We start from the raw sequence: 144,179 nt of genomic DNA, 5'->3' as shown, positions 1-144,179 counted from the left end.
TATCTACGATCCACAACTTGAACAATTTTACACTTAACTCATACGTCTCATTTCTGATTCTCCTTGAGAAGAAATCTGATTATCCCTTATCAGCAGAGCCCCAATTGGTCGTAATAACCAAGTGCCACACGACGTGAATAATTTCAACTAAATTCTGCTATACTAGTATCATCGTTTGAATTAACCCCAAGTAGGATTAGTAGCAACATTCTTGAGATGCTCTCTGAAGGTAAGATTTAGGAGGTCGTAAAAATTGAGCACTATTGTCAATTTATGACAGAGATAACTCTTTAAATGCTATTGAATAACACTGATGACCAATAAACTTTTCACCAAAGTCTATATTTAACACAAATTCTGGTAATTTCGCGGCCAGGAATGAACGGTTAAGCGATACAATTCAAAAGGTGCACCAGCAATCATATATGAAATAATAGTTTCACATCGGATACTTCTTTCCATTAGTGCTGAATCATTCATATAACTTGCATCCACGAATCACAAAGTAAAAGAGCTCTCTCTGTTGATTGGGACGGTACCCCAAGCTTAACTTCTGGATGTAATCGATTATCCGCACATTTAGGTTACAATCAGTCTTAACTTCCTCTATAGTCGGACTCTCAGAGCAACGTACAGCTATACAATCCCAAACGCCTACCAGCCACTTCACGTCAACAGGAACAGTTTTTACCTCCTCCAAACTCTCGTCTCGCCAGTTACCGGTGAAAGACTTTTAGAAATAAAGTTTTTGTTCATTCCTATTGTGAGAATAGAGATCGTAACAATAGTGACAATCTGTATTCGCACCAAAGGTGTAGTCAGAACTAAATTTGAAACGCAGGCACGGTCAGGACTCACGACCCATCGTCGCTAACGTTAACGCGGCTTCTACGAAGGCTTTCCCCGGACTGTATAATTTTCACCGAGCGCGGGGACATTAACTTAAAAAGTTAACACAGTAAAGTTAAAAGTAGTATATTTTTAACCAAGCCAAGGATAAAGTTTTTGCCCGACATTGACTTTAATTAAGTTGAATCATAATTTACTTTTTAGTTCATCTCCAAGTTTTTTTTAACAAACATTCAAGTAAAAAATAATATGATCTTAATGAAAAAATCCAAAAGAGTAAATATCTGTCCAGTCCTCAGAGAAAAAATAAATCTTTTTGATAGATGAGGAAAAGTCACATTTTTATTAAGAAGTAATAACTGTGCTACTTAAGTTGCCTTCTCACTCTACCTCCTTTTTCCTTGGATTCTGGTCGATCTAAAATTATTCTCATATGAGAACCCATTTTTGCTGATGAATTGATTTTTTAAGCGTCAAGTTTTGCGTTGTTTTATAATATATAAATCGGCGCATCAACAATAACCGTCCCTAGTAATGGAAAACGATTGCTGGTGAGTATTTGACTCGATGTCGGAGAAGTGATAGATAGATAATCGGGCTGCATTTCCAAGTAAAAAAGCTCTTTTTCTTCAAGCTGACACGTCAGACCACAAATCAGAAGTTCCTTTGGTCAGGTATACGAATCGAAGTTTGAACTTCTCTCGACGTTAACGCTTATTGCCAGTTCGAACTCTCTTGGTTTTTTTCTTTAATCCTAAATCTGTTGGAGGAAGGGAAATCGTCTGGTGAAAATGATTTGGATAATTATTTTGGCATGCTAAACAAAACTTGCGCAAAACTTTCAATTCTAGGTTTGATTTGGCACACCTCTCTCGCTTTAGTCCCTCTCATTTTTACACACTAGTATTTTGTCAATTTGATGTCTAGCATTATTTTTTAAACGTACCTCATCTGGAGTCTCCTTCTGGAGTTCTTCCCGTTTACTTCACCCTCCATGACTGTCTTTGTCAGTCCTTTGTTCCTCTGTAATTATTTAGAGAGTTATCTCTTGGAAAATGCACGTAATTCGAACTGCAAAATATTGATATGCGTGGTGTCGTGGTAGCTAGAGCATTCCTCTACCCACGGTGGGTCAATGTTTGAAATCCAAGTGAGTCCGAGAACTACTAGTTTTATTCAAGCCTTGTGAAATTTCGGGCACCAGATCTTTCTAGGGAACAGCAGGCTGTATAGGGAAAGGAATTACCCCCGCTTTAATGAATTTAACAAGCGCGTCGCGTCGCACAGCTTAGCACGAGTCAACCCCTATGTACAAAACAAGCTTCTCGTTCAGTACCCTTTTGATTTCATTTCCATTGATTGCGAAAGACATTATTTGTACTAAAGTAGGCCCTTCTGCCAATGGGAAAAATGGAAACTGAGAATTATCCCTGTTTTGGTGTCCGCATTTCAGTTATGGTAGCCGAATTTTAATTCGTATTTCATTCCCTAAATTTATTTTACACTAAAAGGCAGCCCATGGCAATGAAATTATTATAAAATTAGTTTTGCTACCAATTTGAATTGGATAGAAATAACACCAAGGCTCTTCAATGAAATATAAAACTAATATATTGAGGAACATATCCCTTTTGATGTAATAAAAGTGGCACATTTTTTAATTTGAAATTTGAATAACGAAGTAAAAATCTCTCATTATTTTGATCATTATGAGTCTAATACATTTTTCGGTAAATTTGCTATTTCTATGTCATTATATTTTCGTAGGTTATATTTAAAATTTGAATTTAATCTCCCACTGTCTTGTATTTCACTGTTTCTTGTATATCCTGCATCTTGGGATCATAAGAAATCTGAGAACAATTTAATAAAATGAAAAAACTGAAATGAGACAAAGGCCGCCTCTTCAACTGTTTATGGTTTGGAAAATTCTTTAAGTGTGAAGCGTCCGAATTAATAAGACTAATATCTCATGAAAAGACATCAACTAACTTATTATTCCAAGATTAAAACTCGCATCCTCGCTACTGAAAAACCTGAGCTCTGGTATAGTGCTTTCTATAAAGGGAGATTTGAAAAGTTTGATGAGGCTTAAGTGGATGTCAAAATTATTGACGCAGATCGTAATAAAAAAGCAATAAGCTCTGCCCTCATACGTTATACCGGAATCCGGGTTGAAAACGTGTTGGTAATAAATGGAAGTTAATTATACCTAAAAGGTGGCCTTTAGAATTTGCATCACTAAAGTCTGCTCTGCATAGGATTATATCTATTACGATCTTCATCATCGTTTTATCACAAGTTAAAACTTATATTAAAAATGTTTCAATTCATACCTAAAAACTTGTCAATGGAGTGTATGTACATACAGGGTTCGTCCGGAAAATAAGTGTACTGATTTTTTCCCGCCGCTCCAGGCGCGCCCAGCACCGCTCTGACGGGCTGCGATTGGAGGGGGGTATGTTGGCAAGCGACGCTCAAAAAGGCAGTCGGCTCTGAGCTGTGGTGTAGTGAGGAGCTCTGTTAACGCGAACCTCCACGCTCGACCCACGTCACGGAACGCGATGCCGAAGTTTTTGGAGCAGCGTTATTCCATCAAATTTGCGGTAAAGCTTGGGAAATCGTCTACCGAAACTGTCGGTATGATTAACCAGGCTTACGGGGAGTCAGCCATGTCCAGAAACATGATCTTTCGGTGGCACAAGATGTTCGTGGAGGGCAGAGAAGAGGTCGACGACGAACCACGGCCTGGACGCCCATCAACGACACTCACCGACGAAAATGTGCGAAAAGTTCGCGATGTACTGAACTCTGATCGTCGTCTTAGTGTTCGGATGATAGCAGAGCAGTGTAATGTGCCAAAAACAATAGTGCACGAGATTATTAGGGAGCAATTACAGATGCGAAAAATTTGTGCAAAGTTGGTGCCGAAAGTGCTCAGTGATGATCAAAGACTCAATCGTTTGGAAATCGCGACACAACTTGCGGATCACTGCAAAAATGATCCACATTTTTTAGAGAACTGTTCTGTTCCCGAAGATAAAGAGGAGTTTGAAAGGGACGCGATACGGGACTTTGGACGCCGTCAAAGAGGCCGTGACGACGTGTCTTCGAGAGGTTCCCGATGATGCCTTCGCGGGAGCGTTCCAGGAATGGGAACGCCGCTGGAACAAGTGTATCGACTCACAAGGGTCCTATTTTGAGGAATATTAGCTTAAGATATGTAAAAGTGTAATACATTTTTTTTCCTGAGCTCAGTACACTTATTTTCCGGACGAACCCTGTATACCACGTGCCAATAGCCCGGTAAATCCTAAGAAACCGCGGGAGATTCCGTGACAGTTATCCTCAAAATGTTCATTACAATGCAACAATTTCAGAGGGCATAAATCATAATGTTTACACTTCAAAATTATTTCATTGTGTGAATGCGGTAAGCAGAAGTTGAAAGAATATTTAGTTTGTCCGTAAACTTGGCAAAGAAAGGATGTAAATAATCCAAATAAATTGTTGAAAATAAGTCCATTTTAGCAATTTAATATCAAATAGTTTTAAAAACATTGTAACCCAATGCTTCCAATTGACCGCATAAATTGAATTTAAATGTTTAATTTTATATTACCATTATTATTATGTCACATTATAATAAGACAATTTTAAATATCGTTCAGTCCGTCCCGATAGATTGTAGCGATCGACACTATGAGAAATACCTGTAACATGATATTGGGATTCATACGCAAAATATACCAAGTTAATACTGCAAAAAACTTCTGCCCCTTCACCAAATACTCTTGGGTACACATATAACATACACAGTCAGACTTAAACCTAAGTTTTGAAGATAAAAAGAACCTCAGAGATATTGCGTAATTTAATTATCCAAGCATAGTATAGGTGATCCGATAGCGTAGCCCCTGTTCTCTCTTTTTCTGAACAAGTAACTTGCTTATCACTGCTGTAATTGATCTTTAGCTTTAATAAATGTAAAATATCGCAAAATTAAGCAGCTCAAGGTCAGTTCCCTAGGCGCAAATGAATATTTAACTCAAAACCACTTAGCTAAAAATTCCAATACAGGAAAATCTTTGCAGAAGTGGGATTATCATCCACCCACTCATGTGCTCACTCATCGAGCCAACCAAACAGGGTTTACTTCTGAGTCCAATGAATGGGATGATGAGGTGCCCTAGCTATCTCCCCACGATAATTGATCGGGTTCTATTTCCTCAATCAGTTTGAGTTTTCATTGTTATTTCCATCATAACGTGAGTGGTGGAAGGTAAACAGTTCAAGTGCAGTACACTGATTGGGACGTTTAGTAGTGGACACTCTAAAACCTTTCTCTATGAGTTAAAAAACATCGATGCGAGTTCTTTTCTGGCAACGTACCCGAGTTTGGTATTGGGAGGGTTCGAGATGGTGCGATAGCTAACGTACTGGCTTCCCACACAGAGGGCCGGGGTTCGAATTCCGGCGGCGGCAGATAATTTTCCGTGGTATCCCTATCCCTACTTGAAGTGCTTTTTGGAGAGCACTTTGAGTGACTACGCCGTCCGTCGGATGGGACGTTAACCTGGGGAACCATAGGGGCGCCTTTTGTTATGAGTAAGCTAATGCCGACACCGGGTTTCTCTCCACCCTTCATTCTTTCCTGTCTGTCCCTGATGGCACCAATGACCTCAGTTGTCGGGCGCCTCCCATAAAAACTACTAGTTACTCGGCATTGGGGTCGAGAGAGCTTTTGGAGCGAGTTCACGAGCAGCTTCAACTTTGATGTGTTTCAGCAATAGAGGGAAGCTTAACGGCAAGTTTTAGCACGGCCAAAAATTTCCCTTGTGTTGGTTTAAAACTTCACCCACGAGCTATTTCATATTCAAAATTAGTATATTTTTCATTAACAACAGCATAAACTTGGCATAAGCCAGGATTTGTTTTGAAGCAATGAAACCAATTTCATACAATTTTGTGACTATTTAAATTGCAAAGTTCGTTCATTTTTAATAATAAAATAAATATTTTTCAAATTCTTAACCCTTTGACGTAAACAACCATATTGATGAATTCTAATTTTGAATAAATTAAATTTTATAATTTGAAGTAGGTCAAGTTATTTTTAGTATATAAATCTGTTGGCTGGCATTGTTTTTAATCTTCATTTTCGTGGGCCAGTTACTTAAAGGTTAACTGAAATCGCTCGCGTGTCATGGCATTTAAAAAATGAACATTTCTCTACTACAACAAAACTCTTCCTTAAACGGTCTAACTTTCAACTCAATAAAACGTACGTCACTTTTACTTGCGTATACACTTCAATAGTGTACTAATGTAGAATTTATTAGCTGTATACAGGATTGTATCAATTCTTTTGGAATTAAGCTAATCTTGAGCTTTGAGCTAAGCTGGTTTTACATTTCAAAAAAGAAAATTTGGAGCAGAGTTGAGCCCATTATAAAACTGATTTTCGTCGTGCCTGACGTAAACAAATTACGGTATCCAACCTGTTCCAAGATTTCAATTAGAGATTAGATACGCCCAAAATGGAGAAAATGAACAAAGGGCACAAAGGGATAATTAAAATAGCAACTGCTGCAACTTTCTAGCATCTCAAATTGATTGAAGCGGAAATCGTGAGCCTCTGACTGCTAACTTTGCTAGTGCCAGATTCCAAGCAAGAAAATGTGAGACACTCATTTTATCTCACCTCTTCAACATTAATCAGGGGGTACATGTCCTCTTAAAACTTGCACCAAGATTATATTTTGAACATTACATGCATAAAATATTATTTTGCTTCTTTTGAATCCATGCACAAGTTGTAAAAAAACAATGAAAACCTGTTTTGTACTAGTTTTGAAAATAATCAAAATTGAAAAGGGCAACCAAATTAAAATGAAATAAGATCCATTTCTGCAATTGGATCATAAGGTAGTAGAGAGTAGATTTGGGGAGGAAAAGACAATAAAAAGCCCCAAAAGGAGATCCCGATGGATTGGATATAACTTGAGACATTATTAAGGACGTAGTTTCAGAAGACCCTAATGGAAAGGGGGACCGAATGAAGGGTATAAGTTAACATAAGAAACTAATCCTGTAATATGCCTTTTTCTTTTCTTAGAATATGAAAGACTTTCAGGGAAATATTTGCCTATTTCCAACGGAATCAACAAAAATTTTAAAAATCGACCAGGCTTACTTCTTCCACATCAACTGCACACCGCTTAACTCTCTAATCATCCCCACGTGTTAATTTTTCATCATGTTCTTATGCGTCGTAGGAACTAAGGCTTTTTAAGAAATGGAGAGAGAGTGAGGGACCCCTCTATGCGTTGGAAGTTCGGTTCGGGGTAGAATAGGGTTTGCCCCGAGTTCGGACAGAAGCATCTCGGGGAGAGGGAGAGAAAGAAAACGAAGAGTGGGTGAGAGGAGAGGGGGGAAAGTAAACACACTTGGTTTCCGGGAGAAGTTTTTAATTCACACAAGTTCCCGTCGAGGAGGAGAAAGGGTCAGTGGGAAGTGGGCGGGTTGGGGGGGGAAAGCCTTTCGTGGAACTGGGAGGAAGAGGGGCCCTCGAAGGGTGGTAGAAAGGAGGAAGTTGGGTGGGGGACTAGGGGGAACGGGGGAGGCAATGGGAAAAGGGTATTTGGGATTGTGGGGGCGTGGGAGGGAAGGTTTCGGAGGGACTGTTGAGATCCTCGGGAAGATTGAGATAGAGAGAGAAAGAAAGAGAGGTGAGAGAGCATCCCGTAAGTGGTGGGTGGGCAGAAATGAGATGAGAGTGAGAGATGGGAGAGGGAAGGGGGCGTGGAGAAACGTAGAGAGGTAGAGAAAAAGCCTGCTATCCACCGCTACAAATCTTTTCTTTTTCCGCGATCCCTTCTCTAGCAAGAAATAAAAAAAAAATCGAAGGAGAGGAGCGGGTAATCGAAAACTGTGGACGCAGCCTTTAAAGTTTAGGTGGAAGGGAGTTACTCATTCCATCGATCGGAAAGAATATATAAATATAGATTGGGAGATGAGAGGGAATCAATCGTTACCCGCGAAGGGAATGAGTCTCTCCGTGACATGTTTTTTTCCGTCTTAAATCATGTAAACACCCATTTATCTGGCGTTGAGTGACGTACTCGAGTGTAGGGTGACGGATAACGGAGTAGTAGAGTTAAAAAACAGCAGCAAGTAGCAGGCCGATGCATTTAACCACTTGGGAAATCTATCGAAGAAACGCACGGATCACAAATCATGGAACAGTGGCCATTGCCTATTGGCAGAAACCAATCTGAAACGATCTGTCAGCGTGCTTGCCACGTTGATTATATTTGGTAATGGTGAAATGGTAATTAATTCTTTTGTTGCATCTAAGGTGACGGCGCCCATTACTTAAATTTTCCACGGTTTAGAGGATTTAACTTCATCGACTACCTTCCAGGACCGCCTAGTTGTTGGCGCTTCATTGAATAGAAAGCAGACTTAATTGCAATGCGCATCACTCAGATGCGTAAATATAGAGGTAGTATTTAGCGCTTAAGGACAGGTATGCGTTTAAAAGAAACTAGAAAAACACTAAGAACACAGAAATAGGTTCGGAGACCGATATCGGTATTTGTAGAGTCAATGATAAGCGAAAAGATTCAAACCCTATCCCACGTCTACTGTTCTATGCTTCAAGTCTATTTCATACAATTCTGAAGGAAGTTCTGGACTATTACCGGCAGATTCTGAAAAAAAATATCTGATACAGAAAAGTGCAAAGGTTATAATGGTACCATCCGCTGCGACGATTCGAGCCCAAAGCTGTACTCCGCGTCATTGAGGGTTATAATCCGTCACATTTTTGTTTTAAATATAAATTAGAATATATGTATAAAAAATGTGAGCAGTTTTAATCAATAGGATGAATATTAAGGATTGTTGAACTGGGATCCTTTTTAGAATAAACCCGTCTCTGGTGATTTTACCGAGGGTTTATCGAGAAATCCCTTGCGAATATGAGTGATAATTCCTATCTGGCGGGAAATGAATCAATTAAACTCTTGATAAACAGACACCATAATAATGCGACGGATAAAGATGGTCGAATGTTCTTGTGCAACTTCGATACAATAGTTCTCTCACTACTTACTAATATCCATAGGACTTTTTAATTTGTAATACTATATGCACTTAGATATTATTTTTGCTAAATACCAGATTATTTTATCCTAGAAGGTAACGAAACCAGGAAGCCAGAGAGAGCTTAAGATTCCACTTATATCCTCCATTCACTTCGTGGTGCATCCATCAAGCTAATGATTGACGATTACCGTAAGGTGATTTCATGAAGCCCATTTCAACTGCTTCATATTTAGAGAGAGAGAGAGAGAGAGTGAGGTCAAAATCATTCCTCGTTTAAACATCCCTTGTGAGTGGCGTTCGGAACAATTTTTGAGTGCAGTTCGCCAATCTGCTTTCTTTATCGAATATAAATGAACGGGCACTAATGATACAGACAGTCATTGCACACTTTTTGCTTTAGAATTTAATATGAAAAATTAAACCCTATTTTAGAAAAACGCGGTCAGTGAGAGTATACACCAGGAACAGACAAAAATCATACCATCGTCAGTAAGGCATGCGTTTTCCCTACAAACTTACTAAAATGGCACGAAAGCTTCAAGCCGCTCAATGTAAACGCTTTATCAGAACGTGGGAGAGAGCTATATGCTATTCGCTCACAACCAATAATGGGCGGAGGATATTAGGTCAGTGATGGCTTATGCTACATTTCGCCTTGATGACAAAGAGATGCTTTAGTCCTTTCCAAAGGGCTATGTAATTGAAGCGTTTATCAATTTCAGTAATTCGTCCGGATTCAAACGTAACTCAAATTCATAAAAATTCATTATTTCAGTATTCCACGTACATCTACTTATTACCTGACTTGAAAAAAAGAACTATCAGTACATTTGACCTCAAAGCTAAAATTCATGACGGAGTATTGGAAGGATTCATCAATACAACAAACAAATCAAGAACCGCTGAATATACAAGTATATTAATACATGTATATTAATATTTGTTATCAACCATGAACACACTTTCAAATATAAACATAATTTCACATTGATTCTCTTATTTTTATTTTTTAATGAAATCAAATCAGGAAAATACATGACTTAATGTAAATTCTGTCGTCACGAATTTTGCACTTACAAAAAAAAGACAATTTACCTTTCCTCAAATTCGGGTTATGATTACTGCAACAATCAGACCAATATCCGATAGTGTTGGGCTAGGGCGCTCCCGCAAGTTTAAAACAATTAACAAGAAAGATACTGAAAGTCCGCCAGCGGCAGTTCCAGGAAGTGTTTTTTTCGGAAGAACCATTCTCACGGTATCTGCGCTAACTGGATTAAGAACGCAGGTGTTCAGACTCCGTCGAAGTCTTGTGATGAGCTGCGGATTAGTCAGTCAATGGATTATTTCAATTTCATTGGTGCAATAAGGCTGAAGTCCTGGTCTATTTCAATGATGGTACGGGTAATTCCTATATTTTAGGGTTGACCTTAAAACTATTATTCTTTATTTAATCCTTTAAATACCTTTGGAATTCCACACACATTCCCGTTGTTGCATGGATCTTCTTCCGTATACCATGGGGGAGACCCTAAAATTAATGTAATCTGAGACCTAAAATAAAATTGTTGACTTTATGCATTATTTACATTATGTATGCCAAATAGAAGTACACAGTGGACGTGTATCAGAGGAATATAAATAAAGGATTATATCGTAGCAATGAAAGATCATCGCTAAAATTTTATGAAGTAAAATACAGGGAGCTTTCCAAAAGTTATGCGATTGAATTTCCCGCGCCGCTCCCATTGGTTGGAGTAGGATCTAATTATTTAAAGTAGGTGGGTGGGGCACTAAGCTGTGCCGCAAAACCGGTCTCAGTGCTCTCCAAGCTGTGGAAGTGGCAGGACGTCAGTTATTTCAAGCCTCTGCGCGCCGACCGTATCACGAAAAAAATGGAATCGACGCTCGAGCAAAGTTGCGCGATTATTAGTTTTGTGCTAAACTGAAAAAATCTCTTGAGGAGATAAACAAAATGATTTGTTAGGCTTACGGGGACTCTGCTCTGTCCTAATCCCAAGTTTCGAGGTGGTTCAAGACCTTTAGGAGGGCCAGGAAGAGGTTCACGGCGAATAACGCTCTGGGCGGCCGTCAATCAGCAAAACCGACAACAATGTGGCTCGTGTTCGACAATTGTTGGACTCTAACCGTCGATTGAGTTTCAAGATGGTTGCCAATGAACTGAACTTGTCGTATTCTGTGGTGTTTTGCATTGTTACTTGTTAAAAGGGTCATCAGGTCGTGAAAATTCATCTCCGCTACCTGGCAACTCCATCACGACAACGCGCCTTGCCAAAACGAGCTACGAGTCCTGGCCAAACACCAGGTGCAAACGCTACTCCACCCCCTTATAGTCCTGACGCCACCCCAGCAGACTTCCTTTTGTTCCCTCGGAGTAAGGCTGCCCTGAAAGGAACCCGTTTTTCGTCCATAGAAGAAATTCAATCAGCCGTGACGAAGACCTTGCGAGAGGTCCCCGAAGACGCCTTCCAGAGCACGTACCGGTCATGGCAGAGTCGCTGGAAAAATTTTATGAGGCCTAAGGACAGTACTTTGAAGAATTTTAAGTGTTTGTGAAAATCTGTTTAAAATTTTTTTTTTGAAACGCACCCTGTATGTCTGAATAAACTGTACAGCTGAAGCTATGGTGGATGAATATTATGATGATGAACTCCGCTCTCGTAAAAAGTGAGCATTTCGAAGTGTGTACCGGTTTTTTTAGAAAACCTTGGACCCTATCAGAACCCTCGCGTGAAATATCATCAAAACCCACATGTTAATATACAACCTGTTTATATTTTAATGCCCTAACAAAAGAGTGAGTGGTCTAAATAATTTAAGACGAACTCTGGATTCTGTGTGCTGCACTTAGGGAGAATTTCACGACTCCAGAATGGGAAGGGATGAGTGAGAAATCTCTTTTCAGGATTGAGGTGAGGATTTTCCCGATCCAGCGGGTGAATGCATCCGTAAAAGGATTGGGACAGATAGTAATATGGGAGCTCCCGCGGGCGAAAGTCGGATGACTTTGACAGAGAAATACGTGAGGCGAAATTGCGATTTCGGACTTTTCCCCTGATTGGACGAATGGCAAAAAAAGAGAGCAGATGCGATTATTTGGCTTCGGACGCACGACTTCGAGTGCAGGGAAGATGGTTCCAGTATTGACGTATCTGAGCGATGGGATGAGTGGAAAAAAATTGTTTCACATGGTGAGGAGTGGCAATAATCATATTTTTTTCATGTAACTTATTCCGCATTCCAAAAAGTCATTGGGACCTTCCCCATATACGTTTGAATTCTCCCTGGCACGTCTCAATTTGGCTAAAACTTAACCAAAGGCCCGGGAGGTTTGTTCATTGGATGGCGAAGATTTCATATTCACAGAAACGTGGTCATTCGCAGCGGATTATTTTTCGGATATGTACGTGATTCCCGAGGTTTTTCGATTGCCAATTTTGGGAGTCATTCACCGAAGAGAGCGGACGATTCATCTACCGAAATCCAGTAATACAGGACGCGCTGTGGATTTTTCTTCGTGACAGGCACAGCTGTGAGGTTTTTACCCGAAATTTTGTAGCTTAACTAATTTATATGCAAGTTTTATACACAAATTACAAGAAATTTTATTTATCTTTGTTTCGTCAATGGTCGATTAAAATTAGTCATATACAGAAATGAAAACGCCCTAATACTTCCGTATATCCACAATAAAACAATGTATATAATCTATTGTAATCATTCTTTATCATCTCATCTTCATCTAAATAATACCCTGAAAGCTGTTGCAAGGGCATTTAATGTGTTGGGTCACCAGTTATGCATGCGCAATCACAATTACTGCATCTCTACATATGTTAATATCAGTTCGACCATGCGAATAAAATTAACCACTCGAAAGAAGATACTTACATGCAAGAATATTCAATAACATATTTTTAAATAATGTGGGAACAATGTGATAAGGATGGGTCTATTAAAATGCATGCAAAATGTCGACAAAATATACGCACTACCAATAAAAGCTATCGCCTTCGAGACTGCGTTCATATTTTTAATCTCTACGAGATCATGTAATCCTACGAAGAAAAAACGACATTTTAAATACTATATAGTATATCCGTTCTACTATCTCTCTCCCTGATTTTATGTACGTTTTCATATCTACTGTAATAAGTCGGGGTCTATTCCATGTCTTTAGCATCGTCAGATAAATAACCTGTCTCAAATTTATGCAGTAAATTGTATCTGTATTTCAACCTACGCTCAACTGGCGGTTCCCATCCTAATTATTTCATGTGTCGCGAAACTGCCACGTTGTTAATAGCAACTTTTCACAAACCTAGTTACTCTACGTTGTGCTCGATCTAGTTTCAAAACTAAGCCTAAATCGTGAGAATCCCATGAACCCGCAGTTTACTCTAGATGGGGCCTAACTAACATAAAATAGCAAAGCTCCTTAATCCTCTCATTACATTACCCAAGTATCCCTTTTATTAATACTAAATTTATATTTTCTGCACCACAATTTTTATGTAAAACCCCATTTCATAACCGATTATAGGTTTATATATTTGTTTCCGACACGGTGTAATTGTTTTCGAATAAAATATTCTTCCTCCAATAATTCATCAAAACATTTCTTCAAATTTAACTGTAACTCCTACATCTCTGACCACTTTTGACTCGCATTTTGGTCACAGGATAAGGATTCTCTATCTTCCTGATTGGTGATATCCCAGTAGATCACTGCATAATCAGTAAAGAGACGAAGTTTACTAAAACCCTGAGAACTGATTTCATTGATGTGTACGAGGTCGGTTATCGCGAATTTTGAATTTCCGCGGGTTACATTCTCTTGATTTTCGATTTTGTTGTGGCGTTATGTTGGTACTTATACCTGTATCTCTCACTTATGCCGAAAAATTCGGCCATTTCGAATCTTAAGGTAATTGTTGACAGTTGTTTTGCTTGGATGTGTTTTGGCTTGCCTTCGATGTTTGCTTCTTCCAAAATATGGATCAAAGAATCTGTAACAACTTTGTGTGAAAAACGAAATTAAGTGCGCGGACGGATTCCGAATGTTGACTGTGGCATACCTTGGACCGAAGCAACGTTTATCGCTGGTACAAAATGTTGGGGTATGAGGACCGAGAAGATGCTAAGGGCGAAGAGCATGCCGGACGCCCGAGTACGTCAACAACAGAGGAAAAAATTGAAAAAGTGAAGAAAATAGTATTGGCCAATCCTCGAATCACCGTTAGAGAAGTTGCTGAGGACCTAACCATATCGATTGGATCGTGCCATTCCCGTGACCCGTGCCTATGACACGGGTCGCCGTGAAATTCGTACCAAAATTGCTCACTTTTGGCCAAAAACAGCAACGCATTAACATTGTTAATAAGGTGTTGGACTCTGTACGCTATGACCCAAATTTGCTCCAGAGGGTCAATCCTGGTGACGAATTATGGGTTTATGGTTATGACATGGAAACTAAAGCTCAATCATCCCAATTGAAGCTGCAGCACGAACCAAGACCGAGAAAAGCGCGCCAAGTTTGGTCGAATGTGAAAGTTTTGTTCACGTTTTCTTCAATTGCAGGGGCGTGGTGCATCATGAGTTCTTACCACAGGGTGGAACGGTAAATAATGGATTATTACCAGCAAGTTATGCGCAATTTGCGAGAAGCAATCTACCACAAACGCCCGGATTTGTGGAAGAACAAAAATTGGCTTTTACTCCTTGACAACGCCCCTGCTCACACATCATTACTTGTGCGCGAATTATTGGCCAAAAACAACACACCATTGATGTTGCAGCCACCGTATTCCCTAGATCTGGCCCCCGGGACGTTTTCTTCTTCCCGAAACTGAAGAGGAAGGACGACGCTACGCTACGATTGACGAGATGAAGACTGCATCGAAGGAGCTGAACGAGATCACGAAAATGATTTTTTGAAGTGCTTCGAGGATTGGAAAAAACGTTGGCCCAAGTGTAAAATATCTAAAGAGGATTACTTTGAAGGGGACAAAATAGATAGTCATGAATAAATATATATTTTTTGAAAAAACACAAAATTCGCGATACTTTTTTAACAGACCTCGCAAAAGAAACAACAGCGGACTGAAAACGCTTCCTTGTGAGAGAGAGAGCTTCCACTTAATGAGGCGCTTAATGTGCTGAATAATACGCCGTCTATTACGATCCTTGACTTGCGGCCTGTTAAAATTTGATTTATCCTTTCTAGTGCACAATTATGTATCCCGTAGCTTCCACACCTTTGGAGGAACTTCCAATGAGAGCTTCGTCAAAAGTCATTTTATAATCTAGAATCAAATCTCAAGACCAAATTATCATGAACAAATGTGCCAGTTTGGTCTCGCAAGAGTTACTCTTACGGAAACCGTGTTGGTTTTTTGTAAGTAAATTCTGGGAATGGAGATATATCATGATTGAACTTACGGTTATGTGCTCTAAGATTTTGCATTAGCTGGATGTGAGGAGGATGGGTCAGTAATTACTCGAATCTTCTCTATCACCAATTTAAATATGGGCGTGACATTGACTGCTTTCCCGTCTTTGGTCACTGCGCGATCCAGAATTGGTAATGATACAGAATTGTAAAAATATTTCTGTATTAAAACTTGAAATTAAATAAACTTAACACTTTGGAGCATGTTTATATTTCGAGCAGCGATTTCGCAAATCTATTACACCTTTTCTGCGAATAAATAATAATTGGATGATGGTAAGCTTGGTGTCAGAGCGCTTCCTATATATTACGAAATTAAACGGTTCAAACTTCTCCCTAAGGTTTAGACGCTCAGAAATCGTTTACCAATAATTTTTTTATCGAATTTTAACTGTTTTACCTAATGAGTTCGATAAAAATATTACACAAAATCATTTTAATGCACTCAATTTCTCTGACTACTGCGTGCGAAGTAACCAAATGTTTTCTTAACTACCTCTCATTAAAAAATCATCAGATTAACGAAGGGGGCGTTACGATGAAACAATCGTAAACATAATTTTCTCTTTCATCATATCAAATAGCAGGTGACTTGCAAATATCTCAAATTACTGGACAAAAACGATTACCTTCTCTTTCTCGGAGAGAAAAAATCTAATGCAGTGACAGAATCTCAGCAAATTTGACTAAGGTGGGCATATATGTTATCGCAAAGCTGTCCTGTCGGCAGGAAGAAGGAATTTATGAGGTAAGAGAAGGGAGAAAAGTGGAATTTTGTGTCTTATTTTTTATGATCAGAGTAACGAACAAAGTGTCAGTCCTAAAGTGATCATTGGATTAAATATTAGTGTAGATTCAATGATTATATCATTTTGATATTGCATTGAATTGCATTTTCGCGCAGAGGGAAATTGAAATTCATAAGAATTCAAATTGAGTTAAAATTTTGCGCTTGTAAATTTTCCTTGATGTTTAAAACCTATGGCGGATTCCAAAATAATATTGATCCGAAGAAATTAATCTCTTACAAAGTTCTCAGTAGTGTACTGATCTAAGACAATGAATTCGGACATTATAACTTTCATTCGCGATGGTTACAGTCATGTGGGTTGTTAATTTAGCGGACACATCGATTGAAAAATGCAGCTTAATTTGGAACCGCGAATTTAATTTATTTTCAGGCGAGGGAAATTAGCATTTTGCAAAAAACCTTATTTAGATGAAAGCTCCAAAATAAAGTGTTCTTGCAGCATTGCATTTAGATTTACATACTTATTTATTAGTATTAATGACTCAAAACATATTAAGTGATAATTTTATATACTTTTCCACAAAAAATTGGAGCTAACATTTGTGCATCTCTTGTGGATCAAATTTTTGATTAACAAATGTTTTAATTTGACCAAGAGACCGCAGAAAACTAAAAAAGTTGTAAAGAGGTCGCAGATTTGGGAAAGAAATCGTAGAAATTACAAATTTTGGTCCAAACTGTTTAAAAACGAGAGCTAACGGATATGATCAAGGGATTTTTGAAATTAATTATTATCCGGGTTAAATAATTGAAGTTTATACGTCTTTGGATGAGTAGAGACACAATTACCTTTGACGGACGTCGGACGTGGGTTAAAGTTACTAGATTATTCAATATTTTTATCAAGACTAGGAGTGAATAGAAAATTTTTATTTAGTTTAAAATACATGGGAACTTTTTGTTATAAAAGACACAAATGGCTCAACTGTAGTCTACGGAGTTTACATAGTGAAGACGGAGTTAAACGCGTTTTCAATACTTAAAATTGCGCCATTTAGTGAACGAAAAGAGTGGGCGTTCATTTGTTTTCTCCAGTTTATTTTGGCATAACACCATTCGAAATTCATCGTCAAATGATTGCAATATTTAATGATGATGTTATTGATGCGACAGATGTGCGTTTGTGTCTGCAAAGTCCAAGGAAAGTCAAGCGTTGTAAAGTGACAATGAACACAAGAAGCCTCGACCACGGACCAGCCAGTTTTACCAGTGAGCTAAAGGAACCCCTACATAAACGTTCTTAGCGGGCACGGAAATATGGAATTCGAACGGAGGTTGGGAAAAATGTGTTATCCTGCGGGAATATTATGATGAGAAGTAACATAATGCTAAACTTATGTTGTACGTAGCTTGTCAGGGAAAAATAAGAAACCTTAGAACACGAGATCACCTCATACAGACGGACCAATTAATCCTACAATATTAAATATGGTGTGCGACACAAAAAACTGATAGTCCACCGATCTATCTAGTTGAAACCAACATCGTTCTCCGTTACGTTGAACTGTAGGAAATTCCGAGGAGTCGGCGACTCGGAGGGAACGAGGGTCGAGTGATGAGAAGCAGGGATTCAATGCCCTACCGCAAGAGGAGTGAACTGCCGTTGGATGCACTTCACCCTAAAGGTATTGTCGGAGAAAATAATCCATTTAGAGGGGTTTTAATTTGTCCGCGTCGACTTCAGCGTGTAGAGAGCTTTAAAGCAATTGTAATGCAGTAGTACCGGGCCCCGCAGACAATAATGTGGAGGAAGGGGAGCTAATTCGTACAATTCGCGGAAGCGTGGGAACCGGGTCATGCGGAGGTGTGAAAAGGAGGAAAATTAGATGCGCGTATAGAGGAGATTGCGTCCGAGCCGCGGGCGCGTGCGTAACGAGGGTGGGGTTTGGCGCGGAGGCACGACAGAGTGAGGGAGAGATAAATGGGGAGAGAAAGACGGAGGGAAAATTGAGAGAGAAAGAAGAGGAGAGAAAGGTGGAGATGGAAATAGAAAGAGGGAGGAGAATTGAAGGAGATAGATGGAAGACGAAAGATGAAGCGAGGTATATGGAAGAAAAAAGAGAGAGGGAGAAATATGGAGGAGAAAGACGATGGGAGAAAGCGGAGGGGGAAAGATGAAGAGAAAAAGGTGGAGGGAGAAAAATGGAAGGAGAAAGATGTAGGGAGAGATATGATGGGAGAAAGTGGAGGGAGAATGGGAGGAGGTTCCGAGACGGGAGATAAGGAACTGATGATTGCCCTTTGGATCGGTGAGGAAGGGCGAACGGACGCGGTTGAGAGCCTCGTCGGGTCTCGAACGTTAGGCTCGATAAACGGATTGGGTATGCACCGCATGCGAGCTTGTGTTTTTATTTACTCGGCTTCCAGGAGAGAGAGGGAGGAGAGCGAATCCTCTTGAGCTCCGTCGTCTGTTGCGCGAGGGAAAAGTTTTACCAAGTTAGTCCCTACGCCGAAACCCGTTCGCGGGAGAGAGGTGGTGGTGGACGGGTCAAATATTGGATTGGAAGCTTATTCTCACCGTGGAGTAAACTTGACTGGCGAGTGAAACCCATTGCGAGACACAAAGTGCTGGCTAACTTAATTGATTTGAATACAAAATATATTGATAATTAACCCCCCTCCATCTTAAGGCTGCTCACACGGCCATCGGTGGAGATTGGTTGATGTGCGTGTGTCATGGCAGGGTGTTAAGAGATAAAATTCTAGCGAATCCTATCCTCCCTCCCTCTAACCCCCATCAGCCGTATCATTGCTTCAATTATATTTTTATGACAGGAAAGTTTTATTATTAACCGAACACCGCTTCTGCTTTTTGAAGGACAGTGTAATTAATCCTTTGAGGATTACATTTGTTGATTGCATCGCTTAATCAATATGTTTAGACCAGCTAACATCAATCCTACCTTAATCTCTAAATCACTTGATCAGCAATCATTCCTTATCGATAATTGCTCATTATTGATAATCTATTATTACAATGGACCCAACTCTTTGATTCTTGATGGGATGAGCATTTATTCGGCCTTCAACTAAGGAGCACGGTGAGGGAATGATTTTACAATTTTTTTGTTGTATGTAAACTATCATGAGATCAGAAAACGATCGGTGATCAAGCATTGACAGCTTCTGGCGAGTCATACCTCGCTGGATATAATATAATTATGTGATTTGGAAGTTAATGATACGAATGGGAATCTTGCAATACTATTATTGACGACCCCTCATTGAATATGTTAAGAAAAAATTGAATTAAAAGGCAATAAAACTTGGTATTTATCGAAAGCATTATTATTATAATGATGTCAACGTCAGGGACCGTTAATAAGTATCATGTTCACCTCGGACTTCCTTAACAGAAAATGAGATTCCGATGAGAAAATATTAAATGATGAGGGTTCAGCTTAAGACCGATTTGATTTAAATTGAAGCGCCGCCATAATGTTTACAATTATGTACAGGAATTCATTATAAAAATGGCTATATTAATATTTCATGCTAAATCTTAAGCATTATGGTATGGTAATTGAGTAGATGCTTCACTCATGAAGTTTAATCAATTATTTGCAAGCCATGTTATATTAAACGGTTGAACAAAGGATATAAAATTACTAAAATAGACGATACAACTGACAGCATTATGACCTTTCATTACCGCATGCTGTACAAAATTTCTTACCCCAACAACTTATGCTTCTCCAATCCATCAAAACAGTCTTCGTTCTCACCTCTTTAAGTTGATGTTTGCACCGCATATTATGTACTCATAATTGAATATTTATATGTAGCTTGTAGACGTAAATTAAATTCAGAAAATCCGATTACGGAGCATAAACTTCTTTTTAAAACGTGATATCGGAGTCGGGTGAACCCAGCGAGCAGCTATTTTTCTTAGCTCCTTTATTATCCCTCTGAAAATGAGAAGGCCAGGATTCAACCTTATGAAATTATTTTAAACATCTAGTTCCTTTAAAAGCCCCAAAATTTCAGAGTTTAAGAGGACGCCTCAGTAGCTTAAGTGGCTAAAGCACTCGACCGGATATTGAGGGATCTGGGTTCGAGTCCCAGTCAAGGCGAATGATTTTTACGCTCTGAAATTGTTGCATTAAAATGCACATTAGCGGATGACTCCGTTAAAAGTTACTGTTGCGGCATCTCCCGCAGTTTCTTTGGAATTTGTCAAAGGGAAAACACCATACGTGTTTAAAGTTGGCTTTTAACCTCGTGGACAGTGGCGCCTCGCGCACGACTACGAATGCATGTGACATTGTATGTACGGTATTTCGTCATAACATCTAGTTCCTTTAAAAGCCCCAAAATTTCAGAGTTTAAGAGGACGCCTCGGTAGCTTAAGTGGCTAAAGCACTCGACCGGATATTGAGGGATCTGGGTTCGAGTCCCAGTCAAGGCGAATGATTTTTACGCTCTGAAATTGTTGCATTATTATGAAATTATTATTATTACGTAATCTATCGTTTAAGGTAGGCTTTTGGATGGACACAACTACCAAAGAAATATTTTGCGACTCCGCACAAAACACAATCCAGCAACCTACTCTACATCAGGTCCCTCTTCATCTCTGTGTAATTTCTTGTTCCCTTCATCCCGTCCAACATCCCTATCCTGTTCCTACCCTTTCCTCGTTTGCCCAACATTCTCCCCTCTATTACAGTTTTACGCATCCCACTGCCAGTCAATAAGCCCTTCATCCATTTTTCCTGCCTCCATTGAATATCTCCAAACAAAACCCTCTCTTCGCCTACCGTATCAAGTACTCCCTCATTTGTTTTCTTTTTGGTTCATTTCTCCATCTCCATTCTTCTCTACACCCAAATTTCAAAAGCCCCCAATCTACGTATATCCTCCTGCTTCAATGACCACTTTTCCGCGCCATATATAGCTACGCTCCATATCAAAGTTTTCACGAGTCTTTTCTTAACATCCTTACTCAACGTCCCTATTATCAACTCCCTCCTCCTTGTGAAAGCCTCTTTGCCCAGCCCATTCTTCTCCTTACGTCCCTACTGCTTTGACCGTGTTCGTCCAAAGCACTTCCGAGATACCTAAATTATTCCACCTGCTATAGTTTTTGCCCTTCTAATATATATATATATATATATATATATATATATATATATATATATATATATATATAAAGTCACAATCAGCGAATATATGAAAATCTGTAAATTCTGAAAAAAATGCACACTATATGTATACTCTTTATGAATATTTCCAAACTGATTTCAACTAAAAACCCCTAAATATTGTATTTTGATGAAAATGTGACTTCATTAATAACACTCACCCATATTTCACGTGGGCATGGCAATGTCTTTATGTTTTTTATAATATTTATTCCCACAATTTCTTATCAAATATTTTAATTTTGGGAGGAGACAGAATTGCCATGGAAATCCATAGGAGGCAGGAGAAATGGGTGCAGAGCGTTTTTATTGGCGAGGAGATGTTGAAGACTCTGATAAAGGGGAGGGCGTTGGGAAAGCGAGTAACAAGTAGGAATAAGATATAAATGTTGAGCGGAATGAAGGGAGGGAGTATGGTGAGTTACAGAAGGGTTCATTTTAGTATTGAATATTAGGCTGTTTTGTTTGGAGAGAAAAGGAATGAATCGTTGAACTGTTGCATCGTCTGTATCCATCCAAATATCTCTTAAATGGTGAAATACTATTAATAAAAAATATTATTATCGTATTTTCAGCGTAATTTACTGTATATGAGGCACAAGGTCCACTGATTTAACCTCAGTATTAAGTCGGCGGCAGTCGTTGCAATTTGAAAAATATTCAGTTTACCTATGCCTGCTTCATATGATGAAAAACGCTTTCCGCGAAGGTGTTCAATTCACATTGGGCAACAGAAAAAAAACAACATGAGACGAGGCCTGGAGTACAGAAAGGATGAGATACACTCTTTGCAATGATTTTAAAGAAATATTTAGTATTGACATTTGTTATGATCGGAAATTCTTTATCATCGTTCAACATCCAGCCCGTTGCTTGGAAATGTGGCTTTTTGCAAACAACATGACCTTGAAGAATTTTTCAGACATTCCTATAGTATATCTATAGCAGTAGTCCATTGACAGGTATTTTTGTTGGTTCGATATGATGATACGCCGTCATCTGAATATCAAAGAATGAATAAATAAAGCTTTCCCACCACTTTCCCTTTTTTTATTTTCCTAATGCTGGAGATATTCAAACAGAGCTTTACTGTTTGCTCTGTAGATTAAAATGATATGCCCAAGTTTCATCTATAGTAATCCGATACTCATATCATTCGCACGAATCTCCTTATCTTCCTGTACATCAACTTTAACTACAAACAAATCTGCATGCGAACTTCCTGCTGTTCGGGCATGAGCAGTCCAGGTATCCACCGGACATAGCAACGTGTCGTGTGCAATTTTCAATTTACCAAAGGGTAGGTGGCACCCAATGACAATTTCAATATTTCTGAAAGTACTTTTAACATCTTCCATAAAAATTACAGTAGTGGTGTTAATGTTTACTTCCGCAAGAGAAGTAACAAGAACTCTGGGCACAGCTTTCTTTGAAATTGATTGTCTCCCTACTTTAAATATTTTAAACTTTCTTATAGACTAGCAATCTACAGCTACATGATGCCCAGAAAGGGTGTGTGGCGGATGGTGTTCGGTCACCAATCATGAATGCATAATCCCAATCACTGCAACTCTACACAAATATCAGTTTGATCATGCAGTCGAATAAAGTTAATCACACGAAAGAAGGTACTTTCAAGCAAGAATATTCAATAACAGTATATATTCAAACCACGCGGGATCAATGTTATAAATATGGTTATATTTAAAATTCTTGCAGGACATTGATAAAATATACACACTTCCAATATTAATCAGCTCCTTCGCGCCTGCGGTCATACTATTTTAATGTCTAATGGTGCAAAGAAAAAACAACATTTTATACCTATCCATTCTACTTTCTATCTCCCTGATTTAGTACGTGATCTGATCTACCATAGTGATTCGGGGTCTGCAATATGTCTTTAAAATCCTCGTATAAGTGCCTGCCTAAAATGTACGCAGTAAATTTAACCTGTATTTCAACCTACGGTCAACGAGTGGTTCACATTATAATTCTTCTAAAGGGCTCGGCACTGCTCCGTTGTTGATAACAACAGCAATAGGGAAGAACAGACTCTTCATAAGATTCCTGCAGTATTACATAGGCCTCAGCTGACGATTTGTTCAGGCTGCAGCAACATTTCAAAGCAAAGTTTTGCTCGCCGGGTATTAAATCCATCGTTGTCGTAGACTAAGTGAACATATTTCAACTTGTAGACAATAGCGCAATGCTGGAGGTATAAGTTAAATTTGTAACACGTATACATTAACTAACAACTGCATAAACTATTTCACAATAAATTATTTAAATAAAAAAATTATATCACTATTTATCTCACACATTTCGTATGTAATTTCTGGTTTCGTTAAAAGATCATTTTACTCTGTAGGACAACATTGAATTCACTGCCATGGAGACTCGCACCGGATATTGAGCTACTTACAAAATAATTTTGATATTAGTATTGAAATGCATATAAAATTATACAAAACTTTTATTTTGATATTTTATTCAGTTAAAAATAATAATATGAATGATAATAGTTATTAAAACTCCTTTATAAATACGAGGGTCATCCGGAAAGTAGTACCCGTTCGTGCCGCATGAAGTGCTGACGACGCGAGTAGCCGCTGGACGAGGTCAGATCGCTTCAGTGGCTTGTCTGCCTTCTCTGAGCCAAGTTGCGTGACGCTAGCATTGCCTGTGTTGTTTCTGTGATTGTTTACAATGTTTAAAAAAATTGAGAACGCCGCCAGTTGTGAAGTGAGGGCAGTGATTAAATTCCTCAATGCAAGAAACGTTCGCCCATGTGATATTCATCGCCAATTAAAGGAGGTGTATGGAGACAATGTAATGGACGAGTCGTCTGTTCGGCGGTGGTGTCGCAACTTCAACATGGGGAGGGGGAACACACACGACGATGAGCGTTCGGAGAGACCGTCTGTCATTACAGACCAACTGGTGAGCTCAGTTGACGAATTCGTGAGGAACGATCGGCGCGTCACAATTGATGACATCTGTGAGCATTTTCCCAATGTTTCTCGAACAATTGTTCATGAAATTGTTAAACACCATCTGCATTATGCAAAAATTTGTGCAAGATGGGTCCCTCGCGTATCTCAATGAGCTGGCGGCGAAGGACTATGCAGCAGGAATACAGAAACTTGTCACACGTTATGACAAATGCCTTAATTTGCTTGGAGATTATGTTGAGAAGTAGTTTAAAGTATCCTCTTTCAAATAAAATTTTTTATGTTTGTTAATATTTACTTTTGTGTCTTTATTTCACGAACGGGTACTACTTTCCGGATGACCCTCGTATAATTGAAATTTGTAAATATTACTCAGAGCATAATGTCCTTAGATGACGTAGTAAAAAATGAAAGGGACTAATTGCAAGTCATCCTGTCTCAAAATTTGAAGAAAAGTTGCATTTAATTAAATGGAGTTTTAATAATTACGATCGCAATGAAAAAGCCGAGGCGGCAGAGTAGCGGCATCCCCTACCACATTAGGAATCTCTAAATCCAATTTCCAATTATGCGGAATGAAAATTCCTCGGCTCAATGAATCTGAGATTCTCCTCATCTTGATATGAATGAAAAGTAAAGTTATTCTGAGTACCCGAAGAAAGAAATGAGTCTCTTTAAGGATCTCAACCATAAAGTATTCTCGGAGAATACCAATACCGTTAGAGATCAAAAGGCCGAGCCTTGAAAACGAGGTTTTATACTCAGGCGCAGGCCATTTGAATTATTTATACATATGTGCACATAATTAAATTACATTTCCTGATAACAAAGCCATTATATATGTATACATGAATAAGAAATTGGAAGATCCGATAACAATGAAAAGATTCAGTTCGACGTCTCACTCCCGGATTCAAGGCAGAGAGATATAATTAAAAAGAATGCGCAAAAGTTATGAAAGCGCACATAGTATTCTTTCCCCGTAAAGATTAAAGTTGCTCGATCTATTTTTCTCCTGTAAATAATCTCATGATTTTTGGAAGAAAACAGGGTTAGAATTTGGAGTATACATAGTACACTTATTCTGGGTCATTTTCAAACAGCAGTTCATCTGAGCATGTACTTATTTTTCTAGGTCAAATGCACACTCAAAACACACGATATGAAGAAAATAACAGACTGTAACAAATGGTGAAGTTTGTGACTCATTTGCTATTGTTCGCAAAGATACGGCAGATGCTTCTTACTACAAGCTTGACACATATTTGCGGAGTGAACTTGGGCTAACGAAGTTGTAGGAATGGAAATCAAGATGGGGTTTTTGGTCCTTCATACCTATTTTATACCTTGAAGTCATATGCTCTTTCTTTTAAATTAGTAAATGGCTATTCCACAAAGCGTTGTGTAAAAAAATGCTGACTATATCGAGAACTTTCAGGAATGAGGCATCAAAAGCATTCATCAAAAGCATACTCATAAAGTGACGGGCCTCAAAAATACGGCTTCAAAGGTGACGTGGAACATTTACCTTCCGAAACAGCTGGAAATAAACCATCGTAATTTATTCCAAAGAGTTCTCAACTTCAGAGTCTTTGAGTAACCGAAGCTATAAAAGTATTTACGCCCCGCGCATCACATTGGCCAAATCATTTCCGGACACCCGTTTCGAGTTCACGCTGGTCAGCCCTTAGGACATCAACCACAGGGATGACTCCTGTCGACTCTTTCGCGGCGTGGAAGAAATTTAAAAAATATGAGGGGACTTTCCCTTTGATTTACCCGACCTGGAATCTCATCCGAATTGCAACTTTTAATGAGGATTCCCAACTATCCGGGATTCGCAGCCCTTCGACTGTGCCTGCTCTGGTGCGTGCTGCTTCAGCGTTCGCTAGGCTTGTTAAAGACGGTTCGTTGGCCGGGCACTTAGCACTCGCTCCCTTGTCCTGAATGCTAACAAGCTTGCGGGCATCATCGTTCCTCCTCGCGCGCCCTCGACGCGATCGCTTCCGCCCTCCGTCGAAATTTAGAGCGGTTCATCGGCAGGAAAAAAAGAGAGATCCGAGGGGATCTCAGGCAGCCGTCCCGGTGTGAGCCACGGATGGATGCGGTCTCATCATTGACGACAAATGATGATGCGATACTATGTGTTGCAGTCATGCCGCAGGCCGATATCGATTTCTTTTGTACGCCAGCTTATCAAGGTCGATACCTAGACAGTTTCTCGACACTCTTGAGTAATAGATTACTCTTGTGTTTCCGTCTGTCACCCTTGTTGCGGTGAAATCCAATAATGAAACTTGACATGAAGATCGAGAGGTTGAAATTAAAACGGAGAAAGAGGAATTTTGTGTTAGTTTAAATTTTTATGGCCGTTCTTTGGGACCTTATGTTTCCAAATCATCAACCTATGTGAGTAGCGAAGTGATAAGTTGAGCTGTACCTAATGAATTAACAAGTTTTTAAATTTTATGGCATATATTAATACTTGATCCTATTTATTCCCTCTGTTAGATCAAAGCAATTATTAGTTTGAGCACATTAGCGTATATCGAGATGATGAGCTACTGGGCACCAAGCCTAAAAGACTTATTTGGGAAACAACTGAGATGTGTTCATTCCATCACATTCCTACCTCTCTTCAAGAGAGTAAAATTCCAAATGCGGTACGGTTGTAAAGCTCAGATAATTCAGCGCCAATGGTTAAAAATTGAGAGGATTATTTAAAGTATTTAATTCCTTAACCTCCAGTCCCTAGTCTTATATAGGAAAATGCACGTAGAGATTCCCAAAAATTATCCTTATTTTATAAAGTACTTCAAAATGAAACACCTAAAATTAAGTTAAACTAGGACAAGAGCTCCGAACGGAACAATACAAGAAGGGTTTGACTCCATTTAATTCTACAACAATGATTTTTCCCATAAAAATGAAATTGAGTCTTTCTTAAAATTTTTGCTTCCTTCAGAGGGATATTAGAGGTATGAAACTTTGATAACATGAACAATATCCAGAAGATGTATAAGACATCACTGTTTCCTTAATGAACTTTGGTCTGATGATATTTTTATGATGACTCGCTGGAATTGAGGGAAATATTTTTTATTTTATTGAGGAAAAGTCGTAAATACCGGGAAATTCCTTTCAGAAATTAAAATTTTATCACTCGTTTCGACAGTAAATTATTTTAAGCGAGCTGAATGATAAAAATGTTACATTAGAAGAAATAATGCGATGGAGATGTTTTTAGTGGACATGTTCCCCATTAATTTGCACAGGAAATTTTCCAAGCATAGATTTTCAATTTGACAGAGGTATTTCCATACTTTACTCAGATATTATTTTTTAATTTATAAATTTTTTTCGGGTAAAATCAAGGAATTTTATACTATTCCCAGTCGAATCAGTATTAGCATGCATCAGGACGTATAATTATGACCTGAAATGAAACATTAATTGTTATTTATTGCAAAATATTTCAAATCGAACTAAATGGGCGCACCCTGTCCTTACCGATGAATGATTTAAAATGTGAAGTTTTTAAAATGGATATTATATATTTTTTAAATAAAATTTCGTTCTTTTCAAAATTCATCTTGATTTTTGAAATTTTCAAGTTACAAAGGTTTTCGAGAGCTAATTATTTCCAGCACATTTTCTTTCATATCGATGCTCGTTTCATTGAAACCTTCATCAAGGGTCTCACAATCACTCTTATATTCATGGTAAAAGGGTTATTTGAGAATTACAATGAATATTTAATTTCATTTATAGTTGCTGATGTGAGATTTTACTTCGCCTAATCATTCAATACCTGGTTATGATAGTCCGGTCACTCTACAAGAATGTATGAGAAGAAACTAACGGAATGTTGTTCGCTGGTACAAAATGGGCCCGAAAAGTCATCTTCATCCACATCTACAATTTTAGCTTGAATTAGGCGTACAAAGTCAACATTTACCTCGACTTGTCTCCCCAGTTCTTATTCTTTAAATAGGGGCTTAAGGTTGTTTGCTTTTACGAAACGGATAAGAGAGTTAAACAAATCCCTATTTCATTATCGCCCTCGTCATCAACGTCAAGCGGCAACTATTTTCGTTTCGATGCTAACGGGGATATAAATTCCCTGCTTTGATTCACAACGGCCGATTATTCTCACTGGTTTAAAAAAGAGAGAGAGGGATAAAGGGGGGGAGAGGACGAGCGAGAGAATATAATGGAGAGGAAAAGGACGGCTTCGACATCCATTGGCGAGAGGGTGAGTGCTGGAGACGCATACGTGGCAGGCGGCAGATACGAGGGAGAGAAAGAGGGACGAGGGAGGTGAGGTGGACGGGTTGGACGGAGGTGGGGAGCGGGGTAGGAGGGTTAGAGAGGAGAAAAGAGGGGTAGAGGGGGGAATGAGGCGAGAGGGGGAGAGGGGAGGAGGGTTGCGTAGGCCGAATGCGTGGGCGTTAAGCGCCGGGAGGTTTTTCCGAGGGGGCGCCACTATATCGTGGAAAGGAGGAGTGGGGCACGGAGTCCCCGTCCTCATCCTACTGCACTCCCCTCCTCCTTCACCCGTTCCCACCTCCCTCTCTCTCTAAACCCTCTCCTTCCCCCCTTCGTTCCCTCCCCTTCTCCTCGCCAACTTGGCGCAGGAGAGCTAGGGAGGAGAGGAATTTCGCCGATCTCCCACAGTAACTCACGAGCGGTGGTCGAAATAAGACCGCCCCGCCTGCCTCTCTCTCTCTCCAAATCCCTCTCACTCTCTCGCTCTCCCCGTCTCTTCTCATCGCCTTTTTTTCCTCCCCCACCACCATCAATCTACCAACTCCTCCTCCGTATTCTCCTTGTTTATTCCTTCCTCCTCTCCACGCCCCCACCCTCCCACCTCTCTCAGACTCTCTCCATCTCTCGCTCCTCTCACCCTCCATCCATCCCAAGAGCCCTTTTTCTCCCTCCTCCCCGCAAAGCGCGGGCGCACCCTCGCCCATTCAACAGCGCGAACCCACGTACTACGCACGTTGTGATTCTCCGCCCAGGGTCGTTCTAGCCCTCCACTCCGCGGGAGTGCCGACACCACCACCTCCTCGGGCGCATCGTCTCTTCCTTTCCCATTCGGATTCCCCCTCGTCCCCTACCTTAAAATCCCCTCCCGCGAAGACGGGAGGAGGAGGGACTTACACTACGATCTCGTCACTGCCGCTTCGACGCCTGTCTTCCCGTTTCCTCGTCCCGACGGTCCGGCGAAAACTCCCGCCGCCGAAGCGAGAGGTGAGGGAGAGTGAGGGAGGGAGAGCGTTGTTTCGTCCCTTTCGAGGGGAACGGGGGCCCGTGAGGTGGGGAAGAGGCATGGTGTTGGTCGCCCGCGGATCCGTGGTAGACTCCCGCCGGAGGATGACGTAGAGCTTGGAGTCCGATCGAATCCCGGAGAGTTAGACGCGGCAGCGTGTGCTGTGGAAGTCCCCGCCGGCGGAAGGTGAAGGCTCACTGGGTGTCTCCTCACCTCCGCACCTGGTCAAACAGGGTCACAAGAGGAGTAAGCGGCCGGTCGGGGTGGTGCGTCGGCCCGCGGTAGGATCTCTTCAATCGAGGTATGCTGAGTTCAATTGTGCCCGTCTGATGCGGTCGACGTCAGAGTCGATCGCTCACACATTTTCTCTCGATATTTGTTCCAGTGCGCTACGGCTCGTGCCTTTTATCTTCCGCATACAACAGTGAGGGTATGTCGAAAATGCTTGTTTTTTCTCTGAGAGATGAACCGCGAGTCGTTGAAAAAATATTGACTTTCTTTGAGACGGGTGTAAAAATAATTCATTATCCGGTGCGTAGTGTGCCGCTGTGTAAACAAATGTTTGAAAGCTGCCCTCAAAATGTCCTAATTCAATTTAATTTTGTATATAACTATTCAAACTTCAAGTTAATAATATGGTTTTGTTAATTTTAAATTTTTCATATTTTTTCATCATACACCTGTCATATACTTGTACTCCCGTGAAGTAAAAGACATTTTCATGCAACCAAACAATTGCATGGCAGGAAGGCTTCCTCCAAAATATACGAGGGTCATCCGGAAAGTAGTACCCGTTCGTGAAATAAAAAGACAAAAGTAAATATTAACAAACATAAAAAATTTTATTTGAAAGAGGATACTTTAAACTACTTCTCAACATAATCTCCAAGCAAATTAAGGCATTTGTCATAACGTGTGACAAGTTTCTGTATTCCTGCTGCATAGTCCTTCGCCGCCAGCTCATTGAGATACGCGAGGGACCCATCTTGCACAAATTTTTGCATAATGCAGATGGTGTTTAACAATTTCATGAACAATTGTTCGAGAAACATTGGGAAAATGCTCACAGATGTCATCAATTGTGACGCGCCGATCGTTCCTCACGAATTCGTCAACTGAGCTCACCAGTTGGTCTGTAATGACAGACGGTCTCCCCGAACGCTCATCGTCGTGTGTGTTCCCCCTCCCCATGTTGAAGTTGCGACACCACCGCCGAACAGACGACTAGTCCATTACATTGTCTCCATACACCTCCTTTAATTGGCGATGAATATCACATGGGCGAACGTTTCTTGCATTGAGGAATTTAATCACTGCCCTCACTTCACAACTGGCGGCGTTCTCAATTTTTTTAAACATTGTAAACAATCACAGAAACAACACAGGCAATGCTAGCGTCACGCAACTTGGCTCAGAGAAGGCAGACAAGCCACTGAAGCTATCTGACCTCGTCCAGCGGCTACTCGCGTCGGCAGCACTTCATGCGGCACGAACGGGTACTACTTTCCGGATGACCCTCGTATCAAGCTTCATATTTGTAAATGAGCACATCACAATGCATACATACCTCTACACATTGTTTTGATCCAATTCTGTAATCCTGTTACACGTAGAAAGAAAACTTAGCTACCGATAATGGTGTGTATTAAAGAATTTATTTTAGACGATTTGATTGTCCCATTGGTACTTAGACACTATTCATGTGGCACGCTAAATTTTTCGGTGAGACCTCCAATTTTAATTATTAATTATATTTTTTCCTCTCCTTTTTGTCGTTTTTGCTGTCTCGTTTGGTCGTTTTCACCATGTGGATGAAGTGATGAACTTTGCAGCTCATTTCCGTAGATGTTTATTATAATTTCATAAATTCAGGTTTCGTTCATTCCATTTTTGTTTCTAAATCAAGCACAACGTGATCATCTTGTACGCGTCTGGTGCGCTGAATGCCAATCAGATGCTCTGGGTTCATTTTCCTGCTATTGTGATTTAAAAAAATGGTATTCTAATCCTTAATTGGATGCGAAATGGAGAAAGGACACTTCAAAGTTCAATTCTCGACAAGTACAATCCGGCGTGATACTGTGGACAACTTCGTTAAGAGCAGACAAATTCCAATGGTCAAATCATCCCATTCCGCCCCCCACAAGTCCTACCAACTACCAAAATTGCCCACTTATCCAAAATGGTGCAAATAATGCAGCTGTCTCGGGTTCAGCAATCACCTCTAACAATAGCAACAGACTGTTTGTCAGACTCAGGCTTTCAAGTCAAACCATATATGTAAGGTGCATGTAAGGTACAATAGGATATCCGAGAGGAAAATAACATATGAGACTTTGTCAACCGTTATTTCATTTTAGTTTTGTTTAATACTCAGGGTTTTCAAATGAGAATGCATGATGGACGTCAGGCTTACTTGATTTGTTTCATATAAAACATTCGTTTGGCTGTTTAATATCCGAGACAAGAGTGGAGGAGGGAGTTCATGATGAAATGCCATATTTTTGTTGTGAAACTCAATATCCTCGTTATCCGTATTCCAAAGATCAGCGTCGGGAACATTAACTCGAGGATAAATTTGCTGAAATGTGTTCAAGTTTGTTTACATTATCGAAATAATTTTTATTTGAGGAATATTTTCTATTTATACGTTTTATCATGTCGATAGTGGACACTGTTTTACATCTGAAAAAAAAACAAAAAAAGGTAAAGACTATGATTATTTATTTTCCGAGTTTTAATGCGACCAAAGGCTATCGACTGCGTACGAAGTCAAAATGTAGCTCACTCTACTTTCTCTGTTAATTTAAAAGTGGAAATGAAAAACTCGATATTAATGAGAGGAAACCGCAATACACTCGTGTCATTCCCGAGTGGCAAATGGATGTCGTTTGATTGCTTTCAACATATTTCACCAAAAAATTAAAATCACCATTGATATTTTAAAGAGGTTTAAATGGGGCTGCCAAAAAACTGCCTTATGTGAGTTATACTAGAAATCCCGAATCATATCAGAAAATTTCCCCCTCAAACAAAATGGGAAAAGTTGTCCGAGGGACTGAAATATTGTTCTTATTGACTCATTTCCTACGCTAAATTCGCAATCATGAAAGAAGCAAAGCTAAACGCACCCAGGCCTTCCAGCGCACGCTCTCTCTCGGTACTTGCTCTTTAGTGACACGTCATTTCGTTTTCAACCGATTTTTTAAATTTGAAAACATCCATAAAAGTTCATACATATTTTGAAACGAAAAATCGTGAAAATTTCTCTTGTTCAAAAACACAAAGAAATAAAGGCATTTAGTGAAAAATGGGTTTTTGCCGGTTGTGATACATATCGCTTTGTTATACCAATCTTAGGGATAAAAAATAACATAATTTCACTGTCAACTTCCTGCTAAGGTTTACACATGGTGGGCCGACTTATACGTCAATGAGATCTTTTCGAGAGAGCTCTTTGTGTCTATAATCGTCGTATCCCTCGACAGTTATGAACGAAAGACGTTTCTCGTGCTGAAAGCAACACGTCACATAACTAAGGAAACTAGGACGACATGGGATAAAATCCCTTCAAGATCCGCTACACCACATTCACAGCGTTGAGATACACATTTAGTGAAAAGGTGAAAGGAAACGATAAGTAATATACACCACGCTGCTATAAAGGGACACCACATAATCAGGAAGAGCCTTTAAAAATGTGATTTCTAGCAGTATTAAAAGTACCAATTGCAAATTAATAAATGGACGATTGATGTAGGTAACCTGGCTAAAATTTCACCAAGAATACTTGTTGAGAGATAAGCATTATATAAAGTATTCACATGTGTAAATATAAAATGAACGTACCTACAGGTCCTGAATCAATGAAAACAAGATAGCCGACAATCAAGTTTACGGTCTCGGCTATCTCGTTTTCATTAAATTCACATGTACTCTTGGTTTTTGCCCAATGATTTCTAGCACATGATGCACAAACGAACAATTCCCCAATAGTTTTAATGCATAAAATTGTTAACACAAAGTTTAACATATAGCTGTACTGCACCACATTTTATCAAGCGGTAACACATTGCAGCTTATTGATAATGTATATCCCTTCAAAATTAAGTTGAAATTCAACAAAAATCTGGGATGCCCGTTAATGATCATGAAGAAAGACGTAAAAGGCTCTAGCGCTAGCATTTGATCACGCTGGAAAAGTTACCTGAAAAATAGGGAGACTGTTATGTGCAGTAAAGTGAACTGTCATTCTTCCCTTTCTTGAGCAATCCGCACAGTTGGCGGTCATATATAAATCTCCCCTAAGTGGCGATCCGTAGAAAGATAACGGACTCGTTGGGAGTTTGCACAACGGACAGCGTTTCCTCATTTGTTTCCTTTCCAAAGGAAACCGATTTGTTTTCACGAAGCCCTCCCGATACGGTGGCGTCGCGATGGATGATCCCAAAAAAAATTACTCCCCTACGTTTATTCCCCTGGGCCGATAAAATTCTACCCCCGGGAGATGCAGCTGTATATATAGATATATTTATGTATGAATTTTTTTAATCTCAATTAACTGTATCCATTAATTATTATCACCGTGGAAGAACGTAAAAATGGTAAGCAAAATGAAATTGCTTTCCTGGCCGCCGCGGTTCACTTGATGCCGGGCGCTCTTGTAATGCTGAATGAATAGCTCCGTTGACTGGCAAAAATTTTAGCGGATAGGCAATCAATTTAGGTAGTTTGTGGTTGAAGCACGAGTGAACCCCTGAATTAAAGCGATACTCTTATTGCCTTCCCATAACGTGAGAGCGGAGGACCAAGGGCTCCTGTCGGCGTTTCTTGTGGCTATTAACCAAGTTTAATCGGTGTAGTTTATTTGTCCGGAAATACAATACAATTAATTAATTCATTTCATTTAAGGAGGTAAAATTTTGCCTTTGCATCTATTTATAACTCACGCATCTCCTCTCCACATTTTTGTGTTCCATTTTTTTCGAATGTCAATTTGAAAATAGTAAATTAGAATTTGGATTTGGACTACCCAAATAGAGTATTTAGCAAATTAATAAAATTGACTCTTTTGGTAAATATGATGTTAATAATTTATTTTCAAGAAATTTTGCTACAGTACCTAAAAACAAAACCAAATTTACGACGATCATAATCATTTCAACGGACGATCATCATCTTTAGTTCTTTGTTGATGATTCATTGAAACCCAGGTCGTGCGTTGTTTTTTCCTGGCGGAGTTTTTTCATAGCAAAAAATTAAAGTATTTATCTTGAGGTGTTCTATTTTTATGATTCTTTGAAATGGACTCAATAAGATTGGAACATTTTATCTTTGATTTAAGGTAATCGCATACTTTTTGTCATTACACAAGCATTGCCCTAAAAGATACATACATCGAAACGTGTTATCAACTCTCGAGGAAATCCCCAAATTTCAACAATATTTCTTTCATTGGAGAGAGAGCTCGTCACGGCCTATGAATATTTAACTGGGAATCATGTTCGACCCGTAAAGTCGATAAAATTTGCTTCGACTTTGTGTGAAGTATATTTACTTCATGCCACCGTTCATCTGATTCAAGAGACTTGTGTTATCTTTCGGCAGCCACGAATTATTTTCGGCTAGATTATCCGTGCATTTCGTACGACTGTTAGAAGTACTTTTGAATCTTAGAAACCTGTTGTAAACTTTCTTCAAAAGTAAACTTTTATGTAAAAAATCAGCGTAAATCACTTCTCCAACTTAGCATCGTATTTTCAAGTTTCGCAGCAGGCATTTAGTTGAAAGTATATTCTCTAGCAAACAATGTTAATGATGTTGCCGGATATTTTTGGGTCTCGAGAGATGGTTCTCCCCAAGTCATTACTCGTTAAGGGAATCATTCATGTGAAAAATACAAGCAATTCACCACAGCTACTAAAGTTGTAATTCGGCATATTACACGTGTGTCAATATTTAATCACATATGTACTGCCATATCGCGTGTTTAATGTAATTGAGTGAAATTTTAACGGCGACATATTATTCTTTACGAATTTTAGCAACCATTTGACTTCCATTAGGGCATTCAACATTGCGTGGACTGCTTGGAGCAGTGGATAGATATCCCAGTTTTTTGCTAAGATGGATTGCTGTCGACCGAATGTTCAGTCGCCCACGTCCAGCACAACATGTCTTCCTTATTAATTAGCCTGCTAGTGGAGGTTTTTTGTGGTAATCCTTCTCAATACTAATACTTCCAACTCAAGATCAACACTATGTGCCCTTTGGGTGAGCTAAACGCCCATTCAAACGCGTTTTTACAATGAAAGATGAATCGATTCTCATATATTGCTCAAAAATTATGTGAAAGATCTACAAACTGTATTTACTGATGATTCAAATACATCAATCGCAAAATTATATTGACCGTCAACTATTTCAAACTATATTCAGTGATAGATTTCATTACCGTATGATAACGGTCCAAAAGGTTTCTGTGTAAACACAGCTCTGCTTCTCCAGATAATTTCTACTCACGGTGTTCTATTAAATGGTATCCAATAGATTGCTTGTCAAAGATGGTGTCTGAATCCACATTACACCAGGTATAAACCTATTTTCACTCAGGATCAAAGTATAATTTACTATATACCAAATAACCCAAGTACCTCTGGACGAATATCTATTGTTACTTCAAAATTATTACAAAAAATTTCCGAGTTATATCATAGTTGAGTTAAGGATTCAACTTAAAGATACTTTTTTATAATTGACTACATGAATCAAAAGTAAAAAGGCAACCAACAAAATGATATACGGTGCCGAATACTCAGAGAACGTACAGAAATTTACTTGCATAGAAAGTATGAATATATATATATATATGAAATGGATGATGCGATAAAGATGTGATTGCGAGGATAAATCTGGCGAAAGTAGCTTTTAGTAAAAAGAGAAAGTTGTTTGTTTCAACCAGCATCAGCGTAAGGTTGATATAGAACACAATCAAGACTCTTGTGTGGAGTGCCCTTTTGTGCAGACGTGGTGCGGGGTCCCCTTTTGTATAGAGGGGCAACATGAAAATTAGGGGATTAGTCGAAGGACTTTCGAGATGTGACGCTGGAAGAAAATGATGAAAATTGGATGGGCTGAAAATATAACAATTGAGAAGAAAATGACGGGAGTTGGGGAGAGAAGGAAATCGTAGAAAATTGAACCGATAAGAAAGGACAAATTGATGGGACACATTTTAAGATATGTGAACATTCTTTCGTACGAGTAGATGGTATCATGGAAGGATGGAACTGTAAAGGCTGACCAACACACCAATAAATCAAGCAAATACATAATTATGTTAGCTACCGGAAAGACGAGAGTTATTTGATCATGTACTTATAATAGTAATACCTATTGTATTTGAAAAAAAATCGACAATCACGATAATTTCATTAAAAAGAAATTGAAATTTTTCATGAGAGAGTTTCCAAAAATAATAATTGTTTGCATAAATGATTACACTGTAAACTTATGCCGAAAATAATCTACTCGCTCGCAAGATAAGTTCAACTGTAATTTAATTAGCAAAATAATGGAAAAAATAAACAGGATGATGTCCTAACTTACAATCTGTTTAGGGAGAAAAATTCTGATAAGGCAGTGGATAAGATCGACCAGAGAGAGAGAGAATCGGAGGCGGTACATGTAACAACATGGATTGACGTTCTGTAAAGAGACCCGGAACCCAACTGTTCTATTGCGAATGACTCCCCAGCTACTAATGTACAAAAAACCTTTCAATAGAGGGGTCTAAACGCGTTCCTCACGGCTCTGCTGTAAGGGAGCGAGGCATTCGAGGCGCGGACAGTCACTCCATTGGTGTTCAGAATCTCATTTTCCATCAATGTAATTTTGTTACAGAAATATCAATAGACTAATGAAACCCATGTGCAAAGAAAGAAGTGAAAATAATAAGATAATTCGAGCAATCGTTACTTTCAAAATGTAATCATTTAAAAATAGAACCATGTATTTTGGAACTTCCTATGGATACTAAAGTTTTGTTTTACATCTCGAGCGGCGGATAACTACACCTTTTTACAGAAACAATTGGCCATGATTCCAAATAGTGAAGCTTAAGTTTTCAAGTTTAAACAAAAATGGCTCCTTACTCTAGAATTGTTCGCCGTATGATCTAAATTACACATCCTGTTGGACCTCTTCGAAAATTGAATTTCCGAGTTCGGATTTAGGCCCCTTACAAATCTTACAGCTATTAAATTGTTTAAAAACCCGGAAGATTATTATTTCAGAACTATTACTTAGTATTTCAAGCGGGGCATGACAAGTGGAGAAAGAAGAATGAGGAAAAGGACATTCATGGAACCTATTCATCACTCAGTTAATTCTGGTGATTTACTATTACGCGTTTAAATGAATATTGCTACAAAGCCCTAGTTGGAAGCTGGGAAGCAAATACCCTGTCGAAAAATCCAGCTGAGGATGAGATTCTCAGGATCAATGATGTTATATTAGTGAGTATTCCGCTTTCCAGTCATCCGTTATTCGAATCAAGATTAAGGTGCAACGCGCCCTTCTGGTCTGGTAGTAATCTGGAATTGGACTGGTAATGATTCCACCGACCGTTAAGCTTGGCTAATGGCGAAGCTGGGTTTTTACTCACAATTCCTGTGGTCATTATTTTGTATCCTGCCTTTATAATCCGTATGCTCTAAGCTAAATAGGAAATGATAACTCGGCAGAGGGGAGCAAACTTTGGTCAGTCACCCGCCTTTGATGGGAAAATATGTGTCGTACATACAAAATTTTGTTTAAATTACTTAGTTTCACGTAACAATTTGTTTTCAGTTGCAAATCACTCTGGGTGTTTTTCGAAGAATTTTTAAAATACTTATCTTAATTTCAAATCCTTGGTCAATTAACGACACTAATCAGAACAGGATTATAATCCCTTTCTCTGAGCTGGTTCACACGGCTGATAATGGACGAAATAATATTTTCACAATATCTCAACATAAATGGCAATAATTTATGAATTTAAAAGCCTTTAGCATTCTGCACGTGCTGGAGATTATTGCGAGAGTAATTTTATTAAATTATGCTGGAAACATTTCCTCAGCTTGTAGGGTGAAAAATCGGATATATTTTTCAATTGAACAAAGCTCACCCTAATCGTAGTTCGTGCCCTTTTTCCTGAACGATAGTAGGAATACCCGTTTTTCTCTACAGATCGCTTCTCCGTTCGGACGCAGTAGTAGTAGTATTGTATGGGAGGAAACCGACAGCTAAGGTCATTTGCGATATGAGGGATGGACAGGAAAGGATGAAGGGTGGAGAGAAACCCGGCATAGGCATAAGCCTAATCTTAACGAAAGGTGCCAAGGGGCACGCAGCTTAACGTCCCATCCGACGGACGGCGTACTCCCTCAAGTGTCCTCCACAAAACACATCAAGTCGGGATCGGGGTACCACTGAAAATATCTGCCACGGCCGAGATTCGGACCCGAGCCCTCTGTTTGGGAAGTCAGTACGTTAGCCACCGCACTATCCTGATCTCCTGCGTTCAAACTCTTTACGAATGAAAACCAGATATGGTTTACATACCTTTTCCGTCTGCCTGGTGCATGGTGTGCCCTCATACTGATCTGGAAGCCCGCAGGTTTCAGTCCAAGCTCTGATGTATTTATTTTCTTCAATTTTACCGATCCTCAACTCAAATATCCATGGCGCGATTCCCCAGCCGTCAGAGGCCCTGAAACCCAATTATGGTTCTGTGGCAACAAACATGCGTGGTCCCATGAGGTCCTTAGCGAAGTGCCTTGTCCTGACGTCTCCACGGTCATACCTACGAGCCCTCTCCTCCCAGCTTGGCTTGACAGCCGGCAAGCTTTAAGCCTCGCATATCTGACGTGAAATTGGATGAGTCCCTTGATCCCACGCAGGAGTGACCACGAAAACCCATGAGCGAATTTTATTCATAACTTAGTTTGCCAGGGAAATGTTTTTCTTTTTCCTCGGCCGCGAAAATTCCATTATCGTGGGGTTCCAATTGCATCGATTCAGGGAATAAGAGTAGAACTCCTTTTAATTAAGAAAAAAATCGCAATTTTTGGGGGCGGAGGATTTGAGGTTCGTAAATTTGAAATCGAAGGCTCATTACCGAAGGCTGCTCCAGAATCCCCTTCGACCGCTCAGAGGATTCCGGGTTAAACTTCCTTAAGCCTCCACCCGGAACCTTCAAGTTTCCCCACGGGCCGGGAGGTATTAGTTTTGGAGGCGAAATGCCGCGTTCCTCAAATTCGGGCGGGCGTATTTTATTCGCTTTTGAAATTCAGGAGAGCACCTATGCTGAGCCCCTCTCGAACCAGAGCTAAATCCTCTCGGAAGGGTAAAGAGAATCCGGATGTCCTTGACCCCCCCCCTCTTCAGGTGTTCTAATCACATCCCGGTGGTCGACGGCAAACCCACGAACCCTGGGGCTCCTCAGCGTTTGTTCTCTGAACAACTGATATGATACTCGTGAGATTTGATTGAAACGTTGCATGCTCTATTCAAAGAGACTAATTTTTGTGACCCAGATGGCATTCTACTAAACTGAAGTTGATTGCATAGCCCTTCTTCTCTTATTAAGGGTAAAAATTTCAGCTATCCCGACACATTCCACATGGAAGGGAGTCGAAAGAGTGCTTTAATCAGTATGCATCAGCGGTATTTATTGGATATACTTTAGTACCCCGAAAATGGCAGTAATGTTTACGCACAGTCGATTCCATCAAATACGCATCTTCATGACATGCATCCATCGCCGAGGCGGGGCCATGAAGCAAAACTGCCTAACACATAACTCGAGCGTCTGATCAAATTCATAAATCACTTCACATTTTCGCCAATTAAACAAATAAAATTCCTCCCGGAAATGACAAGTTGGGTTGATAAACTACATTAATATATCCAACTGTGTGTTGCGTATCTGGAAACTATTATCCAGGTCGATGATGCTGTCCGAAAATATCTCAGATGCCAAAGGTACGGAGAGCAAAAGGAGAGTCGGGATAGGCTGTGCTCGGTAGGGGTGTAGCACGAGTATGCCCATTATCGCCAGCATTTTTATCTACATACGCAGAAGAAATTGAAAACGAGGCATTAGAAGGAGTGAGAGGAGGCGTGGAATTTTTCAATTAAGTTAGTTTTGTAGATGGTTAGACTTAAGTTATTCAGGCAGCCAAAGGGTATAAATTAATACTTTGTGCATTAAAGGATCATTGTGATCAATAAGAAGGGAGAATAAATCATAAGGAAACAAAGATAAAAGGTTTATCAAGAAATACGTGTAGTAAGGCTAAAATAAACATTTAAGTTTAGGGGCATAAACTAGAGCAGGTGAAACAATTCAGCTATCCAGGAAGTGTCTCGGAGGAGGATGGAATAGGGGCGTAAAAGAAAAGAATTGTCTTTGGTAGGGAAACTTTAACGATATGGAGGGAGCTGTTGACAGCTGCCTTCAAATAAAAAGGTAAAATATAAGACTAACGAAAACTCCGGAGTGGTGCCAAATTTTTCATTGCTCAGAAACTTATTCGTTGAGGCAGGATGATAAGTGTAAAATGGAGGCTGTCAAAATGTGGATGCGAAGAAGAAAGGAGAGAATAAAATGTACTGAGGTGAAAACTAACGATTAAGAAGAGGGTGTGGTAGAGGAAGAGAAAATTTTGTTGGGAGAAATTCGAAGGAGGAAGGTAAGTGGATGAAAGAGGTACTAAGAGGTAATGAAATTCTGAAGACCGTTTTACTGGGGAAAATGTTGGATAGGGGGGGTAGAGGGAGGAAGAGAACAGTCATTTTGGATGGAATTGAGAGAGGGGAAAATTCTGCAGAGCTGTAGAATGTGTTACTTTATTAAATATTATAGGGTTTGCGGATTTTTTGTTCAATGTTAATTACGGTTTCCAAGTACAATGGTGTCTACGTACCTATACCCTAAGCCGGAACACTAGTGCAAATAAAAAAATGCATAAATACGATGTATCTTTCAACGAGACACACCGCCATCAATCGATAACCCTTGTTGAATTAAATTCAACAGGTCTTCAGAGGGAGGGATTACGTTGTTTTAAGGGGTCAAAAAGTTTCCGAATATGCTCGAGTTAGAAGAAAGTTTGAAGAGACAACCGGTCGGGTGATTCATTTGGTATTTTTGATTTTTGAGCTCAATGATTTAATTTCTTCAGTCTTGTGATCGTCTATTCTTTTCATCGTCTATCATTGAAATGTTAAATATAATTGGCAGTTGAACTTTCAGAATCTCTACTTAGAGTCAGTTGACCAAAGGTTGTGCTATCGTTTCCCATGTGCAGTCTGACGCATTCTAAAATATTGTGTACAAGGTAGTTGCACCCCTAAATCTTCTAAAAGAATCGCTATATGAATGGTAATTGCTGAAAAAGGAGTTTTACTGTAAACATTTTGTGCGTTCATACTTTTACTTCGTAATAATATTTGGATGCGCACCACTGCCGTGGTCATTTTGGTCGCATAGCATCATTAGTCTAGGCTAAAATTAAGGAAAAGATGAAGAGTGGAGGAAAACACGTGTCTCCAAATCGTTCATCCTAAAAACGCCAAGGGGGAGGACATTAAAACATCAAGTCTGGATGTACTAGGTCTATCAAAGTGTTCTCCTGCCATGGCAACCTTATCGTTAATGAGGTAACTATGAAAAGTCTGCAATTTTTTGACATTCCTATTCAAGTCATCAACTATCAAATCATCCGTCACGCAACCCTATACTTCAAAGGCTTAAAGCCATTAATCATAAGTACAAATGAACCATTCTGAATAATAACTCATGACTAAACGCCTGATCTATTTTTTTGTACTCTCAAAAGTGAGGAGAAACTTTTAGAGCGAAAAGTGAAGAGTCAGGCGTGATGTTGTGAAAGCGAGACATAATGAAAACTTTTAGAGGTTCCAATTTCGTGAAACACGCTTTACTTGCCTTCTGCCTTCTTCGAACTCGAATTTTTTCCCGTCCAACTCTTCATCAGTCGTCAGATTTTCCTTTAGGGATTTCCAGTCCCTTTCTCCTCTGCTAAAGTGATTCTAAAAGTAACTAAAAAAGCACAGTACTAATGCGGCAATCTTGTTATCAGTTTAGGAGAGAAAAAAAATGCGACCGTATAAGAAGGGCGGAAAAAGGGTGAGAAGCGGTCCGCTTTCGTCTTGCTCCACGTAAAAACAGGATCCCAGGGTTTGACTTTCCATTCGAGGGACGCGGTATGTCGGAGCGGACACGCACTCTTCACTCCCGAGGCGAGCCGACGTGGGATCCTCCTCCTCCTCTTGAGGTCGGAACGATGGCATCTCGGAGAGATGGCATCTCGGCCCGAGGGACCGGTGGAATGAACGCGGTGCCACACCCGAGGAGAGCCCTATATTCCCTGTATCATCCTGTTCTCGCTAATGGAAACCACCGCTACAACTTGAGGGCGTTGCGTCGAGGGCAAGTGAACAAAATGTTGACGAGGAAAGTTCCCCCCTCCCTCGCCAATTGGAGTGGTGGTATCGGGGATGGGTTTGCGCGCGGGAGGAGGGGAGAAAAGGGCACTACAGGGGCTGGGGTGGTGCAAGAGGTGGGTTCGTCGGTTGTGGATTGGTGTGACGGCTCCTGCAAACCAGTTGAACGGCGGCTCGGAAAGCGTTGCTAATCCTCTTAAAAGCTGAGCGCTTAAGCTGGCTTGTCGAGTTTGCTGTAATTTCAATCGTTCCTCCGCCCACACCCCCGCCCTTTGCTCTCTCTCTCTCTAACCCCCTTTCCCTCCCGACTCCCCTCCCACGTGCTCACCCTCCACTCCCTCGCATCACAATGTTTTTTACCCGCCGCCCATCTCGACATTAACGAGGATTTTTTGCTTGCTGCAGCAACGGTGTCTCCGACGTGGAAGCAAAACTGCGGTGGAAGGGTGGGTGTGCGCTGTCAAGAGGAGCGGTGGAGGGGGGAACGCGGAGGGGGACATTAGGGAATGGGGGTGGGAGAGTAAGAGGGAGAGAGAGAGACAATGTTTCGGGGCCATTCATGTGGTACTGGGCGAACGAATTTCGCGAGAGACGGCCTATGAGGGCGGGGATATACGCACTACGGTACACTGGAACACAGGGTTAAATTATAGAGTCCAGCTAGCAAGGACTCTCGTGAAAGAGTACCCGTATATAACCCGTTCGCTTTAATTTGAAAGTTAACACCGTAACACCGTAAAGAATCCAGGACGGATCTTATAGTAAATTAATTGACCTAGTTTGCCTTTTGAACGAATATGTGAGCGTTTCCCCTTCGTGAAGAGTCAGGTAGAGCTGCCAAATTTTGCACAGCATTAACGGTGCTATGTGTATCAGTTTTCGATCAGAGTCCGGATTTCTCTCCTAGGGATAGATGGCTATTTTTTTAAGGGTGATGTGATGATTAGTTCCCTTCGTGAGTGCTATGAGGTGATGATGGGTAGAGTTCGGTGGATAGATACTATGATGATCCTCCATCGCGCTTACATGGTAATGGGGATTCTCTCAACTCTTATCTTCTTCGCAAATTACTTAGCCTGAGGAATTATTCACTAAATGGGTGAAACAATTTCTCCCATATCCCTGAATTATTATCAGGTAGTCTACCGCTTAAAAGGTTTTGGAAGGAGACAGACTGAACAACGATACATTTCTTAGCCTCGGCTAACCAGGCACAACCTGGCACTTCACGTATGATTAAGCTGTTATTCAATTCCGCGTCCATCATATCGTTTATTCAGTCCAACATGCATACTCTCTTCTTTCCCCTGCCTTAATTGCCTATTTTCTTTCCTTTATCACAGTATTCAACACACCCTTTCCAGTCAAAATACTCTACGACCACCTTAACTGTCTGCATTGGATTTCTCCCGAAGACTTTCTCTCCTCCCCCACCATACCTAAAAAAGTCTTTGATTGTTCTCCTTCCCGTACATTTTACTTTTCCCATCCTTCTTCACAACCACATCTCAAAAGACTCCAAGCTATCCCTATCATCTTGCTTCAAAGATCATGCTTCCGCGCCGTAAAAAAAACACGCTCCATATTAAATTTTTAATGAGTCTTTTATTTACATTAGCAGCACATTTTTTAACGTTTAACTCAGCCTTCCTCTTTCCCAAAAACGTCATGACTTCTTTTATTTATATTGATTCTCATCAAATACCAATCAATATGATTTTATAATGTGTTCAGCCATTTATAATGGTTGGAAACCTTTGGCTATCTGCCTAACTTAAACTTGATCATATGTAAACCTGAGTGATCATATATATTTTTATAATTATTCTCCGACTTTTATTTCTCTCCAGTTTTCCCCATGCCTCTCACACCGTTTCCTCCACTAATACGTCGCAAAGCATAAGTGCGATAATGGACATCCCTCTTCTAACCCTCTTAACCCTGCTCATTCAGACTCTCCATTAGCTAGGCACATCTGAGAAATCTGAGATATGTACAGGCTACACATTAATCGCATATCTCACCAATCTACTCAAATTTTCTGTAATACGTGCATTAATTAACTGCACTAAAATTACTTTATTGAAAGCCTTCTCTAAATCAATGAAATAAAGACATCCTGATTGTACTCTATGTTTCTCTCTTTTAGTGGCCTTATTACTGAATCACGTGTACATCTCCCCTTCCTGAAATCAGACTGATCATGCTCTTAAGTACTTCATTTGCCCTCCTATTTAACTTCTTATTGGTAATCTTAAGTAACACCTTGGCTGAAATCAAATGTGAAATCAAATTTATTGCTCTAAATTTCTCATATGCAGCCGCTTTTAACTTTTTTGGGATGACAACTTTAACTGATTTGGAAAAGTCTTCTGTTTAAATTCCTCCCTCATTAATGCTAAAAATCAGAGCTTAAAAACTTTTCCTTCCAAGTTTTCCTGAGCACCGAAGTAGTTCCTCAGGGTAATGCTTTTTCTATGCCAATGACCTTGTTTGATTACAATTTCCTTAATATCCTATCTATCTCATAATCGTATCTATCCTGCAATCAAGCATGCCTCGTCCCAAGATAACTCAATATACGTCTATTCTGTAGTGCACACGTATTTTCCCTTCTAACATCCTGATAGTGTCCCCATCTTCCTATATAGTGTATTAATTTCTACCTCCCTTTACAAACTATCCATTGCCTCACACTACGTCTTTCACCATATTTATTTTGACTTATTGGTTTCCCACATTTATTCATCATCTAATTATTTTTACTATCCTCTAAATAGATCTGTGCTTGAATTCTTCCATCCTTCCCTTATTTCCTCCGAATCCTCCCTCCGGTAATTATGATTTCCCTGTCCTTTCATATTAACTGTTCATATATATTCGTTTTTGACTTGTGATTTTCCTTGTTTGCATCCCATCCTTTCGTCTACTGTCCCCTATTGTAAGTCAATTTTTCCCTTGTGCTTCCCGGGACTCTTTCCTTTTCGTCCCGATTAGTTCTTCTAAATTCCATTTTCTAAAGCGTCCTCCCTGTTTTATTCTTTTAAATCTAAAGTTCCCCTTCGTTAGCAATACATTATAATCTGATTCCGCATCACTTTCGTTAAAATGCTCGAAACGATGTCACTGTTTCTTAATTTGATTATAACCATAGTATAATTCAACAAATATACGAGGCATATTCGAAAAGGAAGGGCCGTTTTTTATATTTAAATATTGGCGGATCTGAAAAAATGGTACGCATGCAGCGCCATCTATTGACTGTTTCCGAGGCCATTGAAGTTATTGTTTTGATTCGTATGTCATTTTCTCGTCGGTGAATGTAGATAATAATGCCCGCGAAAATCGTTACTCCGGCCAGTTACGAAGTGCGTGCTACGAGTCTATTTTTGTGTGCAAATTGATCATCAGCTGCTCTAATTCATCAGTAGTGGTGACTATTTGTTAGATCTACAGTAATTAGTGAAGGAAAGTTTAGAAAATGGTGTCAATACTTGAAAAATGGCCGTACAAATATGCATGACGGAGTGGCATGCCCAGTATCCAGACCAATTAAATCGTACAAGTGAACCAAGAACTGCAATCTGAACGATAATTGTCGATTGGTGTTCCAGCTGATCAAGTTACAATTGTTGAATGCGCCAGTATTTCACAATTGTCACGCAAAAGCTCGAATATCACAAATTGCATGGAAGGTGGGTACCAGAAATGCTTACCGACCAACGCACAGAACAAAGAATATTGACTGGACGACGGTATTTCAACTGCTATTCCCGGTCCCGACCTTGCCAATGGGGACTATGTCCTCTTTTTGCACTTGAAACAGTGGCTTGGTGGGTATCCGTTTGAAAACGAAGAACTCAAGACTGGATCTAAACTGGTTCTATTCCCAGGCGGCAAACTTCCATGCTGTGGGATTGAAGGAGCTGGTACATGTATAGCGTTACAAAAAGTGTTTAGAAGTGAACAGTGATTATGCAGGAAGACGAATTAACTTTATAGGAAACTGAAACCGTCAGCAATACCTTATATAACGATATATTTACGGTATGTATATAAAAATACCATAAACACAGTAATCAACCCGAAGGTCGGTTAGGTAGATAGGTGATGGTAGAGTTCGCCAAATACTAAGCCCTATACGGCGTGTGAAATTCACACATCACGGTAAGGGTGCTAAATCCTTTCCCTGTGCCGGTTATGGTTTCCCAGGAAGATCTGGTACCCAAAAAATCATACAGCTTGGGTGGAGCTTCAGGTGCCCACAGAATCGAACCCGGGACCCTCTGGTCAGCAGTCCAACGCTCTACCCACTGGACTACCCGGTACCCGGTATATATAAATACAGGCCGGCTATAATATATATATATATATATATATATATATATATATATATATATATATATATATATATATAGTAACACACAATGTAGAAAAACAAAAAAAGAAGAACACTCACACGTATTTTCTTGATAATTACTTCTATATCTTCAGATGAAGACGGATTGTTTCCGTCGAAATATCAAGAAAATACGTGTGAGTGTTCTTCTTTTTTTGTGTTTCTATATTGTGTGTTACTGTGTATTGTACTATTCGGCACTTCCGTGTTACGTCTACGAAAGCATATATATATATATATATATATATATATATATATATATATATATATATATATATATGTATATATATATATATATATATATAAAATCATCGAACGGCACTTTTCGAATATGCGTCGTATCTATGAGTCTCCAGGCATTTCTACGTTTACCTACTTCTATTTTGCTATTTGAACCTGGTGCTTGTCATAATTTAAGCATGTCTCTTGCAGAAATATACTATTTTCTCTGTGGTCACGCCTTTTTCCTAAACTACGTATAATCCTCTACCACACTCCCATTTCTCTCTTTGCCCCCTTCGCCCGTTTCAATCCGCTATCAATTTTTAAATATCTCCTTTCGGATTAATCCGCAATTACCTCCTATTCTAACGTGTTTTTCCCTCTTCCTTTACTTGTCTTCCGCTTTGCGCGGATTTCGTGTGAAGACGACCGCGTAAGCCTTGCCTCACCCGCTCCCGAGCACGACACACGGCCCAGAGGGTTGAATCTTGATGTTGCCTGGACTCATTTTCTCAATACTCTCTATCATAAAAGTCTTGGGAGTAATAATTGAGGTGGTTTCCCGTTGCCTTCCTCAATAGTGCTTTTAACGTGACACCATCACTCAATGGCCCCCCTACTGGGGTCGGAGACCTTAGTAGCCGACTTACTGAGGAACAGACGCTGTGTGGACTACCTTTAATCTGGCTTCTGCCCTTCAACCTAACTGGCATGAGTGACCCTACCAAGGGCAATTATCATTGTTTTTACAAGCACAGGTCTAGCCGTCATCAGAACCTATGGAACCTATAAATTTAAAGTGTTGGTCAGTTAAATTTTCCGACAAATGTGTATCCATTTTTTTCTCTCGTGTCTTTGAAATTTTATATTTTCCAAAGGCGCACGACGCTCGACTCGCATCAAAGGATGAATGGGCCGCGGTACATCGCGGGTACTTGCACCCTCCGCCGACCTTATAACTTCACTCGAACCCCATGACAAAAGCATAAAACGTGGTGGCCACTTTCCTTGACTTCCTTGACGCGACGTAAAGGTCGGCAAAGATTTTAACCCGAACCGTCCGTTTCTCCATTAGACTGAAGATCGCACTCACAGAATTAAGTGAAAGAAGTAACCAATTCAATATTTTTCCCCTACGGTCGAGAGCGGTGTGAAAGCGGTGGAAAGGAAGGGGAAGTGTTGAAGGAGGACGTGCCTTCTGCATATGCGTGCGAGCGCCCGATCGTTTCTGTGCGTCGGGAAGTGGAGTGGGGAATTAAGCCACCACCATACGGCTTCGTGGCGCTTTTAAGGGTCCTTCTGCTATGGGTGTGGCGTGTGCGTGCGTGAGTTTTGGAGTGAAATAGGGGAAGATTGGGGAGGGTTTGGAGGTTCGGAGATGGGGAGGGATGGAGAGAGAAAGAGAGGACCGCCATTTACGGCGAGTTTCAGAGAGAACTGTTCTGTGTCCTCGATCGCAGCAGTAATTGCTTTAGCGCGACAGAGGGTGAACGGGATGAGGGGTTGAAGGAGTGAGAGTACAGGGTCAAAGGGGGATGGAGGGGATAAGGGTCGAAGGGTGTAGGGCGGGACATGTTAGGTGGTAGGGCATGATGCGTTCGATTTTGAACGATACGGCGGTGTGACTGGACGCAATTGTATTATTTTCCGTCGAAATCGCATCGCATCACATCTACCTGTGGAACGAACGTATTCGGGGTGACAAATTGAATCTGATCTCGCATATTCGTTTGCAAATGGATCATGTCTAAAAAAAGGGTACTGGATTATCATTAAATAGATATTGATAAATGAAATTGCTCTACATCCACATTAGCTTTATTATTTACATTAAAAAGGGTATTCGTCTGAGAACATAATTCTATCTCAGTGCAATGCATTGATACGGGCGCTTCGACAGAAATATAACTTCTCTTACGTATTGTAGTGAATGCGCCCCAGGGTACCCACCCTTGGGACAGGGAGGACATGCAAGCAGGAGATGTATATGGGAAGGATGTCCGCGAGGAACATTTTGAGGGGCATAGGCAGTTTTTATATATATGGAAAAGGCCGTTCTTTGTGAGCTTTAACAAAGTGAAGCAAGGGGTTGACAAAAACTTGGCCTTTCATAAATTTCGATGATTAAAAAAAGAAAACGAAAATGATTATTTTGAAATTGAGGCTTTCCAAATGAGCATAATTGGGTTTTTCGGGTAAAGATTTTTCGCCACCACTTTTCAACGAAGTTTTGGGTGGATGGATGGATAAGATTTTATGGGCTCGTCAAAATTTTAATACGTTAGCAACGTAATTTGACGGAAGAAGTTTTATTTCATTTTACGGCTGAGTTTTTAATGGAAACGAAAAATGAGGTGAAGGGGTGGGCGAAATTTTTTCTTAATTTCTTTTCCAATTTGGGACTTCTCGTTCAGTTGTGTGTCGGTAAAGCCGAAGAAAAAAATTGAATGTATTTCTCCCCAACTTAGAGGTTTAATTTTTCCGTTAGGGACGACTTTTCTTCCATGAAATCCAAAGTTACATCTCGATATTGGGATTTTTTTCAATAGGACGGCACTTTTTTGGGGAGAAAATTGGTGGCTCTTATATTTGACGATAATTGCTCTCTGACGGAGGAATATCGGCTTAGTCAACGTTTTACAAATGAGCGATTACTGTTGGGCTCACAATCCTGAGTTCATTTACGAAGAGCTCACGTTTTCTCGCACAATTTCTATACGGCATCAAGAGAAACAATTCGTTGGAACTATCCAGGTAAACTTTCTTAATTTATACGGTAATTATAGCCTTTCTTTCTCTTAAGGGAACATTATACTTGGTGCATACATCCAACTGTCATTCGTATTTAGAGTACTCTAAAAACTGAAAGATTAATGAAAAGCACCAACTAAATAATAGTAGCACCCAATAAATCGATGGTATATAGAATGAACATTGGTACGTTGGACAACGCAGCATATGATTCCATGGAATTCATTCCCGACGAGGAATAAACAATTAAGGATACAGAATGGCTAGGAAATCGTGAAAATAGTCGTGGTGGATGTATCGGAATGGTGTAGACGACCTAATAGCTATGAATTGATATTAATCGAAGATACTAATAAGATATTAAATGAATAAATACAGCAGCTTATACTATGCCAGCATAAGTGCATTCCTTACTCATGTCTGCTTATTGGAATTTTCGGTTATCAGAAGTGGTTATTTCGTTGAGAAAATAAAGAGAGTAGGTAATTTTAACTTAAGTTTTCAAAGAAACTGAAAGTGGTGACGTGGAGGATTTTGATAAGGAAATTAATAAACCACTTCAGATTAAAGCATGATATGGGCACAACTACCAGGGCCCGTATTAATAACCGTCCCTCGGCTCTCTTGTGACTATCCTATAGAGGAGTCTCCTATGCCAAGAATTAACGCGCGATTTTTGCCGCGGGAGGCTCCTCTTTAAGTGAATCCATCCCAGGGGTGTGTGAGATGCCCGAGGGGCGATTATTAACATGGTCTTAGACCCCGCGAGCGGTGCATTTCCCAAAATTCCCGCGGCAGCACGGCGCGAGAGCTAATTCGCGGGGAAAGGGGTTGGGGAAGGGAGGGGGCGAGGCGGCAAGCCGCGTGCCATCTCTCCACCCGCCGGGTGCTAGTCAACTTGGTAGAAATTACGAAAGGGTACGAAGATGTATGGGGCCGGCGAGGCGGGTGTGGTCGTGATAGTTTCCGGTTTCCGTCGCCTTTCATTACGGGGAAGCCAAATCTCACAGGTGGTCGTTAGGAAGTACAGGGTGTGATTTACGTGACAGCTTAATTAACGGCTCCGTTCTTTTCAATATTTCCTCAAGAGTTAAGGAAGAGAATATTCAAAAGTAAATTAAATCAGCCGCCTAATTAATCGTGAAGCAAACGATTGTGGCGTTTCCCGCAGGAACAGATGGATTCGTCCACATTGAGAGTCATTCCAGTCCCACATTTGTCCCTTCAGAGTGAGGAAGCGGACAATATAGCACTTCCCGGATCGAGTGCCCATTGGGAAATTATTTTTGGTCCACATATTGCTGTACTGCTTTTTGTAATGCACTTCGCTACAAATATGCGAATTTATTCTGCAGAAAAATGTCATCGATTGAACTACCCCTCGCTATATTCAAAGAATTGCGGGAGATGTCGCGAATGATACTGTAACGGGGTCGCCCACTGTTGTGCATTGAAAACTTATTAATTTCACAGTACAAAAATAATTCGTATTTACCGGGACTCGTATACGGTTCCCAAAAGTTGTGAGATCCGGGTGCGAATTCCGATGAAGATATGGAAGTATTCGAGAATAATTTCTTGAATGCTCGAATTCTACTCTTAACTCTTTAAAATTATGGCGCTGTTATAGGAGTGTAGTCTCGCTTCATTTCCTGCAAACCGAGTCCATTTATTCCCGCTCATCGCATAAGCGTACTCAAAATTCCAGTAATCAACTGGACTAGCATAAAAACTCGATGGTCTAATGGAAACATTTCATGAAAATAAAGCGACTCTCTGTTGACGTCACACGACGAAACGAACGAAATACGACTGTGGAGGGTTGTGCGATATTCGTTGACTAATATATCGACTCAAAATATATATCGAAGTGACAATATTTTAAGGAGATAATTACCGACAATATCGTGCGATATATATGCAACGATCGTATATACCACAAATTTATATCAAGTTAGAACTAGCGAACAAAAACAAAAACACAGAAACACAAAAAAGAAAAGAAACTCACACGTTTTCGAATTTTCGGTGGTCAAGCCACCTTTCTCAAGGAAGAGAAGGAAGGAACTGAGGAGAAGGTTATAAAAGAAGGGGCCGGAGACGGTGGATAGAAGGGGAAGGTGGGGAAAGGTTTGCAAGGGGAGGAGTTGGGAGGGAAATTCTTCAGAAGTATGGGAATAATATGGAAGGTCTTGGGAGCGGAGTGAAAATATTTGAAGATTGGGGTAATTTATGTCTAATATTAATATCTGGTTCATTCCACCATTCTCGCTTCCTATACGCCCAATGAAGGTCTATTTCCCTCAGACATGGCCCTCCTGCCCCTCCCCACCCACACCCCATCATTTCTATATCCTTCCGAAGATCCATAAACCTGGCAATCCTGGTCGTCCGATTTTAGCCTCCCGTAACTCCCCAACGAAAAGAATCTCTGGATTTGTAGACCACTACCTGCAGTCAATAGTCCACTCCCTACCTTCATTCACTAAAGATTCATACCATTTCCTGGAAAGGCTAAAATCAACCTTCCTCCTTCCAGATACTGAGATTACCATGGCCACCGTTGAGACCATATCCCTTTATACATCCATTATCCCCTCAGAAGGTCTCTCCGCTCTCCAATTCTACCACTCCCAACGCCCTAACCCACAGATACCCAGCACTGAATTTCTCTTTAGCCTTTCCGACTTCATCCTCACTCGTAATTCCTTCTCCTTTAACAACAAATTCTACTTACAGATCATGGGTTGTGCCATGGGCAGCAGATTCAACCCTTCCTATGTCTCTTTCTTTGCCTCGTAGAGAAAAAAATCCTAATAAAACAACCCCTGAAACCTTTATTAGGGCTCAAATATATCGATGATATTTTCCTTCTCTGGCCTTATGGTACTTATTCCCTGAAAACGTTCATTTCCGACCTCATTGCTTCGTCCTCTGTCTCCTTCAATTCTACCGTTTCCTCCTCCAAAATCACCTTCCTAGATGTGCACGTATCATTAATAGACAAACCATTCAACACCAATGAAAATATACAACCGACCACCAAACAAAAATACTTACGTTATAATAACTTTCACCCATATAATACCAAACGCTCCATTCCTTATTCCCTTTCCATAAGAGGATATATAATCTCTAATTATTCCGACTACCTTGATGAATTCCTTTCAAATCTACACAATTCCCACCTCCAATGGCGTTATCCTGAATCCCCCCTAAACAAAAGAATCTGAAGACATTTACACTCTCAAACCTTCCTCCACCGCATAAATTCACCCTCTTTCAATTTGTACTACATACTTCTCTGGCATAGAGTCTCTGAGATTAATCCTAAAAAACCTCTACCCTATCCTCACAAACCAAAATTCCACCTCCAACCTTTTTCCCAAATTCCCCTCTGTTACTTTCAAACGCTCCGCTAACTTACTTGATCTCAAATCAACCAATCCACTCCTTAAATCCCTGCACCGTCCCAAAGCCACTCCTATGCCCTGAAATTAACCTAGATGCAAAACATGTCCTATTTTCAAAACCAGGACCCCATCCCTCTCCCAACTGCTTTTTAAATCCCTCCTACCAATTCCCTACTCCTCATGTACTTCCAGAAATTTAGTTTACCTTCTGAAAAGCCAACTAAGCCCTGCCTTTTATATTGGACAGTGTATCACACTCCTGAATATTAGAACAATAATTACTGGACCACATGCAAGATCTTCCCTGATTGGGATGCTCCCAATCCCAAAACACACTGAAACAGAACATTCTTACTTGTCTGACAACCATGCAAAATACGGCCGCAGGTAACTTATGCTAGCTGCACCAGGAGCAAGCTACTAAAGGTAAGAATAAAAGAAAACATTCAGGGAGGTCTAAAATTGCCTTACATGATAAAGGGAGTAGATAACACAGTGTATTCTACAAATCCTACTCCTACATCATTTACAACGAGGAAACACGTTGCACTTGATCCCGCGAATGGCTCGGTGATTACAAATAGATTCATGGATTACAAGACGCGAACATGATTGCAACATAGTGGAAGCACATTCTGAGTTTGATGGAAAGCTGAAGAGAAGTCAATGTTTTTGTAGAAAATTGCGATCGTGGAGACAAAAATTTAGTTTCAAATGCGTATGGTGAATATTCAAAGTGTTTACTTTGAATATTGTAAATAACTATGATAGCACAAATGATCATACTATTTATTTATAGTTAGTGGCTATATATAGGGGCTATTGATACATTTTTTTCATTAAGATCGCCTCTCTGTTTCATATCAGTATTCCAGCATGACATTTATTTTTAGCGTTTACTTGCATCAGATATTTAGCTCTTTAACTTAACAGTAATCCAAATGGTAGGATCTACAGAAATTAGCTAGTGAGGTTGCGCCTTGAGTTTTAGATACTTTGACGGTCTTGAATACTTTGCATACGCTTCTAATCTAAAATGCACACGCAATTCCGAATGGGCTAACTGTAAATCACTCAAATTCCCGCACATATCATTTTCCACGGTCCAATGATTATTTTAACATTAATCGAATTTATTCCGAACAGCTTTTCCCAACATTTTAGCAAATTAAAATTAATATTTTATTCCTTTAACCTCCAATGTTGAAGTAAGACTATGCGTAAAAATTTAAGATGGAAGCGTTGAAAGCAATGACATATGCTGCTAATAAATGCCTCATTAGTAAAGTTTAAATTATTAGTTGAAGGTTGATATGCTATAAGATAAGCTATTAGGCAAACTAACTACTAGCGCGGGTCTTAAATATTTTTTATTACCATACCTAGTATATCTCTGAAGCTGTGGTTTTCATTCGGTTAGGATGCGTGAATTAGATTCATATGCATTTGCCTTGGATTGAAACCGTGGTTTGTTGGAGCCCTCCGAATGATCGAGAGAATAGTAGTCGTAGTATTTATTTGAGTAGGCGACAGACAACTAAGGTCACCTGTGCCATTAGAGATGTGTGAGTGATTTTGTTGTTGGTAAGGTGTTTAAGGAATGTGGGAAGAAAGTGTGGAGAGAAACCCGGCGTACGCATTAGTCTATTCTAAACAAAAGCTCTCAAGGGTTCCACAGTTTCACGTCCTATCCAAAAGATGGCACACTCCACTTGAAGTGCTCTCCACATAGCTCTAGTAGTAGGGATGGAGATAATACTGAAAAATTCTATCACCTCTGGGATTTAAATCCAGGCCCCCGGGGTGGGAATCCAGGACATTAGCTACCGCAACATCTCCATCACATCGATAGAATATCGGTGAAATCAATACATTGTATTGGATACTTTGGATATCGATGGATTCAATACAAGATTATCATGTCACTTAGCAGAGCATAGAACCCATCGTAGTGATTAATCGTTTTCAGAATGTCACTCTAATCGTCTCGAATATTAATTATTGCATGATCATGCGCAAGATAGTGTCTGGTGTAAAACGGCCAGTATCAATTCACTGGCATATTAATTCTTGTGCGATTCAGATAAAATGAGGATACGGATTAATTCATCGTAGCTGTCCAGAAACACAATCAGCTATTGTATCATCCCTCATTCTTTCTGACAGATAAAAAGAAAGGGGTCTACGATAAAAAGTAACAAAGAACATTGAACGCTCTAGAATTATTGTGGTCTGCAAACATCTCTCCGATGGGAATTATTTTTGAATCTAGATCCACATGAGCTTGCATCATTGTTTAAACCTGTAGAACACTTGTTCAGAGTTTGGAAAAGGACTGCGAACTGGGAATTACAGGATTGCCCTTAGTTTATCCAGTTTTGATCGAAACGGGCACGAAGAATTCAACTGCATCTGCAACTGCACAATTGTTAATAAACCATGTCCCAGTTGTTGGTATATTGGGGTTTTGGACACCATCCATTTATAAGAAGATAAAAATGAATAAAGAGGCATATGAATTAATCTGTAAACATGTTAATTGTAAGCGATCCACTCTTTTGGCCTCGTGGTATTGAATTGGGCGAGAGAAAATTTATTCTTTCAATCAGTCTATTCATCAACATGTATCAAACTTCAGTGTCAGTATCGTTTGGTAGTAGCGATTCGATATAGGGTGTAACTTATATTTTTGATTTCACAGGGACATAAATGTTAGGTTTTGCTCATCACAAAATACTATGAAAAATTATATTCACTTGAAACGTATTTTGTCCTGGATGTATAATATTTCGTTTAATGTATAATCGTTAGTTCACATGATATTCGCTTATCATCAAGTGTATCGACGGGTCCTATTTCATCAACAATTCCGACTGTCCGTTAGCGAAAGTGGGCATTCTCGTAATACCAGTGGTAACTCCGCATTTATGTTAACAAATTCTTTGTAAGTCGGTTAGGAATTAACGAAGGACTATAAATCTGATTTTTTGCCCTGAATTAGATTAAGTTAAATGAGATTTTATGGAACCGGTCTGGCCTTGGACTAATATTGAATCTCCGAGTCATCAGATGTCTTTGTACGAGTACCAGATTACGCAGTAATTTTGTTACGCTTTGTGCCTTTGTGCCTTTTCTTAGCATTTTTTCGTAATCCGAGACGTTTTCCTATACTGCTGAGATCTGGTAGCAATGGTGGATCCCAAATGAGAATTGAATTAGTGCTCCAGGTGATGATTTTGCTTCTCAGAGCCGGGCTCAATTCAAAGGGTTGGTCAGTTTTTTCAGTGATATTCCAGTTCTTAATTTAGGGAGAGAAGAAAATTTTCTGGCCGAATCCCCGTCCGTCTGAAGGGATATCTAAGCCTTTTCCCGGTTCTTTCTCCCAGAGTGGAGGAATATTCAATCGACGAGTGTATCCCCACCCTTCTTCCTCACCCATATTTCTCCCACCATCAATTAGAGAGCCGAAAAAATGCACTTGTCATTCTTCCCAAAGAGAAAAAAAATACGCCATTAGGCTCAAAAATACATTCGAAATGCATTTGTCATGCCTCCGAATGAAAAAATTCATTACGTGACGTTCGACATCATTGCCGATTTTTTTACGAAATATGAAAACTATTGTTGGATTCGGAGCAGATGCAAAAACTATCGACACCTGTTAGTTTTCTCGGTGGCTACTAATTTGGCTGTCATTGCATTGGAAATTCGAGTTTTGCACGAGCAGCATGCGATGTCAACTTTCCCCTTGTTGTGGACTCCGGCAGTCGTTCTCTTCATCTATTGTCGCGAAAACTCATTCGGTGACGGTTGAAAAAAATGATAAGTCAAGAGAAAAAAATTCTCACTTGTATGTTTTCAAGAGAAGTATTTCGAGGAAAATGACAGTTCGTTTTGGTCAAATTTCGCCCATAGAACCTGACCAGAAGCCTTGTTCAGTGTATAGAAATACGGAAACCCTACGTGGCATTCTTCTCGGGAATACTCATTTTTCGACAAATTTTGGAATATCTCCCAACTTCAATGAGAAATGCGCACGGAAGAACTTTATCCCGAGGTCGAAGTCGAGAAATTCTCCTCAATAAATCCAAAAAAAGAGCGGAAAGGTAGGGTCCAAGAGACCGACAAGAACTGTGCGGAATTTCCAACGGATGTTTGAACCCTCGAAGTGAGTGGTTGAATGTTCAGGAGGAGGAAAGGCGGATTGTTGGAGCGGAGAGGAATTTGCGGGCATGGTTGGTTATCCATTATGTGGTGCAAAATGGTATCGTGCATTGAAGTGGTAGCGAGGTGCTCCCGGTAGAATACCTTTCTCCCCATCGCAGCTTGAAAAGACCATCGCTGGTGGTCCTAAATGCCGGGGGGAGCCTTCTCCCCCAAGGTATCGTCCCTTTTCTCCTCTCGTACCCGATTCCTCGCTTCTTTCCTTACGCCACATCGGTGGAGAATGAAGAGGAGGTGAAAACAACAGCTCCCCACGACGGCGGACGGCGTGTTAGATTCTCTCCGTTCCTTCATTCCTTCCTTACCCCGGCGTCGGTTCTCGCGAACTGAAATGTTTTATTCCCTTTTCTCTCGCCCTCCCACCCTTAAGGACGCCAGAGCCCTTGCGGGTGTGAGGCGCCTACCTTTCACGGAGTCTTCACAGAGGAGGAACGGCGCCGCGAGGTGGAGATTAAAATTGCAGGATTGAAATCCGTTAGGGTGTCCCGCGAGTCGAAACAATTAGCGCCCTCGTTAACATTTAGGGGGAGTTCCGCGTTTATGGTTGGCCAGGGGGATTTATTACGCGCGGGCGGCCACCAACCACAGGCAACCGTCGAACGGACGTGCTTTAATGAGGGTTGAGGTTCGAGGGTGAGTTGTCGGCTGCTGCCGCTCACCCTCACCGACTTCTCAGGCGGGATCCTTGAACCAATGAAGCTGCCTCAAATATTAGCATTAGTCGAGCTTTGCATGAGAGTTACCTTTTGTTGTCTCGCGACGCGTATCATGCTCCTGCGCATGAATGTTGGGGTGGAGGTTGCTTGTGGGGAGGATATCGTGCGTTGGACTGGAATGACGGGGTATAGAAATCCGCCAGGACCTCATTTAAATTGAAATGAGCGTTTAAAGTGAAAATTTTGACGCTATAAATAATTTTTCCGCCATCTGAACTGATCTTTTCAAAGACTGCGTCGTCCTGAAGAGTAATTAGGTAACGAACCTTACTACTCTCATAGTATCATCGATCGAAAAGTTGTTTATGCAAACGGGAAGATGATATAATTAGAATGTGGGTGTTTACGTACACGATTTTAATTTGTTTGTATGTAAAATATATGTCTCTTGCCACTTTTGTGCCCGATATTCTTCCGTTTCCAATAAAAACAGTGGTACGTTATTGATACCGCCTGACATCGATTAAAGGCTTGACGTTAATGTCGCGAAAGGTAAAGTAAATACCAAATCCATCTGTAGTATTGATATGTTCCAGTCATTTTATAACCTCTACAAGTCAACAATTTTGCGAGAAAAACAATTTTCCAATTCAAGTCAAAGTACATGTAATTTTGAAAACTATTTTAATTAATAACCGTCAATTTTAATAACAGACAATAATTTTACCAATAATGGGATTTTATAAAATCGGATGAATGCTTATTTGTATAAGTGAATTTAGTTAATTCATAAGTTAATTTATAAATGCATAAGTGAATGTAGTGGGGATCAGGATGGTGTGGTGGCTAACTTAGTGATATCCCTGGGTTTGAATCCCGGAGGCAGCAAATATTTTTCAATGGTATCCCAATCCCTCCTTGAGGTACTTGGTGAGGGCACTTTGAGTGAGCACGCCGTTCGTCGGGTGGGAAGTTAAGCTGCGGACGCCCTTCGTTAAGAGTAGGCTAATGCGGACGACGGGTATCTCACCACGCACCCTTCATATTTTCCTTTCCTTTTCTGTCGGTATCCTCTCCTAAAACTACTACTAAATATCGTTAAGAGTGTCTGAGAAGGAACTGGTTTTCCACCATCTCAAGAAGTGCCACAGTTCAAGTTACGTGTTAATCTTCAGCTTTCCGACAGCCCTGCCCTCGCTATTTCCCGAGTATAGTCCCATTTAGTTTGAGGATCAGAGTAAACCGCATTATCACACCACACGTATAAAAGCAAAATTGAGTCAATGTGAACTATCCATTCGGAACAAGTTATGTATGTTTGAATGTAAGAGGAGAGGGAAGGAAACTCCTACAGTTGTGTTACACGCGAACGAAGGAAATCTCCTAAGCAAGCACTAGTAAGGGCTGCAGTTGTCAAATGATGGTGCGGGAGTTTGGTTTGATTCACCCAAAGATACGAAATGTTAAGCAACTCCGAACAGTCGGCGGAACTCGGCTCAAGTGAATGCGGGTACAACGCCTTGAGGAGCCACTTCCCTCTGGAAACAATTTTTGCTGAGGTGAATTGAATGAAGAAAGGATGCGACGCTATCGCTATGTTTGCGCTCGGACTGAGGTGGATTTTCGGCTTTTCTTCAAGTGACAAAAATGTTATTTCCCGGCGAAAGGGATGGTAATTCATTTTATTTACTTATCTACATTAGTTTGAGAGCAATAGTACGAGGGTCATCCGGAAAGTAGTACCCGTTCGTGCCGCATGAAGTGCTGACGACGCGAGTAGCCGCTGGACGAGGTCAGATAGCTTCAGTGGCTTGTCTGCCTTCTCTGAGCCAAGTTGCGTGACGCTAGCATTGCCTGTGTTGTTTCTGTGATTGTTTACAATGTTTAAAAAAATTGAGAACGCCGCCAGTTGTGAAGTGAGGGCAGTGATTAAATTCCTCAATGCAAGAAACGTTCGCCCATGTGATATTCATCGCCAATTAAAGGAGGTGTATGGAGACAATGTAATGGACGAGTCGTCTGTTCGGCGGTGGTGTCGCAACTTCAACATGGGGAGGGGGAACACACACGACGATGAGCGTTCGGAGAGACCGTCTGTCATTACAGACCAACTGGTGAGCTCAGTTGACGAATTCGTGAGGAACGATCGGCGCGTCACAATTGATGACATCTGTGAGCATTTTCCCAATGTTTCTCGAACAATTGTTCATGAAATTGTTAAACACCATCTGCATTATGCAAAAATTTGTGCAAGATGGGTCCCTCGCGTATCTCAATGAGCTGGCGGCGAAGGACTATGCAGCAGGAATACAGAAACTTGTCACACGTTATGACAAATGCCTTAATTTGCTTGGAGATTATGTTGAGAAGTAGTTTAAAGTATTCTCTTTCAAATAAAATTTTTTATGCTTGTTAATATTTACTTTTGTGTCTTTATTTCACGAACGGGTACTACTTTCCGGATGACCCTCGTATATTCTTAATTTTCCCAATGTGTCAACGCTGTTTGAATATAATATGAAAAGTTTTTACTAGATTGGTTAATAACATTTTAGTACCAAAATAGAAAAATATTGATCATTTTTCTTTAATCATTAGAATTTAATTAGATGGCATTGAACGAGCATCTCTCATTATTTAAAAAATCACAGAAATTAAACAAACGTAACATCAAGTTGGTCTTCTCAAAGTGTGTCTCCCATCCTTGGTCACCAGATTTTATTTATTTAAGATTTCATGACTCCTATTCGGCCGTAATGTAATCCTCTTCAAAATTATGCAATGCTTTAGGAAATCAAATCTCTCGGAAGAGATTTGATTTCTTAATTTTAGATAGGAATGAGACATGGTATTTGAGGGATTATATTCTGAGTGATTTGGATACGACGGTAAGGGTTAAATATTTGGTATTTAAAATTTTTTTCGCGCTTTCACGCGACAGAATAGGCGGCACAACAGCGGAGTCATGGGCCGAAATACGGCGCGGGCCGCATTTGCCCGGTTGATGGCAACGCAAACGAGTCTCTGTGTTTTTAAAATGAGCAGGCACACGTAACTCGGGTTGAGATCATGGTGAAATGCGGTTATTACCTATATATTATGAAATTTCGGTCAGAGTGAAATTCAGGTGACAGAAGAAGAAAAAAATTGAGCCGCACGAATCGGAAAATTCTCCCGTACGACAGTGCAAATTCCGGGGAGGGAAACTGCGGCATTTATACTCGTTCGACCCACTCAACCCACAATGACGATTTTGCATCAACGGACGTGCAACGACGACCACGTTAAATGCCAAACGAAGGGGAGGCTATGGCTGCCTAACACGTCCATACCGCCCACGAGCACACACACCGACCCAGGCCGCGAGCCCGTTCGCGCTCACACTCACGGACACGCACACCGACCCCGTGGATTCCGGTACGGAAAGAAGGAGCGCACACAATCCATCCGTCTGCCGGCGTGCCTCCGAAGGCCTGCGTCCATATTGCATACAGCCAGTCAGCCGCCGCCCTAGTAAAACTACTCCCCGCCCTCTCTCTCCCCGCCCACGTGCCCCAGGGACAAAAGCAAAGCAAACGTGCGCTGTTGGGTGAATAAAAGCACACCACGGGAGAGCGGAAGCCCAAAAGGGGAGAGGGTGGAAGGGGTGGTGGGTGGGTGGGGGAAGGAGGGACCTTATTAGACTCGTTTCGTCGTGTAGGAATGCGAAAAATCCGACGGTTCCGATTCCGGAGCGGAGTTCCATTGGGGCGTGGGAGCAGCAAAAGGGGGGGAAGAGGTCGGTTGCGTGAGGGGGAGTGGGGGCACCCGAGGAGGAAGAAAATGGCGAACGGGAGAGACGGGGAGAGGGGCAGAGGAGAAACGGAAAGGCAAGGACAAACTCACGATGAGCTTAATTAGGGATGATCAAGATTACGAAACTCTGATTGCGTTAATCCTGGGCAAAAAAGAGAATAAATTTTTGCTGAAGTCATCCGAAATAGCGGAACCAGGAGCAGATTTTCTGTGTCGATATTTTTTTTCCTGCTCCCTGCGGGAATCACTGTTTGTTAGGCTAACAACTGCCTTCCTTTGTCAACTATTGATTATAGTCACTTAGCAAACACTGCCACTCTAATGTATTTTTGATCGAATGACGAAAATATAACCGGCTTAGTGAAATGTTGTACATGAATTGTTCTTTTATTCAGCGGAGCCCTTACGCCTATTACATAGTACTGCAAATAAAACAGCTGTTTGGCGTTTACATTCCCACTCCTTCCCTAAACCTGTAATACTGACTCCATTGATATTACAATATCAGTTCGCAGAGAGATATGCCCTATCAATTTTTGCACTCATATTATTTGCTTAATGGTAACTGGTTTAAACTTGACTTCAAGTGTTCAGGATTTTTGATTAGACAGGAGTGCTCAATCAGGGAAGCGATCAAGGTTTTTTTTATCGTACGTTATCTCCAAGCAGTTCGCGAATTCACTCTGTATCGCAATTTGCGACCACAGATGTTACGACCCAACTCCAGTTGACCCGTGTTTGGTCCCAGGAATCGTGTTGTATAAGGTTCCATAGAGCGATATTTAAAGAAAGGTGACGACCCCCTTTCGTTTAACATCGCCTTAATTACGAGGGCGCTAAATAAGTGAGTATTATACGTGATCGGGCCCCAGGTTTAATGGAATTGGATACACTCGCTCGCTCGATCAATATAATAATTTCCCTTTCCATATTTTCTACAATTCTTTTTCATTATTCAGAAAGCTGATTCTCCTTATTATGGGAATATTGGATTCATTTAAATAATGTTCTCATTGTTTTCCTTTATTTTTCGATTGACTCCTAAAGGCCAGAAAAGCTTATTTAGGGGTGTTATTATTTAGTAGTCTCAAAGTTTGAGGTAGGCTTGGAAGGGCAACTATTTACTACTACTAAATTTCTAAGCCTCGAATTACAAGACAAAACCTAACACCCCGCACTTAAAAACAACTCAAAATCAGGGTCAAGTTTTGTGAAGTAAAATGAAATAGGTATGACGAGACTACTTTATTGAAGTCGAATGTAAATGTTTCCTTTCATTTACTCGCTGATAAGAGTCATGGTTATACAAGTCGCCGAATGCGACAAGTGTAAGCGGCAAGCAATCGTGGAACTCGTCGAAACTTCGACACGGAAGACATTTATATCTTCATACTACGAGTTTTGATCAAAGTATTTCCGGAAAGAAAAGGAAATTATGTCGACTTTGAGTGCGTCACAGCATTGCGTTGCTCAATCTGACTCCTGCGTAATCCGTCCTCGGATTGATAAGCATAGTGACGCGAGATGATAAAATGCTAAGTAGACTCGCTTTGTAAAATTAAACTATCATAAAATGCATTTATGATGGTTTTGGCACATTCAGTATAACGTTATTTAAGATAGCATTCAATATATTGATAAAATATTTGAAATGTGAACAACTATAATCAAATATGGGAGGAGGAAAAAAGAGTTATGGGTAAATTTCTGTTGAGAAAGTCAGCTGCAATGGCTTTTTCCGAGTTATTTTTAGTAACTTTTCGTGAATGTGTAGTTTCAGCGCGTTCCTTAACAACTTACATTTACTCGTGGACTTCTGAAACCAATCTGTATATTTTATCCTACTTTATTGTTTTTCTCAGCACATCGCATATTATGCTCCCGTTTCATTCTGTTCTGAATGTCTATTCTCTACCTCCCTCTTTCCCGCCTATGTCACATCTACCAGTTTGCATCAACCCTAAACATACTTCTCCATCTCGACACTTACCCTATCCATATTTTTCAACATTTTCCCATTAACTTTCCCTCTTCCATAAAATAAACCTCATAACTCGTTGCTGCTCGTTTCTATCCAGCTCATGTTTTCCATTCTTCGTCTTACTCGCATCTCACGATCCGTAAATTGACGCTCATCATCGTCTCAGTCCATACATTTCATCATCATCTCATTCCATATTACTAATTACGTGTCTTGTTTCCTAATCTTTACTCTGTCTAAAACCTTTGTACAAGTGAGGAGCAATGCACGCGTGCCTAATTTCCAAATTATTTATCGAGTGCACTAAGATGTTTTCAAAGCAGCCGTTTACAAGAAACCAGAATTCCAAAATCGTTCTTTTTAGCTTTATACAGTATTTCATTAAACGCGCTTCTTCCTTTCATTATTGATAATATTTACGGTGTTATGAGAATGCCCTCTTCATCATTCCTGAATATAGGGAATTTCGGTCATAAACAGCGAACCCCTTTGAATCGTAGTAAAGTATTTTGACGGTATTTTTATCATCAACCGTAATTTGATGTGGTGCGGAGGTAATAAAATATTTCGTGGGCAAACAATTATCTGATGGCCAATCCTCTTGTGAAAGGGTATTAAACTTCATCTCATAGGCCGCTCTTAAGCTTCACGATAAAGTTCGTTCTCGCAATAGCTAAAAACGGTAATATTTCAGGAAACTTGTTAGTATTCCTTTGAGAGGTTCATTGACTTTCACACGTCCAAAATTATGATAGTCCGTGCTTTGCATAAGTGAAAGTAGCAGTCATAAAAGACAGCATGTCAGAAAGACAGCATGTGCTACTGGTACCGTAAAATAAACATGGCACTTAATGCAACAAAACTGCATTAAAATTAAGTACGTGAGGGTCGATATATTAGTGGTGGGGTGGCCGATTCTGCTTTCCCTCAAATAATTTCAAAAACCAATATGTATCATTGCAATGTATGATATACATCGCCGGTTATCTCAAAGAAGATGAACAATATTTTGGCGTGCACGTGATTATGACATGGCTTCCTGAATCAAATTCAAACTTTGTCGATATTCCCAGAGACAAAGAAACTCAAAAATTGGTCCTTTTATGGTTGAAATTATCTATAGACCGCTAATTTTATTTCAAGGGCGAGGAAAAGGAGCTACGGATTGCGTTGTGAACAGAAGGTATAATATAGCTTAGGCTTTCTACCTGATGCCTAAAATGAACCATAAATTCCCTTATTATTATATTTTTTGCTGTCCGGAGTACATAGATGGCCCCTAAGGATCCCGATAAGATCTAGGCTTGACATCAGGTTTCCCAGTAGTCGAACCGCCGGAAATGACACAAAACTAAGCCCGAGGCGGTAAATGAAACCGCGATCTTTGTGTTAGCAAGTGAGCGAATTATTCACAAATTGATAATAATAAAGAATATTTATTGTTTTGGAACAATGCAGAGCCCTTAGAACAAATTGATAGTAATTTGAAAATAATAATAATGATACTAAAACATTTGACAAAATATTCTAAATGTATATTTTTATCAGCATTTTATAACAAAATACAATAAATGAGCCACCAATTTTCCCAAAAAACTTCATACTTAACAGGATTACTCTATCTCTGCATACAAGGTGTGGTAAAAAACCGGACTGATTTTATTCAGAGCAAACAAGACACAGTGCGCCATCTAGCGACACATCTGACGACTAAAACGATAGGTGTTGCGTTTGTTTACGTCGAGCCGTTACGCAGCAGCAGCAGTACGTGTCTTACCTGTTCGTCGCCGCGTGAAACGGCAGCAATGAAGCAGCTATAGCAACGATAACGCGCCGGCTTGCACGGCGCTGATCGCGACAGAGTTTTTCGCCAGAACCGGTACTTCCCTGATCCCGCAGCCACCCTACTCTTCAGACGTGGCTCCATCAGACTTTTTAATGTTTTCAAAGTTAAAATCAAGCTTGAAAGGGCGCCGATTCGACTCTATTGCGGACATTAAAACTAATTGTACGGCGGAGCTGAAGAGGATCCCTAAGGCGGCTTTCCAGGCAGGGTTCGAGAGCTGGAAGAAACGTTAGCAAAGGTGTGTCATCAGCCAAGGCATGTAATTTGAGAGCGACAAGTTTGATTAAGCTGTATCCGTCGACATTAACAAGTCTTGCCTTTTTTTGATCACACCTTGTATTACATTGGAGAATATTTGAATGGGTTTTCAGATTTTATAGTCTCATATTATAAAGTAGCTCATTTTATGGATAACAAGACAATACACTATCTATAAACTACCTATCAAAATCAATGTTCTATATGGACAAACTTATAGTATAACTGTGCTTTTGAGGGATTCATTCGGGCTATCGTGTATTCACAATGGCAGATATTCCCCATCACACGAGGATGGTAGAGCGAATATCTCCTCTTTAGTCTTTTGGCATCCTCATTGCACCTGAACGCAAATACGTATCTGTACATTTATCGATAATTGATCCATACCGATCACTTCTGGCTGCACAGTGGTAGCAAAAGTGTTACGCGCCATAAACACGAATCCAACATTAATTGGAAGTGCTCAAAAATTATAATCATCGCTCAATTTTTGACTTTATGTGCAAAGTGTTGGACTCATATCACTATTGGTAACCGTTGGCCCCGTTAACTCTGTCCATGCTACCAAAGAGATTAAATTGAGTATGGGATTGAGGCTACGCATTTTAATAATTGATTCTTTGAGTGGCCATCTGCGACGTTTACGATATTCTTTCTACTTTGGCCGCGTTATTGAACCACCTTTCTCGGAGTCCTAAATCACAAAGCTATCAGGTAGACTCAGCGATAAACATCAACATAGAACCACAAAAATCGGATTGTTCAAGAGTGATGGTTATGATTCCACCACATAATTCCATTCCTTTTCAACGGAATGAAATGGCCAAGCAATGTAATAAAAATTGAAATGTCGTAAAAAAAAACTCTGGCGAGTTTTGACCAAAGGGTGTAAACTCGCGAGTTATCATCGTAATAAGTATCGTATTTACATCTGTCATCACATCCCTGAAGTTCGTCGTTGGCCACCGAGAAGAAGAAACGTTCATTGCTCTCGAGACATGTCACTCGTTTGTTTCCCTCGCTCCGGAAAGGCGGAAAGAGCGTGGTGTTGGTAACTCACGCGCGAGGGACGGAGGAAAGTTGCAGAGAAGAACGGGGCGCGAGGGGGGGCTTCCCTCTACCCGCCTTTCTCCCTCCGTTTCTTTTTCCCGTTCGTGTGCGCGACGCATTGACGCGGCGCCCCCCCTCCCGTTGTATCGCCCATTATCACCAGCGGGGAAGCGGGAGATAAAATGGGGCACGCGTCACTGCACACACGCAAGTCGCCCGAGGAGCAAGAAGCTCAAGCGGATGCCCCGCATGCGCGCACGCGGACGTGTGTACACACGCGGTAAAACGTTTCCGCCGACGGGAAAGGGAGGGGAAGGGAGGGAGCCGGCCACTCGCTCTCTTCGACACGCGCTACGCTCTCCCTCTTCCCTCCGCCGCGGGGACTCAACGGTGATAACAATAATAATAATCGCAGCTCCGCCGACGCCCGGCGGAGACAATCGATTTTTGCGTCGTCCGTTCACGTTGAAGGCGACTTATTCCGGCGCGAATCGTTCTCTCTGGAAGGGGATGTCGGTGGTTGTGTAGAGGGGGCATAAAAGTTTGTTATCTCCCTTTCGATCTATATAAGTTTCAGGGTGGGGAGAAGGGCACAGGTGGGTAGGGGAAGTGCAGTGGTGTCAGACGTACCCCGACGATGGTGAGTTGGGAGAGAGGGTCCTGTGGGGCCAAGCGCAGGAAAAGGGTTGAGGGAGAGGGGACCTCCAAGGGCGACTGTCAAGGGCGGCGGCAGAGTTTTCGCTGGAAGGGAATGAGACAGCAGTAGTCATTTTAAGAAGGGTCGCAACTCAGAGGGTAGTAAGGAAATGTTAGGACATTCATTGCAACACAATCCAATCGGACATTAGTTATCCTTTTGACATTTAAGTACTTATCTTTAAATCTGACTCCTAACTGACCCCTATTATGAGAAATAGCTATTTATCAATTGCTAGAGCAATCGTCCATATAATGTGTCAGTTGTTGGTTCTAAAACAATTGGGCAAAAAAGAAAATAGTCAAGCAGAATCGGTTTTATCCAATCTCTATTAGAGAATAAAGATTGGTGAAATTTCTTTTCCTATTTTAAACTACAGGAATTCCATGACATATAATCAGTTTATTAAAAGACCCTTTGCCCTTGAAAAAGTTTACCTAAATTAGGCTGGAGTTAAAAAAAATTGCGAGCCATTTTTCTCCACTTACTTTGGACAGATTGCTGGCTGGGACGATACGCCCAAGAGTTGAGTTCGGTGACTCTCGCAGACCACAAATTAGACTCCGTAATTATTTCTCTGGTTGAGAGACGCGAGCACTTAGGGCAACGTCATACCTCACAGAAATATTCGGTGCCGAAATGTTGGAACAGGATTTCGAGAAAAAAACGAAAAAATTTTTTTTTGTCACCCCGATGATTAAGTAAATGCCTTTCTCATTCATAACATTCCTTTCGTGGACGTTGATTTGGACGTCGCGACGTTGCTCGCTCCCTTGATTCATCGCCGCAATTAACAAGCCGATGGTTCGAAAAGAAAAAGAGGTGAGCTTGGTACGTATTTACGACCTCTCCTAATTTCCTCCCCCTCATTTGCTTGATACCCCGTGGCCCGCACAGATGCATCTCCCTCATCAGAGTACTGCTAATCGTGATTGATGATTCACCGTCATTACGCGGGTCGATATCCGTGGTGACGCAAACGGGACTTTTATTACGCTAGGGTAAACAAAGGTGGCATGAAGCTTGAATATTCCAAGTATTGCCAATCGTTTTCAGCGATCAATCAAGCTGCATGTCAACGTCTGTGGGTTTCTGATCAAATTACCGAAACATGCTCGAGAATAAATTCTAGCCAAACCGATATGGATTATGTAAAACTGAGCGAATGACGACTCTCTTAGATTTGTGCACATTCATTATATAAATAAAGGATCCGAAAAAATTAATGTTAAATGTGATAGCATTCTCTTATTGAATCAATTTTAGCAAGTAATTTAAAGCTGTAATTTGGTGACAGGTGACGGATTTCCAGTTACGAAGCCCAAAAAAAAGAGATTGAGCTCCAAACTTATTTCTATTGAAATTACGAGGAGTAACAAAAGTCACGATAATTTGTGAATTACGAAATGATACCATGCCATTTCGAAACAGTCGTTAAAAGAGGACTGTATAACTAATAGTAATAAATATACTTGCCACTTTTCACATGATAATGTTTTTAAAAGGACGGGTTTTGATTGTTTAAATCACATTTAGATCAAACCTTTAATATGATGTCAATTATCAAAAATAGCATGGAAAATAGCAAGTGTGATCAGTGTCATAATGGTACGGTTCCAGCCATATTTTGCAGTAATAACCATAAAAAAACCATAAACACAGTAATCAACCCGAAGGTCGGTTTGGTATCTGATGGTAGAGTTCACCTAGTACTAAGCCCGACGGCGTGTGAAAACTCACACATCAGGGTAGGGGGGCCAGTTCCTTTCCTGTGTCGGTTATGGTTTTCCAGGAATACCTGGTACCCGAAAATAGCTTGGGTGTAGCTGCAGGTGCCCGGAGTGCCTTGCCCGGGAATCGAACCCGGGCCCCTCCGGTCGGCAGTTCAACACTCTACCCCCTGGACTTCCGCGACCCATGGTATGGTACGAGGGTCATCCGGAAAGTAGTACCCGTTCGTGAAATAAAGACACAAAAGTAAATATTAACAAACATAAAAAATTTTATTTGAAAGAGGATACTTTAAACTACTTCTCAACATAATCTCCAAGCAAATTAAGGCATTTGTCATAACGTGTGACAAGTTTCTGTATTCCTGCTGCATAGTCCTTCGCCGCCAGCTCATTGAGATACAGGGTCACTCCTTTTTGCACAAATTTTTGCATAATGCAGATGGTGTTTAACAATTTCATGAACAATTGTTCGAGAAACATTGGGAAAATGCTCACAGATGTCATCAATTGTGACGCGCCGATCGTTCCTCACGAATTCGTCAACTGAGCTCACCAGTTGGTCTGTAATGACAGACGGTCTCTCCGAACGCTCATCGTCGTGTGTGTTCCCCCTCCCCATGTTGAAGTTGCGACACCACCGCCGAACAGACGACTCGTCCATTACATTGTCTCCATACACCTCCTTTAATTGGCGATGAATATCACATGGGCGAACGTTTCTTGCATTGAGGAATTTAATCACTGCCCTCACTTCACAACTGGCGGCGTTCTCAATTTTTTTAAACATTGTAAACAATCACAGAAACAACACAGGCAATGCTAGCGTCACGCAACTTGGCTCAGAGAAGGCAGACAAGCCACTGAAGCTATCTGACCTCGTCCAGCGGCTACTCGCGTCGTCAGCACTTCATGCGGCACGAACGGGTACTACTTTCCGGATGACCCTCGTATATAAGATATGATAAATTTTATGCCTGCCATTTTCTTGTCTGTAATTCACCTGTCGTAATTATAAGATAATATTAATGGGCGAGGAAATTGGTAATGCCAAGTCTTTCATCAGTGCGCGATATAACAGCCTTGAGTTTAGTGAAGGAGAAGTCCGTAGTCATACTGCATTTCATCATGAATGCTTGGGTTGTTCTTGGTGTCAGCCCACGTGAACAATGTTTTGCCATAGGTAATTTTTGTTCAACAGCGGGAATAAATCTTACATTGCATCTTGCAATAAATCTTGCATTGGAACCTAAAAAATGTAAAACAATAGCAAAAATTCATCCACAGGGAAAGATATTTTATAGATGGGTAAAGCACGCATTCTTGTGGCTGTATTTTTCTTATTAACTCTAAGGTGATTGTGAAATTGTTGCGCTAAGGACTTCCAGTATGATACTCCCAACTGAAATACGCCCTAAGAAAATACTTTTCGATGAACGGATAATGGAAAAAGGCGCTGTAGTATTCCCTAAATCGATAAAACATACACGTCGTAATCAGTACGCCATTGGACGAGATGTTTAAGTGTGGTCTCTAATGTATCCATTACTTGGCATTGCCTGATTCGAAATTGGATTGCCTGAGTCGAAACCTAAAAACTTAGATACCTGTAGTAAAAATACCACCAGATATAATTATATATATATATATATATATATATATATATATACATACACATACACATATATATACATATATATACATATATATACATACACATATATATATATAACCAGATGTATCTATATCAATATTATTATATATATATACGTGCATGTGTGTGTACACCTATATATAACTATTGCAGGATTGATAAATTCACTTATAAGTCTTCAAAGTAGCACCTTTGTGCGTCCAAACACAGCTGCCAGCGGGTTTTTCACGCTTCGTACGTCTTCTGGAAGGCAGTGGCCGGAATACTGCTAAGCTCCCTCCTCACAGGCTGATGTAACGTTTCCACCAAGCCGTGGTGACGTCCTTTCAGTACGGATTTAGGTGTGGGAAGAGGATGAAGTCTGGTAGGGGCAATGTCTAAGAAATTTCGATCCTTACGGATATGGTCGGGAAACTCTGTCTTGGCAGATCCGCCGGCGAGTTTCCTTTTGTTCGTCCGAGAGCACTCGCGGCACCAACTTCGCGCAAACCTTTCTCATGCCCATGTTTTCAGACACAAGTTGATGCACATCACTGTTAAGGATGCCAAGTTCATCAAAAAACCATGCAAACATTTAATGCGATAAGTTCCCTATCAAACAAATCCCTTGCAAGATTTTCGTCACTTTTTGAGGTCGAAGAGTGACCTGAACGATCGGCGTTTTCAACATCTTCTCTACCTTCCCAAAACAACTTATGTCACTCAAAAACAACCAATCTACTCATGGTGTCATCACCATTAGCTGCCTTGAGCATGTCATGATTCTCTTTACTGATTTTGCCCAGGTTCATGCAAAATTTGATGGCATAGCGCTGTTCCAATAACCGGTTCATGACGGATTGTAACGAGGTCACGTTTTACGAGTATATGTAGGTTTCTAAAACGAAAGATCTGTACTCCACAAAGGCTGGGAGCCGACTGCCATCGGCCTCCAGCCTTTCCTGTCCACCTCTCCCTCGAATCCAGGCAGAGAAAAAAATCGTCTATTTGGGAAAAAATGCCATAATACTTTTGGGACAAACCTTATTTATATACATAAATTTGTAGAAAATACTTTTGAATGCGCGTTTGAAACTCAGAGTGATAATGAATCTTTAAATACGTATTCTGTTACCCTCATGCAGCTTGAAATATTCTCAGAAGAAAATTTAGGAACGTGAAGTCCGTACTCTGGTACATAACTTATTACTTACAAGTATAATTATCATATAGGAATTTTCTTTTTCTTCACTCTTGCTTCTTACGGAAAGCGGGCTCAATTGGCCTTCCCAATTGACCGAGATGCAAACCATCTATGGCAGATAAATATGCCTTTAAGGATCTTCCCTTGTCTCCCAAAGAAGACGGATTCCCTTTGTCCTAACAGTCAAATGCCAAAAGATTACTTTGTTTTCACCTCCGTCCTGATCTTCCACCTTTCTCACTTTTTTCCTGCTACGCACAAATTGGCCACACTTCCTTTGCTTCGCTTTTCTTACTTTCGAGGTCCCCGAATCGGCCTGATTTCCTCATGGGTACACTTTCCCTTGTGCTGTGCCGTTTTTTTCATTCTTTCAAGCCCTCGCCTGCGTTTTAAGGCTTCCAGCAGCGTTGCTGAACCAAAAGAGACCGTTACGCGGGCGGGTTCCCGGACGAAAGGCGACGAAGAGGCGTTCGGAGGTCTGTGGTGTGTATGGCGTCCGGAACTTCATATCTCGTAACTGCCGTGAATTCAGGCCAATGGTTCCGACCTCGATCAGTAAAACTGCCTAACCTCTAAAATTATTATTTTTTCCTTTTTTTAACTTTCTGATAACTATTCCGCATTCTTGATTTTTACATCCATTCTTTTACTTCCTGGTAGTTTCTTCATATATTCTTCCCCCTCGAGTCCATGTTCATCGGTCTATCGGTTCCTCGCCATGCTCAATTATCTATTTCTATGTAATTTTCCCATTGCTGATTTCGCGGTTAGCGCTTGCCGATTCGTCTTCCCTCCAACACGTCCCTCGTCATCCCTCATGTGTTGCATAGCCTCGTAATATATTCATTTGGTGCTTATCCTTCATCATTTCCGTTTCAGCACTAATTTCAAAAAGGAAAATTTTCTAAGATGATATCAATTTCATACTGCAGTTAAAATAGCTACTTAGTGTTACTAAATATTTTCTAGGGTTATAGTTACCCGGAGACTGATTATTTAGTTTTGTATCAACGCTCATAAAACGTCTCTATATAATTTTTTCAGTGTATCTTGCTGCGTATTATGCATTATTCATGACTAAACGTTTAGTTCTTCCTCCGAATAACAATGGTGTTTAAGAGATATCTGTGACTTGTTTTTCAAACAATAGCTTCTAGAATCCCACGACTTAATTGTGAATTCCAGAATTGGTTATGGTATTTCAGTTTCTCACCATGATTCAATTTCTTCGTTTCCATAATTGTGATTGGATTGGAGCCGTGCTCTCTTAAAAAAACCTTTATTTATGAATAAATTTTATCTTGGCAATTTCATCCATGCACATTGTTTTTGTCACAATGGTTTTTCTGGCCTACCAATTGGCTTCTTCCAGTGAATATCATATTCACCTGAAGAAGCCGACTAAAACTCTAGTGAAACTTGTATTAGAAACATATGCTGGTAAAATCCTGAATAGTGATACATTCCTCAAAGCCATTCCGCAAAAATCTTCACACAAAAGTTAAAAAATTGATTGATCTGTTTAGTTTCCCCAGTTATATCAATTACTACAAATTTACCTTGTATAGCATGCCAGATAAACACAGACTTCAAAATTGCATGTTTCAGGCACCGACATGACTTGACGTTCCCTCATGACTCTTTCAAGTTTCCTAGGACACTGTCTCCGAAATGTTTTGATCACACAACCCCCTGTGCAGTAAAATTAAATAGATCGAGCCTTCAATGCATGTTTTCTCCCCGGAATAGTGCCATTGGCTTTTTTTCTTTTAATGCGTCTTCGAAATTCTCGCAGCATTTCCATGCACCTCCTAGCTATTTAAACTTAATTTATTTTATTGATATAATTTGAAATAAAAGTATTCTCAAATCTGGGAATTGGCTTCGACAGATCCAATACATATGCATGCGGTCCACTTGGAGATGTCATTGTGTGTAAGAATAAAAATTTTAGCACATTTTAAGAGTTAGTTAATTAAATAATTCCTCATTTAAGGATAATTTGCGAAGTATGGAGAAGGCGGAGGGGAATAAGGGTTTATTAGGTGAATTGATAAACATCCAAGTATTTCTTTGAAAACCGTCATGGAGTAAGTTATGTGTACTGCTGGGTTAGGCTTAGCCTTAGGGAGAAATCTGGGACACCTGTAGGTACCCTCAGCTTCACCCAAGCTGTGCGATTTTTCAGTTACCAATTCTTTCCATGAACTTCCAGAAACTGGCGCCCGAGTCTGAGACGTGAATTTCACTCAGCCTATTTGGTTTTGAATTGAGTGTGCTCTATCCTCACCTATCAAACCAATATTCAGATACATTTGACCCAAAATAATCAATTAGAAGGTTAGTTCGATTTCTTTGGCTGGTTGTACGATATCGCAGAATAAAAAAACGTAGGTATAAAATTTTATATGTATATATACCTTTATTTTAAAAGTATATATTATATATATATATTATATATATATATATATTATATATATTATATATATATATATTATATATATATATATATATATATATATATACTTTTAAAATTGTGTTTCATCAAATTTGTGTATTTTATTTTCCTGGGTCTTATTTAAAATTACGTTAAAATTATATAGTATGGTTTATGTGTAGTATTGAAGCAATAAGTGCGATATGGTAATTCATTAATTTATCTAGTTATTTCAGTAAATCCTACTATCCTTTGCATAATTCGATTATGACCTCATTATTCTGTAATTAATTATATTGGGCATAAAATAATATTTGATTAAAAATAGCATCGAATATCAACGTGATATTTTATGCATTACTGTGAAGTTCAAATAATTATGGTAGTCTACTATCATAAATTTGAATGTCTACTGCATACTTTTCAAATTCGACAATTCACTCATTTAAACGAAGTCGAAGAGTCTACGGTAGCCTTCCAACAAAGGTAACTTATTCATCCTTCCTCTCAAAGGCCAAAAGTTGTTGCGCTGTAAATTACTTCGGGGAAAGTCTTGGTGTTGGGCCTGAAACGTTACCAAGGGCTCCCTGGTGAAAATCAGATCGGCGAGCCACTAAATATGTTCCATAATAATTTTCGTAAGCTTAAATTGTATTCCAAGGTGGGGTGGGGGGCCGTTTTATTTTGGTCCACATCACTCTGGTGAGTTCCCCGAAAATTGGTGTCAGAGATGAGCACGTCACAGATTTCTTAATTGAAATCCAGAGCTGCCATCCTGGATTTTGTTGAAAAGGGGCTCAGCCGCTGCCCCTAATTTCGATTTACAGCGAGGGAACAGGGCCTTCAATCATTCTAAAAGAGAATAGGAGCGAAAACCAGCCCAGAAAATGAGGACAACATGGATAACCACTGAAACTTTGAATATATGGCCCAACAGTTAATATAATAAAGAAAAATACCGCTCCTAATTTTAATGCAACCAGAATAAATATTTATTTCATTTTGTGATGTATTTCATATCATGTTAGTTAATTGATTGAGAACAGAATTAAAATTACAACTACCTAGGGAACAGCTAGGATGACTGCCGGAAGGCTTAGTTATGGGAGTAAACAATTAGTTCAAAATATAATGAAGGTCAATTACAATTCTCAGCTATTCTACATAATGACTTCCTCTTCAAATAAAATTAAATTCCCAGACCTCTTCAGTTTCATTTCAAATCCCCTGTTTACTTAAGTACGCAGCGGTGGAATAGAACAGAGGGGAAATTAATTGATTAGATGAATAGAAAAAGTGAATTGCACAAATAAAAGTAACTTGAAGTGCCTCACGAGGTATTATCAAATTCAATATAGAAAAATTACTCTGAAAATCAGTCTGTATCATACCCTTTCTGCTATTTCATATCGTTATGGGTGCATGGGGATTGCTGCAGAAATTGGGACCTCTCAATACTTCTTCCTTTAGTTCCCGTTATTTGCTAAGTATCCACAGCTCTTTCTTACGTCTGTTAAAAGAATATGACTTATCTTTGATGATGCATCAAGGGTATGCTTTCCCTAAACAGTAATTCATTTACCATCCGGTCCTAGGAAGGGTGTATGGATTCCGTAGGACTGAGGACCGACGCTTTTGCATGGAAAATGACAAATTTGCTCGTCGACTTCACGAGACAATCTTGTCCGGAATTCTGTGTCCCTATTTTTCGGAATTTTCTCCCCTCCATGCGAATCCTCGGCGACGTTCATCCACCAAGGCCACATCTCCACACCCCCCCCTTCTCTCTCCCCCACCCCACTACCCGCCCATGCCGAAGCTTAAGTTTCTCCCTTTCCTTCCCCGTCCGTCAGATTTATTGACGCAAGCCACCTTATCGCACCAATTCATGTCCCATAGGGGAACTACTCGTCGGTGTTTCCAGTGTACCACGAGCAAGGAGCACATCGTTACCGAACTTTCTTAGGCCCCCGCTTGAAAATACCGAGTAACAAGGTTAGTAACGAGGTTTTCGTGTATTTTACCGATGGAGAAAACGTAAAGTTGGAGATAAATTTATCTTTCTGAAGACATGCCCCACCCTTTCAAGCCAAAACCGCTGGTCAAATTAGTCATATAAAAATTAATCTGTAAACAAGTAAATATAATCTAATTAAACTTAGTCTATCAAAATATTTAAACCGACGTTCCTCTAATTGTTCGGTGAACGTCTTCAGTGTCGGTAATGACTGTCCCCATTTGGGGAAACGTTATTACAAAAAACTTTTTAGGCTCAAAATTAATTTTACCAATGAATAATAATCGCGTTAGTTTATATTTGAAAACCGTTGGATTGATGCAGTAAAAATAGAAATCTGAGACGGTGGCAATTTCTGGGGGTTCATTTGTTTTTACAAAATGCCCGAACCCGGGAGATCATGGTTCCAATAATGGCAAAAATATTTTTTTAATTAATGGTATCGTAAACGTAGTATATTGGCCCCGTAAAGAGGTTAATGGAAATGGTAGATGAAAGAGGGATAGGAGTGCTTGAGAAAATAGGTGGATGGATAGATGAGAGGCAAGAGAGAGAGAGAGCTCCCTTTCCTCACACCCATGCAACCCATCATACGCAAAGAATTGGGGTAGAATCAGCGGGAAATCTAATTGCAGTAGCGAAGAACCTCATTTCACATGCCTTTGACGAGAAAACAACCACCTTTTGGATTGAGCGATCACCGTAAAGTTGAAACTATCAGTGGAAGTAATTACCTAAAACTCATATCGGCTAACGCATGCGTGTGATTCGATTGTCTCTGATGGGGGGAACACTTTCAGTGTCTGTTCCCTCTCTCGTGTCGAAAATCCAATAAAAAGACCGATTTTCGAAAAAGATCCGCCTCGCTAATGCCCGCCGGAACTGGGGAAAGCATGGCAATTAGGGAAATTATGGTGATTATTATTAATTAATTATTTTTGTTACAAATTATTAATATATATATATATATATATATATATATATATATATGTGTGTGTGTGTGTATATATACATATATATAATAGTTAATATAACTTTTGACTTCTGATAACTTCTGAGTAGCTTTATTTGAAAATCGAGTGTGTTCATGAGGTTAGGAATATATAGCACGTAAGGCCTTTAATTCGAATTCACAGTCCAATAACATGGTGTAGGATGTGGGTTGTAGGTTTAACAGTATTGTGCTGATGAGTTCATAATTCTACTGAGTAATTATTTACAAATATAACAGTCTTTCATTAATGAGAGAGACATTATTTATTCCACTTACTAGGCTGTTAAATGAAATTATATTTAACCGTAAAGTATTAATGCAAATGCGCGAAAATTTTTTTTATTGATAAGAGTTGCGTCCAGTGAGAGGTGGTTGTTTTGTTAGTACTAAAGAATTGTTTCCGCAAAATTTTTCCTTTAACTCAATTTGAAACGTTAAATTAGAGTCAGGTTTTGGGAATTGCAAAAATTAGAAGTTTAAAAAATATACTTTGTGTGGGAAAATGAGTGGAAAAAGAAAAAATTAGGAGACAAAAGTAGGCCGTTGATGAAGTTTCAAAAGGTAAGCATCGTCACAAAAGGGAAGAAGTGACGGGAGAGAGCTCTTCCGATATTTGACGAAAAGAATCATCACCTGAAGTCTACCGAAAATGGGAAGGTTCGGAATAGTCTCTGAAACTTTAACAAATAATCATGGACTTATAAACACTTTCCAGCTACGAAAAGATGCTTCATATTACTCGCTTTTCTTCTTTGGTTCTTCAGCTACCGGCTACCATTCATTAGATCTAAAATGCCTGGGTTTTTTCTTTCCTCTAAACCGTTCGCTTAATTTTCTTCTATGTAAAATCTTTCAACATTTCACTATCTCTCAACATCTCTCGACTCCACTTTTTCTGCCTCCTTTGAATTTTCTCTAACTTCTCTGCCCCCGGCCTCTCCTTCCTTTGTCTCTCTCTTATTCTTTTTTCTTCATTCCCGTCCACATCTAAAAAGGCTTGTCCATACCCGTCCTCTTCCCCAAAAGAATACGGAAGGCATGAATAAATAAGTTGATCTACATGTATGTGAAGAGAACACTATCAGGACATCGGCACAGTAGTGAATGCTAAGAAAACGCGTTTGGACAAAGATGATCACATCGCCGGTACTCACTTCTCGTGATCGTACTTTTAACGGCAAACGCCCTTTGGATTCGCCAGGGGTAACTCTGGTGTGAGAGACTCTGACCCATTCCCAGGGGAATCTCCTCACTGATTACTCCATAACTTGAGTTCATTTATGGCCCATATTTCCCGAATAGTGCGGTGACAAAATCACTTCCCCTGGAGGAATCGTCGCGACGCACAAGTCGGGAGAAACCGTTAGCCTCTCGACCTCCGAAGGAAATCATAATTTTTCGAGCCGGCCGGCCCTCTCTAGCTCGCCGCCGACCGCTTCATCAGGACTCCCAATTGCCCTCCAGTCGCCCCATTGGTTGATCACCGGGTAGCGGGGAGGAGAGGAACTCGAGAGAGGAGGCGACGAAGGAAAGAAAGAGGAGGCGAACTCAGTTCAAACAACGAAGCAGAGCCCCGCAAATTATGGTCGTTACATGGGCACCGGCGGCACGGGAAAGGAAACCAAGCGACCCGTGAAAATAAGGGAGTGTCCCGAGAAAAATAAATGCAAAGTGGAGGATGAGAGGGCGGTGGGCGCTGTAAGGTGGGACGGGTCGAAGTAAGGGGGGAAGACTCTCTCACTCTCCTCCCGGCTCCATCGTCCCACGCCCTCCGTCCCTCCAACCCTCTCCGCCGGCGAGGATGGTTAATGAAATAAGCGAGTTTTCTTAAGGGAGGCGAGGGGGTGGGTATCGGGGAAGGGGATGGCGAGCGAGGCGTTGGAAAATGATGTTCCTTCCATCGAGCCAATGAGAGCGTCGGCCCGAGAGCGCGTCACTGTCCTCCCTCCCCACCACCCCCCGCCCCCGAAGGCCGCCGTCACTTCCCGTGCCCCCACTCCTCCGCACGGCAACCCCTAACGCGCCCCAGTTCCCGCCCGCCACCTTACTCTCCTCCCTTCTTTCCCTCATACCTCTCCGTCCCTTATTTCAATATTTCGTGCAGGTTTACTCCGATACGGATGGAAAACATTTCTTGAGAGGTGAGGACGGGGAGGAGGGAATGGTAGGAATAGGAGAGAAATCACTGTTAAGTATGCTCCACCGACTTGCCTACGCCTCATTCTTCGTTTTGCATCCTCCTTCTTCGATTACCTCCTCCTGTTTACCCTCGCAACCCTCCCTCACTCCGTAAGGACCAGCAGGAGCAACTAACTTCTGTCAGTAACCAATCGATCATTGAAATTACCAATGCATCAATGGAGGATTTGACACTTTGGACGAATGGAGTCACTTCATTGCTCATCTGAAGTACGACTTCAAACACGTCCTCAGTATATGCACTAGATGGGAAACAGAAATCTAATTGCATGGAAATGTGGTATTATCTAAAGGATTAGTTAGTAATTCGGCTGTCCTAAATCGAGGCGGTCACGAATTTTCACGAAATAACGCCGATTGACCAATGGGCTGCTCACTAATGTGATCGCTTACATCTCGATCCCCCGTCTTTACACCATCCCTTCGTCCCATTCCTGTGGACTTAAATGTATTTGACACATGAAAGAAGCGTCTAGACATTTATTAGAGCGTGTGAGTGATGATGCTGCCGACGATGGAGGGGGTTGGTGATGCCCATTCTTCTTGTGCCCACTTTTCTCACGGAAGAATTCACGTCTCGGAGATTCCCCCGCCGCATCACGCTTAAGCCGCCGGGTTCATGACGGATCACCGCAATAATTTTTCTTTACGTCACTTAGCCCGATTTATCTGGGAGCTTTGAAGGAATAGTAGGATTATGACGTTTTGTGGGAGGCGAATGTGTCGCTCCAGCGTTCCCTGCCTTCCACCAACCTTCCAATGTCTTAGGACACCCAGATCCGTCTCGGAACTCTTTGGAACCTCATCTTTTTTATGTTAGAAAGCTCAATAAAATCTAGCGTTGTGGATAGATGTGTCAGTTTTAGCAAGGTAAATAAACTTTCTTAATATAGAAAGTTACCTCGTTGAAGAGATGACTGATTTCTCCAGGTTCTGCACTACCATAGCCGTTAATCAGAATTGTTTCCGAAGATAAAGGTCGGCATAGGAAAAAGGATTTTCATTACTGACGAAAATGAATAATTTCCATTTCATTTGATTCTCAGTACGGAATACCGTCAACGAGCCGTACGTGTTGAGTATCGTGCTGATGAAGCAGGCTCGAAATAGTTCAGTGAGTGATGCACTTGACTTCTCCAGCAGAGTCACCAGCAATCCAACTCGCGGTGGTGCCATGTTTTCAGCAGAGCTCTTTTCTGGTGGCATTTGGATCCAAACGCAATGTTTGTTTTGACGTTCAGCTGTGGGTATCTCGTCGCTTTTCCATAACTGTATGCTGATTTCAACTCTTTTTGTATCTTGAAATCCTTCTTCCATGCTTCTAAATCACCTTAACCTAAGGTAAACACAATGGCTTACACTCGGTCGGATCTCTTTGATATTGCTGTTTCACGTGTATCGCAGTATTTGTATGGAAGGTTTTTTTAGGTTTTATTCTTACACTCAAGTTTTCGTTATCATAATTTCAAATTTATCCCATAAAAATGTGGTCGAGTTTACTTCTATTCCGTTCCATCACAGTCTAATCAGAAGCTCCTCGATTTCATGAGTATATACACACAATTAGTATTTGTACTAAGAGTCAGTGAAGAATATACTTGCAAGTATTGATTTTATTCATTCCGTCAGCGAAAAAGCAGATTTTGATGCCGAAGTATGGCCACCCTTTGAACTTGCAGTGCACTGATGACTGAGGTAACTAGCTATAAACAGAAATCGACCCAAATAATTTGTACCACTTAAACGATTTCAATGCAGTCCGGTCGCATCCATTTCTAACCAGTACCTTAATCTTCCACCGAAAAATTTAGAGCCCCTCAAGAATGAATTGTCCACACTGCAATTTTCTGGTTGTATTGGTGAAGAGAAAATTTTAATGAGTATGTATGTATATAATTATACATCAAAGAATATTTTAGAAAAACAATCATCGGAAGATCAATGATGGAATAAATCTATTATCCTCACGGAGGACGCCTTCTAATTTTGTCGCTGACGCTTTTTTCTGATTGATCCCGTCGATACTCATCACAAGAGTCTATCGACTTGTAACGTCAGGTTCCAAATATGAAGATGAGAGAGTGAGGCGGAAAAGCCACTACAATCCTCTTAACCGTTCTCAGATACTTTACGTTCTGTAAGAGTCGGAATGGCAGGGCAATAAATTAAATTGGCAAAGACGTGATTGCCATGGATAAGTTGAGGTGAGTGTTATATTGCCGAATTTTACGAGAGGTCGTCAATTCAAACGCCGTATTTCCTCCACCCAACCTATGATTCCTTCGGGCCATCAAAGAAGTCAACGCGTGATACCACTACCTGCTAATGCTCTTAGGTCGGGGAGCGGTTCAGCTCCTATAAACCGCTGAGAGACTGGGAATAATGTAAATGTATTTGCTTCAACCCTGATCATATGGGTTTTGATTCGCCTTGATGGCCCTAACATCATATTTTAATTACGAAGATATTAAGGGTAAAAATCAAAGTCATGGACACTGTTATAATTCTTTTTAACAACAACTTTCGATCCTTATGACATTTTACAAATTCTGATAACTTTCGGAGGAGAGTAATCTATCTTTGATCTTGAAAACAAAGGGGTTCCGGATGATCAGTACACTCAAAAAACGTAACCTCTTTTTCTTCGTATTAAAAACCACTTGATCCAGCTTCATCCCGGTTGGGTACTTTGGAGGCATAGGCGTACCCAAAATAATTTTAAAAGCTTTTAAATCAAATGAATGCAAATTACGCCATAATGGTCATATTAATTTATGATCTGTTAAAATATTTTAGTATATATATCCGCGCAATTGGCAGAGAGTTGCTTTTCTATTTCACATACCGGACACTGAATAATTTCTAAGAAGGAGTGCACCGAGCACCTATTTCTAATGATAATAATAATGTTCAATTTAACGAAAAAATAACTATTTATTGCGTGTTTGCGAGATGTAGAAATTAATTCTACCATTTGATTTGAACTGGACTAATAATGAGAGGCAATGAGATGCTGAAGATAGTAACAGGAGAAGATGTTAGGGAAGGGATGTAGAGCTGGGGAAATATCATTATTTCCGGGAATTTTATGTAATGGTAGGAGGTATGCTGACATGAAGGATGACTTTTTTAAATATGCACTATGGGGTTTAAAGTTTATTTTTGCTGTGCTGCTCATTGGTCAGGAGTAATATGGCGTGCTGAGTGGGCCCATCGACAACATAACCTAACCCACATTTTTGGCTGTTTTCAAATAATATAATATTAATTACTATATTAATAATAATTTATTACTGAAAATAAAACTTGCGAAAGAGAATGGACGCCAATGTTAACAGAATATTTCATTGCAAGTTCTATTACCTCTCCAAAATTTGGGATTTACGTTCCCGGGTGGATTTAGAATCGAAGGTAAAGTAAGTTGAGCGAATGCATGATTTGACGCCCTGCCTCCCTCGGGCAAACGCACCAAGCAGAGGTGATATCAATTAGGTCAAGCATTTATTCAGATTTAACTTAATTACAAACAAACTACTTCATTCCTTTTCCCTAATTCGTCGAATCATAATGGAATTAAAAGGAAATGTAGCACTTAAAAAATGTGAGCACGCGGTTTTACCTATCCAACTCGGGAAATTTAGGTTGATTGGGAGCTGATCTGTTTCCGACGGCTCCATTAGATTAATTAAATATTGGCGAGCTGAACATTTCAAAGTGTTAAGTTAAAGAGATAAAAAAGCTATAGTATTTATTTAGCATAGAATTACTTTGTAATTGCTGGCGATTTAACATATTTTGACCCGAGCCTCGGCGTCACGCTCCCACACCGGGAAGGGGAGGGTGCTTTCCGGAATAGGAGATTTTGACCGAAGGCCGAAGCTCTCATCGGAAGAGACGGGTGAATGGAGTGGGGAGGGTTAGTTTGGGGATGAGGGAGGGAGGGAGATAAAGGACGGGCGTCATTATCAAGGAGCACCTAATTGATTTGTGGCACTCCCGCAGGAAAACCACCACAGAGGCCGTTGGCGCAGAGATAATGTTTTCACATTTACAATTTCGCGAACTTTTTGCTTCATAACGACGATACCTCCTTTCTGTGGAGGTTGCGCGAGCGTAAATGTTTCCAAAAAAATTCGGCGTCCTGAGGATTGCCACAGAAATACTAACGCAAAAAAATGAACGAAAAAAACGGAGTCTCGCATATCTCGGCCGTCCACCCGGGTCTGTGCCTACCCGACGGCCCGCCTCAGCCGCGCTCACCTCTCCTCCTCCCCTACGTTCCCTTCCGCAACCCCCGCGGTCCTCCCTGTTCCTACCTCGCCGCACCCCTCCACATCCTGTCCCCTGCGCCCACCCCGTGGCGCCCATTCTCCCCACACCGAGATTAAATTTCGGGCGAATTTTGGGGGCAGGCGGGATGTTCACACAGAGCTGTAAATAACTTATATAGAGCAGCACGTACACCACCTCGCTCGGACGGGATGGGAAGTTTGAATGCCCACGGTTGCAGTATCCGTCTCGGGATGAGCTCCAGTGGACGGGTAAATCAGGGAGGGTCGGTGAGATCCCTGATTTTGTTTTCACGTATTTTCTACCGTCGTGACGTCGCCCCATTTTAATTTTGTACGGTACCTTCACTTTTTGCATTAATAAAGGGTTAGCGTACTTCATGGGTCCGTTGATTGCTAAATAACCCCAGAATCGGTAGGTCACGTGGCGCTTGGAAATTAGGCATCAGATATTATGGTCAGTTTTTCCAGCAGAGAGCCCGTGTCGAAGGTGTGAAGATGAGAATCGACGCTTAGGTAACCGTTTCTTTTCTCCTAATTCCAGAGTTGTTGAGTGCTTATGAGTTATGGCGCAGGTCCCAGATCCCTTCCCTATCTCAGAGATTTTCTACCTTAGAGCGTGAAGCATGAGTGAAGGAATTTAACAAATGTAACTACGGTGGATATATGGCATTTCAAAAGTCATCAGCCAACTGATGAACCAGCGAGTTCTCTAAAAACTTTCCCAAAGATATTTCTTCTTTCTTAATTTCATTTGCCGTGTCCAGAGCACAGATGTGTTACATGCTTTTATGTATTCCAAATTAAGTTGCTTATAATAGTTGAAAATTATTATTCTTCGTATTTAAATATTCTTTATTTACATTTATTTATTCATTCGTTTACAATAAGCATTTCAAATTAAAATACTTTTACAGGCACACATCATCATATACATACACAATAATAGTATAAATTGAATACTTATTCTGGTCCTACTAAGCCAGTCAGTTCTGGATTGACAGCAGGTGTCACATAAACAAAAAAAGAGGTAACTATAAAATGTTGCGATTATAAAACTACATATATTCTGCTTCAAGTCTAGTTCCAAACCTTAGTCTCTTCTATGTAATTATGAGTTTTTTAATTCTCCCTTTCACAGCATTTACTGAATGTAATATTCTTAAATCCTTGTATTCCATTGAAACTTAGAGGTACAGCAACCTGAAAAGCTAAATGTACACGACGTGTGGTGGAAACCTTAATGATAGCCACAAAATTATCTCATTTCATTTAGTAAGTCCTCATTTTCTTGAATTAAATGTAGATGTGTATCTTAGGGTTAAAAGCATTAATCTGTTCTCAGTTTAAACTTGTTTTACCAGAAAATTTTCAAAAATTATAAATTTAAATACTTAAATATCAATTACTGTTCTACAAATATCGTTTAATTTTTAGAATCAGAAGTTATTTAATTTTATAAATTTTAAGAAACTTTTCATAACTAATAAACGTTAAGGTATGACTGAAATAGAATCAAAATTATATCATATCCCCACTACACATGAAGAGCAGGCGTATATTCCGCATTGGCCTAAAATATTGATATTTAGTTTGATTTCCTTCAATGGCTTCAGTTCAATTTAGTTTATTCTTAGTTAAATGGTTCATGGTGATTTATATACTCGTATAATACAGCTTATACATTTCTTGAAAGACTTTTAATCGAGTACTTTCAAGCGTTGGATTGGAGAAGTCTTTGTCGCTGAGTTACTGTGCTTATCAACCATTTTCTTTCACTCATGTCCGTGCTTACATGTGGTACCCAGAAAATGGAGCACATTTCATTTACATCCGTAGATCACGCGAATTTCAGCAAAAGAGCTTTAAAAAGATTAGTAGTGGCCCCGTAGGATTCCAACTTCTGTCGCCCATTCAAGCACTATAAGGATGATAGCATGAATTGCTGAGATTCTCGCATAACCTCGAGACTGTGGATAAGTAGGATTATCTACGAGGAAAGAGGGGAAGGAGATCTATTCCCCTCGTTGTCCCTGACATGATAAGCATTCAGAAAAGTTGTGGTGGACCGTAGCCGAAAAAATGTCGCCCCTGCTGTTACCGTCACTTTATACAATACTTCTCGGTGCGTTATATAATAAAAATTCACATGGCCAATTGCACGTAGTTCTTGACAAATTTAAATTGTTTATAATTATATCATATTTTCTATCCGTTTCATATGAATGAAATTCACTTCAGTGAGTGATTTAAGTTGATATTACGGCAATGAATACCTCAAAGTTTATTTATACTGCTCCGCTACCGTTGACTGAAGAGTGAAGAATTTTAGAATTCATGATTTAGCGAATTTGATGGTGAAGGAAACATCTCCGCCTAGAACAGTTATCTACACTCGCTCTTATATGTTAAGAAGCTGATGCTATTTGACTGAATACTAAGAAACGACACGGAGGAGGTGTGAGTTGCAGATTTTAACTGTGAACAGTCTGCGACCAGTCGCCTAACGCCTGGGACTTGAACCCATTACCAAGTAGAATAAGATGAGTGTCGTCCGGATCTCCTGCACAGGATGTTGCCTGAAGATCGTTCGAAGTATAGCGAAGAAAATTTTGGGGTTCTTCCGAGTGCTGGTGTCTGAGAGTACTCCTAAGTGCGGATGTTGTCATTTCTCCTACGACCCCTCTTTTTTCGCTGACTCGGTCCATCCCTCCTCCCCTAGTAACCACGCTCACCCATCTAGCACGCGCGTATGAGTGACGTCAGTCAGTGGGAGATTCAGTCTCCTATCTCCTCACCCCTTCCGCCTCTGAAATTTATCACCCAACTATTGCATGCTTTTTCGGGGAGAAACCTCTCACACTCCGTCCTCGCCACCCTACCCTCTTGGGGGGGGGGGGGGGAGAAGTCCGCCGCCTGCATTCGAGGAGCTTGTTACGATAGTCCGAGTACCCCGGCCACCCACATGAAATCCGGCCCCTTCCTTCCGGAGCCATCCGCCGCCGCCGCCCCCATTTCCTCCCACGGCGGCGTCTCGTGCGCTCACAAACCACTCTCGTAACATCGCCTTCCCCGCTCTCCCAATTTATCACCTTATCCGACGGCGGTGACCGCGCGCCGGCTTCCAATTGTCCAACCCTCAGCTCCTCTCCTCCTACCCCCGCCATCTAAACCGCCAACACCCCTCCCTGACACCACACTAACTCACGCCCCCGCAATCTCCCGTCTCCCCCTTGCCTCCACCCGTCTACTATCCCCTCCCCCATCCAAAGATAAAAAAAATTAAAATAAAATAAAAGGCCGCCTTTTCATCTATCTCCCCCGAACCCCACCATCACGACCACCCCTCCACCAATCCACATCTCCTCGCGCTTCTGCTTTCTCTCCCCATACCTCCCTCCCCCTCTATCTCTCTCTCTCTCCCATGTCACCCTACTTCGCCCCTACTCCGCCGCCGGCGCCACCGGAGGGAAGAGGGAGAGGGGTAGGAGGAGCGCGCCGAAGCCATCTCACGCGCGGGGCAGCACTGCTCCCCCGTTTCCATGGCGACGAGGCTCGGCGGTGACCTTTTACGCGAAACGTGGATGCCGTATTTTCGCATCCATACCCGCCCGTCAGTTCTATCAGCCATTGTGGGAGGTGGGGGGATGCGGAGCGGGGGAGGGAGGTAGGGGGAGGGAGGTAGGGGGAGGGAGGGAGGCGAGAAGATAAAGGAAGAGGGAGGGGTGGAAGACCATATAGCAGTTATGGGGAGGGTGGTACGGATAGATAGAGAGAAGGAGGGAGGGCTGTGTGTGTGCTACGTGGCGCCCATTCTTTTCCTGTGGGGCATTCCCTTCGAACAGGCTATGAGGGAAATAAAGGAAATGATTATTCGCGCGAATAACGTCGCTGTAGATGGAGGGCGGGGAAGAATTGTGAAGAGTCAGGTGCATCCATGGAGGAAAAGGCCTCGTTGTTAATTTGTCGCGACTGCTCGCAGTTAGAGCCCTGTTCCATTGCATGTGAATGCTTGGCAGGAAATTGACTGAAGGATAGGAGAAAAAAAGAATGGACGCCCACGCTCCTATTCGATGCCACGAGAAAGGATTAACTGCGTGAGAGTTCAGCGAGTGCTGTCTGTGTGTTTCTTCAGTCGTGGAGATCGGCAATGTGCGCCTCCCCCCGAATCCAATAGAAAATTGAATTGCTTGGCTATGAGTGCATAAGATTTGAATCAATGATTGGCGTAGGAAGGGATTCAATTCAATTTCTAGATCGCAATTTACTCGGCATACGTGTAAATCGAGTAAAAATATATCCAATTCCGAGCATGCCCAATGCGAGTAACAGGACAATTTTTAACTGTTGCATACCTGTTTCCTAAGGGATTTAATAATTCGCTTGATTTAATTATTTAGTTTGTAGAAATGATTTTTTTCATATACCATACCTTTGATAATTACTTTATTGTTTTTTGTCCTTAAAAATTATAACTTTTAGAATATTGTTTACGTTTTTAGTGATAAAACATAGCCGTTTACCAAAGTACTTCTGATAAACTGCATCGGTGATAAACAGGATTCGAACCAAAAAATTTCATGGATTTTCTTTGGAGGAGTAAATTATTTTTAATGATTATATTGAATAATTTAAATGCATGACTCCAAAGTTTTTCAATTCTTATTGTTTTATGTTGAATGTGGGAGAGGTAATGCTCCAGGCCGTTCGGAAATTCTCGGAATGATTATATTGACCCTCTCATATAAAATACAAACTGTGTCATTTTTTGAATGCGCAAAACATTTTTCCTCAATCTAAGTTGGCGCAAGGAAAGTGTCTCTGTCCTGAAAGTGTAAACTTCACGAGTGGTCACACTTAGTAAGAGGTAAGTTTCAATCTATGCCCAGCAAAACCAATCATCGGGCTGAGGTTTAAAGAGGTGGTAGAGTATATTGTAGCATGAAAAAATCAATACTATAATGGTGTATTATGGCCTCAGTTGTGTTAGAAATAATTTTTTATTTTACAAATAGGAGGTCATAAGTTCGTTGAAGTTGGGTTTACGTACTTTGCCCCCTGAGAGTGACTACTAAAAATTGCATTTTTAATCTTCAAAGATCAGTTTTATTCATCGATTCGTAGTTCTGCTGCATATTTTTTTATATTGCGAACGCTCAAATTCGTAATTACTCTCGACTGCAGTCCAAACTCCATTTCCTATTTATTACGCAGGTTGATAGTCAATTTTTGCTTGATGGGGTCTTGGTAATTTTTATAAATATTCCTCTACAACTTCCTCATTATATAAATTCATACATTTTTTATTCTGCCAGACTACTAATCAAGAATATTTAATTCAGAGATAATATAGAGTGACGGAAATTCCTGGATGTACCAATATCATATGACATTTGATCCAAAGTCCAAATTCCATTCGCTGCACATGAAATTAACTTTAATTGATTTCTCCCACTTCGATGAACGGTTGGAATGGTTAATGAAAATTTAACCAGTTGATGTGATAAGTGTGCTTCCAGAGTAGCAAAAATGAAATTCCTGTAGTATGACGGCAGGCATCAGGTTCGGAAAATTCACATTAATGACCTATTTATTAGGCGGTTGCGTGAGCTACACACGCCCACATCACAAGACGGAATTTGCTGTATGCTGTTTATTTTCATATTCAGTGGGTGGTGAATATTCGGAGTGGAGGCGGAAATATGTAGAGCATCGCAGAGGGGTAAAACCCTTCATCTTTTCATGTAGTGACGATTAGGTCCTACACAGACTTTCCCAGAAACGTGAAGTTTTCCAATAACGAATCCAAATTCTCAGATCTGCTAATGCAGTAATCCAATTTTCTCCGGAGTTATGTTTTTAAACATTCATTATTTAAATGTTGATTTAAGTTACGCCTTAAACCACCGTTAATTAATTGATTATACCTTTTAAATATTCTAATAACCATTCGCAATTTTTTTCGATGGCGCACTTTACGTTCATGAATAAAAGGCGTTGTGTTGTCCATACTCCGCATCCATAATTAGCAAATAGTTCCATTTGATAATTGTTAAATGATTAATTTTACTATTTTCCAAGAGTAAAACATTTCTTCGCAGCTTTATCAGTCAATTATCCGCAGGAAAACGTTTAAATGGCCTCAGTTGCCGTATGTTTATCAGTATGTCAACTCTCAGTTAAACTGGGATAGGGGAACAGGAAAAAGCATCCAGAATGCAAAATGGACTCGAAGATTTTGTTACCACGATATTTTTCGCGGATAAAATTTCGTGTAGAATCGAGTGCCGTATACATCTTCCAGTTCTACTTCCGTGAGCTCTCGAGCGTTAAGGAAGCGCATTTGGGTGTGCTTACGGTGAAGATGCGATAATGATGCGTGTCCACTCGCTAGATGTGTATCCTTCGAAGAGTGAAGCAAACGATCTCACGGGTAAGAACACCGATACTGAATATTGCGAGCGGCGCGGATGTCATGGAGCGCAGCTTGTGCTCAGGATCGCGGAAAAAAACGAAAAGGATTCGAATATCATTCCGCGGAAATCAAATGAGGAGAATTTGAGATTTATCGCCACTATTAAGTTCCGTTTTACAGTGATTTGGTATCGAAAACCAAACGATAGAGATGTACCACCCGGTGTACCTTTCCTGTAAATTATTTTTCAGTAAATCGGAGGCAAGTCATACATCTCAATCAAATGGGCATACCTAACCCGCGGACAGCCGGAGAATAATTTACTCACGATGGATCTTTCGGCAAAATGGTTATTTCAGGTGTTAATAATGAGAGATGAATTTCATGAATATGTTGTTGCGCCTGCAGATGAAAACCACTGACAAGTAATTAGAATTGTTCATATGGTCTCTTCATATGTAAAAATGAGACGCCGGCAACATATACTGCATTTTGAATGAATTTAGAAAATAATGCCACATTGGTCTTGCTATTAGGAGTAACCTCTCTGTGTGTAACATCAGAGCAAGAAAACTTACAATTGTGGAATCACAGTCTGATGAAAAGTTGCTCAATTCGTAAAAATTGTTCCGAATAAATGAAACTTTATAAAGTAACACTTTTAGATCTCAATCGGCATTCATTGGAGGATGGCAGGTTTAACTCTAGTTCGATATTATTAGAAATATTAAACAGGATAGGTTCATGCCAGAAGTGGTAAAATCCTTCGCACCTCGGTTTGTACATACCAATCGAGCCACGATCAAACGAGGAATAAATGACAAAATAGGTGACTCTTTGATCAAATAATAACTACTTGTCAACAATAACTCAAAATTTTTTCAGTCCCAATCTACTTTTTCAAATTCTTGATCTCAACCTACTTTCACTGTCAATTAACATCTCTACCAAGGCACTGTTTTGTTGTTTGGTGTGTATAGTTGTAGATATATAAATTTAAAATCTGTTGGACTTTTTTCGTAAATATTATTAGTGATTTTTTATTCCGTTTTAATACGCAATGTCAAGCAACAGTGAAATGTACTGAAACACGAACAAAAATGTATTAAATAAATTTTCTTCACACAAATAAGGAGAGTAGTTTAATATGTACAAAAATAGCAAACAGTTAATAATAGTTCATGGATATAGGCATGTATAAAATTATTAGAAATGATTTGGGTCAAATATCTGAACAACAATTCCCCGTAAATGATTCGTAAATAATGAACTTTCACATATTTTATGCCATGTGGGAAATTATAATTCTACCCCATATATTTTAATCAAAGCCAACTTCGTTCTTTCTCAATCATTCTTGGCTTATTTGGAAGCATCAAGGACCATGTAAACGTTGTTCTCGCTTGACGGGATTAAATTGCATGGAATGTACATATTATGACAAGCGCTCAGAATAAGTCGCCGAAACAAATGTGATATATATACTAAATAGTCTCAGCCTCTTTTTGACGACATTTTTTGAATTCTTAGTTTCTCAACTACTGTAATTGCTCATATGGCATTATTGTTGAATATATAGCCGATTTTAGCAACAACTGATCCGTATACGTATGACCAGTTAGTGCACCTACATTGATTGCACTACCTGTATTTATAAACTCTTAAGATAAAGCGCCGCAATTTCCTTACGGGAATTCCAATATTTTATTGCGTTAATCTACATGTCGTGCGATAAATTATGATGCTTATACACGATTTTACTCTTATATTGTAAAAATTGTGATTTCCAAGCTCATAGAATTTCTTCTTATTGCGAAGTCATCAGAATAATATTTATCGACAGATTTTTCAATAGATTCAACTAAAGAATTTTAATGATCTTCCTTTTTCCCGTAACATTTTTATCCTTGATGCATAATATTTGCAAGCTCATCATCAAGTACGTGCTAAAGAGGCTTTATGATCATTATCGATTGCGTATGGGGAAGTTTAGGGCAGATGGTTAAATTATATTACCATTCTCTTCATATTCTACACAATAGCTGACATTAAAATCGCTGTGGCAATTTCACATTAAACCAATGTATGCATTCGTTGAAGTATTTCTTGGATTTCAGGAGTTAAGAAAAATACTGTAATTAACGAAATTAATTTAAGAGCATTTTATCGAACATCCTTGTCACAAATAGACCTTCTCTGCAAAATGTGTGGTGTTTATTTCTTTTCTGTATTTGTATCTTAAAACTTTCCCGCCGTTGTAATACGCACCACGTGATTCGGGTTTACACATATAATTTTAGCATCAAACATCATCTTCAAAGAAGTAGCGTAGCAACTCGCTCTCCGTTCTTATAGTAGCGTAGCAACCACTCTCCAGTACTTTATACGAGGGCTAGTCAAGAATGACTAAGAATACATTTATTTTGCGGCACATAATAAGTGTGGGGCCATGGAATAATTTCTATTGCAAAAAGAGACTAACCTTTGATGCGCCCACTTACTAAGACGCGGGTAAGCGCATTCGCACAATAACAATGCGCCAACAATGCACACGGTCTTATATCGACTACTTAAAATGAAATCGGCCCGTAATGAGCAGTACGGCGGTCCAGCTTGAAATCTTTTGCGAGCCGACCCATCGTGCGGGTTATAATTTGCCGAAACATGATTTATATGGCATTAGAATAGTCCTTCATGGAAACTGAAAAAAATGGTTATGTTTACCTTAATATTGCCCAGGAAACCTGTTTATACTCGGGCTGGAGAAGCCACGTTAGAGACCCTATGGGGAGAGTTTGGGCAAAATCGTCTCTTTCAGGAAGAGGCGGATATGAATTAAATGGATCCATTTGGAGCTATGAAATAAGGGGATGCATTCATACTAGTTCCCTATGTCCATACCAGTCCATGCATCCCTTTACGTTGTTCTCTTTTCGGGAGAGCACTAACAAGGAAAGTCTGGTTTAGTTTACGAAATGGTAAAGATTCTTTTACTAATTACTTCCATACTTTTCTAACTCTTTTGTCTCTCTCACACTCCCACATTGCTCATCTTTCCTGTTCCTGAGACTTTTAATGGCCTTCGACTTGAAATATCATAACCTGACTTCACCCATGACTTTCTCGGTCTATCGAGTCCTCTCAGGCCATTTACTTGTCTATCATATATGCATTTGGTGATTCAATTTTCATAGATTCTCTCTTTTAAGAACAAACCAGCGTGCAACTTTTTCCGTACTTCTCTGTTATCGGTACGTGCATTCCATATTTTTAATTTTTGGTGTACCTTTTTCTCCTATTTTTACAGCAAACAATCCTTTTTATAATATATTTCTTGCTTAACCCTCCATTTCTACCAACTTATTGGATATTAAAGTTTATTTTGGCTTACCCAAATTTTACTCCGATGAAATAATATAACTGCTTTTATGCAGTGGGATTTTTGCATCCTTAGATAAAAATGTCAATTTATGGAATTCACGTACCACCAATAACTTTTCTTTCCACATTCGAGCGCTGTTTGACCTATGAACCTACAACATCACAATTCACAAGCATTCATACCAACAAGATGTGAAAGTCCACGACGTTTAGACGTCTACCCTACTGTGCAAGGCGTAATAAGTGAATATTTAGTTGTCAACTGAGTATTTTATTATATCAATAAATTTTGTTGGAAAGTTAATTGACAAGTACAAAGTAATTTCCATTCGCTTATTTTTCTTAAACAAAGAATATAACTGTTTTCAAAGACGTGAATTGTAAAGATTTACCATTCGACAATCCATTTTAGAAATCCGGGAGGCTAACTGATGATTTTTTGCCAAAATCCCAAAGAAATCGAAACATAGCGCCGGCACCGTACAAATCCTGCCTCTGGGGACACTCTGTAACCCCGGACCACCAAGCGGGGAGGGGGGACGATGGGGAAGGGGGGGAATGGGGCTTGCCCTTGGGCGCCAGGGGTCGTCAGGAACACGTCGTCAACGGGGTGGGAGCGGGGAGTGCCGGGGCTCTCCGGGAGCGGCGCACGTGGGATCCGAGGGAAGTGTATGTGGGAGAGGCAGGGAGGAGGGAAACGAGCATTGTTTTTTTTAAGTCGGTCGTTTCGCTCCCCTCCGACGACACACGAGAATGCACGTAAGGGAGAGCTCCAAGCAGATGTTTTAAGAGGGAAACGGATGCCGGGTGGAATGGGAGAGAGTAAGCACGCGCGCGTGTGTGTGTGTGCGCATGTGTAAAAGGAAGAGAGAGAGAGAAGAGAAGCTAACAGGTGGCTGCCGATAACACACGAAACCGATTTCGCCTCATTTTCCATTTCGCACGCGACGAATGCCATTCATCTGTTGTTCGCTCAGCATGTCTATTCGACGGGCTCCTGCGGGTGCACCTGCGCACACGTCCTCTGAAAAAAACACACACACTTATTCACACCTCTCCCACCCTGTCGTTTCCAAAAGTGAAGCGCGGAGGTGGCGGCGTTTGGAACGGGGGAGGCGTGTGGGACGTGCTCAACGCCACCGCACTCCTTCCGATCCCCCGCGAGCGGGACGGGTGTCGCTTAACTCGCTCGCTTGAGGGTGACATATCAGGTCGGAGGAACGAGCAATGTGGAGTATAGAGAGAACGAGATACGAGTATTGGCGGCTTCTAAGTCTAATTTTGCCATAATCTACCCCTGTTACAAGAACTGCTCTTGAAGAAGAGGGCGTCGAAGTGACTTACAAATCTTTCTTTCATGAGTGACATTCAATTTAATTTTATGGCTCTGTTTACATAGCCTGTTTCAAGCAACAAAAATATAGACAGTAGTCGCCTCTGAAGTAGAGATAAGGTATATCAGTTTATCAATATATAAACTTATTAATATAAAGGTGCATTTGAATTCTGACAATCCTCGTCTATGGCCTATTTATCATACGGAATGATCTTATCATCCCCATATTTGAGAATAATCTAGGATAAGCTTGCGATAGTCTCCGGAGCTCGAGCCCTCAGTCGCAATCTCTTCATTTACACGCTGCTCCTATCATTGCTCCATCACTAAAATTCTTTCTCGTAAGATGCTTTCTCTTCTAACTAGGTTTTCCCGTCTGCCGTTCCTTCCGCTATGGTCTAAATAAATGTCCAAAAATAAAAAAATGTGAAATAAAAAACATACAAACAATATGTGATCAAAACTCCATACACACTGTCGGGATTATAAGTCACAAATCTCCAATATAATTATATCGAGAGCGTTTTCAATGTGATGGTACTCTTGATGAAAATTTTGAAATCAGGGTTTGTAAAGGATTTAAACAGAGGTTTCTCATTGAAATTGCATTCTCAATGATATTATGATATTATTTATTTTCCTTTGATTATGTCCGGATGACATGCATGAGTTTGGAAACTTTCGAAAATATCTGGAACTTGAGAAAAATTTCCCTCATTTTTCCGATTCCTTAACTGTATTAAAGCTATAATTTTCATGTAACATTTTATTCAAGAGGAGGTCTCAATATTGAGTTAACGAAATGTGAATCCAGCATCCTAAAGGAATCCATATCCGCTAAAACTCACTGAAAGCATGAAAATTGCATCGGTCATCATTTATCATGTTCCCCGATCACTTCAAAAAATTCATCGGCAGCCTTATTGGCTTACCTTCCTGACATTTTCACGCCCACGAAACCGGTTTTTTAAAACGTAATCTAAATTGTACGAATATGCCTAAAAATATTTTTCCACTCTTCATGATCTACATCCCCAAGTTGATCAAATTCTTAAAAAGACCATTTTTGCTGATTCAACGAGAAAAAAGAGAATTTCAATGTCAAACGTCCCGTATTTAAATTTCAATCGATGACCGTAGCTTCGTCAAAAGGTAACATCTCCAGGTCGAGAATGTATTCGTAAATTTACATATGAATGAAAACGATGTATGAAATTTACATATTCGAAAAAATATGCATGGTCAATAGTGATTGGAAAACATTGCTCTTAGGGAATTAGTTATATGAAATTTAAAGTACACTATTTTTTGGTTGCCCACCCAAAAAAGCCTGTAAATATTATTTAAATGTAAAAGTAAATTAAATGGTCAGATAATTTACATAATGAAATTCACAAAGGTTGTTGCCTGAAAGTCTAACATTATAAAAAAATCCATGGACGTTTATTAAACTGCAAATTGAACTATACGTAGTTCAATATATTCCAATACCTAAATTTTTAAATCGGTAAAGGAATTCCGCGAAGTTCATAAACGCTTCACTTGAATAAAACATCCCGTTTTCCATGTACGATATTTCCATTGTATATTTTCCCCTCTCAGCTTACAAATCAGGTTCATATTTTTTCCCTCATCTCAACATTTCGATTTAAGTTTTATCTGGAGACCAGGGTTGAACTTAGAAAGAGTGGAAATTTCAGCAGTACATTCAATCGTGAATATCACATCTTGTTACCACAAATTTACATCGAGTTACAATATCTCTCTAATTTTTCTATGGTAATAACTTACAATACAAAGTCATAAGATGCGAGAATAGTGCATAGTTGGATACTTGGATATTACACAATGATTGGATACTAGATATACAATTCCCTGAAGTAGGAATCACTCAGAGGGAAGTCAGAACCACATAGGTAAATAATTAGACATTTCATTTTCCAGTATTATAAAATCGATGCCACCGTGAACCGTAGAAGCTAATGAATCAATGTTTCTCATCCAGGTTGCGGAATAACTAACTTTTCTTGATTCTGTGATTATTTTTAATCTCTTCCCTTGGTATCCCAACAGAAGAAAACGGTCGCGATGTATTTGAATCGTCCGAAATTTCATTACCAAGGATGGCACTAGAGCCCTTGCAGAATGTTCATCGGAGTTTGATATTCTAGAAAAATTCCGACATTATGCAGTGAGTATTGAATGTGGTTTATATACCTACAAGCACTGACTCTTCGGATCCATTGAATCTAAGAGCGTGTCCAAATTGAATGCATAGTGAGGAGGCCATTTTGAAGGATGTCTATTATGCACACCCCAACCTTTGGTGAACCATAATTCCCATAAAGGAGAGAATAGTAGTTCTCCATTTTCAACGCCATTTTGAATTTTTTATGAAAGAAATAATAATATACAAAATAATTTCAACCTTTACCATCAAACTTCTCTCATTGGCTGAAGTTTCCTGAGAGTGGACCACAAATGCCAATATAAGTTTCATAATATGTTTAAAATCAGAGACATAAGTTAGAGCACAAAGAATAATCATCTAATGCAAATGGTACTGTTAGTTGATAGGCGGAGACAGGTCTGGTATGATAACTTTTCCAAATAATAGAGGTCGAAAATGACATTTCCACGAAGTATCGGCCTCAAAATCGGCTGATGCACTAACCCGGCCCGGCAAGCCGAAAGATCCGGTGTTAAAGTTCCGGTAAAGGAGATATATATTTGCGCTTGTAATCTACTTGATTCCGCCTACCCCACCTCTCCTGTGTTCCTCTCCCTTTTCCTTATATCTAATCCCATGTGAATGAATGTATTTTCGCCATATGGCGGGCTTTCGTCTTTGAATTTGTGTGTCTGTGTATATGTATATATACACAGACACACAGATATATATATTTATATATATATATATTTATATATATATATAAATATATATGTATAAAATATATTTATATATAAAAAACCATAAACACAGTAATCAACCCGAAGGTCGGTTTAGTAGGTGTTGGTAGAGTTCGCCAAATACTAAGCCCTATACGGCGTGTGAAATTCACACATCAGGGTAGGGGGCCCGTTCCTTTCCCTGTGCCGGTTATGGTTTCCCAGGAAGACCTGGTACCCGAAAAATCACTTTAGCTTGGGTGGAGCTGCAGGTGCCCACAGTGGCTTGCCCGGGAATCGAACCCGGGACCCTCCGGTCAGCAGTCCAACGCTCTACCCACTAGACTACCGCGACCCACATATATATGTATATATATAATATATATATATATTATATACATATATATATAAAATATATATAATATTTTATATACATATATATAATATATATAATATTATATATATATATATATATATATATATATATATATATATATATATATATATATATATATATGCTAATCCCTATAGAACACCAGGGGATACATCATTATAACTTATAACTTGCGGTGGAAAAACGAATGAGAAAAGTTTTCTATATGCAGAAAGTTTGTAGAAGACCCTGAAGACGCGGCTTTTGTGCTTGGGCTAACTAGTGGCTACGGAGCGTTGCCTTTCACTCTTTGGGTTACGAGGTGGTCACGGAGTTGATATTCGTTCTCCGGGGATACCTCTTACAGGCATGTGCAATCCAAGCTTGGCTTGGAGAATGGTGGGAATTGGACAAGATTAAGTGCTTAAGTTTACTATTCGTTGAGAACTGCAAAGAGAGTGAGCGGCATCGAAAGTAATTGTTTATGTTCAAATTTTACCGCACACTAGGGGAACCATTCACGAAATTAAAATGGCATACGGCAATACGTTTACGGCTATGGAAATGACCAGTGGAAGAGTCAACTATCGTGAGGAACTGATGCGCTTATACCTTATTACTGTCTTTGTTAAAAATTTGTGGCTTTTGAAGTGAAAATTAATAACATTCCGGTGGTCTATTTGGGATGTAAAACTGAGTTTAGAGCATAACAGCTGGCGCCCTGTTTTTTTGCATCTTCACTCATCACCGCTTCAAAGGCTACGTGCTTAGAGCCATGGTGAGCGCACACATATCCCACAACGAACCACCCCGGCCGTGAGAAGCAACAGTGAAAAGGATTAAGCGAGCGAGCCGGCGCAAAAGCGAAGGGAAAGAAAATGAAAAACGAGCAAGGGACGGGATCTGGGGGTGCGGGGGAGGAGGAGGAGTGGAGGGCGGCTTAAGAATACTGAAGAATTAGATGGGAGGCGTGCGCTGTTTTTTTTCATCCCAGCTCTCGGCAAGCGTCCTAGGCTTAGTTCTCTTTCGCGAGTGGAATAAGAAGCAGAGAGAGTACACGCTAGGGGGGGAGTGAGGGGAGGCGTGGGAGGAAGGCAGGGGGAGAAAATGAGATCGAGGGAGAGGGCGTGGGGTTTAACCTAATCTTTGAGGACAAAAGTTAATATAAAGAAATAAAGTCGGATCATGCGAAAATTGTTTCCAGGGTTGGCAAAAGTTGTGCTCATTTGGAAATGCTAAATTACATAGAATAGGATATTAAGGTGAAGGTAAAGTATTGGAGAGGATCCCTATCAAGTTTAAAAGCGTGTATATTTTAGCATATCAGCGAGACGCCTCTAGACTTGAGGGGCATCCATTATCATTGACCCTCGCTTACAAAATTCGCTAGTCTTAGAAAATTCTCTTAAAATTATTCTTATAGGATTAATCTATCGCTTAAGGTTGGTTTTTGGATGAATCAAATACTCTCATAGTTTCGTTACATTTCTAAGCCCCGCCTAACGCGACACTAAATAAATAATAAAAAATCTGCATCACGATAAATCCATTCCTTAAACTCACGTAATTCCTGCTTCCCTTCATTCATTCCAACTTAATACTAAATAATAACAAATATAACAAAATTAATAATAACAAATATTCTTCTCCTGCCTCCACCTCGTCTACCCGCTGGTCTATGACTTGTCTTCAACAGCTCAATCCCACTCAGTGTGCTCTGCATCCAGCTTTACTGCCTCCTTTGTGTTTCTCCCAACAATCCTCTCCTCATCCCTCCTTACCTAGATTGGAACTTTTTCACCCGATTTCATTTCTGCCCATTTCATTTTTTACTTACTCCTCCACACCAGCCCCTCAAAAACCTTCTATCTAAGTTTATTCTTTTACCTCGGTTACCAAACTTTCGCAACATTCTGTACTACGCTGCATATCAAAGTTTTTAATAGTATTTTCTGTAAATTTTACTTATGGTCCCCAACTCTCTCCTCTTTTGAAAAAAATATCATCTAGGTAAAAACATTATTAATCTAATACACGGTGTTTAATTCATTTGAATAAAAATATTAGGCTTATATTTTGAATCCTTCAATCGTAGAAAATGGTGAAAAATAATTATTGGGAAAATATCTTCTGAAATATTCAGGAAATAATGACTAAGGTGCGTACATGATCGAATTATTCCTGACTGGGAGGACTGAGAATATTGATCTTAGCCTTCAATTATTCTCTAAAATTATGCCATGAATGTTACAATACGGCAATTAAGAGTGGGTGGTAAACAATTTGTGAACAACAACTTTAGCATAACGGTTCTGAGCTTCACCAATAACAGCAAACGTAATTATTAATATATATACTATATATATATATATATATATATATACACATATTATATGTGTATTTTTTCATTTTTTAAGTAATCTACTTGGATCGATACAACTACCAAATTACTATCTCCTCACAGAACACAATACAACATCCTACTCTACAAGTCCCCTTCATCCCTGTGTACTTCCTTCTTCCCTTCATCCCGTCCAACATCCCAATCCTATTCCTCCCCCTTCATGTCTGCCTTACATTCTCCCCTCCATTACAGCCTTCAACATCCCATTTCCGCTCAATATGTTTTCATCCATTTTACCTGCCTCCTTAGGATTTCTCCCAATAAACCACTGTCCGTGGCCACCATACCCAGTAATTCCCTATTTGTTTACCTTTCGGTCCAGTTTACCTTCTCCATTTCACCCTCTGACTTTCATTCCTACCGCCAGTTCTTTCCATGCCTCTAAAATAGTTTCCTCCACATATACGTTGAACGGCAACGGTGATATTGGGCAACCCTGCCTTACACCTCTTCCAAACACTGCCCATCTGGACCCTCCGTCCCCCACTTGCACCTGAGCAGTCTGAGACATGTAAAGGTTGCGGATTAGCCTCCTATTGAATTCTATATTCCTCCTGATTGAATTCTATATTCCTCTCGATTAGTGATCTCATTACTGCAATGGCATCACGCCTACCTCTCCCCTTCCTGAACCCAAACCCAAACAAATCATCCCCTAAGTAATCATTTGCGTTGCTCTCGGTCATTTTATTGATGATCCCGAGAAAAAATTCAGCGGCGTGGGAAATCAAACTTATTGTTCTGTAGTTCTCATATGAAGAAGCCTTTATCTTTTTTGGAATAGGAACTAACACTGATATCACTAAGTCTTCCGGCCATATTCCTTCCTCACAGATACTACGAATCAGTCCATACAGTCTTTCTCCCACATTTTCCTAAACATTTCCGTAGTTCCGCAGGAATTTTATCTATCCCCACGGCCTAGAGAGATAAAATCAAATTTATGGGTTACTTTTTTGTTTAAAAAAGGTTACTGTAATAAAAAAACGCATTAAAATAGATATGTAACAAAATAACAAATAACTGGCCATCCTAAACTCTTAAACTACCACTATTTATGAGTTTAAAACGTAAATATTCTATAAACGCTCCTCCAAGTTTACTCTTGCAGGAAACGAATTGAACGCAAGCCTGTTTTTACTGTTACTCTGTTTGCAGCAGCGAAAACAGAATTTTATTCGTCGCTTTAACATAGGATGAAATGAAATACCTATCACATCAAGTATCAAATAAAGCTTATATAGTCATAAACAATCACAATCCCTCTAAAAACCAATATTTTCAAAATCACTTGGTGGGTTTGGGCTGTATACTGAATGGTTTCAGCGTAACGAAGGCACTGTAGGGTATAAGAAAAAACGCCATCGTGCGCACAAAGATCGGTGGGTCTATGGAAATTGTAAAAATAGAAGAAGTGCACTTTTAGAGATCTTGAAATGTATTATATTCCTTCATAAGTTTCATTCTTCCGAATCAATTCCTTAAATTACACAAATGTATGGGGGAACGCATTGCACGAATTAAAATTTTCTTCCGCTGACTGGTCATTGACAGCGATGTAGACGTTTGCCAGAGCTCAGCGTAGTATTTTGGACATTGGTAGTGTAGTTTTTAGTGCATTTTATGTGATTTTGAAAAGGAATCAAACTTAACATATCTTACACCTCACTTCTGGCGTCCATCAACATCACTCTCCAAAGAACAAAATGAGAACCCTATGGTTAAATATGCAATGTTAAACGTTTTGATCCAGGTCAGTTCATGACTTCTATGCTGTTAATTATCCAGTATAATTTTTGTATTTTCTTAGCAAAATTAGATATTAATTCGATAGAATTTTGGCTGCCAAAAGATTATTTTCTCGGTCGTCTTCTCTACAACAGGCATTTTAGCTTTATTATTTGCGAAGACTTATGTCACACATCCTCATTCGCTTAACTTCGCAATCTGCGCGCATACCACACAATAGCGTGATGATTACGAGTGACCTATATGTCATACGCCAGCAAAATCCAACCGTTTCGTCAAGTAAAATACAATTTCATAGGTTTTTTTTGGAAGAAATCAATACAAAAGAAGTCACACACACAAGTACTTACATTTATCTATAATGTCCAATATGATTCAGGTTTTTTTATTTCACTACCGCCATGATGCTGATTTAATTCCAGTGATTTCTATTGTATTCAATACACTACTTTGTTAACGGCAGTAAAGAATGAATGTCTGTATTCACTGATAGTGCTATTAACATACGTTAGGGTGAGCTTTTTTTTTTTAAAGAGTTTAGACTCTAGGGGTAAAGTCCGTACGTAAAAGATACAGCAAGCTAGTCAACTGTAATTCGCGGATTATTTTTGCTCTCTTCTTACGCTAGGGGCTATCTTCGGTGAGTCCCCCTAAAGCAAAAATCCTGCACCATATGTGGCTCACAGATTACGCCAGTTAAAAAGCTTCAGACGACTCGGTCATGATCCTGGTGCGTCGTTCGAATTTTTTACGTCGAATTCGGGCGGATATATCGGTACTCCTCTTTATCCGCTCCCTCTTACCAGCATGCCTACTATTTCTTTATGCCCCACTCATTCAACCCTGTCATGTCCTCTCCATTCTTGTTCTCGTATATCTGTCGTTAACGTTCCAGACTTGGCTTTTCTTCACCCCATCCCATAGCATTAAATGTGAGATAATACCGTGCGATATGAGGCTATCTTGATCGCGTTAAACTGAAATGGATTTGAGCACGTCTTCCTTCTTTTTTTCCTCCCATGTTTCAACGTTCAAAATTTTGGAGAATCATATGGCATTTGTGATAATTAGAGGGCGTGGTTCGCAGTTACGAGCGAGTGGGTATTCCTAGACGAACTAATTCATGGGTATGGTGATCAACAAGTCACGATCAATGTTTTATTTCTCAAAGCGTAGCATGGGTTAATGTGTGTGACATATTCCGAGCTCGTAATTTCCTGAAAAGCTTTTGATTACAAGATTTTTCAAGTTTGTTTTATGCCAGTAAATTCTTTCCTGACTTAACTGGCTCAATCCACATTGGCTAGATGAAGCAAAGGTAAATTTTCTTGCTCTTAGCAGAATTTATTACTCCTCTAAATTGATGTCATGATCTAATTTCTTCGTCACAGAAACCGACTAATTCGCGATAAACTTAAGTGTTTCAGGCTTGAATCTGTGGAACTTATCTATTGCGAAAAGAAAAGTGAAGCTTTGATGGTCATTAAGTGGAATTAAGAGAGCTGCATTTTTCTCTCCGACTGGTTCCATTTTATTCCTCTAGATCCAAACTATTTGACTATGTGCGACTCAAGGTCTTCAGGTGGATGTTTTCTTTGCAAAACAATAATTAGCTAAGAGACATCCACACATCTCACTTTATCCAAATAGGGGATATGATCCGGAACAGATAACTCGGAGAAGCATTTTAGGGAATGTTCATTTTACAGGGAATTTGACCAAATTTGGTCCATGAACGCACCGGATCATACCAAATTGTTTTCGTTTGCTCAAGCGCGTGGAAGAACCGACAGTCACCAGTACTTTTGACCCTTTTGAGTCAGAAATGGAAATTTCTTGGACATCGAGGGACAGACGTGGAAACTAATGGAGGGGTTAATATTTGCGTCGATGGGGGAGAAAGGAGGACTTAGAAAAGTCATAAACGCAGCGTGACGTGAATTATTCTGAACAGTCAGATGCGTTAAATCTACGATGAAATGACTACATGTTAAAATTGGTTCTCAGAAGACTAGACATACATTTACGCAGATGTACGTACAAGAAAAACAACAGTTCATAAATTATCACGGACTCTCATTCCCACGGACGTCGTTTTTCACATGTTATGAACGAATGATTAAAACACTTGTATGCCCTTGGGGCAAATACCCTGACAACCAGTAGTTTGGGAGTTGATTAGTGTAAAGCAAAAGACAAAACATCCAACCATGACAATATGTAACAATAATAATATATTCTCTTTTAAGTAATCCATCTAATGAGCATTCACATCGGGGAAACGCATCATAATATGGAAGCTAACAATTGATGGGCTTTTTCGACATGAAATATACTGGAAATCAATTATTTTCAACTGATGTTGAATCAATTAAATCGATCCAAAAACCGATTTCTGATGGATCCTTTGCATCATATCACACCTCAATGTAACCAATTCATCCGATTTCCATGCATAAATCCTTAATAATTCTCCGCAGGAGTATATAAAAATTATATATTAATTTCAGACCACTCCGAGACATGCCACAGAGCAAACATTTTCACAGATTTTTTATATACTGCAAGAATTTACGAAAAATCTAAATTATCGGGAAAGGATTGAACGCCAGAAAGTTTTAAGCAGGTTTAACGCTAAAAATTCTCCTGCGCCAAACTTCCATAAAATGTAAATCGCCATTGCTCGGATGCTTATGGCTGAGTCGGAAATATATATTTTGGAACACTTAAGTTAGTCAGTCATAAAAATAAAATTTAAAGTGACAGTCGTCTATAAAAATTAATTACTTGATGTTACTAACACCTTCGACCTTGAAGTTCCGCGAAGACCGCGTACATATCTGTATAGGGTTGACTTAAGCAGTTTAGAATTAACCGTGGATGAAGTAAGTGGTCAAAATGGAGAGCTAAGACAGAATTTATTTTTAAAATTAGTATTAATCTTTTCTTAAAAACACAGCGGAAATGCCATATCCCGTATATTATTATCAATAGATTCAAAGGGGAATCGAAGAAATCAACATTTTCCGTTTCTTAGATGACATCGCAGTAGCAGCAAAAACGCGAGAGAACCTGAAAACAACTCTGTATGCTATGGATCAGGTACCTTGGGGATAGAATATGAGCATCAATAAGAATAAAACTAAAATCCTTCTTTGTAGAAAAGAGAGACTGAAGACGGATATCACGATTCGAGGAGAGAAACTTGATCAAGTGTAATTCTTCATCTACCCAGACATCAGTTTAACTTGGGATGAAAAAAGTTTGATTGACATAAAGCAAAGAATGACACAAGTTAAGTAGGCGTTCATGAAGAAGATGAGCTAATACGTTCAAAGAATCTAGGGTTGTAAAGAAGCGGTTAGTCAAAACGTTCGGATGAGTATGACACTTAACGGATCGAGTGGAAGGGTGTGGATCACGAGCAGAAAAAAGTTTCCTTCACCGGGACTTGAACTACATATCTTCGGCATGCCAGGCATATTTTTTTCCAAGTCATAAATAGAATCTCCGCGCTTCTGCGCTATGCTGTTTTTTAACTTTCCACGGTAAGATTGTTAATTTTACTATATAAACAGTCAAATATACTAAACTGTAAAGTATATTTGGTAAAATGTGAACTAAATATAAGAATTTGATATGGAGAAAAGAAAATTTAGATGTGTGTTCGAAAAATATTTACCATGCAAACAACCTGTAAGGTATAAGTTGAAATGATCAAGGTTAAAATTTAACCCATCCGGTGACACTACTGAACATGACTATAAACCAAGTGACGTTCACAGTCAATCAGAGGCGAAGCTTCATATCTAGCAGTCGATCTACCACATCTACGGATACAGAATAAAATCGTGCGAATATCATCTGAATCGATGGAGCAGGAGAGAGATATAACCAATCTCAATGGAATCGCATGCATACGGTCCGTTGCTGCGACAGATCTCAAAGGTAATTACACGCTGGGTTCTTGACTTTCAATAGATCTCAATGGAATCGTATTCATATGATCTGTTGAAGCATATTATCTCAATAAAACCGGATACATGCAATTGGAGTTCATCCTTTGAAGACGATCTTTTGGATAGGTGGATTCTAATACACTATCTCAACGATTTAATGCAAGCAATTTGCCAGTTATTTCCCATCTCTAAAAGAAACTTCAAATTGAAAAATTATTTGCTATTTTGCAATGCGATCGCTTGCAAAACAGTGCACACATTTGCAGTGCACAAAAATAAATGCAAAACAACTTAAATGTGTAAAATTCAATACGTTTCCTTGTTCAGAACAAATAATACGAAAAATTATTTCGAATATTTAATGCCCCTATAGCTTCTCAATTTAATTAATTTATTTAGAAATCATGTACAGGTTCAAATTAGTTTTTGTGAAATGGGCTCGGAGGAACAAAGTTTGCTGTCGTTATTCTTCCTCCCAGTTTAAACGAGCTAAATAGACCTGTTGGCTCTTTATTTAGAAAAAATTAAATAGTCTAAATATAATATATGTACGCATAGGGATGGGTCGATGACAATATTCATATTGTACCAATCACAAATCAATTGCCTCCTGATAGCTCGTTTGTTATTGATAAAAGAGATTTTTCTCCCAAGTATTCGTATTCTTATTAATAAAATTATTGAACCACAACCCCATTTGTTTCTATTAAAATGAGTTTATAATCCATTAAAAAGTCTACATAAATATGTCGCCTCTGACATTTTCCGTGTATTAATCTAAGGCTTGCGCAGATGTTCAGTCTTTCGTGCACGCCCCGGTATTTAAAACCAAAATGCCTTATCATCATCACCTATAATAGGAGAAATTCCTTGAACATCTTAAGACAGTTCTCGAAAAATTCGAAAACATGTAACTATACTGACCTCTGCAGCTGCTTGCAAAGCGGAAGTATTTCTCTTTTCACGACTTCTTCGATTACCACTTATGATAATATTTAAAATAATTTCCTATTCTACCTAATCCCGATGTCAATGCCAACCCCCTCCTACTATAACCTTTAGTCAGTGTTTTCTCTCCATAAATACCTATTTCACTTTTGCGCTATTCTTTGAATTTTCCAAGCTAACTTTCACTATATCTCCATCTCTACCTTATTTATCTTCATGTTAAGATACTCTCTGTGTTGAAGAATTTGCATATTTGCAGGTTGGGATATATAATTTATTTTTCAATTGTGAATTTTTTTAACACCTTGTTAATAGACTTTAAGCGTGGCTGGAAAATGGCTTTTACTCTGATTCTGCGGTGATTCATTGCAGTTAGGTCACAAGATCCGTATCACAAACTCTACTACTGGGGCAAAATCACTTTAGAGACCGCGACTGCGCGAAAAGATCAGTGAAAGACCCACAATCGCATGCTTAGATATTTTCCGAATGGTAATACAAAGGACTGTGTTGTTCATTTTGAATATATAAAACCTTATATTTGAATATTTCATATCCGCTTCTCCATCCAGATACTGAGTTGAATCATTTTTTCATTCAGTCCGAAGGAAAATCAGGCGGCCATAGAAGAGCCATAGAGATATGATAAACAGGTTCATATTCTTTGCATCCAAACTTGTCGGCGTTTTCAATATAATTCTGTCGGAAAAATATGAAGACGGCATTTCACGCTGTGATGTCCATATATTTTTCCGGGAAGAGAGTGTTTGAACAATTACCTGGATATGAGTCAAAAACTTTGAAAAATCGTAGTAAAATCATAAAAATGGCAAGCAAGTAATCACACGAGTCATATATTTTTGCAAAATATTTTATTCCTTATTTTAGCTCATGGATTTATCTAGAAGTAATATACAACAGAAGAATGGCAATCCTGACCAAAATTAAATACATTTTGGCCGGCAGAATTCTACTGAGATCCACTTGTATCTATCAAGCCAGCCTTGGACTGAATTTTTTGAACACAATAAATCATATTTTATTTGTGGCATGCCAATTTGCGTCTAGAGATAGTTGATCTCCAGACCAAGGATTTCAGAGCACGCCATTTAAGGCCTTTTCCCCGGGAATAATTCTTGCATGCACGTTTATGACCCTGATTCACGCATTTCGCAATGTTTTTTAAGAATGTAATTATATTTGAGCATGAAACAAGGAGGAGCATCTTTATAAAATCCTCTTTAACCTATGAAAATAGATGTTTGGACTACTTTGGAACTGCATTTCGTTTCGTGTCGCATAACGCTTTCACCAGCAGTAGGTAAGTCGCATATCGACTAATTTCCCCTTTTGAAAATAAATTTAATTTTCTCCACATTTTATCATGATGCCCCGACCACGAATTGCGACAGAGGTGTAATCATTTTTACAGTTATTTCGACAGTGATCAAGATAAGATCTTAAAACTATACGAATATTATTTTGTAAAAATTAAATAAATTTAAAGTTTATTCAATCCATTAATAACCCTTTGTGCGTTTTAAAAATTGACTTAAAGTGAATTTAGTAATAGTTTACCTTAAAAAATGTGTTTCGGTTGAGGTAATGCGATGACAACAAATGCAATATATTGGTGTATTCATATTGGTTAATTTCTACCTTACCAGAAGTAAATGTTTAGAATTTAAAAAAACAATGTATCAATATTTTTCATGTTATATATTTTTTGCAATTGGTATAGCATCGCATACAACATATTTTTTTGACTGTCTGATCCAAGTAGTTATCTGTGCAGTAAGGAAAATAAATGAATAGTGTAAACCAAATACATTCATTCTGAATTGTTTAAATCTAGATATTAAACATCATTGTAGTATATTTACATCCCACGCACTATTTCAATTCCTGAAATTTTGGGTTCAGTAAAATAGATTTGGTATTTTTTCCAATATAATTCGTTAAAGTTGTTTAACTATTAATCTTGTGGCCGGTAAAGGAACGGTAATTTATTTTCTACAAACTTGGGACATTTAGAAGTGAGGAGTTTCATGTTTTACGGAAGTTTCTGTGAGGTATTCAGAGCTGCTAACAATTTAAGCCAAATCGGTTGACCATTTGTATCCTCAATTACCCGGAGGGAATAATTTCTTTGTAGCTTATCCCCGATATCCTCGGCTCCGAAAGCCGGAAGCTTGATAATTGGTATCACATTAGCAGGGCCCTTCATCAATGACACAAAGTGAATGCACAGTGAGCCCAATAGAATATGTGAAATACGAGAAAAAAAGAAGAGTGCTGGTACCGATTTCCTTTTCATTCCAAGTATACTAATTACAATAAAATATAAGAACACCCGAATTTATTCCACTAATGACCGCCGAGAAACAGTCGCCTTTCAGGTGCCAATCCCACAGCTCTTGTCTTACGGAGAGTTATAAATTTCCGGTACGACCCGCCCTCTCCCCATCCATCCAGTGGTCCCCCCATCTCCTCCCTCGTTGACTGTTCGGGACGAGTCGTGGAGGTGTCCCGTCGGGTGGGCGGTGGGAGGTTGAGGAGGGGGGAGGGTGGAGGGAGGAGAGGGGGTGGAGGGTGGAGAGGGGATCGGGGAAATCATTTTGCACCCAAAGTTTGCGGTATCTTCAGTGCGGGTGGGGGGAAGGAGTGGATGGGGGCGAGGGTCCCGCATTGTTCCACGGCATTGTTTTGCCCGCTCTCGGTCGGATGATGGGTGGGGTGGATGTCGCCGGGGGGTTTGGGGTTGTGGACGAAAGAGGGCGGGGAGGGGAGGCGGAAAAAGTGGCCTCCCCGAAGTTTCTACTTTCCTGAGTCAGCCCACTCGGTGGCGACGACACACACAAGCACGCGGGAAGACCGATACGCGTGCACTACTCACCCACTGAGGATATAACACGCACTCCACTCCCTCCCCTTGGCCCCCTTCTCCTCCCACCATCTCTCACTCTCTCTCTGACACCCTCCCTCTAAATCCAACCGTGGATATAATGGCTCCCGGTAATGCGGGACCTGGGAGGGGGAGTGATGGACGAGAGAGGGGGTGAGGGGGGAGGTGATTGGAGGCGCAGTTTTGGATGGCAGGCTAATTAAACCCTTTCAGCCGTCCCAGCCGTGGATTATGAATTCCCACGCGTTCGTCGACAATAATGAAATCCCTGAGAGATATTTCCGCGTGCTTTTCGTGCCAGTTTTTCAATAAAGACTTCCTATCCCCCCTCCTATCCCTCTCCGACCACCCCCACCGTTTTTCTCCATTCTCACGATGCATAAGAGACTTGTGTTCGTTGCGTACACAAAGAAGCCTCGAACGACTTACGTCACGGCGTCAGCGTAATATCATAATGCCCCGGAGCGTTGTCGCCGTCGACGTATATTACGAGGAGCTTTCTGAAGTGGCCGGGATTTATTTTCCATGACTATGCCGGGGGCTTCCTGAACTGAACCTACGGTTAATTTAAAAAAATAATCACCAAGTTGACTTTAAGTAGGTTTCTGTTACATATATCCGTTGTTTCTGACGCAAATTTTAAACGGATTAAAGGGCCCGTCCACCTACAGTAATCGTTGGCCGATGATTTATTGTTCAATGTTTTTTATTTGAAATCATCGTGATATTCGAAATATAATTAATTTTTTTTGTGGTACGTTCGCTGTGGTCATTTATTATTATTATTGCTGTTTTATAGAAGGAAATTCGTGGAATATCTTTTTCTGGTTTCTATCTTATCGTTCTCTTCGTTTACTGGGTTTAGAATTTACAGTTTAACAAAGGTGTATTTCACCTCATAGTATCTTAGGCTCGCCGTTAAATTTCGTTTGCGTAATTCTGTTTGCGACGAACAGTGAGGAGAAGTACAGGCATTAAAGCGAAAACCCTTGATGCTATTTCGCTAGACTTATAATAAATTAATTCTGCAGGTTAAATTAATGTTTTTGTACACACATACTCATTACATATGAGTATTTTATGAATTTTTATTGCATGGAAGATAGAAGCTTCACTAACTTTCAATTTAAGTACAATGAAATTATATTTCATAACACACCTAATTCGAAAAAGTAATATATGAACTTACCATTTGAATACATTTTGCCTATAAACATAGTTCTTTTAGCAGTAGTCTACCGGGTTAAGGTAGGATTTTGATGTACTCGACCAATAAACAATACTACACATTTAAGGTCTTCCTAAAATGACAGTAAACATCTCCAAGCAACAAGAAATATTAAAATAAATTGTATTATAGATCGGTATGCATTCTACCTCCCGTAATTCCGTCCATTATTCTATTCGTTTCCTCCCTCTCCATCGCCTTCCCAACAATATCCTCTTTGCAATCACGTCATCTACTCAAAATCTTTTTATTTCTCAGTATCAAATTTCACCGAATAACTTTGTCTCTTCCCCTACTAACGTATGTCTATGACTTATTTGTTTTCCTTTCAGGCCATTTCATTTTCTCCATCGAACTCCAAGCTCAAAATCTCAAAAGCCTCTAATATATACCTGTAAGCTTGGCTCAACAACCATGTTCCCACAAATTTAATGTTTATCTAAGCATTCCAATTTCTTGAGAGCCTCATTAACTTTGTTTCTTATGGTTGGTTCTTACCTCCATGCAAAGCTTTCGTTGCCCTACTTTAACTGACAGGATAACTAAAGATTAATCATCTGCAAAATTAAATGATTTGGTGAATACCCTTTCCCCTTTCACTCATGCCTCCAGGGCTTTCCATGCCTATCGTATCGTTTTCTCCCCATGTTGAAAATACGAGTGGTTATGGACAACGCTGGCTTATCTTCCTACCTATCACTGCTCATCCGCATTCTCCGCATGCCATTCGCACGATGTGAAATCCGAGACGTTTCGGAAGTGTCGCCCCTTTTCACTTTACAACTATTTTCTACAAAAATTAAATTTATTTTTTATAATTTTCTATCTCGAGCCTCTTCTGGAACTCCAAAGACGCATAAAAATGCATCTTGGTTATATCCTGCAACCCTTTTTAGCTGTTACTTCTCCATTATATATATATATATATATATATATATATATATATATATATATATATATACAGGGTCGCACCCAAAAGTGGTTTTTTTAAAAGAATTTTATTGACGATATACTTACATCGACTTAATAATCTTCAAAGTGTGCTCCTTGAGCTGCTACACACTTAGTATAACATTGCTCCCATTCCCCGTACGCCCGCTGGAAATTTTCTCTGGGGATGCCGTTGATGACCCTCGTCGAAGCCTCTTGAACGGCCTTTATCGAGTCAAAACGTCGTCCCTTGAGCTGTCTTTTCATCAGGGGGAAGAAGAAGAAGTCCGGTGGTGCCAGATCGGGAGAATAGAGCGGGTGCGGCAACGTGGCAACGCCGTATTTGGCCAGGAGCTGTCTGACGACGAGCGCGCCATGGCAGAATTTTCGGCACCATTTTGGCGCACACCTTGCACATGGCCAAATCCTGTGAAATAATGCGTGGGACTTTGGATGCAGACAGACCCAACTGGTCTGCAATTTCTTCACTGGTTAAGCGTATATATATATATATATATATATATATATATATATATATATATATATATATATATATATATATATATATATATAGCCGACTTAAAACATACTTCTATTCTTTCTTCTTTTCACGTTTTCCTAAACCATTTAGTGCTCGTACAGGGATGCTATCTATCGCCAGAGCCTTGCTCGTTTTCGTTTACTTTTATACCATTTTCATCTCGCAATCTAGTATTCCTGAACCTAAGCTGTTCTCAATATGTATCTTATTAAACCATCCTTCTTCTTATATTAATATTTTATCCGTTTTATCGTTAATAGCGAAAATGAGTTTTTCGTTCATAAATCCTGGCAGTTTCTTCAACTTTCTGCACACCGTGCCCATTTCGCACAGTCTGTAATCATTCCTACCAGTTTTCTATTTATTGTTCCAATTTTTTTGTTTGCTGCTTATTTTATCCCTTATTTTAGATATATTCCTTATTTTATATATTCCCATATTTCTTCAACTGTATTTTTCCCTTTATCGTTGCCCTGTATGTGATCAAACACCAACTGGAATTCCGTTATTTTTCCTTAGTTCAATGTTCAATTAGTTCCTTTGTTCAACATTGCAATTTTTGAACACTAAATATGATCCGAATTTCAACTTTCCTCTGGAATCTTGGAGTTAATTACACAATTTCTATATATACACAAAACCGTTGCATAATCTTTTCAATGGATATAGTATAATTCATTATTTCCCTACACCTTGCAGTATTTTCCATTCATACCTACGTCAACTGTTGGTGAGTTAAAACCAGGAGTTAGTTTTAATTAAGCTACTTATTCTGAAAACCCCTACTGCTTTCTTTCTATAGTAATTTCTTTCCACTAAAGCATTGCTCTCCTGCCTCATTCCAATTGCTCCACTCTCTTCGGCTACAACCGCATTCCAGCCCCTATCTCTATCAAGTCTTTTCTTTTAGATAAACCGGCCAACCAAAAATGCCTCACTGCGACTATGGGAGTTATCCGAAATGTAAAAACGCATTATAAATTCTCATAGTAAGGATCAAAAAGGGAATCACTACGTAGAAAATGATGCAAAGAACATAATTTAACCACCTGAAACGCTATGACACTTGGTACTTAAAATGTCTTCTCACACTCCGAGTTTAAAATGATTCAGAACCAAGACGATATTTGCGAGAGGTTTATCATCAAGGAAGATGAGCATCAGATATCCCCGTAACTTGACTTCACCTACAAAACTTTGCGGAAATTCAGTAGCCGACGCTAATTAGCCTGGCGAGAAGTTCGCCCGCCGGCTTACTCTAATATCTGGAGTTTTAGTCCGTTCCCTGGAGGGATGTTGTTCAGTTGTCAAGTAACGCCTTGCTCTTTTTGAATGGATCCCCTTCGAAATAAATCCAGCCATCCCAGCTTAGGACACTGAAATCTGAAAATTCTCCTGAAACAGAAGTCTTAATTGGAGGTTCAAAGAACCCACCTGCACATTCAAGAGGAGGACCCGCCACGGACTTTTAAAAAATATTAAACAATTTGAAAGGAAAAGCAAGTGCCATCCGCGCGCGTTATATATTTCACCCCCTCCCCGCCCTTCCTCCCAAGGATCCACGACAGCTGTGGGATGGTGGCAATTTCCCGTGGAGAATCTGAAACCTCCACCACTCCGGCATTCCATCAGCGTCTTTTCCCACCGCGGTCACTTCTTTTTCCGCCAGCCCTCCTCCCCCCGCATAGAGCAGTGGTGGTGGAAAGTGGGGGATCCAACTATCCCCCACACGTGGATTTTTCGACGCCCTTCCCAATGCCCAGATTAATGCCGACAGATGTTCCCTCGTGGGTTTATTTTCGCCTCCCCTTCTTCCTTCTTTGGGGAATGATGAGGGATGTACATTTTTGCCCTACACCCCGCGGCCCGCAACTGAAGCACCACGGGGGTGAATCAAATCCTGCTGGGCCACTGGGTTTCACGAGGGCGCAACTATCACGCGTGCGCGCGCGTGGTTCCATCCTCCCCCCCTCCGCCCAGTCCTCTCCCCTAAGCTGCGCTCCGTGCCTTATTAGCTCGTATATCTTCTCCCTCATAATTAGGCTTCAATGGCGACGCCGGGCGCTCTTCGCGTCCCTTCGCGGCGGGGCCGTGAATTAATTTACACGGTTAGTCGACACTCGCATATTGCAAAGGTCGATTAGTTATCGCGTGCGTGAGTGGTTATCTACGGAGAGATAAACCTGGGGTTACGGCAGCGCGGGTGGGCTGGAGCCGAGGATCCACCAGCTCTCTCTCTCGCAGGTGAAATAAGTATAAGCCGCAGATGAGCATCACGAAGATTCCTGTGGTGCTGAATTATATCCCCATAAGTCACGAACGTTTTCATTTCGAGGTACCCGCGGTTCAAAGCTGCGTATTATGTTCTTGTCTTGAAGAGTGGATCAAGGCATTAACAGGCTAAAAGTGAGCTTCCTGCTACAATCAGAGTTATCGATGCTAGAGTGTCCCAATCGGTTTTGATAATCTATCGGTGGGTATACCCTTAAGAAACATGATGCTTTTGCTATTACTGATGTTGATATTGATTTTGATCAAATTCAGCACAAAAGCAATCATTGAAAACCTTTTAGTATTCAATTTGCCTCTATAAATGTGCAAATTGCAATTTTAAATATTTTTGGTCATTCGTAAAGAAAATGTCTAATCTATTAGATGATGAGTTCGTCTAATGCAATGAAAATGGTATTATTTGTGCATTATTGTCTCAGGTGTAATGAGAATATGCAAAATATATGCTGTATCTTCAAGTACGGATGTAAAAAACGAATTATTTCTAATAGTATTTTTATAAGGAAAAGAATATTTTTCATTAACATAATATTTAACCTGTTATTTTCCGATTCTTGAAGATGATCAAACAGCAAAGGTAAGAAAGAGCAGCGATATATATTTATTCATTGCTTTGCTTCCTACATAACGGCATTTACAACATAACATCTTTTAACGAAATAAATACATTTTAAATCCTTCATTTGACTACAAATATTGGCGGCATTAGTAATTCTTAGAACAGCCTTTGTCATTTTTGAAATTCGACTATCATTTACTCAAAGTGTTACCTAAGAAGATACTCGTACATGTATCGCAAGATCAGAAGTCAATAAAGTTCGAATCCGAATGGTAAATGATAAGCGCCTTAGTAAACACCTGCAGTGAAAATGCTTCTCAATCGATGAAAGTTCAAAATTCCTATTTTGAAAAAAAATAAAAGTATGTAAAAACAAACAGAGAACTCTTTAAAAAAAAATAATTTGTGCCATAAATCATTTTTTGCTATTCACAACAATAACTTCAAACGATAATAATTGAATGTTACTCGATAGAAATTTAATTGCATCGACCATCTTGGTATTATTTATTTTTTTCACATATTCAGAACACAATTATTCCTATGATAACATTATAAGTACACTAACTAAACGTATAATGTAAAGTGTGTGAAATAAATATTAATATCTTTTGGTGGTAATATTGGTCAATTGAGTGGTGTTTGGAACTCATTCGTCTGTGCCACCCCATTTTTGTACATGCTTACTGCATGTAACATAAAAAGGTTTCCGAACCCTCTTAGGTTTATATATATTACAAATTATGGGACTGAGTATTGCTCCAAGAAGACCTAGATGGGAAGGCAAATTAATTTCACAACTAACTTTATCTCCGCATGCAGTTATTTACTTCATACGTTTACCATAAATAAATTTATGTTCTTCCGTACTAAACTTCTTGTCTAAATTATTTTCATTAACCTTCTCCTTTTGAAAATAAAATAAAATTACTATATTTAATGGAATAAGTCAACTAGGCTTTCACTCTTCATTTGTCGTCAAAGTATCCTATCAAGTTCTTTTCGTACCCTTAGTTAAAGTTTCTCAAGAAAGCCTTAAAGAGAGAATGAGAGACTTAAACTTTACATCCCATTAATTTATTTAACCTTGAGTCTTTAAATTTAATTTCAAATGTGCAGTAGCGGAAAACATAATTTAAAATAATCGATTTTCTCCTCAGATTTCTACCTTCTCCTTATGCTCAAAATTTAATTCTCTGCAAATAAAACCCAGAATAATTAGGAATCTTTGGTCTCTTTGTAAGTCACTTTTAATTAAAATTCGACGAATTTCGAGCGTCATGCATTTAATAACTGATGTACTGCCTTTACGCCCACCAATACTGGCTAATCATCAGCCAGATACTCCTACCAATAAAGAAAAGAGTCCTTTTTCTAAGATTTCACGAGTCTCGCCGTCTTAAAGAGACTCGCAATAACGACGCAATTGGAATACCTTAAATATCACGCTAAAGAAAATTTTTGCTAGCTTAATTAAACTAAACCGTTTAACTTGACGATTATGATAAATGTTAAATCCTTTCCAAAAGAGAGTGAAGCAGTTCGGCGTGGAAACGAATCGTTTTTAGGCCAACGCTAGATGATTAAATGTGATAGAATTTGAAAAAAACGTAGGAGACATTTAACAGCTCAACTTTAACCAGAAACTGCAATGAGGAAGGAAATTCGGGGTCTCCGTTTCGGGGTCTCACCTAGAAACGAAAAACTCATTAATGAAAAAGAGGGAAAGTTGGACCTGATTACGCATATATTTATTGAATTAAGTTTTATTATTATTTTTTCAGTAGAAATTTATTTTTACATTCTAATTAAATTATTTGTAATTACTTATGGGCATAGACCCTCCCCACTGACTACAACTGACGTGATGGTAGGGCTTGTGGGAGTTGTACTGGCAGGAGCAATGATGATCATTCCTGGTGGGGTCACTCATACGAGATAGGTCGAATGATAGGAGCCAGACGGAAGGTGGTCTGTTCCTCAGTGAGGCGGTTGCAAAGGCGTCTGACCCCAGTGGGGAGGCCATAGAGTGATGATGTCACATAAAACACTAATAAGGAGGTCAAAGGGGAACCACCTCATTTATTATTCCATGAAATGATGATGGACAAACTTATTAGAATGAATTCAGGGAACTAAGGGACTCTGCCAAATAGACGAGTGCCGTGCTCGTCAGCGGGAGAGGCAAGGCATGGTCGTTATCCCATAATATCCTTGCAAAGCGAAAGCAGCAGCAGCAACACAGAAGATCAAATGAAGAGGACCAAATCAGTTAGAATTAGGGCTTGGAATGTTAGGATAGGTAAATTTTAAATTACGAAGCGACTAAGATGAAATGTGAATAGACATATAAATATTTTAGGGCTCTACAAGGTGTGAAGGAAAGATAGTGGAGATTAGTGGAGCGATAGTTAAAGAGTAATAATCAGCAAAGGAGAAAAGAGTCAGCAAGGCGTGGAAATCATATTGAAAAAAAAGGTGGGAAGAACCGTAGTAAACGTGGAGTGAGTGACAAATATAATTATTTCAGTATAATTATAACCTAAACCAACGAACATGGTCATTTTCATATCTGCATGCCAAAAAACAATCATAGCGAAGAAGTCGATAGGGTATACGATTAGTATACGAGGAAATAATTCCTGCAATGAAATATTTTATGGTAATTGGAACACGGCGGTGGGCTAATGAAGGTGTGGTAAGGACTTAGGGGACTCAGGATTATAAATAATGAATTATAACCGTGAGAATGCAATAGAGTTCTATTGGAGACAGGTTTTAGTCATAACGAACACTTGGTTTAGACTCCACAACAGGCGTACGTAAACATGAAAAATGCTCGAAGATTCATAAATACATCAGATTTATCTCCATTTTTTGGGCCTATAGCGCGTACATTGGCATTGTTGTCAACAGTTTCATTGGTATTCCAACCAGTGTCATCAGGTCGAAGGTATCGGGTAAAATATTTGGCCGTCTTTACATAGAGTTTACAGCGAAACTGCTGCCTTCTGGTGGACTCTTTTTCCAAGGGCTCTCTTTCAGGTACTACAGAGAGGGTATTTGTCTCGTCTATTCACATTTTTGGACGTTTTGTGATTCTAATGGCTTTCTGTACTGTCCTAGGATATTTTTTTTTCTCTTTTGCAAAGATTTATGCGTCGTCAAAAAGAATGTCGCGGCCGGTTTTACTGCAGGTATATTCCGCGATAGCGGAAAATTGAAGATTTTTTTTCTTCGTGGCCCTCTGGTGTTCCTTCATTTGGGTTGTCATGGCACTGTTAGTCTCTCAATCGTATGCTTTTCCACATGAGCATGGCGCCCGGTACAGTCTTTCGTGAAGGTCATGCGGCAATATGTCTTTGGGTTCCGGAAAGATGTCCGCCTTCTTTTTCACGCAATCGAAATTTGTGATTACATTTTGCTTCTTGAGAATTCCTGATATTTTCGCCGATGCTCCAGAGACGAACGGGTTGATAAAATTATCCGTGGGTTCCATTCGATCGTCTGTTTCGCAGGTTGTTTTGGGGGTCATTGTCACATTCTTTGGTTTCTGCTTTCGGTCGCCGTCTCTCTTCATCGAAGGCTCTTTTCAGGATCAATTTTTCGCTCCTTTTCTGCCCAAAACGTCCACTTGGTGTCTATTTTCCGAGGTCATCGATTCGGCGTCAGATATGTCATAGGTACGACGCACGAGTGTCACCACCAGTGAGACCTCCTGTGCTGGGTAGTGAAGGGAAATGCCGTTTAGATACTGGTCAATGTGAATCTTCTACCTGTAAACAGCATGCCCAAGTCTCCCATTGTTTTTCTTTTTCCGAGTACATCCATGAAGGGAAGTTGGTTATCCTTCTCCATGAAGAAATTATTCACCACCGAAGAGTATGGAAAATCCATTGCTGCCCACTTAGTTTGTTCGTAAAGTCTTACATGTTTGTTCGTAAAGTCATTACATGTTAAATTGCAGTTGCGAAGACAAAAATGGACTAAGTCGGCGAAATCTTCTGGGAACTTCTAGGATTTGAGCCCCTTGAAAATGTCCACTGATTCCGAAACAAGGACGTTCTTAAAGAGGGATTTGACGTCGGAGCTGACCATGATGTCTTTGTCATTGATGGTGACCACTTTTAGAATTTTAACGAAATGGAATGAAACTTAACCAAGGTCGATGTCTTCCTGACGTGCGGTTGGAATTGCAACGCGAGGTGTCTCGCCAGGTGGTATATGGAAGCGTCGATTTGGCTCACTTTAAACCTTAATGGAATGCCCTCATTATTTAATACCATCCATATAGTCTTGGTGGTTTGGCATCGGTGGGAAATAGGCCCGATCAAAATGCTCACAATTAGGAGGGACATACGAAGAAGAATTGTATTGGACAAAGAAGCTTTCGCAAGGAGGAGGGAATTGATGACTGGAAAGTTGAGTAAGAATTAAAGGAAAAAGAACAAAGGCTTGTTAAATTTTTGATATGTAGCTTGTTTTTTACGGTGCGGTAGCGTGGTCGTTGAATTGGACGTAGATTAGAGGCTATCGAGATATGAGTGCGGAGATGGATCGGAAAAACTGAACTTGGCATAAAGGAAAATAATTGAGCACCAGAAGTGGGGGGGAAGAGAGAGGGTTGTTGCCGGAGATCCATAAGAGACCAGAAGGGTGGGTGCTGAGCATTCTGATTGGCGATGGGATGTTGAAGACTCTGCTACCTGTAGAAGGGAGAATGATAGACAGTTGAGGAAGGGGAAGGTAAAAAATAGACGTGTTGGATGGAATGAAATGGGTAAGTAAGTGGAGTTAAGAAGAGAAGGGTTTGTATCAGAAGTCAGAAAATCGTGTTTTATAGAGAGATGGTAAAAAATACATCATTGCACCGTTATATAGTCTGTGTTCATCCAAAACCCAAAACCCAATGGTAACCGAGCTGAAGCTTCTAAATAGATTCCACATTTTTTCTTCTTATTCTGTCGGACTGTACTTAAACAGTAATCTCCAACATAATAAAATAGTGACAAAAACACAACAAATAATTTCCACTTGGACATTGCTATCTGAGAGTTGCCCACTCAAAAAGTCGGTATGGAATTTACACCAACATGATCCCTCATGTTTATCGCTTTTCGCGTGATTTTGCGAATTATTGGAACTTTTGGAGGATTTTTCTCTCAAATTGGACGACATTTATCTAAATGATCATCATCATCATCTGAACATTGGTGTTTAAAGGTGGTTCTAGTTGACGAAAAGAAGACTCCTTTGATTGAAGCACTAAATCTACGATATTTTTACATTTTCAGTTTTCTATTACAATGTCTAGACGAATGCATTAAAGTGATACTTACATTTCGTCCTTCCTCAGTCCAAAGAAAATGATTTGGATGTTCATTGATATGAAACATAGGGATTGATGAAAAATCAAATAAATGTAATTGTGAAGGAAAATATTGCGAGATTTGTTTTCTTAATGTGAAATATGTCTGTGACCGACAAGAAATGTTTTAATAAAGGTTCAGATTATATTTCATGTGCACATACCTCTAGAACTTATCCCTGAAGATATAGGCTGCGTGACCGGGGCATGATTTAAATTATTGATTTTTTTTCTTAAACCTTTGTTTAATATGAGATTTTGGTATTAATGAATAATTTGGTATTAATTAAATATTTTGGTATTTATATTCATTAAACTGCCTCCCATTTGCAATTCATTTTTATTTTCCTTCGTTGGAGCCACAACAATCCCGAAAGATATTGATCGCATAGTTGTTCCTCTGAGGACTTACTTCATCTATCCCGAGGCACATTCACTCCACGGGTGGTCCCCGTTGCGGAGAAAGTCGGGATTTCGTTTGATGAACACAGGTCTCGTATATATCCTTGGTGAAGGTAATTTCCAACGCGAAATTTCAAACGGTCCTTGTCAACTTCCAAAAATATCCGGTACATTTGAACTCAAAATCGAAATTATCTCTTGCGGTTTATAACGGCCCTGTCAAATATGCTATCTAGCTATTATAATTACTTCGTGGATAATTTTTCAGATTAAGTTACCTGAAGCAAATCGAAATCCAGCTCCCGCAAAACAATATCTTAGTTGTAGAAAACGTCATTGTAAAACCGACGAACTCCCTGGAATTCGCGCAAACAATACATATAACTTTAAGAAAGGCGGGTTGCATAATCATGCAGTGGAGTAGTTTGGGTGGGGTTTATCGTGGAATAACGGCAATAAATGAGTATTGGTGGATTCTTGAGTTGTTCCCGAGGGGAGGGTGCAAAACGTTAAAGCAACGGAACTGGAATCGAAGCTTCGGCCAAATCTCATATTGTGGATAACGTCTGCCCTCAATCTAAATCAGTGGTTCCCCAAGTGGGTGCTACCGCCCCCCGTGCGGCGGTGCTCTAGTCTATGGGGGCGAAAGAAGGCAAGGGGACGGCAGGGGGTACCGGAGGGTCCTGATAATGTGATATTTGCGAAGGCTCGGTGACCTTCTTTTGTCTCCGTTTTTAAGCTTCGTTGTCAACGTTTACATTGTTTCCCGCATCTGGAAGTCATTTAAACCGTGTGTTTACTTACATTTTAAAGTAGGAACGGTTGAAAACTATTTCCAAGCCTTTCTCGCACAAGGGAAACTTTTGAGGGGGTTTAATCTCATTTCATCCATCGTTGACACAACTTCACGACACTGAGTACTTTGGCAGTAAGGGTTAGTGTGTATATACGTGAAACGGATGTGAATCCGGAGAGGAATCAGCTCATCTGATAATTATACTCGGTGTTTTTACATAAAATATTTTCCTGGATAATCATTTTCTAACCAATTCGGTTCCAACGATATTATCAAGGCTGTATTGATAAATTATTTTTCATTCATCGCATGATTTCATTCTTGTTATAGTACTAATATATATAATTTTTTGTATTTTTTTATGATAGCGAAGTATATTACGAAAATAAACGGTTAGTATATTGTTTATGTTTTCATGGAATGGTGATATATAATTCGAAAATAGATCTTTTTCTCTCATGCTTCGTATATATACGATTGAACTTTCCCTTTGCCGGCTAGATATCAATTAAATTAATTCCCAATTCACTAATCTAAGTCCCAGTTTTGCTGCCATTGTGCATTTCCTTGAAGCATAGCCTTTTTCAAACAATGGGTAATATTCGCAATAATTCTTTGAATAAAAAGAAAACTTTGGAAATATTTCGCCTTCACGAGTAAATTGAGAAGTACTGCTTCACAAAATTCCTCTTAATAAGATATCATCGAATGAAAAGGTGGCCTTGCTAAGGAATGAACTTTAGTTGAACCGACGCACACAGAAGTATCCAAAAATTGAACCAAAGCCAAGTTCACCGCAACAGCGCCTTGAACTGCCTTTCTTATTAATACAATTTAGGGAATTTCATGGACTAATATGATTCAGAACGACAGAATAGGAGCAAAAGAAATATTATTTCACCCTCAACTGACTAGGCCAGTATTATAAATCGAATTCGAAATGAGTTTACTTTGCAGCAGAGTGTTTGGTTTCTCTACAAAGGACGGCAAAGGTGCATGCGCAGACCCCTGACACATGGTTTTGAATGAAAGATGATGATGATGAAATAATGACGTTGAATCAAAACCAAAGTTTAAGATAAATTATTAAGAGTTTTGGTTACAGAAGGAGGTTTCCGATCGTAATCCTGCATTATGGATGGTGGTTAACAAACTCCTTGCATTTCCGACTTCATATTTAGTCGAACGTGGTTTTAGTACAGTCATTCAGCTTACTATTTCCAAGCATAGAAACACAGAAAACATAGGTTTGTGAACGCGGGGATTTAAGACTCCTGTTAAGTGACATTGAACCGGACGTTGGAAAACTGGTATCAGGTCATCAAGCCCATCCATCCCATTCAAATTTTATTTGATGGAAATATGTTGTAAAATTAGGCAGTAGAATTTCCTTAAATGACTTCTAAATCATGAAAAACTATAATCAATAGTCACTTAATTGTTTAGCTAATTTTAACAAAACAGGATTTGTTATTCTGTTTTTATTAATTGAAAATGTTCATACTATATTTTGGCTTAATTTAAGTAAAAAATGACAGGTAAACTTCCACAAAAATGGTTTTCAAAATTATTTGCTTTGATAATTTATTTTTGGGTAAAAATATATTCTCACCTTAGTTCCTTTGTTTATGTATTAGGCCATTTGCGTAAATGTGATATGAAAACTATACATCTATCGGATCCTAAATAAGCATTTGATTAGTCATTGTTTTTAATGTATTATTTCAATGTTCCTCATTTGTTTATTTTGTTTTATGATTTTGATTATTATTTCAAAGCTATCGATTGGGGGGCGTTGAGTATAGTTTTATGGATCCAAGGGGGCTCGTAAAAATTTGGGAACGACTGATCTTAACGATAGCTCACAGTCATAATTTTAGGAACCCTTCTTCCTCCTTTCAACGCGATGGAGTTATTAGTCGCGTAAATTTCATGAGTGTATACCTAATGAATGATGCCACAGTGATGAAGGATAAAAACGGCGTCGTAACAGTTAAAATATTTGTAAAATATATACTAACTTATTTTAATGTCTATTGACAAGTTTTTCAGCCCACCAAATTGACCTCTTTCATAATAATAAATTGCCAAGACTACTCATTATTCTGGCCACTGGCTATAATTATCCAGAGTTAAAACATTATTAATTTCTATGAGCGTCAAAAATTGAATTTGCATGTTGGCCGATTCACGCTGTTGTATTCTGAGAAATTAATGCCGGAAACTCGAATCATTGACGAATAAAGAGAGACAAATATTAATGTTAAGGACATATTTACGACACCCAAAAAGGTAAACGATAGCAGATTTAAGTACGAAACCCAAACAAAGTTCGCCAATGTGATATAATACTGACCTATTGATCACTTATCTACTTTGATACGGACAATAAGGAATGAAAAGCCCAAGTACTTATAAAATAATGTATAGACAATTTTGCGTTCTTCGATGGATTTCCGCATGCCTTATTTAATATTTATGAGTTCCTTTCAAATGTCTAATAGTTATTCTCATAAAAAATGAAACCTAAGGTTTCTCTTACTGAACGTATTTATTTCTTCGTGAAAGCCATGTCTTCGCAAAATGTAATTATCCTGCAGTATCTACAACGGAATACGAGTTCTAGTCAAAAAGGTTCGAAACTTCATGAGAGTCTTGCCAATTTGACGACGCAGCAATACCAGGTAATTGAAACTGCTGAGTGGCGTCCTTTTTAAAATAATATCTTCTTTTTTGTTTAGTCATCTTGGTAGACTTGCTCATTTACGCGCATTTGGAGTGACTTATTGGATGGAGTGACTGCGATATTCAAGATGGCTAAGTGTAATGAGCAGCATATTCATGCTAAGTTTTACCTAATACTTGCAAAAACTTATAAATGGATTCATGAATTGTTGAAACAATTTTATGATGACCGCGGAATGAGCTGCAAATGTTATGATGAGTCGTTCAAGTAATTGAAGGACTTTTGGCAGTCAACAAACAATGAGCCGTGTTCAAGAGGCCCTCAACGTCATCTAATGGTACTTACGTTACACAATTTCGCGCCATCGTGAGTTCCTCCCGTCTTCTAACAGTTCGCGAAAAAGCAGAAGAGTTTAAACAAATCAACTTCAATCAGTACCGTGACATTCAAACAAAGAAAATAAATATCCGGCAGTTGGTATGTTTGCATAAAGATTTTTGATTTAAGATCAGATAGAGAGTCACACTGCAATCTGCAAGAAATTTTTTTTTCGTGCTAAAGAGGAGTAAATTTTATGAAAAGGACTATGACAGGCGTGTGAAAACTCAGGATGGAAACATTAGTGCAGTCATTGAAATGGTTTGAAAAATATTCCCCGAGATCAAGAAATTCACAGTAGGTCAGGTCGAATGTGAAAGTCATATTGACGGTATATTTGACATCGATGTTGTATTGCATTATGCATTCTTACCTTCCGGATGAGCAATAAATCGCTGGTATTACGTGGAACAGCTGAAACGTAAAAGAGATTAAATTTCGGGAGGTAGAGTTATGGAGGAACAACTCTTGGCTTCTCCAATGCAAAAATGCGCCTGCCAACGCATCAGATCGCATCAAAGCAACGTTTCTAATTCGTGACTGTTTGACCATAAATCAGAAAACTACTCAATTGTGCTCCCTCGGCCCTCTTACCAATATGGCCTGGCCCCAATCGGTGTGTTTTTGTTTCCAAAACTAAAATCCACTCGAAGAGACGGATAGTTCAAAAAAATGTAATGCATTGAATTGTTTTCAATGAATTTGAGTAAATTTCAGATTGGACAGTGCATATTTTAAGTTTCACCTAAGTACATATGATACTGAAAGAGGTCTTACAGGAACTGCAAACTACCGCGCACCAAGGCCCACGAGGACGACGGGGGGATCGGACCAACGCCGGCGTCCTCCACGGCGAGGGAAAAGCGGCCGGCAGACGAGCGAGGTGCGTTCGGGACCTAAGCGCCGACGGAGAGGGAGACAACATGCTGGGGAGCCCATACGCCCGGGGAGCGAAAAGGACAGGGAGGTGGAGAGGAAGAGGAGGAAGGAGGATTGGAGAAAGGGCAGGGTTGAGGGCTTTGGGGTCAGGTTTCAGGGGAGAGGAAGGGGTCAGGGAGGAGTGCAAACAGCGTGCTCGAGAGGATGAGGGAGAGGGGCGGATGGGTGCATGAGAGATGCGTGACGGGGCACTTCAATCAGAGATTTTCCCCACTCGACGTCAAGACGATAAGAAAGAAAGGAGTAGTCAGTCGTAGTATCAGGAGTAATAGTAGTAGTGTTGGTGACCGTCGTGGTTTCAATCAGTATCGCTCCACCATCCGTGAGGGCGGGAAGAAACAGGGTGGAAAAAGGAATGGGATGAGAGGAGGGAATAAATAAAAGAATAAAGGGAAAAACAACAGGGTTTTCTCTCCACCAAATACACCTCCTCCTCACTTCCTCCCTCTCACTCCCAAGAGACCCCCACCCACTTCCCTCACAGCGTGTTTGTCCTTCAAGCCGCCCGTTGTCACCGCATGAACCCCACTTCACTCGTGGCCCCGGAGATTCTCCACGCTCAGAGAACCCACACAATCCTATCCTCTCTCTCTCCCTACGTCTCTCCCTCCCTCTCCCTCATCCCCATCTATCCCTCTCTCTCTCCATCGTCCTGTCCTCAAAGCTCTACCTCTCTCTCACTCCTCTCCCTTGCGTGTCCCTATGAAAGCCGAACAACGCACGCACATGAGGTCCTCTTGTATAGGCTTTCGCGTTAACGAATCCCCGGCGATTAGAGTCAAGTAGACTTGCGTGTGTCGGCGACAGGTCATATTATGGGAGACTGCAGGGGAGAGCGCCGGCGAAGAGAAAGGGTGCGAGTGAGATAGAGATGGTTGAGGTTTGTATAGACCGACGAGAAAAGGAAATTCATAGGGCTTATTCCCCATGCGGCCACGAAAACTTTCCATCAGTGACAACACCATGTGATGCTCCTGTTGTGGAATTAAAACATGAACTCTGAAGGGGGTTGGTTTTCTCTCGCTTATTCATCGACTCTCCAAATTCGACGGGGACGAGCATCTTCCTATTCACGTAGAGGATTATTAATTTCAAAGGAATATAAATGAGTTAAAATGCTTTTTTCGTCAACTTTTATTAATATTGCACATATCTCTCCGCACGGAACATGAGTCAACAACGAGCACCGATTCATTAAAAAGCCAGAATGTCGTCGTCACAAATAAAAATATTCCCACAGGAAAGGAGGGAGGTATATCAACGAGGCTATTTGAGATGGATCTTTTTCCTTCACTACCCCACGCACTTTGTTACGTAATTCAAGGTAAATTTTTTTAGCTGCGACATTTTTCTTATTGTTTTCTATAGAAGTTTATCACGTCGTGTGATTCAGATGTGTAACTGCCGATAGAAGAACAGAAACCCAGAGTTTATTTTATATTTCAAAAGTGATGAGAAAGGAAATACTAAAATTACTTTTTTACCGAATAGAATATTTTTAGAATTCATGTGAAATTTTAATGAATGGAAAAGGCAGTAATATACTGAATCCCATCTCTAGAGAGAGGGCTTAATTGCAAATATTCTTGTTATTCATGGAACTTTACCAAATTTTTTTATGTTTGGTTTGGTTGACAAATTTGATCCAATTTTTATATACATGGGGACATTTTATATTAATAGGTTGTCTAATAGCTTACTTATTTAATGTGACTTATAATCTTATATTGTATAGCCTTTTTTCTGACGTTATAAAAACAATACTGAAACATTTTATTGGCCAGTGGAAAAATATACTTAAGTTGAGATTGAAGAAACGGAAAAAATATGACAGTTTGAGGAAAAATAGCTGCGTGACATATGATATTTTTAAAGTTTCCAAACACATGGAAAGCACTAATCGGGGAAAACAAAATGTTTACCTAGATTCATCGATACCAACGCAATTTGAATCAAATCAAGTTTAGCACTTACTTTAATCAGCACAACCAGGGAGAATTCAATCGAGCACATCATTAATCCTCGCTTTTCAATCACTCATTACGTTCTCAATGCCCACTGTATCACTGTATATTGTGTTAACGACCTTTTAACTTAAAATTGTTTTATAATATACACACTTCCAGATCCACCTTATACATATCTGTAACTATTTTAACGCTTGTTTTTATAAATAATGAAAAGGCGCAATGAAGATTGGGTGCTCATCCATAATTCTGCCAGTTTCTCAACAGCCAATGATATAATTGTTTGATATTGTATGATAAAAACATAAACATGTTTCTGTCTGGTTCACACACAATCTCCAATTTAAATATTTCATCGAAATGATTGGCTCAATCAGACGGCTGCGCGTAAACTTGAAGAATATTTTTTTCTGGACACTGCAACAGGAATTAAGTAACTAAATTATTTGAGTACATGAATCGTTAACTTTTGGGTAAAACAAGGAAAAGGCCTTTTACTCTCGAATATTTTTACCCTATAGCCACTTTTCCAGACTGAGTTATTCCATGCGCAGTCCGTCGAAAGTTATGACAAGAGTTGAGTGTGTGATCCCTACTTCAATTTCATTTCCACAAGTTTCTCAGGAAAAAATATGCTTCCTTTCCGAGAAGTATCTCTAAAAATGATATCAAAAAGGAGATCCAGTTTCCAACTTTAGATAGAAAGTTAGAATAAAGGGAGGTCGTGTGTCGAAACAGAATCAAAGTTGAAGGGAAATATCATTAAAGGGAAAAGGGAGACATTTCAGGAAGAGCCAATATCGTTTCCCGGGAGCGTTGCGGACATTTTTTCCTTTTTGTTATCGAATTCAGCCATACTAGATATGCATTCGACTATATTAAATTTTGACTACGAGCTCCGCACATGCCGTTCTAGACGGTACACGCTTTTTCAGTGAACCTTTCTACCCGAATACAGTGGTTGATTATTTAATTTCAATCTATCAAAACAGCGCATGAAATATTTTTTTTAATGTGATCCCTGAATTAATACATCCTGCATACTAGTATACATACACGTGTATGCATACTCATCGCACGGTTCCATTTCGTGGTCGGCAAAGGCAAGAAATACAGAGCGTCATTTATTTTATAATTTGAATTATTACAATGGAGTAGTAAACCTACTTCCTTGCAATAATTTCATCTATATTACCCTGGCATTTACTACTTCTTTTGTCTCTGTAACTTTCATACATTTTTTAATATATTTCGTGTTTCTGGTATTACATTTAGTCCTTGTCTTGAGGATCTCGTCCACATTATTCACAAATGATTTTCTGGGCCACCCTTTTCTCTCCAACTCTTTACTCATCCCTTACTCTCTGTTTGTTGATGCATTTTTCATCCATCAACTCGACAAGACCAAACCAGCGTATTAGACTTATACTATTCTTGCCCAATCTAATCCAAGGCATAAATAAAATATTAATAATATTAAATGACAATTGCATTTTACCTTTAAAGAAAAAATACCCTCCAGCACGACAGTGCAGTATCCCAAGGGAATAGGGCCACTGGGGAAAGAAGTCCACTAAAGGAGGAAGGGAAAGCAAAAAGGTGAAGGACAAAGAAAGACAAATAATGGTATCGATATCGGTTAGGGATGATTGTTACGCGAACTTAGAATGACATGGAATGGTGAAGAAATAAATTAATATTCAAAAGTCCCCGTTGTTCATCTGAATCTTTCCAATTGGAAACTTTCTGTTTTTGATCCATAGATCGTCATCTGAGATAAAATAATGCATTAATTATAAATATTTTCTAGATAGATCTCGTATTATACAAAATACAAAAATTATAAACCCCAAGTGATGCGAATAGATTTTAAATAAAAATTAGAGCCACTAAGCACTAGTTTTTAGGCGTTAAGGTATTTCGAAAGATAGGACTGTTGCTGTTTCCACAATGCTGTTTCAATTTCTTTCTGGCTGTTCAGTTAAAACGTTCTTTTCTCCATGTTCCCGAACCTAATTTTCCTTCTCCGAGTACGTTGACGCCCTAAGCTATGGCTTAACTAGCGTTTCTGTTGGACGGTAACTTCTTCCTTCGGTCGAAAAAAGTACTTCTCTGCTCCAAAATCACATCGGCCTTGATGTCTCTATAAATGACGTATCGAAATAAGTACTAGGGGCAGCCAAATGAAAACCGCACAGCCACCATATAAAATACACACGCAGTCCGCTATTAGCTATAAGCTAGCTTTTTACGCATCGATACTGCCATGGCTGTCGTAGGGGAATACATAGGGACAACTCTCAGGCTGACACAGTTGTTGGGTTGTGTCCTTGTTGGTGCGCGGACTGGTTGTTGTAGCAGCTGTTCAGTTTTAATTAGACTACCCCTCAAATTACCATGTCCGAGGCAGAAATCTTCAGTTTTTTTGGAAGTCCTACGCTTTAGTGATTTTAGGGTTAGTCTCATGGTGGGCCTTTTATTTTTACGGCAATCTCTATTTTAGGTAAATTCCACGAAACTGAAGGAGATACCACGAGAGTAACTTTTAACTTTTCCATTTTAGGGGTTAGGTGGTAGAACAGACTCCATTGTCTCAACCTCGCCCCAAGAGAAAGATTATCTATTTATCTATTTTTCAACTGTTTTGAAATTGGTATAGAGCAATCCCATGCATTAAGACATGATAATAACAAAAAATTTTATAAAATCTTTCGTGCATTGGAAGAATTTTAGAACAACTCATACCATACCACTTTAGAGACATCTTCAACTGCCTTAGCTGTCATATAAATCACTTGGGAAACTTTACCCTATAAAACAATAGTTTACTAAGCATACTTCTTCAAGTTTATGGCCTCAGCGAAGCCAAAAGTTTAGGCGGAGTGTAAACATACTGCTACCATGGTTCCCATCTCTAAAACTTAAGCCCTCACACCACTACACATGGCGATCCATCATGGTGATGGATATAGTGAGTTTAGACACCTTACCTATGTATACCAGTGCTGGTAGGTTTTGACCCGGCCAAACTTCCTTCGCTAATAGTCACGTAGTGAGGATACATGATCTAAGTCTAAATTCAGGTTGAAAAAAGCTAAATTAAGGTTACTCTTATGAACGATAAAATTTAAGGCCACTGATTCTCTTATTAATATCTATGACCATATGCATTCGAATTAAACTAATGCACTATACGTAATAATTTTTTATGTACTCGCATCATCTCATTTGAGTGAAATTTTGGATCAATGTTCCACGAAAGAAAAACTGCATTAAAATCATCCCCAGATTTATATAATAACAGAAAATCTGGTTACTTTTGTGTTTGGCAACAAAAATTTTGAATTGATGCAGGTAGGCAACTAGGTATCTACTTAGGAAATGCTCGTTCTTGAGGCCATTTTCCACCTTTTCTTAATAATCACTAAGCATTTGTTTATTTTGCATATATTTTCATTACATAAAGGTGTGCTACGGGGATTTGAAAAATCAATGTGTCAAAAGCAATGAGACTTCGTACTTTCTCTTCAACCCAAGGCATATAACGTGATCATTTGACCCATTCCCTTTGAAAGACTGATTGCTATTTTGAATCGGAATCATACATGAAAGGACAGTCGTTATCTCAACCAAATAACTTCCCACTCTGAATATGAATTGGTCATTTCTTGAAAATTTTTTTTTTCAAGTGTTACCAATTTTTTCAATTTAAATTTCAGATTGGTATTCATATAATCCGACCTCATTTTAGTTTTTCTACGCTTACGTCTTCTCTCTCCAATTCTGTAGATCTTTCGGTAACACGTAACTCTGCATTAAAGGAAATTTATCTGGTAATGACATGCCATAAAAACATTATTCGTGGAGGATTGCGCACTAAATGAAGTATACGAGTAGTACATGTAGTATTTAACCATTCGATGTTTTGATGCCACAGTGACGGCATTTCTAATTATATCTCAATCCCCTCTAAAATCTTTGTTCCATTTTATTTAATCCTATTTGTAAAATCAACAAGCTTGTAAACACCCATTTACTATTTTTATACAAACTTTTTTACATGTAATATATTTATGCTGAGTTATGTTAAATAATTTGAGTTTTAAATAAATATACGTGGGTATTCCTGTAGTCGAATCGAGCTGCGATGGTGTTGTATCTATATCATGTAAAAATGGGTAAATAAAGGGTAAAATGTAAATTACCATCAACCACTGTAGTGATAAGAGATTTACATATGAAAACGGGGATATAGTGACCGTATCCTTAATATTTTTTCACCTCTTTTTCCGTTCCCGCAGGCGGTCCCACGATCTCCTGCGACTATGAGGTCGGCGGACAGCGGTGTTGCCATGGAGACCGATCCGGATTGGGAGGAGACGAGGAGCAGGTAATCAAGCGATGGAAAGAGGACGAAGTCTTCGACTTGTTCGGAGGCAAACCGCCGGGGGAATTAAATGCCGCTTCAGATAGCCAATCATGTAGGCCAAGGGATAAGGAGGAGGAGATAAAAAAAAGGAAGAAGTGTAGGCTTTCTCCCTCCTCCAGTGCTCTCGGATCCATCCTTTCTATCCATCCTCCCCCCGCAATCCATCTCGTCCTCACCCGGGTTTCTCCTCCGCTCCCCTGTTTCATTTTGGTAAAAAAGTAATCTTCAAGGGGAGGAAATGTAGAGAGAGACAGAAGAGAAAGGGAAAAGGAGAGAAGGCTAGACGACGAGGAGGCTCTTGTATTGTGGGAGAGGTCAACCGCTAATGTTTCTTGAATTAGCGTCCGGTCGATTGAGACTTCGGTGATTTCGCATCGGGCCAACAACTGTATGCGTGGAAATCGATGGCCGATTGCCTCAGGTCTCCGTAAGCAAGTGGTAACCCCTACCTATTCTCATCCTTTCCCTTTCTCGTTTTTCCCAGTCTAATTCATTCAGATAATCACGTGATTACATGTAGTTATTAAAAAACATAGACACGCAAGATAATGCTGTTAATTTTGTACTGAAAAATCTAATTACGATTTTACTCTAAATAATCGCCAAATATTTTTCAGCTCATCTTAAGAGAATACTATTGCTTTCTTTAAGCAAGCATCTTTCAAGTATATATTTGTCGAGGAAGACGTAGTTATTGAACAAATATATGTTACTTGGACAATTAAAATATGTAAAATATAACCTAGGGACTGTATTACAAAACCGCAGTTATATTGTAAGATTCTTGTACGAAAAATTACGATTTTCATGACCTTCATAAAAAAGTAATCAATTTTAATTGTCAAGTTACGAAAACTAATAACATTTAACAAATTTGAATAAATTAAAAATTCTGACATTGATGGCTCAAATATTTCATTGCAGTTGCGTGTAAAGTGAGGATTTACAAAACTTGTTGGAGTAAAATTCAACTTGTTTTATGAATAATGAAAATCTATCACGTGAGGTAAACACGGTTCTGTATACTATTATGGCAAAATTACTTTGTAACAAAATAGAGACGGAATTTACCTTGGATTTAGGTTCTTAGCAGTCCATGTACTGCATGATTGGATGAAACCATGAAACTAGTGATGGATATCTCTCAAAACCTTTAATATACACCAATGGAACTACTGCGATTCCTCTAAAAAACTTTTATCGGCACCGCCCTTTTGAAAAAGCCTTAATGTCGTCAAAACAAAAATCTTATTCAAGTAGTTTCTCAAGATGAGAATTTTGAGGAGGAAAGCACTGTTGATCGTAAAATTACCATAAATAAAATAGTGACTCGAATGTATACGACAGTATTATTAATTGAAAACATGACAACGGTCACAGCGTCAGATTGGTGAGGAATATGAAGGAAAAGTTTCCAAGCCACGTAATGAAAGATGAGTAATTCTCAAGCTGAGAATTTTGAGGAGGAAAGCACTGTTGATCGTAATATTACCATAAATAAAATAATGACTCGAATGTATACGAGAGTATTATTAATTGAAAACATGACAACGGTCACAGCGTCAGATCGGTGAGGAATATGAAGGAAAAGTTTCCAAGCCAACGTAATGAAAGATGAGTAATTGTGAAGGTTTCATCAAAAATAGGTCTTCACAGGTCATACCTAATTATTATTGATCAATTGGATTTCGCGACTCGGTAAGGCCTTCGCCAGTTCAGGGCATTCGTGTGATGCACAAGAGCGACTTAGGTTACGAATTGGGGAGAATTGAATTATTTTTCGGTTCGAATGGCACTGACCGAGAAATAAACTTACTCATTCAATCGGATAAAAGATTCCAAAATTCACCATTTTAATGCATAGAAAAAATTGCTTTCATAAAGGGTTTCCTAATATTGATAGAGATAGTCCAAATCTACTGCCAAGGAATTTGCCTGGCTTGGAAATTCGATCGCCAGTTTAATCATACTGATCCGAATTCGAGCACCACTTCGGGTCTGTTACATTTTGGCAAAGTTGTCATCTAAAAATGAAAATGCACCTTTACGTTCAGTGCAGTATGACCCCCGACCATTTAAGAACCCCAAAAAACTTACTTCTTTTGATATAAAGCTACTTTCCAAATTTGTAACAGTCCACTCTGTTAGCGTTCTGTGGCGAAATTGTGCGTCTTCGATGAGATGGAATCCCGCCTGAAATACAGCTCCCCTCTCTCCCCTTGACAGTTGCAGGGCGTCCCTGGACTACGGAGAGGATGATGGGGAGAAGGAGGAAGAAGAGGGTGAGAGGGAAGAGGGAGAGGAAGGGGGAAGTGGACCTGGGGAAGAAGGGGAGCGGGCGGGCGACGCGGCGGCGGACGGAGGCGGTAAGGGCCGGCGAGCGGCCTGCCAGCAACGAGGTTCCGGCGGCCAGCAGCAGCACAACGGAGGGTCGCGGAGGAAGAGGGCGGGAGCTCTCAACGCCCGCGAGAGGAACCAGAGGAGATTGGAGAGCAACGAGCGAGAGAGGATGAGGATGCACGGACTGAACGACGCGTTCCAGGTAAAGGGACGCTAACTTAGAGCTATTCGCCGAGAAGTGAATATGCATTAATATATGATCGATAAGCAGATTCTGGCTTACGATAATTCAATGGAGCATCTCAAAACTTCAATTCGTGGTTTTTATATCTCGAATGATCAAAATCTGTCTTGGGACAAGATTGGAAAACCACGGCTAGCCGAGCACGTTTCACGCAAAGGTATCACGAATTGTTCCACCGAATGGAAAATTCTTGCCTGGGTTCCTCAAAGGACACTTTTTCTTCCCAAATGACACCTAATCAGCCAGCAAGAATGTGCGCCCCCAACCGATTGTTGTACCATGTTGTCCCCCGCGATGCCAATCAAAATTTAATGATCTTCTTGTGCTTTTCCGGTCAAAAAGAAAACAAAATAAATAATAATTAATTTTTGTGAATACCCATTCAAATATAAATTAAGGTCATGTTGCAATTCAGCTGAATGACGCACACTGTACTCGAAGTAATAAAGCTTAATATTTGGGTTTCATTTAGACAGCAGACTGAAGTTGTAATTTTTAGCCATTTCCATAATTGGCACTTGCTTTTTATAAAAATCCTTTTTTGACATTCTCTTTAGAATTTTTTATCTTATTTAAATCTGCCTCTTTTAAATCATAAGTCGTGGGGGAGTTAAAGAAGTGTTGAGATGTGTTAAACCTTTCAATTGATCCTCCTCAAATTTAATAAAATTAATTCTAAGAATTAGAAGTATTCGTCTCTTTGGTGAATCGGGAAGTGCCTTCGAAGTGATTTAAAATTTATGAGTATCCCTAAAGACAATCGGTACCGTTGTGAGTAATTTCAAAAATCCGATAATTTCAATGAAATCTTGAGTTCGATCGGAACGATATTTCTAGATTACTCTTGCTTAAGGTTTTAACTGCATGTTGACAGAATCTACCTTTTGCAAAAAAATATTATGATATTTGCCATAGTGCCGTAAATGACTAAATATTATCAATTAAACATCTTCCTTATAGTGGTATTGTATTTTTAAACATTGTCTTTACCTGAAACATTTTCCATAATTGGAGTTCATTGCTTTTGTTGCATGGCATTAAGTTATTTTCCATTGGAATTTTAATCACTCGGGCAAAAATAGTTCCATTATTAAATGGTCATTCAATTCCTGATAATTTATGTTTGTATTTTAGACACAAATATTGGACAGCTTAAAATTTAATTCTATACATTTTTCAAATACTTACTCTATATAAACGGTAATTCCGATTTCCATACTTGCGAATTTATATTTATTTACTCCCTTCCATGATCCATCGATAAGCAAAAAATCCTCATTCCTGAATATTTGTGTCATATTTAGTTTGGAAATATTTTTCATTTTCAGTTTCGAATAGCTATTTTCTCCGGATATTTGGGCGCCGGTATCTTTTAGAGTAATGAGCAATCGATCCTTCGAGTACATTCTTCTCCGAGCATGCGTTAATGGCAAAATTAAAATTGACCAACAATTAATTTGGGACAAAAATGACTTATTTATTTTTCCTTGAAACAAAACAGTCTCTCCGAGAAGTGATACCGCACGTCAAGAGGGATGGCTGCCGACTGTCCAAGATAGAAACCCTGACGCTGGCCAAGAACTACATCATCGCCCTGACGGCGGTCATCTGCGACATGAGGGCAGAGCAAGGGGGCAACGCGAAGGCGGGGGCGCCGCAGTCCACGGGAAACGCCTTGGAGTCCCGGAACGGGACGAAAGGAGGAGAGCATGAGGTGGAAGGCTTCGGTATCCCGGCGAACTTCGAGCTGCGGTCGGCGGAGAAGGCGTGGGACGCCATGGCCGCCATGGAGCAGGCCTGGCGCGGCGAGGGAGGTTTCGTGAGCGGCCCCAAACTGAAGCTGAGACCGGTCGCCATGCCTGAGTTCAAGGACGGCGTCGTGATGGACAAAGAGGAGTGGGACGCCCACGTGGCAGCGGCTAGGAGACAACCGCGGGAGGCGGGGCCGAGGGAAGAGGGAGGGGCGGCCCTCGCGACCTCCGGGATCTACCTAAGGCCGAGGCGGCGGAGGCCGGCGGCGGACGGCGACGAGGATGTGGCGGCGACCAAGAGGAGGACGAGGAGCATGGCAAAGGAGGCCGAAGAGGCGACGTTCGCGGATGGGACGTCGGCCGCGTCCACGTCGCCGGCGCCGGCCGTTGCTCCGGACAACGCCTTCCTTCCCGCCAGCGAAGAGGAAGACTACAGTTTCTACGAAGGCCTCACGGAAAGGGGTTAGCACGAGATTGGGAATGCGGGATCTAGGATCGAATTTCTACCAACCCCCAAAACACTATCGTTCCCATCAGCCCCGACATTCCCTTGACAGTTTTTAATGATTCGTTAGACTTGTCGAAGCAACGAACGGCTCCGCTGCGATTTGCACCCTCTCACCCGCACGCGCGGAGTACACTTTGTCCTTTAAGTGGAAGGGGGATCGAAATAAACATCATTATGAGGTGTCGATGAAAATAAACCATTAAGCCACACAGTCTCACATTCTGGCCCCACGTTTAACACCTGCTGTATAGACGAATTACGGGATGGTGAAATAGTGCTGGAATTGTTAAGGTGCAAACAGATGGTTGGTGTCGAAACATGAGTGCACAGATTTTAGTAACGGAAATCAAAACGCCGCAACGTAATACCGATTTCTGCATCGGTTGTGATAACTCATTTCTGCGTACTTTTGTTTTAATTTTATGCGGGTTCGCCATATATTAGAAGTAATTTAGAATGAAGAGTAATGTACTGGGGAGCAGGTCTTTAAGTAATGTGATAACTGCATTTGATTTTTCATTCTTCAAATATCAAGTCAAATGAGAATGAATATGGTACTTGAGGAAAGGAAAGGAACGAGTACTTATAATAAATTAAATGAAATCAACCTGGTTGGAAGCAAGCCCCCCGGAAAATCTGAAGGTTGTTGGCTTGAAACTGATTGATGATTTGAACCCCTCCTGGAGCTGATGAAAGAAGACACTTGACTTTTCCCTTCTCAAGCATGAAAATTTCGCCAAGAAAAAAGATCGCAGCTAGATGATCCAGGGTAAATGAGGTATCTCAAGTATATCAATTTACTCAAGGTATTTTTATCTTATAAGTAATTCTAATAATTCTCATAAAATTTTATTCAACGAATTTTGTAATACGCGAGGCCCAAAGTAAAACCAGTTCGACACAAAGAATTGTAATAGAAAGAACACTGTCCTGATGACGAGTTGTTCCGGACTTCTAATAGACTATGCTTCTATGAATTGACTAGTCACAAGTCGCTCTAGTCACTAATGTGTTGAAAGACACATTTGAAATTTAACCTCTATTCTGCTTCTTACAGAAATGGAATGGAAAATTACCAAATGTCTATATCTGTTATACTATAAGTAATATTTTTCTTCATTGATGAATGAAACAGATCACCTTGGGCAAATGAAAATCACATATGCTCACTCTGATCAGTTTGAACCAAAACTCAGTAATCTCTTCATCTCTGTAACAGACATGGATATTCTGGACCCTAATATCTAATTGATTATTGGGAGCAGAGAATAAAATCTAGCCTGTAGTATGAAATCGTCAGTGGAACATTAAAAGACAATTTCGAATATTTTTCTGCTCTCTCTCTCATATATATATATATATATATATATATATATATATATATATATATATATATATATATATATATAATATATAATATTTGAAAGGGTCCTTATAGGCAAACTTAAACATTCTCATAGATGTGAATGGATGGAAGGGTCTGGGTGATATCCTTTCCTGGAATATTCAAAACAGAGTGGTTTTTAAAGAGTATTGAATAATTTTAATTCACATAAGTCTAATAATTTATTTATTTGTCGTTTGATTAAATAAATTATCCAAGATATGTGGAATATTTTAGGCCTATGCAGTCATAACTCTCTGGTAACAGTAATCATATATTTCGCCAATATGACCACAATTTTCCAACTGAGGGAAATACAGGGTCAATAAAACAATGGCAGCTCTGTGCTTAAGTATTTTCAGTATAAGTTTTAAATGTGAATATTGATTTCATTTGGTCTAATATATCACTTGTAATTCCCATGCTGTTAACCATTTGATTAATTATTAAGGCTTTTATCAAATATAAAACAACAGGGTCTTCCAAAAATCTGCATGCATGTTATCATACGCATATGCCAAATGTCTAATAACATTGGTATTACTGGCATAAATAGAAACCAATGATGATTATTTTGAACAATTTTATTCTTTTGCCTCACACAGTATACAACATTTTTGGAACATCCTCATATAAAAAGAGACGTTTCAGGCGTGATATGGTGGAATATCATGATTAATTAAAAACAGCAATTTTCCACAAAAATATATTTGTGGAAAATTGCTATTTTTAATTAATCCTCATATAAATTACATAATTTGAGATAAGAATAATAATATAGTATCATTAGCGATTTTAAGCAAAAATCTCTCTGGACAGCAGTACTGAACAAATATAAGGCGAAGTGAAATTGGTGGTTAATATACCCAAATCTTGAGTCCTGGAAGATTTATCATAAATCTGAAAAGAGGAGTAAAACAGGAACTAGATTCTATGACTTAATAAAACATGAGGAGTTATTGAGTAAAAATACAAGATTTTTTGACAAGGGGGATTTCATTAACTTATTCTATTACATTAAATTTGATTGAGATATAAGTAATGATTGGGCTTTTTATGTAACATTATATAACTACTTATTCATTACAAATGGAATGTCACAAATAACTTAGTCACTCAAAAAACTATATAACAATAGATATTGATGGCGTAACTCTGTTTTTGAAGAATGATATACCAAATTTCTACCTATATTTGCATAAAACTCAAGTAATATTAACAGAGATGTAGTGGACATAAGAGATTTTTTTCTCTCCTAAGAAAGAAAAAAATTATTGTTCATGGGTATCCAAAGCAAATTATTCAATTGGATGCCAATAAAATTCACATGTCATCATGGAAATGGCATCTTTTCATCTCAGCCAGTAATATAATTTGTATGGTGTTTGAAATAGTACTTTGAGTACCATTATTAAACCGTACATATTAATTATAAAAGTACCTATAGATAAAATGTGAAACAATCTCCTAATCATTTATTAAGTTCATTATCAATGAGCTGAGAGATGCCTCAAAAGTGGGTACATACAAGAATACTATGTACTGTAACTTATATTAAAACCAGAGTCGATTAAATAACTGTTGGTACAGGGTACAGCAGATACCTATTTACCATTGGCAGTGAAAAATACATTTCATCAAGCTAAAACAGAAATGTGGTTTTCATGAACAATAGAATGAGATGTGTGATGAGGTTGCAGCTGAAACATCAAAGGAGACCAATGGTGAAGAAGTATTGTAATTGCATGGATGATGGGTTTGTGGTTTATATTTATAACCATTGGCAAAGATAAATATACAGTTTGCATGATAAAACTTTTCAGTTTATATTAGTGCAATGTTAAATAGAATTCAATATTATAATTCTACTCTAAGGCTGAATAGTTTATTACATGTTGATATCAATGCATGGGTTTAGAGATTTAAACTTGTTAAATCAAATAATGGATAAATATTATATGTCTGTTCTCTTTTATGAACTAGAAAAGCATACCAAATTCATGTAGCTAGTTATTCAATTTTCGATGGCCAGTACAGTAATTATAATAATCCTGTACAGATATATACCTACCTCTGTTCTTTGGTGTTCCTCATTTGAGTTCATGCATAAAAATTCTATTTATATAACAATATGGAACATTTAATCGTATGTGTTAAATAATAGTTGGTATCTATCTACAGCTATTAAACAGTTTGATAAAATTTCATGTTGGTGAACAAAAATATACCTTTCCAATACATATTGTGAATCAAAGATACCTCTAGTACAATATCCAAACAATCTTCAAAGATAGCAGAAAAATCCTTTGCCAATAGTATGACATCAGTAAGCATTTAATCATATCAAAATATAGATATTATTGCATATTTATATCTATGTGGAAAAAAATATAATGCTTAATCGTATGAATAGCATATTCATGTTCACTCATATTCACTTAAGTATTAGCAAAAGATTGGAAGGCAAAATTTTCATTATTGGTGTTGCTAGGTAATTAAAAGATAAACAAAAGTACGTTACAAAATAATGTGGAGATTACATGAAGCAGAGAAAAAATCATTTCTTATTATCACTAAATTTCATTGAACATTTTGATTAGTAGTGAATAGAATGTTTATCCAATTGCAAAACTAATTAATGCTTGCAAGCCATCCAACTGAGAAACCTTGTCTGTGAAATAAATGGTCAATTTTAGTATTTCTACATATAAATATATATATACTTATATATCAAATATATATTTTCACTACAAAAATGGGCTAGCTGTTAGGATTTCCTGAGATCTCATGAATGAAATTGGTGAGGGCATTATCAGTATTGAATGCTTTCTTAAATATGTAGATTGGCATATTTTTATATTTATTTTTGGCTCAGGTAGAATTTGTACCAGATTGCATTTATAACAGAACCATAACTTCATTATGCTTAATTGAAATTGATGAACTCTATTTATTTTTATTTATTGCTTTTTTGGCATTAGTGGTTGGTAAGAAAAGAATGAAATAAAATCTATAATATCATTTAATTATCAGTCCTACCTTTGTATTACTTTGCTAATTGATTTTCTTCTAATCAGATGATTGTGACTAACATTTTCTTTTAAGTTATACCAAATCGTTGTTTTATTTTTTCACAAGTATCTTCTCAATCCCTGAAGGTTGCTGATTCAAGGTAGTAGGTACCTATTAACATGGTATATTAATGTGTACAAAATAACTTTATATTTTTAAATAACTTTCATCAAATGTAAAATGCCCATGTGTTCAACTCTAATGCACAAAACACGCTTTCTTTAATATTTTTTCAGAGAATATTTCTACTTCGCCTTGTTTTCTTTGCAGTGGATACTCAGAGGTCCAAGTATGTATATGCATACTTAATAGATCCTTAGTCAAATACCAAAAACATTCCCCCACTAACACCTATATAATTAAGCTTTGTCAATATGATTATCAATCATTGATATTTCTCAAGATATATAAAAAATGCTTCAAGTAATTCCCCAACTACATATTAATTGCCAATGCAAAATCAAATCTTAATAAGAAAAAAATTACAAGAATACGGAAAATGGAATCTTTGAGAAATTGCAATTTTTTTAAATATTATGAAGGAGCATGTGGAATTGATTAAAAGTCAAAATCGAACCAAAATGTTGGCATGCAAAGTTTACAAATTCATAAATATGTTTTTTATCTTATTATATAACAACTTTATTTACACGTAGTTTGTGGAAACCTAAGATAAAATTTAATAAATTAATTTATGTTTTCATTCAATTAAGTTCAGTCATTAAAGGAATGGAAATTATTTACTATCCAGATGTCTTTCCCTTGAGTTAATGGGTATCCATTGAAATAATTTATCAATTAATTTCATCAATGCTGTTGGCTCATAAGTCTTTGCTACTCCAAGATCTTCTCTGGTTATTTTTAATGATAAAAGAACCTAACACTTATTTGCATGGACAATATTTAAAAAATGGGACTAATTAAATAAATATAGATGACATCGCAGAAACTCTGGTGTTGCCCAATACTGTTCATGCTGAGATATTCAGTTAGGGTTGTTATGAAAACAGAAAATATACAGAAGACAAAGACTCAACATTATTTTATTGTAGGCATTTTAAATTAATTTATAATTTACA

General features: G+C 39.5%; 1 protein-coding gene and 1 long non-coding RNA gene across 2 annotated transcripts; both read left to right on the top strand.

Annotated features, from left to right (window-relative positions):
• Nucleotides 1-29,041: 29,041 nt before the first annotated feature.
• LOC139700914 (uncharacterized) lies at nucleotides 29,042-136,074 on the top strand. Its single transcript, XR_011703904.1, has 3 exons — nucleotides 29,042-29,915; nucleotides 133,674-133,762; nucleotides 136,028-136,074. It is a non-coding gene; the product is annotated as an uncharacterized lncRNA (long non-coding RNA).
• A 38-nt stretch (nucleotides 136,075-136,112) lies between these two features.
• LOC139697345 (uncharacterized) lies at nucleotides 136,113-138,603 on the top strand (the record flags this gene model as incomplete). Its single annotated transcript, XM_071596012.1, has 2 exons — nucleotides 136,113-136,343; nucleotides 137,887-138,603. Coding segments are annotated over 2 exons (948 nt in total), but the record flags the coding sequence as incomplete, so codon positions are not given.
• Nucleotides 138,604-144,179: the final 5,576 nt, after the last annotated feature.

This window comes from Hetaerina americana, unplaced genomic scaffold, assembly GCF_022747635.1.
Source record: "Hetaerina americana unplaced genomic scaffold, ioHetAmer1.1.p SCAF_1, whole genome shotgun sequence".
NCBI lineage: Eukaryota > Metazoa > Arthropoda > Insecta > Odonata > Calopterygidae > Hetaerina > Hetaerina americana.
The sequence above is the reverse complement of the archived record's forward strand: the minus strand, read 5'-3'. Positions and strand labels throughout refer to the sequence as shown.